Source organism: Bos grunniens, chromosome 17 (assembly GCF_055505025.1).
Source record: "Bos grunniens cultivar Pamir isolate PY7600 chromosome 17, Bosgru_T2T1.0, whole genome shotgun sequence".
In the NCBI taxonomy this organism is placed as follows: Eukaryota; Metazoa; Chordata; class Mammalia; order Artiodactyla; family Bovidae; genus Bos; species Bos grunniens.
In genome coordinates, this window is record NC_141181.1 from 71,373,754 (window position 1) to 71,495,992 (window position 122,239).

At 58.8% G+C, this 122,239-nt stretch overlaps 9 protein-coding genes, 3 long non-coding RNA genes, 1 pseudogene and 1 gene segment (V, D, J or C); 9 read left to right on the forward strand and 5 right to left on the reverse strand.

Moving 5' to 3' along the window:
• LOC147355833 (immunoglobulin lambda constant 1-like) overlaps positions 1 to 16,091 on the forward strand; it is a 19,791-nt gene extending 3,700 nt beyond the window's left edge. The window contains 1 exon segment of the C gene segment in view: positions 15,614 to 16,091. Within this exon segment, the coding sequence occupies positions 15,614 to 15,933 (320 nt within the window).
• LOC147355818 (immunoglobulin lambda-1 light chain-like) overlaps positions 1 to 22,345 on the forward strand; it is a 340,682-nt gene extending 318,337 nt beyond the window's left edge. For 14 of the 27 annotated variants that reach the window (XM_086348950.1, XM_086348951.1, XM_086348970.1 and 11 more), the window contains exons 3-4: positions 20,527 to 20,564; positions 21,868 to 22,345. In XM_086348950.1, coding sequence (XP_086205076.1) covers positions 20,527 to 20,564; positions 21,868 to 22,187 — 358 coding nt within the window. In that variant the 3' untranslated portion in view covers positions 22,188 to 22,345. Of the gene's footprint in view, positions 1 to 20,526; positions 20,607 to 21,867 lie in introns of all 27 variants that reach the window. The other 13 variants (XM_086348956.1, XM_086348958.1, XM_086348954.1 and 10 more) reach the window with 1 other exon arrangement.
• Positions 22,346 to 22,348: 3 nt separating this feature from the next.
• Positions 22,349 to 28,597, forward strand: LOC147355834 (immunoglobulin lambda-like polypeptide 5). Its single transcript, XM_086346156.1, has 6 exons — positions 22,349 to 22,368; positions 23,180 to 23,309; positions 24,021 to 24,095; positions 25,229 to 25,276; positions 26,765 to 26,858; positions 28,120 to 28,597. The coding sequence occupies exons 1-6, from the start codon at positions 22,349 to 22,351 to the stop codon at positions 28,437 to 28,439; spliced, it is 687 nt and encodes a 228-aa protein (XP_086202282.1). The 3' UTR covers positions 28,440 to 28,597.
• Positions 28,598 to 28,600: 3 nt separating this feature from the next.
• On the forward strand, positions 28,601 to 34,853 carry LOC147355835 (immunoglobulin lambda-like polypeptide 5). Its single transcript, XM_086346157.1, has 5 exons — positions 28,601 to 28,645; positions 29,401 to 29,533; positions 32,683 to 32,815; positions 32,933 to 33,072; positions 34,376 to 34,853. The coding sequence occupies exons 1-5, from the start codon at positions 28,601 to 28,603 to the stop codon at positions 34,693 to 34,695; spliced, it is 771 nt and encodes a 256-aa protein (XP_086202283.1). The 3' UTR covers positions 34,696 to 34,853.
• A 4,447-nt stretch (positions 34,854 to 39,300) lies between these two features.
• On the forward strand, positions 39,301 to 41,154 carry LOC147355836 (immunoglobulin lambda constant 2 pseudogene; annotated as a pseudogene). The gene is made up of 2 exons (XR_015144084.1): positions 39,301 to 39,349; positions 40,646 to 41,154. The product of XR_015144084.1 is annotated as an immunoglobulin lambda constant 2 pseudogene (transcript).
• Positions 41,155 to 56,509: 15,355 nt separating this feature from the next.
• On the reverse strand, positions 56,510 to 59,491 carry LOC147355837 (uncharacterized). The gene is made up of 2 exons (XR_015144823.1): positions 59,386 to 59,491; positions 56,510 to 57,291 (listed from the first exon to the last, which is right to left on the reverse strand). It is a non-coding gene; the product is annotated as an uncharacterized LOC147355837 (long non-coding RNA).
• Positions 59,492 to 65,868: 6,377 nt separating this feature from the next.
• LOC147355838 (uncharacterized) lies at positions 65,869 to 70,912 on the forward strand. Of its 3 annotated transcripts, none has more exons than XR_015144824.1 (5): positions 65,869 to 66,283; positions 66,998 to 67,367; positions 69,301 to 69,419; positions 69,672 to 69,785; positions 70,206 to 70,912. It is a non-coding gene; the product is annotated as an uncharacterized LOC147355838 (long non-coding RNA). The 3 variants fall into 3 exon arrangements; XR_015144826.1 differs by having other exon boundaries at positions 66,065 to 66,283; positions 69,588 to 69,785; positions 70,628 to 70,912; XR_015144825.1 differs by lacking the exon at positions 70,206 to 70,912 and having other exon boundaries at positions 66,065 to 66,283; positions 69,588 to 70,058.
• A 6,445-nt stretch (positions 70,913 to 77,357) lies between these two features.
• ZNF70 (zinc finger protein 70) lies at positions 77,358 to 82,256 on the reverse strand. 2 transcript variants are annotated; one of them, XM_086348980.1, is made up of 2 exons: positions 82,122 to 82,256; positions 77,358 to 78,906 (listed from the first exon to the last, which is right to left on the reverse strand). In XM_086348980.1, exon 2 carries the CDS (start codon positions 78,858 to 78,860, stop codon positions 77,499 to 77,501), a length of 1,362 nt encoding a protein of 453 aa, XP_086205106.1. In that variant the 5' UTR covers positions 78,861 to 78,906; positions 82,122 to 82,256; the 3' UTR covers positions 77,358 to 77,498. The 2 variants fall into 2 exon arrangements, with proteins under 2 accessions (XP_086205106.1, XP_086205107.1); XM_086348981.1 differs by having other exon boundaries at positions 81,962 to 82,152.
• Positions 82,257 to 83,342: 1,086 nt separating this feature from the next.
• On the reverse strand, positions 83,343 to 84,637 carry VPREB3 (V-set pre-B cell surrogate light chain 3). The gene is made up of 2 exons (XM_086348982.1): positions 84,474 to 84,637; positions 83,343 to 83,783 (listed from the first exon to the last, which is right to left on the reverse strand). The coding sequence occupies exons 1-2, from the start codon at positions 84,520 to 84,522 to the stop codon at positions 83,467 to 83,469; spliced, it is 366 nt and encodes a 121-aa protein (XP_086205108.1). The 5' UTR covers positions 84,523 to 84,637; the 3' UTR covers positions 83,343 to 83,466.
• Positions 84,638 to 86,430: 1,793 nt separating this feature from the next.
• Positions 86,431 to 87,350, forward strand: C17H22orf15 (chromosome 17 C22orf15 homolog). The gene is given in 4 exon segments (XM_086349047.1): positions 86,431 to 86,455; positions 86,851 to 86,937; positions 87,039 to 87,143; positions 87,146 to 87,350. Coding segments are annotated over 4 exon segments (297 nt in total). The 3' UTR covers positions 87,226 to 87,350.
• A 1,126-nt stretch (positions 87,351 to 88,476) lies between these two features.
• Positions 88,477 to 90,348, reverse strand: CHCHD10 (coiled-coil-helix-coiled-coil-helix domain containing 10). The gene is made up of 4 exons (XM_086349045.1): positions 90,221 to 90,348; positions 89,804 to 90,026; positions 88,915 to 89,062; positions 88,477 to 88,676 (listed from the first exon to the last, which is right to left on the reverse strand). The coding sequence occupies exons 1-4, from the start codon at positions 90,259 to 90,261 to the stop codon at positions 88,657 to 88,659; spliced, it is 432 nt and encodes a 143-aa protein (XP_086205171.1). The 5' UTR covers positions 90,262 to 90,348; the 3' UTR covers positions 88,477 to 88,656.
• Positions 90,349 to 91,962: 1,614 nt separating this feature from the next.
• On the reverse strand, positions 91,963 to 93,740 carry LOC147355843 (uncharacterized). 2 transcript variants are annotated; one of them, XR_015144830.1, is made up of 3 exons: positions 93,284 to 93,740; positions 92,794 to 92,946; positions 91,963 to 92,198 (listed from the first exon to the last, which is right to left on the reverse strand). It is a non-coding gene; the product is annotated as an uncharacterized LOC147355843 (long non-coding RNA). The 2 variants fall into 2 exon arrangements; XR_015144831.1 differs by lacking the exon at positions 92,794 to 92,946.
• Positions 93,741 to 93,747: 7 nt separating this feature from the next.
• MMP11 (matrix metallopeptidase 11) lies at positions 93,748 to 102,952 on the forward strand. Of its 5 annotated transcripts, none has more exons than XM_086349025.1 (8): positions 93,748 to 93,932; positions 98,564 to 98,793; positions 99,644 to 99,787; positions 99,878 to 100,011; positions 100,125 to 100,366; positions 100,447 to 100,663; positions 101,333 to 101,590; positions 102,156 to 102,952. In XM_086349025.1, the coding sequence occupies exons 1-8, from the start codon at positions 93,816 to 93,818 to the stop codon at positions 102,287 to 102,289; spliced, it is 1,476 nt and encodes a 491-aa protein (XP_086205151.1). In that variant the 5' UTR covers positions 93,748 to 93,815; the 3' UTR covers positions 102,290 to 102,952. The 5 variants fall into 5 exon arrangements, 2 of the variants coding, with proteins under 2 accessions (XP_086205151.1, XP_086205152.1); XR_015144827.1 differs by having other exon boundaries at positions 93,757 to 93,932; positions 100,447 to 100,871; XR_015144829.1 differs by lacking the exon at positions 100,447 to 100,663 and adding an exon at positions 100,664 to 100,871 and having other exon boundaries at positions 93,758 to 93,932.
• Positions 102,953 to 104,381: 1,429 nt separating this feature from the next.
• Positions 104,382 to 121,074, forward strand: SMARCB1 (SWI/SNF related BAF chromatin remodeling complex subunit B1). 4 transcript variants are annotated; one of them, XM_086349027.1, is made up of 9 exons: positions 104,382 to 104,670; positions 107,958 to 108,096; positions 109,389 to 109,518; positions 112,333 to 112,470; positions 113,116 to 113,243; positions 113,422 to 113,588; positions 117,191 to 117,381; positions 120,382 to 120,513; positions 120,742 to 121,074. In XM_086349027.1, the coding sequence occupies exons 1-9, from the start codon at positions 104,578 to 104,580 to the stop codon at positions 120,779 to 120,781; spliced, it is 1,158 nt and encodes a 385-aa protein (XP_086205153.1). In that variant the 5' UTR covers positions 104,382 to 104,577; the 3' UTR covers positions 120,782 to 121,074. The 4 variants fall into 4 exon arrangements, with proteins under 4 accessions (XP_086205153.1, XP_086205154.1, XP_086205157.1 ...); XM_086349028.1 differs by having other exon boundaries at positions 107,958 to 108,069; XM_086349031.1 differs by lacking the exon at positions 104,382 to 104,670 and adding an exon at positions 104,874 to 105,415 and having other exon boundaries at positions 107,958 to 108,069.
• The last annotated feature ends 1,165 nt before the right edge of the window (positions 121,075 to 122,239 follow it).

A 122,239-nucleotide genomic window follows, 5' to 3' on the forward strand; every position in this document is an offset into this window, starting at 1 on the left:
GAACTGAACTGAGCTCCACGATTATTCTTACTGTTGGACTTTGGACCTGGCTCACTGATTTTTTTAAATATTTATTTATTTGGCCGTGCCGGGTCTGAGCTGCAGCACTCTGGACCTTTAGTTGTGACTTACAGACTCTTAGTTGCAGTACGTGGGTTCTAGCTTCCTGACCAGGGGTCAAACCCAGGCCCCCTGCATTGTGAGCTTGGAGTCTCAGCCACGGGACCACCAGGGAAGCCCAAAATTATTCCTTTGATGTTGTGCTTGTAATTTTATGGAGCACCTGGGTTCACTTGAGGGGAACTGACGTCTTTGCTGCTGTGTCCGTTCATTAGGTTGTGCTGTATTTTATCCTCACAGATCTTGTACATTCCGTGTTAAGTTTATTCCTAGGGCTTTTAATAGAACTGTTATCGAGGTTGTAAGCGCTTCCGCCGTTTCGTATTCTCAATCATTACTGCCTGTATAGAAGAAAACCTGCTGAGTTTTGCCCAGCCTGCTTGTATTCGATCACAGGTTAACTCTTGTACCAGTTCTAATAGTCCTTCAGTTCATCTTGAGCTTGTTTTGTTTTTTTTTTTTAAAGTAAACTAGCCCATCACCTGCAAAAACCAATTTTATCTCATTTTTCCTAACACTCACACTCTTCCCCCCATTTTGTGTCATGGGCTTGAATCTGTAGCATATATTAAATAATAAAAGTAAGCGTGGGAACCCTGGCCTCTAAAATGGTTTTGCCTTTAAATGTGAAGCATGCTATAAGTTTCAGGAGATACTGTTTATTAAGTTGAGGATGTTTCTTTAGTTAATTAACTTAGTAACAGGCTGGATATTTGCTGTCTTTAATCAGAAATAAGTACTGAATTTACATTGCTGTCCTGTTAAATTTTGCTTCAAAAATCGTATGCGCATTCCTTAAACACAATCATGACCAAAAAGTTCCACTGCTGAATTAAAAGAATGCTGGACCCAGTGCAGTACGGGTTACCTTCCTACTTAGATTCTCTACGTAGGGAGGTGAGGGCTCGATAAAGGACAGAAATGGTATGGACCTAACAGAAGCAGAAGATATTAAGAAGAGGTGGCAAGAATACACAGAAGAACTGTACAAAAAAGATCTTCACGACCCAGATAATCACGATGGTGTGATCACTCATCTAGAGCCAGACATCCTGGAATGTGAAGTCAAGTGGGCCTTAGGAAGCATCACTACAAACAAAACTAGTGGAGGTGATGGAATTCCAGTGAAGCGATTTCAAATCCTGAAAGATGATGCTGTGAAAGTGCTGCACTCAATATGCCAGCAAATTGGGAAAACTCAACAGTGGCCACAGGCCTGAAACAGGTCAGTTTTCATTCCAATCCCAAAGAAAGGCAATGCCAAAGAATGCTCAAACTACCACACAATTGCACTCATCTCACACGCTAGCAAAGGAATGCTCAAAATTCTCCAAGCCAGGCTTCAGCAATACATGAACCGTGAACTTCCTGATGTTCAAGCTGGTTTTAGAAAAGGCAGAGGAACCAGAGATCAAATTGCCAACATCTGCTGGATCATGGAAAAAGCAAGAGAGTTTCAGAAAAACATCTATTTCTGCTTTATTGACTATGCCAAAGCCTTTGTCTGTGTGGATCACAATCAACTGTGGAAAATTCTGAAAGAGATGGGAATACCAGACCACCTGACCTGCCTCTTGAGAAATCTGTATGCAGGTCAGGAAGCAACAGTTAGAACTGGACATGGAACAACAGACTGGTTCCAAATAGGAAAAGGAGTACGTCAAGGCTGTATATTATCACCCTGCTTATTTAACTTATATGCGGAGTACATCATGAGAAACGCTGGACTGGAAGAAACACAAACTGGAATCAAGATTGCTGGGAGAAATATCAATAACCTCAGATATGCAGATGACACCACCCTTATGGCAGAAAGTGAAGAGGAACTAAAAAGCCTCTTGATGAAAGTGAAAGTGGAGAGTGAAAAGTTGGCTTAAAGCTCAACATTCAGAAAACAAAGATCATGGCATCTGGTCCCATCACTTCATGGGAAATAGATGGGGAAACAGTGGAAACAGTGGCAGACTTTATTTTTTGGGGCTCCAAAATCACTGCAGATGTTGATTGCAGCCATGAAATTAAAAGACACTTACTTCTTGGAAGGAAAGTTATGAGCAACCTAGATAGCATATTAAAAAGCAGAGACATTGCTTTGCCAACAAAGGTCCATCTAGTCAAGGTTATGGTTTTTCCTGTGGTCATGTATGGATGTGAGAGTTGGACTGTGAAGAAGGCTGAGCGCCGAAGAATTGATGCTTTTGAACTGTGGTGTTGGAGAAGACTCTTGAGAGTCCCTTGGACTGCAAGGAGATCCAACCAGTCCATTCTGAAGGAGATCAGCCCTGGGATTTCTTTGGAAGGAATGATGCTGAAGCTGAAACTCCAGTACTTTGGTCACCTCACGTGAAGAGTTGACTCATTGGAAAAAACTCTGATGCTGGGAGGGATTGGGGGCAGGAGGAGAAGGAGACGAGAGAGGATGAGATGGCTGGATGGCATCACTGACTCGATGGACGTGAGTCTGCGTGAACTCCGGGAGTTGGTGATGGACAGGGAGGCCTGGCGTGCTGCGATTCATGGGGTCGCAAAGAGTCGGACACGACTGAGTGACTGAACTGAACTGAGGATTCTTGTCATCATAAACTCTGACAGTGCAATCTGGGTGCTTTTTTTGTTCTTCTGAGATTTTTAAGGGTATGTTTGGTTATGGTAGGACACAGAGGCTGACTCAATGAGGGGCAGGCATTATGGGATGAGTCCAGGCCTCTGGCTTGTGGAGAAATCTACCGAATTGAGAACAATGCGGGGGACCAGGTCTGCAAGGACCTGGGAGCAGTTTCGATGGAAGATGCTGAGTCTGAGGCATCTGTGGGACACTCAAGCTGAGACGCCTCCAGGAGGCAGAATGTGTATAAATCCAGAGCCAAAAAAAAGAGGTCAGGAAGGAAACAGGGATGCAAGGGCCCTGGGTGGTCGTCCGAGTGCACAGTGTGGGTCCGAAGCAGAGAGAGTGGAAGAGGAGGCTGCGGGGGGACCTCAGACTAGACGGGATGGGACCTTGTTAGACTTGACCCCAGAAGTTTCAGGGAGAGATGGGGGTGGGAGGGCGAGGGCTCCCCCCACCAAGTCCCAGCATGTGACACAGGGCTTGGCAGACCGGTGCTTGATGGCCACTGTTGGACAGACAGATGCAAGATGGACAGATGGATGGACAATGGATGGAAGGATGGATGTTGGATGACAGATGGATGGACAATGGATGGAAGGATGGATGTTGGCTGACAGATGGATGGCTGGGTGATGGATGGATGGATGGATGTTGGATCGATGGATGGACAAACAGATGTACAGAAAGACAGTGATCTGACAGCAGAGAATGTTCATCGAAGAGAACAAACTGAACTGCATCTCCGTGGGTGGAGAAAAAGGGCAGGGTTCCCCACTTGGGACCTGAGGAATAGCCCAGTGTCCACAGCCCCAGGAAGGAAGCTGCCTGGCTGGACTGTGAGGAACTGTGGGGAAGGAACACCCAGAGGCCTTACAGTGAGGCCAGGAGCGGCTGGGCAGGTCCAGGCCAGGCCGGTACTCCTCTGCCGCCCTGCACAGACGCGGCGCTCCACGTCTCCCTCAGCGCTGAGGCGTCAGTGGTGGCCAGGACAGCCTCCGAGTGAGGGGGCACTGGGTGACCCCAAGGTGTATGTGGCTGCTGCCTCGGCCAGGGGGCTGGGCACAGGGCACCTCCAGGACACAAGGTCCCCTGGCCTCTGGAAGGCTGGCTCCACAACACCCCTCAGCCGAGGACACAGCCCCACCGGCTGCAGCCCTGCGCCCATCACGCCCAGCAGGTTCCCGCTCGGCCCAGCCCCCCCGGGGGACAGGCCCCAGGCGCTGGCCCGGCGGGTTTTGGTCCGAGACTTAGTCTCTGTGTTTTGTCTTAGGCGGCGGGACCTGGGTCACCGTCCTGGGTAAGTGGCTCTCACCCCTACCCCAGCCTCTCTCACCCTCTGCTCTCTCGGGAAAGTCACTTCTCTTGCTCTGGGGGCAGCTTCCTCTCTGTCCCCCCGGCCTTAAGGGCCGATCCCCACCTTTCTCCGTGGGGCCGGGAGGGGAGGCGGGTTGATCTTGGGGTAACCAGCAGGAGCGTCCAGTGGCCGACCGTCCGATGGGGCCAGTCGGGGCGCCGGGGCTGGTGTTTGGTCCAGGAATGCAGGGACTTGTTCCCCTCTTGCAGGGCAGACGCTGGGGTGCGGGCCAGAGGCTGGTGCTGACTAGGGGCATCTCCAAGCCCCGGGCTCTGTGCTGGGAGCTCCATGCCCCGGCCGGGAGGCCAGACAGGAGCTTGGGGGCTCGGCAGGGGCTATGACCAGGCCCCAGGAACACAGAGGGCAGCCTGAGGGAAGGCCCTGGAGGGCAGAGAGAGAGGGGTCTCGCCCGCTCTGGGCTGAGGGGCCGGGTGGACACAGCTGACACGGGGCAAGCTGACCAGAGGATCTCAGGACAGCGGTCAGAAAGGAGCGGGTCCCATGGGGCAGAAACTCGTCAGTTCGGGAGACCTGATCCCCTGGGACCCAGGGGTCACACCTGTCCGAGGGTCGGCCTCCGCTGGCCTCAAAGCGAGCGTTGGACTTAGGAGATATGAACAGGGCTCTGACTCCCACAGAATCGGGGTCTTTGGAGGTGCTGTGTGGGGGCACCATCCCCTGAAGGCAGGTGAGGCGAGGGGCCCTGCGCTCAGGCAGGGCGGACGGTAGACAGGCAGGACCTCAGAGGAGCCCCAGGCTTTGGCCAGGAGAGCTGAGGCTGGGCTGGGCGAGGAGAGGGAGGCCCGGGCCCGGCTCCGCACATGACCCTAGCACGCTTGTCCCCACGTCTCCCATCAGGACCGTCCTGGCAGGTGGGCGGGGGGACCCGGGTTCACGGAGGAGGCACCTGGGCTGCATGAGCGGAAGGTCACGGAGGGGTCTGGCAGGGGCTGAGGGCTCAAGGGGTCAGTGCCAAGAGCAGACACAGACTCCCGGGGCCAGGAGGACAGAGGAGAGCAGCCCTGGTCGCAGCCGGGGACTCTGAGGCCACGTTTGGCTGGTCACTTGGAGAGTGGATTGCAACGGCTTCTGAGGGGCTGTCTGCCGCCCAGGGGCTGAGGGCAAGGGTTGGAGGGCACAGAGAAGGCAAACAGGGCTACCGTGGGGACAAGGTCAGAACCTCCCCGGCGTCTTACACCCTCTCCTCTGTCCACACGGGTCAGCCCAAGTCCGCACCCTCGGTCACCCTGTTCCCGCCCCCCACCGAGGAGCTCAGCGCCGACAAGGCCACCCTGGTGTGTCTCATCAGCGACTTCTACCCGGGTAGCGTGACCGTGGCCTGGAAGGCAGACGGCAGCACCATCACCCGCAACGTGGAGACCACCCGGGCCTCCAAACAGAGCAACAGCAAGTACGCGGCCAGCAGCTACCTGAGCCTGACGAGCACCGACTGGAAATCGAAAGGCAGTTACAGCTGCAAGGTCACGCACGACGGGAGCACCGTGACGAAGACAGTGAAGCCCTCAGAGTGTTCTTAGGGCCCTGGACCCCCACCCTCGGGGGCCCTCTGGCCCACACCCCCTCCCCCACCTCTCCATGGACCCCTGAGCCCCGCCCAGGTCGCCTCACACCAGGGGCCTCTCTTCCCTCCCTGTTCCTGCTTCTCCTGAATAAAGACCTTCTCATTTATCAGCCGACATGTCTGAAGTGCTTTCTGGGTCTGGCCGAGTGTCGGGGTTAAGGGTCATTTCCTTAGGGAAGGGACAGGTATGACCTGAGAGTCCATCCACTTGTCATCACCGCAACACATCCCCAGGGACCAGGGAGCTCTGAGAGCCAGGAGAGAGGTGACCCAGAGCAAGGCATTGTCAGCAGCCTAGGCTCGGGGGGGCAGGCTTGCCCTCCCACCCACCCCATCCCCCTGGGAAGTGACAGGGCCTGTGAAAGGGGCAGGGGATGCCTCTGGGGTTGGGGGCTGAGGATCGGGGAGAAATGAAGAGGGTTCCAGGTGAGACTGAGCCTCACACAGCAGGCTTGGGGCCTAGTGGGGAGCGGGGCCTTCCCGCAGGAATAATAATTCCCCCAGGTTCTTGTCGCCTGGATCGCAGGTCATCAATTCAGGAGGACTGTGGGCATCTGAAGCCAGGCCAGGGGTGGACTTAGCTCTGGGGGGCATATGCAGGAACTGGGTGCCATCTTCCTGTATGGTGGAGGCGGGGGGAGGTGGTCAGGAGAGCTGGGTCAGCGGAAAAGGACACCATCAGGGATAAAGAAGCCATCCAGTGACTGCCGCATGGAGAGAGTCCATTGGACTTCAGGAGGAGAGTCAGACCGACGAACCCAGCTCTTGCCAGGCTTAGAGTATGGGCAGAGTGCTCCCAGAAGGTCGGGCTCTCGGACGAGTCAGCACCCCGATCCCTGCCCAGGGCGCCTCCCCCATCGCCTACTGGCTCACCTGAGCACACCTGCAGCTGGACACACGGGCTCAGGGCCCGGGGCGAGGGGCCATCTGCTCAGAGCTGCAGCCCCACTGGCTCTGTCGTCCTCAGGACCCCGACCTCGCAGCCCGTCTGTGCCTCCAGCTTTAGCCTCCAGCAGACAGCCGGGTCAGCCCAGGGACAAAGTCCACATGGACAGAGGACTCTGCGGCCTCCCTGCGGCAGAGGAGAGACCCCCCCCCAGGTCGTCATCCCTGGTACCCCGACCCAAAATCACAGACGAGGAGCTGAGAGAAGCCAGGGTGGCGGTGTTCCATGGCTGCTGCCTGATCCCATTTCCATGATGAAAACTAAGACCCCAAGGGAGAAGGGGACCACCCAGGTCGCCCTCATCTTGATGGCCCTGCTGGGCACAATGCCACCGTGTCCCCCACCCAGAGTTGTGCCCGCCCAAATCTAACTCCCCTGTATTGTAATACGTTTTCATCATGAGGAATCGAGAACATTACATGAGAAAGCAGAGGAATAATAATACTCCCAGGTTCTTGTCGCCTGGATCGCAGGTCATCAATTCAGGGGCTGCCAACTCCTGCCCACAACAGAATCCCTCCTCCCCCGTGGGGGCCTCGGCCGCCCATCCCCCACCACGTCATCTCACCTGAAAACATGTCGCTCGTGGCCTGGAAAGAAAGAACCTAAACTGTAACTAAATTATCATGAGCAAACCCAAACAGAAATCGTCCATAATTCCTGAAGCCCGGAAAACAGCTGCTCATGACGTGACTCACAATTGTCATAGAATATTTACTTGGTTGTGTTTTGTTTTCATTCATTTTTTCTAATCTCTTTTTTTTTCTGGTAATTTTTCATGTTAATAGTGATCAGTTTTTAAAGTCTTCCTGTATTTTATCATATTCATTTTTGTGTTGCTGGGTCTTCACGGCTTCCTAAGTGTTTTCTCTGGTTGCAGTGAGCACGGCCTGCTCTGTCCTTGCAGTGTGCAGGCTGCTCATTTCAGTGGCTCCTCCGGTTGCAGAAACAGGCTCTGGAGCCCAGGCTCCACAGCTGTGGTGTGAGGACTGAGGCACTCCGAGGCCCGAGGGATCTTTTCAGATCACGGAAGATCAAACCCACGTCTCCTGCACCGGCAGGCGGATTCTTAACCACTGGACCACCGAGAAAACCCAGTGTTCACGCATTTTTATTGAGCTACGGTTGACTTACAGTGTGGGATTAGTTTCTGCTGCTGCTGCTGCTGCTGCTAAATCGCTTCAGTCACGTCCGACTCTGTGTGACCCCATGGACTGCAGCCCACCAGGCTCCTCTGTCCATGGGATTTTCAGGCAGGAGCACTGGAGTGGGGTGCCATTGTTTCTGCTGCACAACAAAGCGAATCAGAGAGAGATATATATATATATATATATATATATATGCATATACACACACACATGCACCCCCACTTTTTAGATTCCTTTTCCATCCAGGTCATCACAGAGGACTGACTCGCCTCCTCTGTGCTGTATGGTAGCTTCTCATGAGTCGTCTGCTTTATACACAGACCTTACAAGAGCAGCGTGTGTATGTCAATCTCGATCTTCCAGTTTATCCTCCCCTTCCGGCCCCCTTGGCAACCAGAATTTTGTTTCCTACATCTGTGACTTCATTTCCGTTTTGTATATCAGTTCCTCTGAACCATCTTCTTAGATTCCACATTGAAGCCGTATTGAGAGCTATTTGTCCTTCGCTGTCTGACTTCACTCAGGATGACAAGCTCCAGGTCCATCCATGTCTCTGCACATGGCATTGCTTCATGCTTCTTTACGGGTCATCATATTCCCTTGCATGTATGTACCACATCTTCTGTATCCAGTCATCTGTTGGACATTTAAGCTGTTTCCACGCCCCGGCTATGGTAACAGTGCTGCAATGAACGCTGGAGTTCACGTGTCTCTTTGAATGGTGGTTTTCTCGGGGTGGGATTGCTGGATCACATCCGGTACGTTAAGCAGCCTTCATGCTCTTCTCCCTCGGGCCTGCACCAGTTGACATTCCTGCAAGCAATACAAGACTGCTCCCTTTTCGTCACAGCCTCTCCAGCATCACTCTTCCTAGACATGTGCATGATGGCCATTCTGAGCATCTGGAGGTGTGCTCACTGTAGCTTTGATCTGCATTTCTCTAATACTTAGGGATGTTGAGCGTCTTTCCATGTGCCTCTTGCTTACTTGTGTTTTGGGCGCTGTTTGACTTGGTGTATTTTGTGTTCTTTCCAAGAGGCTTGGAAAGCCTTGAGCCTTTGATTGGTGGGTGTGTCTAGGGCCTGGTGGGTCCTTCAGTCTCTCCCAAATCGCTCTGGCTTTTCCTAGCTAGAAGAGGCGGCAAGAGTGCGCCTGCTGCTGCTGGACTCCCCCAGGGTAGGGGTGCAGCCCCCGGCCCCTCCACCTCAAGCTGTATCTGGGAAGTGCTCACTGCTCTACGTGCCTGCAAAGTGGTTCTAGCTAGAAAGGGCTGGCAGGGTTCTGGGGGATATTTTGGCCAGAGGCAATCCTAGGACAGTTGGCCATTTCCCTCCACAGTGCCCTTTCGGGATCATAGGTCATTTAGCCAAGTTATCTTCCGTGGAAGCTCCAATCCCAGGACCCTCAGATGGGATGGGAAGCCAGGGGCAATTGTAGTTCCGTCCTCCTTGCTCTAGTGAAGCAGTAAGTGAAAGAAAGCGAAGTCGCTCAGTCCCATCTGACTCTTTGCGACTCCATGGACTGTAGCCTCCCAGGCTCCCCTACCCATGGGATTTTCTGGGCAAAGCTACGGGAGTGGGTCGCCATGTCCTTCTCCAGGAGTGAAAGCAGCAATTGCTCCACAAAGGGAGGCCCTTCAGACGCTCTTCACGTCTCCAGGAGTGGTTTCGGGTCTTATTTCTGCCCTTTAGTGGAGCACTTTTACAAAATAATGAGTGGTCTCTGCCATCTTCTGAAGGAGAACAGTCCGTCGTGTCGCGGGGAAGTCTAGGGTACATGCAGGCGATGTTTGAATCCGCCCTGGTTATACCCTCTTGGTGCTGGAGTTCCCACCTTTGTCCAGGGCAGCCTCCGCTGGTGGCCCCAGGTCCTCCTGCTCAGGCACAGGAGACTCACAACTTCCTGCGTTCTGTGGGGACCTTGTGTTCCAGGCCCATCTGGTGCCTGGCCCGACTCAGGCCTGGGATGGCCCATGTAGCCCAGCAGCCTGATTCTCTTTAAAGAGCTGCTGTCTCAGGACCACGGTAGAGTGTTGCTCACATCTCTGTTCTGAATGCACCCAAACGTCAGATGAGACCCTGAAGCCAGGACACTGTCCAGTCCTCCCTGCAGACGGAGGCCAGGCTTGGACGACAACCAGCCCAAGCCTCACTAGAGATGCTCGTTTGAAGCCGGGAGAACCCCGGGGAACTGGGATGAGCCCCTGGAGCCCCAGTTAGGGTCAGATGGAAGACGTTTGGTGCATATCCATTCGACCCGTGTCCGTGGGGGGATGGGGATGCCCCTGCCCTCAGCCTGTGCTCTCACCACGGGGTCAGGCTGCTGCCAACTCCACAGACAAGAGAAGCGGCTTTCTCCTCTGGGGTACTTCACTCTTGGGGCTGTGAAGGACCCCGCCCGCCCTATTATTCCATTCCCACCCCTGGCCGCCTGGTAGGAAGACAGCATCCAACACGCAACCTGCTTAGGGAACCTGCCTTCCAAGGCTCCTGCTGCTTGGCACGGTGTCCCCTGTCCTGTCATCTGCTAAAGGGGAGAAGCCCCGCTGCGAGCAGACGCCAGGCTGGGGCGGTGACCCACGTCCTCCACCGCAGCTGCAGGTGGGGGCTGGGGCAGACTGGGCCTCCCAGGAGAGGTTTTTGTGCCAGCCTGTTTCACTGTGGTATTTTTCGGCGGCGGGACCAGGGTGACCGTCCTGGGTGAGTCTCCCTCCTCCCTTCTCTCCCTCTTCTTTCCCCAAGATTTAGACACTTTTCTGTCACTTTGCTCTTTTCTGTGCCTGGTGTCAGCCTGTGGTCAAGCCTTCACCCAGGACACACCTCTGTGGACCTGACCTCTTCCCTTCCCCTGACTCCAGACTTTCCTACTTGTCACTGAGGTCCCACCAAAGCCTCCACTCTGACCCCAGACGCAGGGGAATGAGCAGGCTGACCTACTGACTTGTCTGTCTGGCTCCCAGACCTCTCTCTCCTCTGTCCCCCCAACCCCCAGTCTGGGCTCTATGCTGACCCAACTTTGTCTCTGAGGGTCACTTGAGGTCCCCATCTCATGGCGAAGAGGGAACTGGACTGCAGATGAGGGACCATGGGGAGACATCAGAGGGATGCAGGACCCTCAGGACTGGGGACCGAAGTCAGAGGGCCAGGAAAGGCTGGGGATCTTGGGTCTAGCGATCTGGGTCGGGAACTCAGCAGAGGTGGAGGGGCTCTCCAAGGCCTCCATGGGGCTGCCATGGAGGCAACCCATCCCCAGGGACCAGGGAGCTCTGAGTGCCAGGGGAGCGGTGACCCAGCACCGGATATTGTCAGCGGCGCAGGCTCCTGGGCGGCAGTCCTTCGCCCCCTTTGAAAGGAGAAAGGCCAGTGAGAGACAGGGGATGGCTCTGGGAGGATCAGGGAAAAGCCAAAAGGGTCCCAGGAGGCAGCAGTGGGCCCGAGGCAGGATTATGGGGGAAGGAGACCCTGAGGCCGTAGTCTCAGGGGCAGAGGTTGACCTTCCTATTTCCTCAGGGGACCTGGAGGGGAGAGCAGTTACCAGGTGAGGGGTCCATGGTTGGCCCGTCACCAAGCAACCACGGAGAGTTTGAGGATGCAGCACAGAAGTCCTAATGTCCAATGTTCATGCACATTGTCTAAGTCAGGTGACGTCGCTCAGTTTTGTCCGACTCTGTGCGACCCCACAGACAGCAGCCTACTAGGCTCCCCCGTCCCTGGGATTCTCCAGGCAAGAACACTGGAGTGGGTTGCCATTTCCTTCTCCATTAACTAAGTAAAGACACTGATACGGTCTGCAGCAGAGAAACAGGTCAATATCACATGACCTAGCAATCAGCCAATCACACTCACTCTCCCTTGCCCTCAGGGCACCCTGTCACTCTCTCTGAGATGGTTCTGGTCCTGCTCACTAATGCTGAGAGCTGGAGTGAGGCTGAGGCACTGGGAAGCTCAGTGTCCATTCTGATAGGCTTGGGTCAGGGTAGCTCAGACCTCCCTCGTGGAGGGCTGGACCTCCATCCCAGTGCGTGGGCATCTGAGGTCATGTTGGGGAGGGAACTGTTGATGGTGGATTCAAGATGGAGCCAGTGCCCTCACCCTGTATGAGGTGGGGACAAAGGAGTGTTGGGTCCGGGGCAGAAGGCATCGTCTGGGCCCACAGAGGGGGTCCCGGTGAACGTCCCAAGGAGACAGCGTCCATGACAATTCAGGAAGAGAGTCAGGCTGGGTCAGCCCAGCTCAGGGCAGGCTGAGTGTGACCTCAGAGCTCCAGAGGTCAGGCCTCCTGAAGGGTCAGCGCCCCCAGATCCCTGCCCAGGGGACCCCCCTTCCGTCTCCATGGCCCCTCATGGCTCAGCAGCCCTGCGTCCCCAGGCCTCTTGGGCCCTCTGGCTCTCCAGGGACAGGTTGCTGCCTTGACCACAGCCGACGGGGGACAAGGACAGCCCAGGACACGAGCTGCAATCACAGGGGACTCTGGGGACACAGAGGGCAGAGGACAGGGGCCCCCGGGAGCCTCATCCCAGACATTCCACCCAACACAGACTGGACTGCAGATAGAAACTTCCGGGTCCTGTCCCAGGGCATCTGGGACTCCATTCACAAAGCTGAGTGTGGAGGCTCCGGTGGAGCGGGGGCCACCCAACTCTCATCACACTGGCCCGCTGGGCACAATGCCACCACCCCGTCCCTTGCTGCTTTGCCGAGAGCAGTACCCCATTTACTTTCTTGTAAGTTTTTATTGTAGAAAACTTTGAACACAAAAATAAGGGTGCAGGTGAATGAAAGACGGCCCCATTCGCTCATCAGCCAATTCCCCAAAGTCTTCCATTTACTGATGATACAACCACACAATAATTCCTCTCTTAGGTCACCTTTTGAAGCAAATTCCAGACATCGGAAACTGTTCCTCTGAAATATTGCGATTGTGTCCTGAGGTACAAGGACCTCAAAGAGAGCTACAACGTATTATCAAACCTGAACAGAAATCGTGAGTAAATCGTTACTATCAAATGAGAGTTCTCAGCCAACGCCTCACATGGTCAACTGTGAACTGAATTCGTCATGTTTTCGGTGGTCTTTGATTTTGTGTTTTTTCTTGATGTTTACATGAGGACTGAGCAAGGTTTGACACCATGGTTGGTGGACGTGGCTTAGTCTCTGGCTTCTCCTGGCCAGAAGGGGGTCTCAGGAGATCAGCTGCTATCTGGACCCCCCAGGGTTGGGGTGTAGCCCCCCATATCCTCTGCTGTACCTGAGCAGTTCTGTCTGCTTCATGGGCCTGCAAAGCGATTCTGGCTCCACAGGGTTAACAAGTTCAGGATGGATTTGGCAAAATTGCTTTCCAGGGCAGTTACCTACTCTCCATCAATGGCCCCAGGCGGGGAGACCACCTTGAGAGGCGTGAGCATTGACGCTCAGTGACCCTGTCCGTCCAGGAGAAGGAATGCGTAGCGGCAACATTTCAGATCTGGCCTCTTTCCCTCGGGGGCTCCCTTGTTCCTGAACGTTCGTGTGTTTCGTATCCAGCAAAACAGAAGTTCTGTTATGACCCAAATCTTCCTGGGGTCACCACCTTCCCGCACGATGCTCTGGAGTCTGCCGTCGTCCCGTGGCGAACAATCCAGGACATAAACGAATCTGGGAGTGTGAACGCACTGCCGGCTCTTTTCTGAGGATAGTATTTGGGCTCCAAAAGATGGATATGTGTCCCCTGGGAGCCTCTGCAGGGGGCCCCTGGGTCCCATGCGATGGACCCTTGAGGCTTCATATTCTGGGTGACGATGTAAATAACTCTTGCCGTGCATTTGCGTTCCAATAACCGGAATTGGCCAGGGTCTGGGTTTCCTTTCTTGGCAGCGGGGTTGGGTCCAGGGAGGACATGTGGCTCCTGCCTCGCTGTGAACAAGGCAGGGCAGGAATCCGCCCCCACACACATGTCCCAGCGTGAGACCAGATCTGGGGGTGACAGGGATGCCCCAAACCGGGAAGCCAGGCGGTCATCTCCTATGGGACCAGCCCGCCCCGACTCAGGACAGTCCCACACTAGGGTATCCCCAAGGAAACCCTTGACGTGATGCTCCGGCACCTAGAAAGATTCCAACAGCTCCGAACGGTGGTCACCTGCCTCAACCTGGAAGGGGCTAGTGGTGTGGCGGGCAGGGGACACCCTCTGCCCTCACCTCGTGGTCTCGCCAAGGAAGGAGGGGGGTCTGAACACACAAAGAAGAGGTGTCCATTTCCAAGGAACCTCATAGACCCAAATATGCCCCCCACACACTCAGTAAATCTCAGGAGATAGCACCCAGGCACCGCAGGTCGGACACCACCTTCCTCTGGGAGACCTGCTTGCAGGGTACCCACCGCTGTCCTCTCAGGGTCATCCTGTCATCTGCTCCAGGGAGGGTGCTGAAGCCCCTCTGTGAGCAGACACAGGCTGGGGCAGTGACCCACGTCTCTAGCGCAGCTGCAGGTGGGGCTGGGGCCTCCCAGGAGGGGTTTTTGTGCCAGCCTGTGTCACTGTGTGAGATTTTCGGCCAAGGGACCAGGCTGACCGTCCTGGGTGAGTCTCCCTCCTCCCTTCATTCCCTCTTCTTTCCCCAAGATTTAGACACTTTTCTGTCACTTTGCTCTTTTCTGTGCCCGGTGTCAGCCTGTGGTCAAGCCTTCACCCAGGACCCACCTCTGGGGCCCTGACCCTTCCCTTCCCCTGACCCCAGACTTGTCCTACTTGGCACTGAGGTCCCACCAGAGCCTCCCCTCTGACCCCAGAGGCAGGAGAATGAGCAGGCTGACCTACTGACTTGTCTGTCTGGCTCCCGGACCTCATTCTCCTCTGTCCCCCCAACCCCCTGTCTGGGCTCTGTGCTGACCCAGCTTTGTCTCTGAGGGTCACTTGGGGTCCCCATCTCATGGCGAAGAGGGAACTGGACTACAGATGAGGGACCATGGGGAGACATCAGAGGGACACAGAACCCTCATGGCTGCGGACCAAAGTCAGAGGGCCAGGACAGTCTGGGGACCTTGGGTCTAGGGAGCCGGGTAGGGAATTGGCAGAGGTAGAGGGGCTCCCCCAGGTTTCCATGGGGCTGCCGTGCAGATCCTGGGGCTGCTAGGGACCCAGGGAAAGTGCAAGGGGAAGACGGAGGAGGAGAAGGTCCTGAACTCAGAACTGGGGAAAGAAATAGGAGGTCAGGACACGGGGGACGAGGACTCCTGAGTCTGCAGAACACACTCCTCAGGAGCAGGAGTCCCTGAGGAAGCAGAGAGACAGGTACTAGGGTAGGAAACCTCCAGACCCAAGAAGAATCAGAGAGGAACCTGAGCTCAGATCTGCGGATGGGGGGACCGAGGACAGGCAGACAGGCTCCCCCTCGACCCAGCACAGAGGCTCCAAGGGACACAGACTTGGAGACCAACGGACCCCTTCCGGCAAAGTCTCGAACAGACATGTCAGCTCAAAATATACCTGGACTGACTCACAGGAGGCCAGGGAGGCCACATCATCCACTCAGGGGACAGACAGACAGACTGCCAGCCCCAGGTAGACCCCCATCAACCGTCAGACGGGCAGGCAAGGAGAGTGAGGGTCAGATGTCTGTGTGGGAAACCAAGACCCAGGGGGTCTCAGGACAGCGCTGGCAGGGGCCCAGGCTCAGGCTTTCCCAGGAAGATGGGGAGGTGCCTGAAACCCCACCCACCTTCCCTGGCACAGGCCCTCTGGCTCACAGTGGTGCCTGGACTCGGGGTCCTGCTGGGCTCTCAAAGGATCCTGTGTCCCCCTGTGACACAGACTCAGGGGCTCCCATGACGGGCACCAGACCTCTGATTGAGTGATCTTCTTCCCCTCCCCCACTTTGCAGGTCAGCCCAAGTCCGCACCCTTGGTCACCCTGTTCCCGCCCTCCAAGGAGGAGCTCAGCGCCAACAAGGCCACCCTGGTGTGTCTCATCAGCGACTTCTACCCGGGTAGCGTGACCGTGGTCTGGAAGGCAGACGGCAGCACCATCACCCGCAACGTGGAGACCACCCGGGCCTCCAAACAGAGCAACAGCAAGTACGCGGCCAGCAGCTACCTGAGCCTGACGGGCACCGACTGGAAATCGAAAGGCAGTTACAGCTGCGAGGTCACGCACGAGGGGAGCACCGTGACGAAGACAGTGAAGCCCTCAGCGTGTTCTTAGGGCCCTAGACCCCCACCCTCCGGGGCCCTCTGGCCCACACCCCCTCCCCCAGCTCTCCATGGACCCCTGAGCCCCCGCCAAGGTCGCCTCACACCAGGGGCCTCTCTTCCCTCCCTGTTCCTGCTTCTCCTGAATAAAGACCTTCTCATTTATCAGCCGACATGTCTGAAGTGCTTTCTGGGTCTGGCTGAGTGTCTGGGTTAAGGGTCAGTTCCTTAGGGAAGGGACAGGTGTGACCTGAGAGTCCATCCACTTGTCATCACCGCAACCCATCCCCAGGGACCAGGGAGCTCTGAGAGTCAGGGGAGCAGTGACCCAGAGACGGACATTGTCAGCGGCACAGGCTCGGGGGATCAGGCTTGCCCTCCCATACACCCCATCCCCCCAGGAAGGGACAAGGGCCTTGAAAGGGGCAGGGGATACCTCTGGGATTGGGGGCTGAGGACTGGGGAGAAATGAGGAGGGTTCCAGGTGAGACTGAGACTCACACGGCAGGCTTGGGGCCTAGTGGGGAGCGGGGCCTCCCGCAGGAGGACTGTAGGCATCTGAAGCCAGGCCAGGGGTGGACTTAGCTCTGCAGGGACCAGGTGCCATCTTCCTGTATGGTGGGGGCTGGGAGGTGGTCAGGAGAGCCAGGTCAGTGGAAAAGGACACCATCAGGGATAAAGAGGCCATCCAGTGACTGCCGCATGGAGAGAGTCCATTGGACTTCAGGAGGAGAGTCAGACCGATGAACCCAGCTCTTGCCAGGCTTAGAGTGTGGCCAGAGTGCTCCCAGAAGGTCGGAATCTCGGAGGAGTCAGCACCCCCGATCCCTGCCCAGGGTGCCTCCCCCATAACGTAGTGGCTCACCTGAGCGAACCTGCAGCTGGACACACAAGCTCAGGGCCCGGGGCGAGGGGCCATCTGCTCAGAGCTGCAGCCCCACTGGCTCTGTCGTCCTCAGGACCCTGGCCTCGCAGCCCGCCTGTGCCTCCAGCTTCAGCCTCCAGCAGTCCGCAGGGTCAGCCCAGGGACGAAGTCCTCATGGACGGAGGACTCTGCGGCCTCCCTGCTGCAGAGGAGTGATGTCCCCCCGCCCCAGGTCTTCATCCCTGGTACCCCGACCCAAAATCACAGACGAGGAGGTGAGAGAAGCCACGGTTGCGGTGTTCTATAGCTGCTGCCTGATCCCATTTCCATGATGGGAAAACTAAGACCCCAAGGGAGAAGGGGACCACCCAGGTCGCCCTCATCTTGATGGCCCTGCTGGGCACAATGCCACCAGGTCCCCCACCCAGAGTTGTGCCCGCCCAAATCTAACTCCCCTGTATTGTCATATGTTTTCATCATGAAGAACCGAGGACATGACATGAGAAGGCAGAGGAATAATATCCCCCGGTTCTTGTCACCTGGATCCCAGGTCATCAATTCAGGATGCTGCCAACTCCTGCCCACAACAGAATCCCTCCTCCCCGTGGGGGCCTCGGCCGCCCATCCCCCACCACGTCATCTCACCTGAAAACATGTCGCTCGTGGCCTGGAAAGAAAGAACCTAAGCTGTAACTAAATTATCATGAGCAAACCCAAACAGAAATCGTCCATAATTCCTGAAGCCCGGAAAACAGCTGCTCATGACGTGACTCACAATTGTCATAGAATATGTAGTTGGTTGTGTTTTGTTCTCATTCACTTTTTTTAATGTCTCTTTCTTTCCGGTAATTTTTCATGTTAATAGTGATCAGTTTTTAAAGTCTTCCTGTATTTTATCGTATTCATTTTTGTGTTGCTGGGTCTTCACTGCTTCCCAAGGTTTTCTCTGGTTGCAGCGAGCACGGCCTGCTCTGTCCTTGCAGTGTGCAGGCTGCTCGTTCCAGTGGCTCCTCCTGTTGCAGAGCTCAGGCTCTGAGCCCAGGCTCAACCGCTGTGCTGTGAGGACTGAGGCGCCCCGAGGCCCGTGGGACCTTCTCAGACCAGGGAAGATCAAACCCACGTCTCCTGCAACGGCAGGCGGATTCTTAACCACTGGACCACTGAGAAAACCCAGTGTTCACTCATTTTTATTGAGCTACGGTTGACTTACAGAGTCGGATTAGTTTCTGCTGCACAACAAAGTGAATCAGATATGTGTATATATATACACGCACGTGCACCCCCACTTTTTAGATTCCTTTTCCATCCAGGTCATCACAGAGGACTGCCTCGCCTCCTCTGTGCTGTATGGTAGCTTCTCATGAGTCGTCTGCTTTATACACAGACCTTACAAGAGCAGCGTGTGTATGTCAATCTCGATCTTCCAGTTTATCCTCCCCTTCCGGCCCCCTTGGCAACCAGAATTTTGTTTCCTACATCTGTGACTTCATTTCTGTTTTGTAAATCAGTCCCTCTGACCATCTTCTTAGATTCCACATTTAGCCGTATTGAGAGCTGCTTGTCCTTCGCTATCTGACTTCACTCAGGATGACAAGCTCCAGGTCCATCCACGGCTCTGCACATGGCATTGCTTCATGCTTCTTTACGGGTCATCATATTCCCTTGCATGTATGTACCACATCTTCTGTATCCAGTCATCTGTCGGACATTTAAGCTGTTTCCACGCCCCAGCTATTGTAAACAGTGCTGCAATGAACGCTGGAGTTCACGTGTCTCTTTGAATGGTGGTTTTCTCGGGGTGGGATTGCTGGATCACATCCGGTACGTTAAGCAGCCTTCATGCCCTTCTCCCTGGGGCCTGCACCAGTTGACATTCCTGCAAGCAATACAAGAGTGCTCCCTTTTCGTCACAGCCTCTCCAGCATCACTCTTCCTAGACATGTGGATGATGGCCATTCTGACCATTTGGAGGTGTGCTCACTGTAGCTTTGATTTGCATTTCTCTAATAATTAGGGATGTTGAGCATCTTTCCATGTGCCTCTTGGTTACTTGTGTTTTGGGCGCTGTTTGACTTGGTGTATTTTGTGTTCTTTCCAAGAGGCTTGGAAAGCCTTGAGCCTTTGATTGGTGGGTGTGTCTAGGGCCTGGTGGGTCCTTCAGTCTCTCCCAAATGGCTCTGGCTTTTCCTAGCTAGAAGAGGCTGCAACAGTGTGCCTGCTGCTGCTGGACTCCCCCAGGGTAGGGGTGCAGCCCCCAGCCCCTCCACCTCAAGCTATATCTGGGAAGTGCTCACTGCTCTACGTGCCTGCAAAGTGGTGCTAGCTAGAAAGGTCTGGCAGGGTTCTGGGGGATATTTTGGCCAGAGGCAATCCTAGGACAGTTGGCCATTTCCCTCCACAGTGCCCTTTCAGGATCATAGGTCATTTAGCCAAGTTATCTTCTTTGGACACTCCAATCCCAGGTCCCTCAGGTGGGATGGGAAGCCAGGGGCAATTGTAGTTTCGTCCTTCTTGCTCTAGTGAAGCAGTAAGTGAAAGAAAGGGAAGTCACTCAGTCCCATCTGACTCTTTACGACTCCATGGACTGTAGCCTCCCAGGCTCCCCTACCCATGGGGTTTTCTGGGCAAAGCTACGGGAGTGGGTCGCCATTTCCTTCTCCAGAAGTGAAAGCAGTAATTGCTCCACAAAGGGAGGCCCTTCAGACGCTCTTCACGTCTCCAGGAGTGGTTTCGGGTCTTATTTCTGCCCTTTAGTGGAGCACTTTTACAAAATAATGAGTGGTCTCTGCCATCTTCTGAAGGAGAACAGTCCGTCGTGTCGCGGGGAAGTCTAGGGTACATGCAGGCGATGTTTGAATCGCCCTGGTTATACCCTCTTGGTGCTGGAGTTCCCACCTTTGTCCAGGGCAGCCTCCGCTGGTGGCCCCAGGTCCTCCTGCTCAGGCACAGGAGACTCACAACTTCCTGCGTTCTGTGGGGTCCGTGTGTTCCAGGCCCATCTGCTGCCTGGCCCGACTCAGGCCTGGGATGGCCCATGTAGCCCAGCAGCCTGATTCTCTTTAAAGAGATGCTGTCTCGGGACCACAGCGAGGGGCTTGCTCACATCTCTGTTCTGAATAAGATGCTCCTAGATGCATCCAAACGTCAGATGAGACCCTGAGGCCAGGACACTGTCCAGGGCTCCCTGCAGACGGAGGCCGGGCTTGGAAGGCAACCAGCCCAAGCCCCGCTAGAGATGCCCGTTTGAAGCCAGGAGAACCCCGGGGAACTGGAGATGAGCCTCTGGAGCCCTAGTTAGGGTCAGATGGAAGACGGTCACGGCAAATCCATTCAACTCGTGTCTATGGGGGGATTGGGACGCCCCTGCCCTCAGCCTGTGTTCTCACCAGGGAGTCAGGCTGCTGCCAACTCCACAGACAAAAGAAGCAGCTTCCTCTCCGGGGCACTTCGCTCTTCGGGCGGTGAAGGCCCCCTCCCCCCCTATTATTCCATTCCCACCCCTTGCCGCCTGGTGGGAAGACAGTATCCAACACGCAACTTGCTTAGGGAACCTGCCTTCCAAGGCTCCTGCTGCTTAGCACGGGTGCCCTGTCCTGTCATCTGCTAAAGGGGAGGGTGCTGAAGCCCCTCTGTGAGCAGACGCCAGCCTGGGGCGGTGACCCACGTCCTCCAGCGCAGCTGCAGGTGGGGCTGGGGCGGGCCTCCCAGGGAGGGGTTTTTGTGCCAGCCTGTGTCACTGTGTGCTGTTTTCGGCAGCGGGACCACACTGACCGTCCTGGGTGAGTCTCCCTCCTCCCTTCTCTCCCTCTTCTTTCCCCGAGGTTTGGACACTTTTCTGTCACTCTGCTCTTTTTTGTGCCCAGTGTCAGCCTGTGGTCAAGCCTTCACCCAGAACTCACCTCTGGGGCCCTCCCCTCTTCCCGTCCCCTTACCCCAGGCTTGTACTACTTGGCACTGAGGTCCCACCAGAGCCTCCCCTCTGACCCCAGAGGCAGGGGAATGAGCGGGCTGACCTACAGACTTGTCTGTCTGGCTCCGGGACCTTGCTCTCTGCTGTCCCATCAACTCCCAGTCTGGGTTCTATGCCACCCAGCTTTGTCTCTGATGGTCACTTGAGGCCCCCATCTCATGGCAAAGAGGGAACTGGATTGCAGATGAGGGACCGTGGGCAGACATCAGAGGGACACAGAACCCTCAAGGCTGGGGACCAGAGTCAGAGGGCCAGGAAGGGCTGGGGACCTTGGGTCTAGGGATCCGGGTCAGGGATTTGGCAGAGGTGGAGGGGCTCCATCAGGCCTCCTTGGGGCTGCTGTGCAGATCCTGGGCTGGCCAGGGACCCAGGGAAAGTGCAAGGGGAAGACGGGGGAGGAGAAGGTGCTGAACACAGAACTGGGGAAAGAGATAGGAGGTCAGGATGCAGGGGACACGGACTCCTGAGTCTGCAGGACACACTCCTCAGGAGCAGGAGTCCCTGAAGAAGCAGAGAGACAGGTACCAGGGCAGGAAACCTCCAGACCCAAGAAGAATCAGAGAGGAACCTGAACTCAGATCTGCGGATGGGGGGACCAAGGACAGGCAGACAGGCTCCCCCTCAACCAGCACAGAGGCTCCAAGGGACACAGACTTGGAGACCAACGGACGCCTTCGGGCAAAGGCTCGAACAGACATGTCAGCTCAAAATATACCTGGACTGACTCACAGGAGGCCAGGGAGGCCACATCATCCACTCAGGGGACAGACAGACAGACTGCCAGCCCCAGGCAGACCCCCGTCAACCATCAGACGGGCAGGCAAGGAGAGTGAGGGTCAGGTGTCTGTGTGGGAAACCAAGAACCAGGGGGTCTCAGGACAGCGCTGGCAGGGGTCCAGGCTCAGGCTTTCCCAGGAAGATGGGGAGGTGCCTGAGAAAACCCCACCCACCTTCCCTGGCACAGGCCCTCTGGCTCACAGTGATGCCTGGACTCGGGGTCCTGCTGGGCTCTCAAAGGATCCTGTGTCCCCCTGTGACACAGACTCAGGGGCTCCCATGACGGGCACCAGACCTCTGATTGAGTGATCTTCTTCCCCTCGCCCACTTTGCAGGTCAGCCCAAGTCCCCACCCTCGGTCACCCTGTTCCCGCCCTCCAAGGAGGAGCTCGACACCAACAAGGCCACCCTGGTGTGTCTCATCAGCGACTTCTACCCGGGTAGCGTGACCGTGGTCTGGAAGGCAGACGGCAGCACCATCACCCGCAACGTGGAGACCACCCGGGCCTCCAAACAGAGCAACAGCAAGTACGCGGCCAGCAGCTACCTGAGCCTGACGGGCAGCGACTGGAAATCGAAAGGCAGTTACAGCTGCGAGGTCACGCACGACGGGAGCACCGTGACGAAGACAGTGAAGCCCTCAGAGTGTTCTTAGGGCCCTGGACCCCCACCCTCGGAGGCCCTCTGGCCCACACCCCCTCCCCCACCTCTCCATGGACCCCTGAGCCCCTACCCAGGTCGCCTCACACCAGGGGCCTCTCCTCCCTCCCTGTTCCTGTTACTCCTGAATAAAGACCTTCTCATTTATCAGCCGACATGTCTGAAGTGCTTTCTGGGTCTGGCCGAGTGTTGGGATTAGGGGTCAGTTCCTTAGGGAAGGGACAGGTGTGACCTGAGAGTCCATCCACTTGTCATCACCGCAACCCATCCCCAGGGACCAGGGAGCTCTGAGAGCCAGGGGAGCGATGACCCAGAGCCGGACATTGTCAGAGGCGCAGGCTCCTGGGGGGCAGACTTACCGTCCCACAAACCCTGTCCCCCCGGGAAGGGAAAAGGGCCCATGAAAGGGGCAGAGGATGCCTCGGGGGTTGGGGGCTGAGGATCGGGGAAAAATGAGGAGGGTTCCAGGTGAGACTGAGCCTCACACAGCAGGCTTGGGGCCCTAGTGGGGAGCGGGGCCTTCCCACAGCAGGACTGTAGGCATCTGAAGCCAGGTTAGGGGTGGACTTAGTTCTGGGGGGCATCTGCAGGGACCAGGTGCCATCTTCCTGTATGGTGGAGGCGGGGGGAGGTGGTCAGGAGAGCCAGGTCAGCAGAAAAGGACACCATCAGGGATAAAGAGGCCATCAGTGACTGCCGCATGGAGAGAGTCCATTGGACTTCAGGAGGAGAGTCAGACCGATGAACCCAGCTCTTGCCAGGCTTAGAGTGTGGGCAGAGTGCTCCTAGAAGGCCGGGCTCTCGGAGGAGTCGCACCCCCAATCCCTGCCCAGGGCGCTTCCCCCATAACCTAGTGGCTCACCTGAGCACACCTGCAGCTGGACACACGGGCTCAGGGCCCGGGGCGAGGGGCCATCTGCTCAGAGCTGCAGCCCCACTGGCTCTGTCGTCCTCAGGACCAGGCCTCGCACCCGTCTGTGCCTCCAGCAGACAGCCGGGTCAGCCCAGGGACGAAGTCCTCATGGACAGAGGACTCTGCGGCCTCCCTGCGGCAGAGGAGAGACCCCCCCCCAGGTCGTCATCCCTGGTACCCCAACCCAAAATCACAGACGAGGAGGTGAGAGAAGCCAGGGTCGCGGTGTTCCATGGCTGCTGCCTGATCCCATTTCCATGAGGGGAAAACTAAGACCTCAAAGGAGAAGGGGACCACCCAGGTCGCCCTCATCTTGATGGCCCTGCTGGGCACAATGCCACCGTGTCCCCCAGCCAGAGTTGTGCCCGCCCAAATCTAACTCCCCTGTATTGTCATATGTTTTCATCATGAAGAACCGAGGACATGACATGAGAAGGCGTAGGAATAATAATATCCCCCGGTTCTTGTCGCCTGGATCCCAGGTCATCAATTCAGGATGCTGCCAACTCCTGCCCACAACAGAATCCCTCCTCCCCGTGGGGGCCTCGGCCGCCCATCCCCCACCACGTCATCTCATCTGAAAACATGTCGCTCGTGGCCTGGAAAGAAAGAACCTAAGCTGTAACTAAAGTATCATGAGCAAACCCAAACAGAAATCGTCCATAATTCCTGAAGCCCGGAAAACAGCTGCTCATGACGTGACTCACAATTGTCATAGAATATGTAGTTGGTTGTGTTTTGTTCTCATTCACTTTTTTTAATGTCTCTTTCTTTCCGGTAATTTTTCATGTTAATAGTGATCAGTTTTTAAAGTCTTCCTGTATTTTATCGTATTCATTTTTGTGTTGCTGGGTCTTCACTGCTTCCCAAGGTTTTCTCTGGTTGCAGCGAGCACGGCCTGCTCTGTCCTTGCAGTGTGCAGGCTGCTCGTTCCAGTGGCTCCTCCTGTTGCAGAGCTCAGGCTCTGAGCCCAGGCTCAACCGCTGTGCTGTGAGGACTGAGGCGCCCCGAGGCCCGTGGGACCTTCTCAGACCAGGGAAGATCAAACCCACGTCTCCTGCACCGGCAGGCGGATTCTTAACCACTGGACCACTGAGAAAACCCAGTGTTCACTCATTTTTATTGAGCTACGGTTGACTTACAGAGTCGGATTAGTTTCTGCTGCACAACAAAGTGAATCAGATATGTGTATATATATACACGCACGTGCACCCCCACTTTTTAGATTCCTTTTCCATCCAGGTCATCACAGAGGACTGCCTCGCCTCCTCTGTGCTGTATGGTAGCTTCTCATGAGTCGTCTGCTTTATACACAGACCTTACAAGAGCAGCGTGTGTATGTCAATCTCGATCTTCCAGTTTATCCTCCCCTTCCGGCCCCCTTGGCAACCAGAATTTTGTTTCCTACATCTGTGACTTCATTTCTGTTTTGTAAATCAGTCCCTCTGACCATCTTCTTAGATTCCACATTTAGCCGTATTGAGAGCTGCTTGTCCTTCGCTATCTGACTTCACTCAGGATGACAAGCTCCAGGTCCATCCACGGCTCTGCACATGGCATTGCTTCATGCTTCTTTACGGGTCATCATATTCCCTTGCATGTATGTACCACATCTTCTGTATCCACTCATCTGTCGGACATTTAAGCTGTTTTCACGCCCCAGCTATTGTAAACAGTGCTGCAATGAACGCTGGAGTTCACGTGTCTCTTTGAATGGTGGTTTTCTCGGGGTGGGATTGCTGGATCACATCCAGTACGTTAAGCAGCCTTCATGCTCTTCTCCCTGGGGCCTGCACCAGTTGACATTCCTGCAAGCAATACAAGACTGCTCCCTTTTCGTCACAGCCTCTCCAGCATCACTCTTCCTAGACATGTGGATGATGGCCATTCTGACCATTTGGAGGTGTGCTCACTGTAGCTTTGATCTGCATTTCTCTAATACTTAGGGATGTTGAGCATCTTTCCATGTGCCTCTTGGTTACTTGTGTTTTGGGCGCTGTTTGACTTGGTGTATTTTGTGTTCTTTCCAAGAGGCTTGGAAAGCCTTGAGCCTTTGATTGGTGGGTGTGTCTAGGGCCTGGTGGGTCCTTCAGTCTCTCCCAAATGGCTCTGGCTTTTCCTAGCTAGAAGAGGCTGCAACAGTGTGCCTGCTGCTGCTGGACTCCCCCAGGGTAGGGGTGCAGCCCCCAGCCCCTCCACCTCAAGCTATATCTGGGAAGTGCTCACTGCTCTACGTGCCCGCAAAGTGGTGCTAGCTAGAAAGGTCTGGCAGGGTTCTGGGGGATATTTTGGCCAGAGGCAATCCTAGGACAGTTGGCCATTTCCCTCCACAGTGCCCTTTCAGGATCATAGGTCATTTAGCCAAGTTATCTTCTTTGGACACTCCAATCCCAGGACCCTCAGGTGGGATGGGAAGCCAGGGGAAATTGTAGTTTCGTCCTTCTTGCTCTAGTGAAGCAGTAAGTGAAAGAAAGGGAAGTCACTCAGTCCCATCTGACTCTTTGCGACTCCATGGACTGTAGCCTCCCAGGCTCCCCTACCCATGGGGTTTTCTGGGCAAAGCTACGGGAGTGGGTCGCCATTTCCTTCTCCAGAAGTGAAAGCAGTAATTGCTCCACAAAGGGAGGCCCTTCAGACGCTCTTCACTTCTCCAGGAGTGGTTTCGGGTCTTATTTCTGCCCTTTAGTGGAGCACTTTTACAAAATAATGAGTGGTCTCTGCCATCTTCTGAAGCAGAACAGTCCGTCGTGTCGCGGGGAAGTCTAGGGTACATGCAGGCGATGTTTGAATCGCCCTGGTTATACCCTCTTGGTGCTGGAGTTCCCACCTTTGTCCAGGGCAGCCTCCGCTGGTGGCCCCAGGTCCTCCTGCTCAGGCACAGGAGACTCACAACTTCCTGCGTTCTGTGGGGACCTTGTGTTCCAGGCCCATCTGGTGCCTGGCCCGACTCAGGCCTGGGATGGCCCATGTAGCCCAGCAGCCTGATTCTCTTTAAAGAGATGCTGTCTCGGGACCACAGCGAGGGGCTTGCTCACATCTCTGTTCTGAATAAGATGCTCCTAGATGCATCCAAACGTCAGATGAGACCCTGAGGCCAGGACACTGTCCAGGGCTCCCTGCAGACGGAGGCCGGGCTTGGAAGGCAACCAGCCCAAGCCCCGCTAGAGATGCCCGTTTGAAGCCGGGAGAACCCCGGGGAACTGGAGATGAGCCTCTGGAGCCCTAGTTAGGGTCAGATGGAAGACGGTCACGGCAAATCCATTCAACTCGTGTCTATGGGGGGATTGGAACGCCCCTGCCCTCAGCCTGTGTTCTCACCAGGGAGTCAGGCTGCTGCCAACTCCACAGACAAAAGAAGCGGCTTCCTCTCCGGGGCACTTCGCTCTTCGGGCGGTGAAGGCCCCCTCTCCCCCTATTATTCCATTCCCAGCCCTTGCCGCCTGGTGGGAAGACAGTATCCAACACGCAACTTGCTTAGGGAACCTGCCTTCCAAGGCTCCTGCTGCTTAGCACGGGTGCCCTGTCCTGTCATCTGCTAAAGGGGAGGGTGCTGAAGCCCCTCTGTGAGCAGACGCCAGCCTGGGGCGGTGACCCACGTCCTCCAGCGCAGCTGCAGGTGGGGCTGGGGCGGGCCTCCCAGGGAGGGGTTTTTGTGCCAGCCTGTGTCACTGTGTGCTGTTTTCGGCAGCGGGACCACACTGACCGTCCTGGGTGAGTCTCCCTCCTCCCTTCTCTCCCTCTTCTTTCCCCGAGGTTTGGACACTTTTCTGTCACTCTGCTCTTTTTTGTGCCCAGTGTCAGCCTGTGGTCAAGCCTTCACCCAGAACTCACCTCTGGGGCCCTCCCCTCTTCCCGTCCCCTCACCCCAGGCTTGTACTACTTGGCACTGAGGTCCCACCAGAGCCTCCCCTCTGACCCCAGAGGCAGGGGAATGAGCGGGCTGACCTACAGACTTGTCTGTCTGGCTCCGGGACCTCGCTCTCTGCTGTCCCATCAACCCCCAGTCTGGGTTCTATGCCACCCAGCTTTGTTTCTGATGGTCACTTGAGGCCCCCATCTCATGGCAAAGAGGGAACTGGATTGCAGATGAGGGACCGTGGGCAGACATCAGAGGGACACAGAACCCTCAAGGCTGGGGACCAGAGTCAGAGGGCCAGGAAGGGCTGGGGACCTTGGGTCTAGGGATCCGGGTCAGGGACTCGGCAGAGGTGGAGGGGCTCCATCAGGCCTCCTTGGGGCTGCCGTGCAGATGCTGGGCCGGCCAGGGACCCAGGGAAAGTGCAAGGGGAAGACGGGGGAGGAGAAGGTGCTGAACTCAGAACTGGGGAAAGAGATAGGAGGTCAGGATGCAGGGGACACGGACTCCTGAGTCTGCAGGACACACTCCTCAGAGGCAGGAGTCCCTGAAGAAGCAGAGAGACAGGTACCAGGGCAGGAAACCTCCAGACCCAAGAAGAATCAGAGAGGAACCTGAACTCAGATCTGCGGATGGGGGGACAAAGGACAGGCAGACAGGCTCCCCCTCGACCAGCACAGAGGCTCCAAGGGACACAGACTTGGAGACCAACGGACGCCTTCGGGCAAAGGCTCGAACAGACATGTCAGCTCAAAATATACCTGGACTGACTCACAGGAGGCCAGGGAGGCCACATCATCCACTCAGGGGACAGACAGACAGACTGCCAGCCCCAGGCAGACCCCCGTCAACCATCAGACGGGCAGGCAAGGAGAGTGAGGGTCAGGTGTCTGTGTGGGAAACCAAGAACCAGGGGGTCTCAGGACAGCGCTGGCAGGGGTCCAGGCTCAGGCTTTCCCAGGAAGATGGGGAGGTGCCTGAGAAAACCCCACCCACCTTCCCTGGCACAGGCCCTCTGGCTCACAGTGATGCCTGGACTCGGGGTCCTGCTGGGCTCTCAAAGGATCCTGTGTCCCCCTGTGACACAGACTCAGGGGCTCCCATGACGGGCACCAGACCTCTGATTGAGTGATCTTCTTCCCCTCGCCCACTTTGCAGGTCAGCCCAAGTCCCCACCCTCGGTCACCCTGTTCCCGCCCTCCACGGAGGAGCTCAGCGCCAACAAGGCCACCCTGGTGTGTCTCATCAGCGACTTCTACCCGGGTAGCGTGACCGTGGTCTGGAAGGCAGACGGCAGCACCATCACCCGCAACGTGGAGACCACCCGGGCCTCCAAACAGAGCAACAGCAAGTACGCGGCCAGCAGCTACCTGAGCCTGACGAGCACCGACTGGAAATCGAAAGGCAGTTACAGCTGCGAGGTCACGCACGAGGGGAGCACCGTGACGAAGACAGTGAAGCCCTCAGAGTGTTCTTAGGGCCCTGGACCCCCACCCTCGGGGGCCCTCTGGCCCACACCCCCTCCCCCACCTCTCCATGGACCCCTGAGCCCCTACCCAGGTCGCCTCACACCAGGGGCCTCTCCTCCCTCCCTGTTCCTGCTTCTCCTGAATAAAGACCTTCTCATTTATCAGCCGACATGTCTGAAGTGCTTTCTGGGTCTGGCCGAGTGTTGGGATTAGGGGTCAGTTCCTTAGGGAAGGGACAGGTGTGACCTGAGAGTCCATCCACTTGTCATCACCGCAACACATCCCCAGGGACCAGGGAGCTCTGAGAGCCAGAGGAGCGATGACCCAGAGCCGGACATTGTCAGAGGCGCAGGCTCCTGGGGGGCAGACTTACCGTCCCACAAACCCTGTCCCCCCGGGAAGGGAAAAGGGCCCATGAAAGGGGCAGGGGATGCCTCGGGGGTTGGGGGCTGAGGATCGGGGAAAAATGAGGAGGGTTCCAGGTGAGACTGAGCCTCACATAGCAGGCTTGGGGCCCTAGTGGGGAGCGGGGCCTTCCCACAGCAGGACTGTAGGCATCTGAAGCCAGGTTAGGGGTGGACTTAGTTCTGGGGGGCATCTGCAGGGACCAGGTGCCATCTTCCTGTATGGTGGAGGCGGGGGGAGGTGGTCAGGAGAGCCAGGTCAGCAGAAAAGGACACCATCAGGGATAAAGAGGCCATCAGTGACTGCCGCATGGAGAGAGTCCATTGGACTTCAGGAGGAGAGTCAGACCGATGAACCCAGCTCTTGCCAGGCTTAGAGTGTGGGCAGAGTGCTCCTAGAAGGCCGGGCTCTCGGAGGAGTCGCACCCCCGATCCCTGCCCAGGGCGCCTCCCCCATAACCTAGTGGCTCACCTGAGCACACCTGCAGCTGGACACACGGGCTCAGGGCCCGGGGCGAGGGGCCATCTGCTCAGAGCTGCAGCCCCACTGGCTCTGTCGTCCTCAGGACCAGGCCTCGCACCCGTCTGTGCCTCCAGCAGACAGCCGGGTCAGCCCAGGGACAAAGTCCACATGGACAGAGGACTCTGCGGCCTCCCTGCGGCAGAGGAGAGACCCCCCCACCCAGGTCGTCATCCCTGGTACCCCGACCCAAAATCACAGACGAGGAGGTGAGAGAAGCCAGGGTCGCGGTGTTCCATGGCTGCTGCCTGATCCCATTTCCATGAGGGGAAAACTAAGACCTCAAAGGAGAAGGGGACCACCCAGGTCGCCCTCATCTTGATGGCCCTGCTGGGCACAATGCCACCGTGTCCCCCAGCCAGAGTTGTGCCCGCCCAAATCTAACTCCCCTGTATTGTCATACGTTTTCATCATGAAGAACCGAGGACATGACATGAGAAGGCGTAGGAATAATAATATCCCCTGGTTCTTGTCGCCTGGATCCCAGGTCATCAATTCAGGATGCTGCCAACTCCTGCCCACAACAGAATCCCTCCTCCCCGTGGGGGCCTCGGCCGCCCATCCCCCACCACGTCATCTCATCTGAAAACATGTCGCTCGTGGCCTGGAAAGAAAGAACCTAAGCTGTAACTAAATTATCATGAGCAAACCCAAACAGAAATCGTCCATAATTTCTGAAGCCCGGAAAACAGCTGCTCATGACGTGACTCACAATTGTCATAGAATATGTAGTTGGTTGTGTTTTGTTCTCATTCACTTTTTTTTAATGTCTCTTTCTTTCCGGTAATTTTTCATGTTAATAGTGATCAGTTTTTAAAGTCTTCCTGTATTTTATCGTATTCATTTTTGTGTTGCTGGGTCTTCACTGCTTCCCAAGGTTTTCTCTGGTTGCAGCGAGCACGGCCTGCTCTGTCCTTGCAGTGTGCAGGCTGCTCGTTCCAGTGGCTCCTCCTGTTGCAGAGCTCAGGCTCTGAGCCCAGGCTCCACAGCTGTGCTGTGAGGACTGAGGCGCCCCGAGGCCCGTGGGACCATCTCAGACCAGGGAAGATCAAACCCACGTCTCCTGCACCGGCAGGCGGATTCTTAACCACTGGACCACTGAGAAAACCCAGTGTTCACTCATTTTTATTGAGCTACGGTTGACTTACAGAGTTGGATTAGTTTCTGCTGCACAACAAAGTGAATCAGATATGTATATATATATACACGCACGTGCACCCCCACTTTTTAGATTCCTTTTCCATCCAGGTCATCACAGAGGACTGCCTCGCCTCCTCTGTGCTGTATGGTAGCTTCTCATGAGTCGTCTGCTTTATACACAGACCTTACAAGAGCAGCGTGTGTATGTCAATCTCGATCTTCCAGTTTATCCTCCCCTTCCGGCCCCCTTGGCAACCAGAATTTTGTTTCCTACATCTGTGACTTCATTTCTGTTTTGTAAATCAGTCCCTCTGACCATCTTCTTAGATTCCACATTGAAGCCGTATTGAGAGCTGCTTGTCCTTCGCTATATGACTTCACTCAGGATGACAAGCTCCAGGTCCATCCATGTCTCTGCACATGGCATTGCTTCATGCTTCTTTACGGGTCATCATATTCCCTTGCATGTATGTACCACATCTTCTGTATCCACTCATCTGTCGGACATTTAAGCTGTTTTCACGCCCCAGCTATTGTAAACAGTGCTGCAATGAACGCTGGAGTTCACGTGTCTCTTTGAATGGTGGTTTTCTCGGGGTGGGATTGCTGGATCACATCCAGTACGTTAAGCAGCCTTCATGCTCTTCTCCCTGGGGCCTGCACCAGTTGACATTCCTGCAAGCAATACAAGACTGCTCCCTTTTCGTCACAGCCTCTCCAGCATCACTCTTCCTAGACATGTGCATGATGGCCATTCTGACCATTTGGAGGTGTGCTCACTGTAGCTTTGACTTGCATTTCTCTAATACTTAGGGATGTTGAGCATCTTTCCATGTGCCTCTTGGTTACTTGTGTTTTGGGCGCTGTTTGACTTGGTGTATTTTGTGTTCTTTCCAAGAGGCTTGGAAAGCCTTGAGCCTTTGATTGGTGGGTGTGTCTAGGGCCTGGTGGGTCCTTCAGTCTCTCCCAAATCGCTCTGGCTTTTCCTAGCTAGAAGAGGCGGCAAGAGTGCGCCTGCTGCTGCTGGACTCCCCCAGGGTAGGGGTGCAGCCCCCGGCCCCTCCACCTCAAGCTGTATCTGGGAAGTGCTCACTGCTCTACGTGCCTGCAAAGTGGTTCTAGCTAGAAAGGGCTGGCAGGGTTCTGGGGGATATTTTGGCCAGAGGCAATCCTAGGACAGTTGGCCATTTCCCTCCACAGTGCCCTTTCAGGATCATAGGTCATTTAGCCAAGTTATCTTCTTTGGACACTCCAATCCCAGGACCCTCAGGTGGGATGGGAAGCCAGGGGCAATTGTAGTTCCGTCCTTCTTGCTCTAGTGAAGCAGTAAGTGAAAGAAAGGGAAGTCACTCAGTCCCATCTGACTCTTTGCGACTCCATGGACTGTAGCCTCCCAGGCTCCCCTACCCATGGGGTTTTCTGGGCAAAGCTACGGGAGTGGGTCGCCATTTCCTTCTCCAGAAGTGAAAGCAGTAATTGCTCCACAAAGGGAGGCCCTTCAGACGCTCTTCACGTCTCCAGGAGTGGTTTCGGGTCTTATTTCTGCCCTTTAGTGGAGCACTTTTACAAAATAATGAGTGGTCTCTGCCATCTTCTGAAGGAGAACAGTCCGTCGTGTCGCGGGGAAGTCTAGGGTACATGCAGGCGATGTTTGAATCGCCCTGGTTATACCCTCTTGGTGCTGGAGTTCCCACCTTTGTCCAGGGCAGCCTCCGCTGGTGGCCCCAGGTCCTCCTGCTCAGGCACAGGAGACTCACAACTTCCTGCGTTCTGTGGGGTCCGTGTGTTCCAGGCCCATCTGCTGCCTGGCCCGACTCAGGCCTGGGATGGCCCATGTAGCCCAGCAGCCTGATTCTCTTTAAAGAGATGCTGTCTCGGGACCACAGCGAGGGGCTTGCTCACATCTCTGTTCTGAATAAGATGCTCCTAGATGCATCCAAACGTCAGATGAGACCCTGAGGCCAGGACACTGTCCAGGGCTCCCTGCAGACGGAGGCCGGGCTTGGAAGGCAACCAGCCCAAGCCCCGCTAGAGATGCCCGTTTGAAGCCAGGAGAACCCCGGGGAACTGGAGATGAGCCTCTGGAGCCCTAGTTAGGGTCAGATGGAAGACGGTCACGGCAAATCCATTCAACTCGTGTCTATGGGGGGATTGGGACGCCCCTGCCCTCAGCCTGTGTTCTCACCAGGGAGTCAGGCTGCTGCCAACTCCACAGACAAAAGAAGCGGCTTCCTCTCCGGGGCACTTCGCTCTTCGGGCGGTGAAGGCCCCCTCCCCCCCTATTATTCCATTCCCACCCCTTGCCGCCTGGTGGGAAGACAGTATCCAACACGCAACTTGCTTAGGGAACCTGCCTTCCAAGGCTCCTGCTGCTTAGCACGGGTGCCCTGTCCTGTCATCTGCTAAAGGGGAGGGTGCTGAAGCCCCTCTGTGAGCAGACGCCAGCCTGGGGCGGTGACCCACGTCCTCCAGCGCAGCTGCAGGTGGGGCTGGGGCGGGCCTCCCAGGGAGGGGTTTTTGTGCCAGCCTGTGTCACTGTGTGCTGTTTTCGGCAGCGGGACCACACTGACCGTCCTGGGTGAGTCTCCCTCCTCCCTTCTCTCCCTCTTCTTTCCCCGAGGTTTGGACACTTTTCTGTCACTCTGCTCTTTTTTGTGCCCAGTGTCAGCCTGTGGTCAAGCCTTCACCCAGAACTCACCTCTGGGGCCCTCCCCTCTTCCCGTCCCCTTACCCCAGGCTTGTACTACTTGGCACAGAGGTCCCACCAGAGCCTCCCCTCTGACCCCAGAGGCAGGGGAATGAGCGGGCTGACCTACAGACTTGTCTGTCTGGCTCCGGGACCTCGCTCTCTGCTGTCCCATCAACTCCCAGTCTGGGTTCTATGCCACCCAGCTTTGTCTCTGATGGTCACTTGAGGCCCCCATCTCATGGCAAAGAGGGAACTGGATTGCAGATGAGGGACCGTGGGCAGACATCAGAGGGACACAGAACCCTCAAGGCTGGGGACCAGAGTCAGAGGGCCAGGAAGGGCTGGGGACCTTGGGTCTAGGGATCCGGGTCAGGGATTCGGCAGAGGTGGAGGGGCTCCATCAGGCCTCCTTGGGGCTGCTGTGCAGATCCTGGGCTGGCCAGGGACCCAGGGAAAGTGCAAGGGGAAGACGGGGGAGGAGAAGGTGCTGAACACAGAACTGGGGAAAGAGATAGGAGGTCAGGATGCAGGGGACACGGACTCCTGAGTCTGCAGGACACACTCCTCAGGAGCAGGAGTCCCTGAAGAAGCAGAGAGACAGGTACCAGGGCAGGAAACCTCCAGACCCAAGAAGAATCAGAGAGGAACCTGAACTCAGATCTGCGGATGGGGGGACCAAGGACAGGCAGACAGGCTCCCCCTCAACCAGCACAGAGGCTCCAAGGGACACAGACTTGGAGACCAACGGACGCCTTCGGGCAAAGGCTCGAACAGACATGTCAGCTCAAAATATACCTGGACTGACTCACAGGAGGCCAGGGAGGCCACATCATCCACTCAGGGGACAGACAGACAGACTGCCAGACCCAGGCAGACCCCCGTCAACCATCAGACGGGCAGGCAAGGAGAGTGAGGGTCAGGTGTCTGTGTGGGAAACCAAGAACCAGGGGGTCTCAGGACAGCGCTGGCAGGGGTCCAGGCTCAGGCTTTCCCAGGAAGATGGGGAGGTGCCTGAGAAAACCCCACCCACCTTCCCTGGCACAGGCCCTCTGGCTCACAGTGATGCCTGGACTCGGGGTCCTGCTGGGCTCTCAAAGGATCCTGTGTCCCCCTGTGACACAGACTCAGGGGCTCCCATGACGGGCACCAGACCTCTGATTGAGTGATCTTCTTCCCCTCGCCCACTTTGCAGGTCAGCCCAAGTCCCCACCCTCGGTCACCCTGTTCCCGCCCTCCAAGGAGGAGCTCGACACCAACAAGGCCACCCTGGTGTGTCTCATCAGCGACTTCTACCCGGGTAGCGTGACCGTGGTCTGGAAGGCAGACGGCAGCACCATCACCCGCAACGTGGAGACCACCCGGGCCTCCAAACAGAGCAACAGCAAGTACGCGGCCAGCAGCTACCTGAGCCTGACGGGCAGCGACTGGAAATCGAAAGGCAGTTACAGCTGCGAGGTCACGCACGACGGGAGCACCGTGACGAAGACAGTGAAGCCCTCAGAGTGTTCTTAGGGCCCTGGACCCCCACCCTCGGAGGCCCTCTGGCCCACACCCCCTCCCCCACCTCTCCATGGACCCCTGAGCCCCTACCCAGGTCGCCTCACACCAGGGGCCTCTCCTCCCTCCCTGTTCCTGCTACTCCTGAATAAAGACCTTCTCATTTATCAGCCGACATGTCTGAAGTGCTTTCTGGGTCTGGCCGAGTGTTGGGATTAGGGGTCAGTTCCTTAGGGAAGGGACAGGTGTGACCTGAGAGTCCATCCACTTGTCATCACCGCAACCCATCCCCAGGGACCAGGGAGCTCTGAGAGCCAGGGGAGCGATGACCCAGAGCCGGACATTGTCAGAGGCGCAGGCTCCTGGGGGGCAGACTTACCGTCCCACAAACCCTGTCCCCCCGGGAAGGGAAAAGGGCCCATGAAAGGGGCAGAGGATGCCTCGGGGGTTGGGGGCTGAGGATCGGGGAAAAATGAGGAGGGTTCCAGGTGAGACTGAGCCTCACACAGCAGGCTTGGGGCCCTAGTGGGGAGCGGGGCCTTCCCACAGCAGGACTGTAGGCATCTGAAGCCAGGTTAGGGGTGGACTTAGTTCTGGGGGGCATCTGCAGGGACCAGGTGCCATCTTCCTGTATGGTGGAGGCGGGGGGAGGTGGTCAGGAGAGCCAGGTCAGCAGAAAAGGACACCATCAGGGATAAAGAGGCCATCAGTGACTGCCGCATGGAGAGAGTCCATTGGACTTCAGGAGGAGAGTCAGACCGATGAACCCAGCTCTTGCCAGGCTTAGAGTGTGGGCAGAGTGCTCCTAGAAGGCCGGGCTCTCGGAGGAGTCGCACCCCCGATCCCTGCCCAGGGCGCTTCCCCCATAACCTAGTGGCTCACCTGAGCACACCTGCAGCTGGACACACGGGCTCAGGGCCCGGGGCGAGGGGCCATCTGCTCAGAGCTGCAGCCCCACTGGCTCTGTCGTCCTCAGGACCAGGCCTCGCACCCGTCTGTGCCTCCAGCAGACAGCCGGGTCAGCCCAGGGACGAATTCCTCATGGACAGAGGACTCTGCGGCCTCCCTGCGGCAGAGGAGAGACCCCCCCCCAGGTCGTCATCCCTGGTACCCCAACCCAAAATCACAGACGAGGAGGTGAGAGAAGCCAGGGTCGCGGTGTTCCATGGCTGCTGCCTGATCCCATTTCCATGAGGGGAAAACTAAGACCTCAAAGGAGAAGGGGACCACCCAGGTCGCCCTCATCTTGATGGCCCTGCTGGGCACAATGCCACCGTGTCCCCCAGCCAGAGTTGTGCCCGCCCAAATCTAACTCCCCTGTATTGTCATACGTTTTCATCATGAAGAACCGAGGACATGACATGAGAAGGCAGAGGAATAATAATATCCCCCGGTTCTTGTCGCCTGGATCCCAGGTCATCAATTCAGGATGCTGCCAACTCCTGCCCACAACAGAGTCCCTCCTCCCCGTGGGGGCCTCGGCCGCCCATCCCCCACCACGTCATCTCACCTGAAAACATGTCGCTCGTGGCCTGGAAAGAAAGAACCTAAGCTGTAACTAAATTATCATGAGCAAACCCAAACAGAAATCGTCCATAATTCCTGAAGCCCGGAAAACAGCTGCTCATGACGTGACTCACAATTGTCATAGAATATGTAGTTGGTTGTGTTTTGTTCTCATTCACTTTTTTTAATGTCTCTTTCTTTCCGGTAATTTTTCATGTTAATAGTGATCAGTTTTTAAAGTCTTCCTGTATTTTATCGTATTCATTTTTGTGTTGCTGGGTCTTCACTGCTTCCCAAGGTTTTCTCTGGTTGCAGCGAGCACGGCCTGCTCTGTCCTTGCAGTGTGCAGGCTGCTCGTTCCAGTGGCTCCCCCTGTTGCAGAGCTCAGGCTCTGGAGCCCAGGCTCCACAGCTGTGCTGTGAGGACTGAGGCGCCCCGAGGCCCGTGGGACCTTCTCAGACCAGGGAAGATCAAACCCACGTCTCCTGCACCGGCAGGCGGATTCTTAACCACTGGACCACTGAGAAAACCCAGTGTTCACTCATTTTTATTGAGCTACGGTTGACTTACAGAGTTGGATTAGTTTCTGCTGCACAACAAAGTGAATCAGATATGTATATATATATACACGCACGTGCACCCCCACTTTTTAGATTCGTTTTCCATCCAGGTCATCACAGAGGACTGCCTCGCCTCCTCTGTGCTGTATGGTAGCTTCTCATGAGTCGTCTGCTTTATACACAGACCTTACAAGAGCAGCGTGTGTATGTCAATCTCGATCTTCCAGTTTATCCTCCCCTTCCGGCCCCCTTGGCAACCAGAATTTTGTTTCCTACATCTGTGACTTCATTTCTGTTTTGTAAATCAGTCCCTCTGACCATCTTCTTAGATTCCACATTGAAGCCGTATTGAGAGCTGCTTGTCCTTCGCTGTCTGACTTCACTCAGGATGACAAGCTCCAGGTCCATCCACGGCTCTGCACATGGCATTGCTTCATGCTTCTTTACGGGTCATCATATTCCCTTGCATGTATGTACCACATCTTCTGTATCCACTCATCTGTCGGACATTTAAGCTGTTTCCACGCCCCGGCTATTGTAAACAGTGCTGCAATGAACGCTGGAGTTCACGTGTCTCTTTGAATGGTGGTTTTCTCGGGGTGTATGCCCAGTGCTGGGATTGCTGGATCACATCCGGTACGTTAAGCAGCCTTGATGCTCTTCTCCCTCGGGCCTGCACCAGTTGATATTCCTGCAAGCAATACAATAGTGCTCCCTTTTCGTCACAGCCTCTCCAGCATCACTCTTCCTAGACATGTGGATGATGGCCATTCTGACCATTTGGAGCTGTGCTCACTGTAGCTTTGATTTGCATTTCTCTAATAATTAGGGATGTTGAGCATCTTTCCATGTGACTCTTGGTTACTTGGTTGTGTTTTGGTCGCTGTTTGACTTGGTGTATTTTGTGTTCTTTCCGAGAGGCTTGGAAAGCCTTGAGTGGGTGTGTCTAGGGCCTGGTGGGTCCTCAGTCTCTCCCAAATCGCTCTGGCTTTTTCTAGCTAGAAGAGGCTGCAAGAGTGCGCTTGCTGATGCAGGACTCCCCCAGGGTAGGGGTGCAGCCCCCGGCCCCTCCACCTCAAGCTGTATCTGGGAAGTGCTCACTGCTCTACGTGCCTGCAAAGTGGTTCTAGCTAGAAAGGGCTGGCAGGGTTCTGGGGGATATTTTGGCCAGAGGCAATCCTAGGACAGTTGGCCATTTCCCTCCACAGTGCCCTTTCGGGATCATAGGTCATTTAGCCAAGTTATCTTCTTTGGACGCTCCAATCCCAGGACCCTCAGGTGGGATGGGAAGCCAGGGGCAATTGTAGTTCCGTCCTCCTTGCTCTAGTGAAGCAGTAAGTGAAAGAAAGCGAAGTCACTCAGTCCTGTCTGACTCCTTGCGACTCCATGGATTGTAGCCTCCCAGGCTCCCCTACCCATGGGGTTTTCCGGGCAAAGCTACGGGAGTGGGTCGCCATTTCCTTCTCCAGAAGTGAAAGCAGTAATTGCTCCACAAAGGGAGGCCCTTCAGACGCTCTTCACTTCTCCAGGAGTGGTTTCGGGTCTTATTTCTGCCCTTTAGTGGAGCACTTTTACAAAATAATGAGTGGTCTCTGCCATCTTCTGAAGGAGAACAGTCCGTCGTGTCGCAGGGAAGTCTAGGGTACATGCAGGTGATGTTTGAATCACCCTGGTTATACCCTCTTGGTGCTGGAGTTCCCACCTTTGTCCAGGGCAGCCTCTGCTCATGGCCCCAGGTCTTACCGCTCAGGCACAGGAGACCTCACAACTTATTGCATTCTGTGGGGACCGTGTGTTCCAGGCCCATCTGGTGCCTGGACCGACTCAGGCCTGGGATGGCCCATGTAGCCCAGCAGCCTGATTCTCTTTAAAGCGATGCTGTCTGTCTCAGGACCACAGTGAGGGGCTTGCTCACATCTCTGTTCTGAATAAGATGCTCCCAGATGCACCCAAACATCAGATGAGACCCTGAGGGCTGGCCAGGACACTGTCCAGTCCTCCCAGTAGACGGAGGCCGGACTTGGATTGCAACCAGCCCAAGCCTCACTACAGGTGCCCATTTGAAGCCGGGAGAACCCCGGGGAACTGGGGGTGAGCCCCTGGAGCCCCAGTTAGGGTCAGATGGAAGATGTTCACGGCAAATCCATTCCAGCCCTGTCCGTGGGGGGATGGGGACGCCCCTGCCCTCAGCCTGTACTCTCACCACAGGGTCAGGCTGCTGCCAACTCCACAGAGAAGAGAAGCGGCTTTCTCCTCCGGGGCACTTCGCTCTTGGGTTTGTGAAGGCCCCCGCCCCCCCCCCCACTATTCCATTCCCACCCCTGGCCGCCTGGTGGGAAGACGGGCATCCAACACGCAAACCTGCTTAGGGAACCTGCCTTCCAAGGCTCCTGCTGCTTAGCACGGGGTTCCCTGTCCTGTCATCTGCTGTGGGGGAGGCTGATGAAGCCCCTATGTGAGCAGACGCCAGCCCGGGGTGGTGACCCACGTTCTCCAGCACAGCTGCAGGTGGGGGCTGCGGCGGGCCTCCCAGGAGGGGTTTTTGTGCCAGCCTATGTCACTGTGTCCTATTTTCATTGGCAGGACCAGGCTGACTGTCCTGGGTGAGTCTCCCTCCTCCTTTCTCTCCCTCTTCTTTCCCCCAGGTTTGGACACTTTTCTGTCACTTTGCTCTTTTCTGTGCCCAGTGTCAACCTGTGGTCAACCCTTCAACCAGGACCCACCTCTGGGGCCCTGACCTCTTCCCCTCCCCTGACCCCAGACCTCTCCTACTTGTCTGAGGTCCCAACAGAGCCTCCCCTCTGACCCCAGAGGCAGGGGAATGAGCAGGCTGACCTACGGACTTGTCTGTCTGGCTCCCAGACCTCGCTCTCCTCTGTCCCCCCAACCCCCAGTCTGGGCTCTATGCTGACCCAACTTTGTCTCTGAGGGTCACTTGGGGTCCCCATCTCATGGGGAAGCAGGAACTGGACTACAGATGAGGGACCCTAGGGAGACATCAGAGGGACGCAGAACCGTCAGAGCTGGGGACCAGAGTCAGAGGGCCAGGACACTCTGGGACCTTGGGTCTAGGGATCCGGGTCAGGGACTCGGCAGAGGTGGAGGGGCTCCCCAAGCCCTCCATGGGGCGGACCTGCAGATCCTGGGCCAGCCAGGGACCCAGGGAAAGTGCAAGGGGAAGACGGGGGAGGAGAAGGTGCTGAACTCAGAACCGGGGAAAGAGATAGGAGGTCAGGATACAGGGGACGCAGATGCCTGAGTCTGCAGGACACACTCCTCAGAGGCAGGAGTCCCTGAAGAAGCAGAGAGACAGGTACTAGGGTAGGAAATCTCCACCCAAGAAGACTCAGAGAGGAACCTGAACTCAGATCTGCCAATTGGGAGACCGAGGACAGGCAGACAGGCTCCCCCTCGACCAGAACAGAGGCTCCAAGGGACACAGACTTGGAGACCAACGGACGCCTTCGGGCAAAGGCTCAAACAGACATGTCAGCTCAAAATATACCTGGACTGACTCAGGCAACCAGGGAGGCCACATCATCCACTCAGGGGACAGACAGACAGACTGCCAGCCCCAGGTAGACCCCCATCAACCGTCAGACGGGAAGGCAAGGAGAGTGAGGGTCAGATGTCTGTGTGGGAAACCAAGAACCAGGGGGACTCAGGACAGCGCTGGCAGGGGTCCAGGCTCAGGCTTTCCCAGGAAGATGGGGAGGTGCCTGAGAAAACCCCACCCACCTTCCCTGGCTCAGGCCCTCTGGCTCACAGTGGTGCCTGGACTCGGGGTCCTGCTGGGCTCTCAAAGGATCCTGTGTCCCCCCTGTGACACAGACTCAGGGGCTCCCATGACAGGCACCAGACCTCTGATTGTGGTCTTCTTCCCCTCCCCCACTTTGCAGGTCAGCCCAAGTCCGCACCCTCGGTCACCCTGTTCCCGCCCTCCAAGGAGGAGCTCAGCGCCAACAAGGCCACCCTGGTGTGTCTCATCAGCGACTTCTACCCGGGTAGCGTGACCGTGGTCTGGAAGGCAGACGGCAGCACCATCACCCGAAACGTGGAGACCACCCGGGCCTCCAAACAGAGCAACAGCAAGTACGCGGCCAGCAGCTACCTGAGCCTGACGGGCAGCGACTGGAAATCGAAAGGCAGTTACAGCTGCGAGGTCACGCACGAGGGGAGCACCGTGACGAAGACAGTGAAGCCTCAGAGTGTTCTTAGGGCCCTGGGCCCCCACCCCGGAAAGTTCTACCCTCCCACCCTGGTTCCCCCTAGCCCTTCCTCCTGCACACAATCAGCTCTTAATAAAATTTCCTCATTGTCATTCAGAAATGAATGCTCTCTGCTCATTTTTGTTGATACATTTGGTGCCCTGAGCTCAGTTATCTTCAAAGGAAACAAATCCTCTTAGCCTTTGGGAATCAGGAGAGAGGGTGGAAGCTTGGGGGTTTGGGGAGGGATGATTTCACTGTCATCCAGAATCCCCCAGAGAACATTCTGGAACAGGGGATGGGGCCACTGCAGGAGTGGAAGTCTGTCCACCCTCCCCATCAGCCGCAATGCTTCCTCCTCTGTGTGGACCGTGTCCAGCTCTGATGGTCACGGCAACACACTCTGGTTGCCACGGGCCCAGGGCAGTATCTCGGCTCCCTCCACTGGGTGCTCAGCAATCACATCTGGAAGCTGCTCCTGCTCAAGCGGCCCTCTGTCCACTTAGATGATGACCCCCCTGAAGTCATGCGTGTTTTGGCTGAAACCCTACCCTGGTGATTCCCAGTCGTCACAGCCAAGACTCCCCCCGACTCAACCTTTCCAAGGCCACTACCCTCTGCCCCTCCTCCAGGCCTCCCCCTCACATTCTTCAGGGGACCGGCAAGCCCCCAACCCTGGTCACTCATCTCACAGTTCCCCCAGGTCACCCTCCTCCCACTTGCATGTCAGGAGGGTCCCAGCTGACTTCGAGGTCTCTGACCAGCCCAGCTCTGCTCTGCGACCCCTTAGAACTCAGCCCACCACGGAGCCCAGCACCATCTCAGGTCCAAGTGCCCGTTTTGGTTGATGTGTTCCGTGAGCTCAAGCCCAGAATCAGGTTAGGGAGGTCGTGGCATGTTCATCTCTGACCTTGGGTGCTTTCTTAGGAGCTCAGAATGGGAGCTGAGACACGGATAGGCTGTGCTAGGCACTCCCACGGGACCACACGTGAGCACCGTTAGACACACACACACACACACACACACACACACACGGGTCACTGCAAACACGGCCATGTTGGTTGGACGCATCTCTAGGACCAGAGGTGCTTCCAGAATCAGCCATGGCCTCACTCTGCGGAGACCACAGCTCCATCCCCTCCGGGCTGAAAACCGTCTCCTCACCCTCCCACCGGGGTGACCCCCAAAGCTGCTCAAGAGGAGCCCCCACCTCCTCCAGGAGAAGTTCCCTGGGACCCGGTGTGACACCCAGCCGTCCCTCCTGCCCCTCCCCCGCCTGGAGATGGCCGGCGCCCCATTTCCCAGGGGTGAACTCACAGGACGGGAGGGGTCGCTCCCCTCACCCGCCCGGAGGGTCAACCAGCCCCTTTGACCGGGAGGGGGGCGCCCTGGGGCTCCGAGTGCAGCTGCAGGCGGGCCCCCGGGGGTGGCGGGGCTGGCGGCAGGGTTTATGCTCGAGGCTGTGTCACTGTGCGTGTTTGCTCGGTGGAGGGACCCAGCTGGCCATCCGGGGTGAGTCTCCCCTTTCCAGCTTTCCAGAGTCAGGAGTGACAACTGGGTAGATTCTTGTGTTTTTCTTACCCATCTGGGGCTGAGGTCTCCGTCGCCCTAGGCCTGTAACCCTCCCCCTTTTAGCCTGTTCCCTCTGGGCTTCTTCACGTTTCCTTGAGGGAAAGTTTCACTGTCACCCAGCAAAGCCCAGAGAGTATCCAGATGGGGCAGGCAATATGGGACGGCAGGCTAGTCCACCACCAGCCCCCGGGTCCTTTTACCCTGGGCTCCCCGCGGCCTCCGGATAATGTCTGAGCTGCCTCCCTGGATGCTTCACCTTCTGAGACTGTGAGGCAAGAAACCCCCTCCCCAAAAGGGAGGAGACCCGACCCCAGTGCAGATGAACGTGCTGTGTGGGGACCCTGGGAGTAAGTGGGGTCTGGCGGGGACCGTGATCACTGCAGACTGATGCCCCAGGCGGGGTGAGAGGTCATGGCCGCCGACGCCAGCAGCTGCAGGGAGCACAGGCCGGGGGCAAGTCATGCAGACAGGACAGGACATGTGACCCTGAAGAGTCAGAGTGACACGTGGGGGGGGAGCCCGGAGCTCCCGAGATTAGGGCTTGGGTCCTAACGGGATCCAGGAGGGTCCACGGGCCCACCCCAGCCCTCTCCCTGCACCCAATCAACTTGCAATAAAACGTCCTCATTGTCATTCAGAAACCCTGCTCTCTGCTCATGTTTTTCCTTGTCCCGTATTTAATCGTCAACCTCTCCAGGATTCTGGAACTGGGGTGGGGAAACCCAGGCACCAAGGAGGAAAATACCCCTAGGGGAGCAGCTTACAGTGTCGGGGTGGGGGAGCGTCTCTGGGAGACTGGTTGGGACCCACCCCCACCCGCCCTCTCCTCCTCCAGCTCAGGGCCTTGCCCACCCTGCCACCTTCCTGGACTGGTGCCGTCCAGATGAGCCCTCCCTCCCTGCCCTGCTCGAGACCCTCTAGACGGCGACCCCGCCACCGCCACCACTGTGTCATCTCTTTCCTGCCCTGGCCCTGCCCCTGGAACGCCCCCCTCCCTCGCTGCCCAGTTCATCTCCTGCCCACCCCCACGTCTTCCTTGTCACCCCCGAGGCCTGGACCACCCACGGGGGCCAGGCCACTGCAGCACTGTCAGCGTCCTAGGCTCTTAAATCTAGGGTGCGTCTCAGCTCTCCACCCCACGACAGGTTCAGGAGTACAAGAGGCTGGAAGGAAGCCAGGAAGGAAAACGGTTGCATGAAAGACCCACCTGGAGGAGGCTTGAGCCCGAGACAGAGATGAGCTCTGAGCTCCTAAGGAAGGCGGCAAGAGGTACCTCGGAAGCTCCGAGATTCGCAACAAAGCCTTCGCTGGAGGGAAGCTAGTGTCTCTGTGCCGAAGCCAGGCACCTTGTACCGCAGTTAAAAGTGGGGTCATGTTTTACCGGAGACCTCAGCCCTGCCGGGAGCCAGGCTCTGACACACACACACACAGGTGATGGTCCGGCAGCCTCGGGACGGGGCGAAGACCATGAGCTGGCACGGCTGCCCCTGCACAGGGAGCCCACCATGTTCCCGTCTCGGGTTCCATCTGGGGCCGGGCGACGGCTACACAGTAACGGTCCCTGGGTTTGGCCCGTGGGAGGTGCACCTCCTGCCTCTGCACCCAGGGTGGACCCTTGGAACAAAAACCCACCACCCTGCACACACAGCACACCTAAGGCCTCTCCCACCCCTGCCTGAGATCCCTTGGGTGTCCCCGGGCCCCCAAGCTGTCCCCCAACTCACCACCCACCTCTGCCAGGTGGGAGCAAAGAGGAGAGGGCTGCTCTCCCAGGCCTGAGGCCCAGGAAGGCGCCTGCCACCTCCCCGGGGCTTGTCCACTGGCCACTTGCTCCCTTCCACTATGACGTCAGGACTCACTCCCTCTGTGAGGCCCCCAGGGTCTGGGGGATCCAGGGGCTCTGACGACAAGGGGTGTGATGGGCCCCAAAGAAGCCTTCCATGCTGGGGCCCTGGGCGGTGCCCCCCTCCCGCTGCACTTGGGGGCTAGAAAGGTAGGCTGCGGTCAGGGCTCGGGGTGTCCCTTGGTGGCTCTGTCCCTTGGCTCTTGCATTAGCGGCTATAATGAGTCACCCAAACACAGGCTTTAAGCAATCAATACACATTTATTCTTACAGGTCAGGGGGCAGAAGTACAAAATGAGTCCTACAGGAGAAGTTCAAGGCATCTCAGGCTGAGCTCCTTCCGGGGGTTTTTTCCAGCCTCTGCTATTTGTTGTACAGTCGCTCAGTCGTGTCCGACTCTTTGCACACCCATGAACTGCAGCAGGACAGGCCCCCCTGTCCTTCACCATCTCCTGGAGTTTGATCAAATTCATGTCCATTGAGTCGGTGATGCCGTCTAACCATCTCATCCTCTGTCGTCCCCTTCTCCTCCTGCCCTCAATCTTTCCCAGCGTCAGGGTCTTTTCCAGTGAGTCAGTTCTTTGTATCAGGTGGCCAAAGTATTGAGCTTCAGCATCAGTCCTTCCAATGAATATCCAGGCTTGATTTCCTTTAGGATTGACTGGCTTGATCTCCTTGCTGTCCAATGGACTCTCAAGAGTCTTCTCCAACACCACAACTTGACAGCATCAATTCTTTGGCTCTCAGCCTTCTTTGTGGTCCAGCTCTCACATCCATACATGACTACTGGAAAAACCATGGCGCTGACTACACTCATCTTTGTCAGCAAAGTGATGTCTCTGCTTTTTAATACACTGTCTAGGTTTGTTACAGCTTTCCTTTCACAGAGCAAGCATCTTTTAATTTCATGGCTGCAGTCACCGGCCACAGTGATTTTGGAGCCCGCCCTAAAAAAAAAAAAAATCTATCACTGCTTCCACTTTTTCCCCTTCTATTTGCCATCAAGTGATGGGACCGGATGCCATGATCTTAGATTTTTGAATGTTAAGCTTTAAGCCAGTTTTTTTTACTCTCCTCGTTCACCCTCATGAAGAGGCTGTTTAGTTCCTCTTCACTTTCTGCCATTAAAGTGGTATCATCTGCATATCTCAGATTATTGATATTTCTCCCAATAATCTTAATTTCAGCTTGTGATTCATTCAACCCAGAATGTCACATAATGTATTCTGCATATAAGTTAAATAAGCAGGGTGACAATATGCAGCCTTGACGGACTCCTTTCCCAATTTGGAGCCAGTCCATTATTCCATGTCTGGTTCTAACTGTTGCTTCTTGACCTGCATACAGGTTTCTCAGAAGGCAGGTAAGATGGCCCGGTACTCCCATCTCTTTAATAAGAATTTTCTACAGTTTGTTGTGACCCACACAGTCAAAGGCTTTGGCATAGTCAGTGCAGCAGAAGTATTAAATTATGTCCTTTTGGAATTCCCTTGCTTTCTCTATGATCCAGTGGATGTTGGCAATTTGATCTCTGGTTCCTCTGCTTTTTCTAAATCCTGCTTGTACATCTGGAAGTTCTCGGTTCACATACTGCTGAAGGCTAGCTTGAAGTAGTAAGAAGCATTACTATGAACAAAGCTAGTGGAGGTGATGGAATTCCAGCTGAACTATTCAAAATCCTCACAGATGATGCTTTTAAAGTGCTGTACTCGAGAAGTGAAAGTCACTCAGTCGTGTCCGACTGAGCAACCCCATGTCCGACATAGCAACCCCATGGTCTATACAGTCCATGGAATTCTCTAGGCCAGAACACTGGAGTGGGTAGCCTTTCCCTTCTCCGGGGGATCTGCCCAACCCAGGGATTGAACCCAGGTCTCCCGCATTGCAGGTGGCTTCTTTACTAGCTGAGCCACAGGGAAGCCCATACTGCTGCACTCAATATGTCAGCAAATTTGAAAAACTCAGCAGGGGCCACAGGACTGGAAATGGTCAGCTTTCATTGGATTGGTCAGTGTCAGTGTCCAATCCCAAAGAAGGGCAATGCCAAAGACTATTCAAACTATCATACAATTGCTCCCGTGCTAGTAAGCTGTGCTCAGAATCCTTCAAGCTGGGCTTCAGCAATTGTGAACCAAGAACCGACACCTTCCAGCATCCAGATGAGCCCAGTCCTCGGCTCAACCCTCCCCCTCTGCTTCAAAGCCGCAGCAGCTTCTCACCTCTCTCCTTTCCCCTTTGACCTCTGCCCCCATCTCACCCCTCAAGGAGGTGTTATAGCCATGCGTTCCGGAAAACAAACTCACTCAGAAGGACAATGCAGATAGTGGAGTGAAGTTTATTACACCGGCGGGCCCAAGGCAGAGTCTCCTCTTAGCCGAGGACCCCGACCAGCATTTGTGAAAATCTTTAATACCTGTGTGTACGTGTCTGAACTCACCACCCCAATTTCCCTGAGACTTACATAAACCAAGGAAGGGTAAATACAATCGCAATAACCCCATCATTCGAGTGTTAGGTGTTCAAACAGTTAATAATCAGTAAGACTGCACTCCGATAGACACAGAAAGAATTTATGACCTGTCTGGAGGTAGGGGTGATTAGAGTATGTTTTCTCTTAGGCGATGAGTAACCTGGATGTGATCTTCAAGATTCCCCTGTCCAGAGGGGGTCTTATCCTTCTACTGAGGTTTCCACAGGCTCTAAACACAGAGTTCAGAGTCCATTGGAGAGGTGGCCGAGCATGAGCAGCACGAACAGGCCTGAGATGGGCTCCAGGCCCTGTGAATCCCTTCTTCAGAGGCTCCAGGTCCATCAGGGCTGTCGTTGCCCACTTCAGAGGTGTCAGCTACAAACTGGCGCTTGCCGTGGGCACTCGCCACCTGCTTCTACAAGGATTAAAGCACGCGCTGCTGCAGCTGCCGACCCTCAACACCCGCCGAAAGGAGTTCAGGGCGGAAAGCAGAAAGGAGGCCCTCTGTGCTGGGAGCAGGGGGTCTTCAGAGAGTTAGACTGACTTTATGAGCCCAATTCTTGTATGTCCTCATATCTAGAAAAGTACCAAATCCTTCATGGTGATGATTGCTCCTCGTGCCTGGCAAAAGCTTCACAAGACTGGTAGAAATCTGAAAAGATACGTGCTCGGCTGCATGTCTTCCCCTTCACCGAAATCACACATATACTGGCCTTTCTCCCCCTGCCTCTTCGGGGCAGTTTCTCAGAGCTATCTGAGGGGCTATCTCCTGGGCCACAGTCCTCATATTGTCCCAGATGAAACTTGCAACTCTCACGCTGTGCTTTTTATTTTTAAGTTGACAGAGGGCAGATTGACCAAGTTCAAACACACCAGGCTTGTCCTGCTCAGCCAAGCGCTGGCGCAGCCTCTGCGGACTGAAGGCCCCAGAGCACTGGCTTGAGCGGTCCCAGCTCATGGCCCCAGGGTCAGGTCAGAAGAGGGGGCTTGGCCTGGCCCTGCCCTGCCTCGCTGAGCCACGCTGGGCAGCACCCTTGGCCCGGGCTTGCTTGCTGAGGCCAAGGCAGGGAGAGGCAATTGAGTTGGGTGGGGGAGGGGGGCTGTGACTTCCTCCACTGCCGGAAAGAGGCCTAGAATAGCCTCGGGCTGTGGGGGGAGGTGGGAGGAGAAGTGACTGCTGGGCCCTGGGGGAGGCCCAGGAGTTTCTACCGAGCTGAGCTGGGTGCCTCTCCCGACTGCCCAACCCCCTGAGAGTCGACGGGAGAGCACAGCCTGGCCAAACCTGGGCAGGGCACACGTGTCCTTCACCCCACAGTGGTCACGAGCCCAGCATGGTCCCTGCGTCTGGCGGGAGACACAGACCCTCACACCCCGCACAAGGGTCCGGCCGCTTTCAAATAACAGCAGCCGTGCCCTCTGGGCCGGTGACCCGGACGCAGAGAGATGAAGTCCGCATCTCTCAGAGCGCGCTGTCCTCCGCCCGGTCAGGCCCGGGTCCCCTGCTTCTCTGAGGTCACCAGGAGGGATTGCATGTGGGTCTCAGGGACACAGGTTCAGTGATGTGACAGAGGGTAGTAGGTCCCAGCAGGGCCGGTCTTTGGACCCGTTTTTCTGAAAAGCCAGTTGGCGACCTGGGGTCACAGCAAAGCTGATCCTGTTTGGCCAGGAGTCTCCCAGTGACGGCCTCCCCCAGAACATCGGGCCCAGTGGGGGCTCCAGGGGGTAGACTTGCCTCCTGTATTTCCCCTACATTCCCAGCTCACGCCCGTGTCTTGACAAGTCCATGATTTGGTAAAATTAATTTGTGTTGGATGGAGTTGATTTAGTGGTGTGTGAGTTTCTGTGGTGCAGCGAAGTGAATCAGTTACGCATACACATGTATCCAGCTCTTCCTACGATTCTGTTCCCATATAGGTCATTATGGAGTGTCAGGTAGAGCTTCCTGTGCTACGCAGTAGGGCCTTATTCAGTTCAGCTCAGTCGTGTCCGACTCCTTGTGACCCCATGGACTGCAGCACGCCAGGCTCCCCTGTCCATCACCAACTCCTGGAGCTTATTCAAACTCATGTCCATCGAGCCGGTGATGCCATCCAACCATCTCATCCTCTGTCGTTCCCTCTCCTCCTGCCTTCAGTCTTTCCCAGCACCCCCTAGAGAAGGGAATGGCAAACCACTTCGGTATTCTTGCCCTGAGAACCCCATGAACAGTACGGAAAGTCCTTATTAGTTTTCTATTTTATATATAGCAGTGCACACGTGTCAGCCCCAATCTCGCAATTTATCACCCCCCTCCGCCGCCGATTGGTAGTCATGTTTGTTTTCTACATCTGCGACTCTATTTCTGTTTTGTAAACAAGTTCATTTACACCACTTTTTTAGATTCTGCACATACGTGGCAAGCCCACAGCAAACATGCTCAATGGTGAAAGACTGAAAGCATTTCCTCTAAGATCAAAAACAAGACGAGGATGTCCACTCACTCCGTTTTTACTCAACACAGCCCTGAACGTCCTAGCCATGGCAATCAGAGAAGAGAAAGAAATTAAGGAATCCAAATTGGAAAAGAAGAAGTAAAACTCACTCTTTGCAAATGACATGACACTTATACCCAGAAAATCCTAGAGATGCTACCAGATAACTATTAGAGCTCATCAGTGAATTTGTTGCAGGATACAAAATTAATACACAGAAATCTCCTGCATTCCTATAGACTGACAACGAAAGATCTGAGAGAGAAATTAAGGAAACCATCCCACGGCATGAAAAAGAGTAAAATACCTAGGAATAAGGCTACCTAAAGAGGCAAAAGACCTGTACTCAGAAAACTATAAAATACTGACAAAAGAAATCAGACGACACAGAGAGAGAGAGATACCACGCTCTTGGATGAGAAGAATCGATAGTGTGACAATGACTATACTACCCAGAGAAACATACAGATTCAGTACAACCCCTATCAAATTCCCAATGGCATTTTTCACAGAATCAGAATTAGAACAAAAGGTTTTACAAGTTTCAGGGAAACAAGAAAGATCCTAAAGAGCCAGAGCAATCTTGAGAAAGAAAAATGGAGCTGGAAGAGTCAGGCTCCCTGAGTTCTGACTGTGTATACAAAGCTGGCATGATTTTTAACAGCGGGGGTGTAAATGAACTTGTTTACAAAACAGATGGTGGGGTGGGCTTCCCTGGTGGCTCAGCTGGTAAAGAATCCTCCTGCAACGCAGGAGACCTGGGTTCGATCCCTAGGCTGGGAAGATCCCCTGGAGAAGGGAAAGGCTACCCACTCCAGTATTCTGGCTGGAAAATTCCAAGGACCATATAGTCCACGGGTTTGCAAAGAGTCGGACACGACTGAGCGACTTCCAATCCTGGAAACGTCCCATTGTGGACGGTGAACTGGGGTTGTCCAAGCTCAGGGTAACCGTTTGCTGAGTGACTGACACTCCTTCTCATGGGTTAAAATGTGGGGCCCAAGGCCAGGACCAGACCCCGCAGTCAGCCGGGCAGACCCTGTGCAGCCCCAGCGAGTGTGTGGCCGCCGTGGAGTTCCTGGCCCCCATGGGCCTCGACTGGAGCCCCTGGAGTGAGCCCATTCCCTCCCAGCCCGTGAGAGGCTGGGTGCAGCCCTAACCATTTCCCACCCAGTGACAGATCCGCCTGTGTGGAAACCTGCTCTTGTCCCCAGGGAACCTGGCAGGACTCAGGGAGAATGTCTCAGGGCGGCCACAGATCAGGGGCTGGGGGGGCAGGGCTGGGTCCAGCAGAGGCCCTGTGCCCACTCCCGGGAAAGAGCAGCTGATGGTCAGCATGACCCACCAGGGCACCGACGCGTGCTTGCACACAGGCCGCCCCCTCATGGTGACACTCTTTTCCTGTGGCCACATCTCGCCCCCTCAGGTCCCTCCTGCTCCCCAGGTCCTGGCCTGGGAACCTCTTCCCCGCCCCGGGGACGTCAGGGCTGGTGTCCACTGAGCATCCCATGCCCGGGACTGTGCTGGTCACCAGCGCCTGCACCCCCTCTCGGGTCTCACCAGGACGGGCAACTCCTGCCCATCCAGCACCCAGCCTCCTGGGTACACATCGGGGGAGGAGGGAGAAGCCTGGGCCAGACCCCCAGTGGGCTCCCTAAGGAGGACAGAAAGGCTGCCGTGGGCCAGCCGAGAGCAGCTCTCTGAGAGACGTAAGACCCCAGACCACCTGTGAGCCACCCGCAGTGTCTGCTCACACGGGCCACCAGCCCAGCACTAGTGTGGATGAGGGTGAGTGGGTGAGGCCCAGGTGCACCAGGGCAAGTGGGTGAGGCCCGAGTGGACAGGGCGAGTGGGTGAGGCCCGGGTGGACCAGGGCGAGTGGGTGAGGCCCGGGTAGACCAGGGTGAGTGGGTGAGGCCCGGGTGGACAGGGCGAGTGGGTGAGGCCCGGGTGGACAGGGCGAGTGGGTGAGGCCCGGGTGGACCAGGGCGAGTGGGTGAGGCCCGGGTAGACCAGGGCGAGTGGGTGAGGCCCGGGTGGACAGGGCGAGTGGGTGAGGCCCAGGTAGACCAGGGCCCATGTGGGTGAGGCCCAGGTGGACCAGAGTGAGCGGGTGAGGCCCGGGTGGACCAGGGCGAGTGGGTGAGGCCCAGGTAGACCAGGGCGAGTGGGTGAGGCCCGGGTGGACCAGGGCGAGTGGGTGAGGCCCAGGTAGACCAGGGTGAGCGGGTGAGGCCCAGGTGGACAGGGTGAGTGGGTGAGGCCCAGGTAGACCAGGGCCCATGTGGGTGAGGCCCAGGTGGACCAGAGTGAGCGGGTGAGGCCCGGGTGGGCCAGGGCCCAGAGCAAAGCCCCGGCTCAGCAGTGATTTCCTGAGCGCCCACTGCTTGCAGGGACCTCGGCGATGGTAAGGCAGCCCTGTTGGGGGCTCCCGACTGGGGACAGGGGCCAAGGGACAGCATGCAGAGAGCAAGTGGTCCCCTGGAGAAACAGCCAGGGCATGGCTGGGCGCCCTGCCAGGCTGCCCCAGGGGCCACAGCTGAGCCCCGAGGCTGCCAGGGGCCGGGACAGCCCTGATTCTGGGTTGGGGGCTGGGGGCCAGAGTGCCCTCTGTGCAGCTGGGCCGGTGACAGTGGAACCTCGCTCCCTGGGGGCCCGGGAGGGACGGTCAGGTGGAAAATGGACGTTTGCGGGTCTCTGGGGTTGACAGTTGTCGCCGTTGGCACTGGGCTGTTGGGGCCCAGCAGCCTCAGGCCAGCACCCCCGGGGCTCCCCACGGGCCCCACACCCTCACCCCACGCAGCTGGCCTGGCGAAACCAAGAGGCCCTAACACCCGAAATAGCCAGGAAACCCCGACCGACCGCCCAGCCCTGGCAGCAGGTGCCTCCCTCTCCCCGGGGTGGGGGGAGGGGTTGCTCCAGTTCTGGAAGCTTCCACCAGCCCAGCTGGAGAAAGACCCACATCCCAGCACCCAGGCCGCCCAGGCCCCTGTGTCCAGGCCTGGCCGCCTGAGACCACGTCCGTCAGAAGCGGCATCTCTTATCCCACGATCCTGTGTCTGGGATCCTGGAGGTCATGGCCCCTCTCGGGGCCCCAGGAGCCCATCTAAGTGCCAGGCTCAGAGCTGAGGCTGCCGCGGGACACAGAGGAGCTGGGGCTGGCCTAGGGCACCGCGGTCACACTTCCCCTGCCGCCCCTCACTTGGGACTCTTTGTGGGGAGGGACTGAGCCAAGTATGGGGATGGGGAGAAAAATGGGGACCCTCACGATCGCTGCCCTGGGAGCCCTGGTGCGTCTGGAGTAACAATGCGGTGACTCGAAGCACAGCTGTTCCCCACGAGGCCTCACAGGGTCCTTCTCCAGGGGACAGGACCTCAGATGGGCCAGTCACTCATCCATTCCCCATGAGGCCTCACAGGGTCCTTCTCCAGGGGACGGGACCTCAGATGGCCAGTCACTCATCCATTCCCCACGAGGCTTCACAGGGTCCTTCTCCAGGGGACGGGACCTCAGATGGGTCTGTGCACCCATCCATCCAACCATCACCCTTCCCTCCATCCATCTGAAAGCTTCCCTGAGGCCTCCCCGGGAACCCAGCCTGCATGCGGCCCTCAGCTGCTCATCCCAGGCCAGTCAGGCCCGGCACAGTCAAGGCCAAAGTCAGACCTGGAAGGTGCCTGCTTCACCACGGGAGGAGGGGGGCTGTGGACACAGGGCGCCCCATGCCCTGCCCAGCCTGCCCCCCGTGCTCGGCCGAGATGCTGAGGGCAACGGGGGGGCAGGAGGTGGGACAGACAGGCCAGCGTGGGGGGCCAGCTGCCGCCTGGCTGCGGGTGAGCAGACTGCCCCCCTCACCCCAGGTACAGGTCTCCCTGATGTCCCCTGCCCTCCCTGCCTCCCTGTCCGGCTCCAATCAGAGAGGTCCCGGCATTCCAGGGCTCCGTGGTCCTCATGGGAATAAAAGGTGGGGAACAAGTACCCGGCACGCTCTCCTGAGCCCACCCCCAAACACACACAAAAAAATCCCTCCACCGGTGGGACTTCACCAGCTCGTTCTCAGGGGAGCTGCCAGGGGGTCCCCCAGCCCCAGGAAGCCAGGGGCCAGGCCTGCAAGTCCACAGCCATAACACCATGTCAGCTGACACAGAGAGACAGTGTCCGGTGGACAGGTGCCCCCACCCGCGAGCCTGGAGAGTGTGGCCCTCGCCTGCCCCAGCCGCGGTCAGTCGGCTCAGCAACCGCTGTCCACTCCCAGCGCCCTGGCCTCCCCTGTGGGCCCAGGTCAAGTCCTGGGGGTGAAGCTAAGTCAGGGAGCCTCATCCATGCCCAGCCCGGAGCCCACAGCACCGTCAAGAAATGCTTCTTCCCTCCGTCAGGAAACATTAGTGGGAAAGACAAGAGCCAGGGGGTTCTGGGGTCCTGGGGGATCAGATGAGGGGGTCTGGGAGCAGCAGCAGCCTCAGGCACCCCAAAACAAGGCCCAGGAGCTGGACTCCCAGGGCTGAGGGGCAGAGGGAAGGAGGGCCTCCTGGGGGGTTGGCATGAGCAAAGGCACCCAGGTGGGGGCTGAGCACCCCTCGGCTGGCACACACAGGCCCCCACTGCAGTACCTTCCCCCTCGGAGACCCTGGGCTCCTGTCTCCCGCCTGGCCTGCCATCCTGCTCACCACCCAGAAATCCCTGAGTGCGGTGCCATGTGACTGGGCCCTGCCCTGGGGAGGAAGGAGATTCAGACAGACAGGATGCCAGGGCAGAGAGGGGCGAGCAGAGGATGCTGGGAGGGGGCCCGGGGAGGCCTGGGGGGCAGGGGGGCAGGAGTTCTCCAGGGTGGACGGCGCTGTGCTATGCTCGGTGAGCACAGAGGCCCCGGGTGTCCCAGGCCTGGGAACCCAGCAGAGGGGCAGGGACGGGGCTCAAAGGACCCAAAGGCCGAGCCCTGACCAGACCTGTGGGTCCAGAAGGCAGCTGCGCCCTGAGGCCACTGAGTGGCCCCGTGTCCCGAACCACCTCTGAAACATGGGACACACGCTCCCAGGCGGAGCCACTCCTGCCTTCCGGGAGGCTCCCAGCGGGCTCATCGCTCCATCCCACAGGGAGGGAAACCGAGGCCCAGATGACGAACATCCCGGCGAGCAGGTCAGAGCCAGCCCCTGGGGTCCCCCCTCCCGGCCTGGGGCCTCCCCTCTGCAGGGTGGGAAACCGAGGCCACACAGGGGCTCCATGGGGCTGCCCTCTGCCAGGCCCTGGACACCCCGCGGGTGACCCCCGCCTCTATCATCCCAGCCCTGCCAGGCCCTGGACACCCCGTGGGTGACCCCCGCCTCTATCATCCCAGCCCTGGGGGGCAGATGGGAGGCCCAAGCGTGGACCCCCTGGCCACCCCCTACCCCACAGCCGGGAGGAGCCCGGAGCTGGTGGCCAAGGGCCTAGAGGAGCCCAGACCCCAGGGTGGGGGGGGGGTCTCCCACCCACAGCCCTTCTCAGACGTGACCTGGGGCCACGTGCCTTCCTCCAAGTTCAGTTCCCTCTACACAAGGGGCAGGGGCGCGGGTAGTGAGTCTCCCTGAAGGGGAGCCGGGGGTTAAAGGAGATGATGCCCGTGACGTGCTTGGACCCCAGTGACCCTCGCCCACCCCAGTCACTCCGTCCCCTCCTGGGCTCCTTGTCCAGGGCCTGCCTCTGCCGTGCTGTGTGACCCTGGGCAAAACGCTTCCCCTCTCTTGGCCTCAGCCTTCCCCTCTGCTTGGGGAGAAGCGGGTGGTGGGACTTGCAGGCCAGAAGCAGCAGGAAGACCATTAGATTCCTGGGCCAGGGAGCTGGGCAGCCAGGCCCTGGGCCTGAAGGGGCAGTGGGGCCGGAGGTGGGAGCAGGGAAGGGAGCGGGTGGGGTGAGGCTCTGCCTGCAGCTGGCCACCCCTGGGAATCCCCAGGCTAAAGTTAACCCTGCCCTGGCTGAAACCAGAACTGCGGGTGCCAGCCGGGAGCTGTAAGGGGAAGAGAAACCGAGCCGCGGTCGGCGGGGCGTGGGACGGGGGACAAACAGGGCCAGGTGTGGCCCGCGCGGCGGGACAGGCCAGTTTCAGGGCTGACGTTGTCAGATGTTTGTGCAGCTCGCAGGTGGGGGTGTGCAGACCCCCCCACCCGCCTGCGCCCAGCCCCTGCCCAGCCCCGGTCTGGGCCTGATGCTGCCCCCTAGCTGCCTCCTCAACATCCTTGCCATCCTGGGTCCTGGGATCCTGGAGGGCTGGACCCCAGGGGAATCTCAGAACTGGCCGGGGTGGCCCCCGCGGTCAGCAGGGCCCCAGGGAGGGGGCGGCAGGGTCACCGAGCCCGTCAGCACAGCAGGGAGGGGCTCCGGCCCCGGCGTCCCAGCCCCAGGCGCTCCTGGCTGCAGACTGAGCCATGGGTGGGCAACAGGGTGAGCAGAGGCCTCCCCACTGCCCATGACTCCAAGGGGCCCCAGGGAGACGCAGTCCAGCCCTTCAGCAGGAAATGTATCCCCTTGTCCATGGCCTCGGGACGCACTGCCCTTTGGCCCGGCAGCCCTGCTCCTCGGGAGCTCCTCACTGGCCCGGGACCCAGGGACAACCTGCTGCCCAGCCCTGGGTCCCCACCAGCAGCATGTCCACACAGCCTAATGTCCACAGCCCCAAAGGGCCTCGGAGACGTGCCGTGGGTGGGTTCCACCGTAGGGGACGGGGACAGGGACAGGGGATGGGAGGCAGTCTTATCTGAGCCCACCTTTGGGAAAAGGCCATGACTGTCACAGAGAAAAGACTGCCAGCGTGCACACCAACACGCTGAGTGCCCCCTGGAAGCAAGGCCACGTGTTTACTTTCTTCCTTATGCATGCCTGTTCCTTCTCATTTCTCGAAGAATGTGACAGTTTCAAAATCAGAAAACAAAGCAGTGAACTGATTTACGATGAACGACCCTCTAAAAATGGTGTGGTAGAAGGTTTGAATGGCATCGTGAAAATAACATCATCCCCAAGAGGTCACAAGACAAGACCCAGCATATGAGTGTGTGTCTCTGTGTCTACAGGGCCATCCATGTCCGCACCTCTTACCTGGGGCTACCCGGGCGGGTGGACATACCAGGGATGGTGGTTTTCACTTGGCCCTCGCCACTCTTTCGATTTTTTTCTACAATGATTATATGTTTACTGTGTAATTATAAAAACACATGTTTTTAAGTGTTTTCTTTTTCACTTGTGTTATTTCAATTCACTTAACATTCAACAAATATTTATTGCTTCCCTGCTACATCTATGACAGGCCGGGTGCAAGTTTGGGACTGACCACGTTGATGATAAGAGAGAGAATCATCTCTCCTGATCAGTGGTCCAGGGTGGTGGGGGTGGTTGTTGGAAAGAGGTCATTACAACGCTAAGATGGAGTCTTACCTCTGAGTCGTAGGTCATGTCCAAATCCATGAAGCTCTCTTACAACCCCAGCTCCACACCCAGGCAGAAAGGCTACTGAGCCCCTAAGAACAGACAGGGCTATTGCAGGTGTGCTGAATCCCTACCAGCAGGCAGGGAGCAAAGAGGATTGGAGAAAAGCAGCCCCTTTGAATACAGCTAGAACCGTAAGAGTGAGCCACTGCACACCAAAAGTGTGAGCAATTTCTGCAGAGTTTAAAAAAAAAGACCAAAAAAAACCTTTCCCACAAATAAAGTAGACTGGCCTGGGACAAAGTCCAGGATTGGCGGAACTTATAAAGCAAAGAGGCACTTTTCGAAGCAGACCAGAATACGCTTCAGGAGCGTTTAACCAGTTCTTTGGACAGGAAGAATTACGTGGTAGACGACAGCACAGTCTGTGTGGGTGAAGACCTAGGCTGACAAACTTCTCAGTGCATCTCAGCAATTCTCTGTCCCTGGGTCTGACCTGGTCGATGTGGTAGTCCTAGAGGCCACCGCACAGCTCCATCCCGAGGAATGCAGAAGAGGAGGTAAGTATGCCGTCTCACAGGATACCTGGCTCAGTGAGTGAAAGAAACAGGTTAGCAATAATTACTGGCAACTCACTCACACAGGGCTTGTTAACTCTAGTCGTAGTTACAGGAACTGAAGGATCTTGTATAGACGTCCTTCCTTTCTCTTATACTCCTAAACACTCTATTTAGATCCTCCACTTAAGGGGCTTCCCTGGTGGCTCAGACAAGAAAGAAGCTGCCTGCAATGCGGGAGACTCAGGTTTGATTCTTGGGTCAGGAAGATCCCCCGGAGATGAGAATGGCTACCCACTCCAGTATTCTTGCCTGGAGAATTCCACGGACAGAGGAGCCTGGCAGGTTACAGTCCATGAAGTCATAAAGAGTCGGACACAACTGAGCAACGAGCATGACACACACAAAGTCCTGCAGCTGGCGGCCCTGTAGATGACATGAGCTTGCCTCAGTCGCTCGCTCTACACTCTCTCCCCAGAAAAATATGGTATTTAGCCCAATTCAGTGGGTCTGGCACTGTGACTGTGAGTTCAAACAGGCAGAAAGTCAACAGCCATCTCTCCAGCCTGCCAGTCTCCTGCCTCAGCTCCCACTCCTCGACCCCCTCCACAAAGGAGGAGGCGCAGCCCCTCCCCGGGCATCTCACCCCCAGCCCCGTGCCTGACCGCTTCAAGGCTCTCGGCAAAGAGTTTGAACGAGGGTGGGAAGGAAGGAAGGGAGATGAGACGGGAGGGCAGATGAGTGGGTAGGTTTGGGGGTGCACGGTTGTGTGGGTAGCTGGGTGGGTGAGTGGATGAATGGATAGCTGGGTGGGTAGGTGAATGGATGGGATAGCAGGTGAACGACTGCTGGATATGCGGGTGGATGGGTGGGTGTGTGGTTAGATGGATGGATGAAGGCTGTGAGGGTGGATGGGTCAGTGGCTGGGTGGGTAGATGAGTTATTGGACCGGGGGTTCATGAGCAGGTTAGTAGTCAGATGCGTGAATGGACAGTTGAGTATGTGGGTAGGCCCTAGTCATGAAGAACACAGACCCTCAGCCCCGGGCTGCTCTGTGGAAAGCGGCTGAACTCAACACCCAGGTTCCAAACCCAGCTCTGGTCCTGACTTGGTGTGACCTTGGCCATTTCCTCAGTGCCTCGAAGCCTTGCCCCCTCAGGCCAAGAGGACCCCAGCCGCTGCCCTGCCCACCTCACAGGCCGGCGGGAAGGACAGACTGCGTGGAGATGCTTTAGAAGCCCGAGAGACTGTTCAGGCACACTCAGGCCCTTTAAGGGGCCCCTGCACTCCGACCCCGGGCTTGGATGACATCTGCGGTGGGAAGAGCCTGCACTTGGGGCCCGGACAGACCTGGGTTCCAGTCCTGGCTCCACCCTTTTCCAAGTATGTGACCTTGGGCAGATGACTGTCCTCCTCTGGGAGGTGGACACGATGACCGCTCAGGGCTGTGGGAGGATTCAGGGGGATCGTTCGGGAAGGCACTCAGCACAGCACCCACCAAGGGCGCAGGGATGGATCTGGGGTCCCAAAGAAGAGGCCCAATCCCGCGTCTTGGCAGCAAGGAGCCCTGGAGACCGGGAAGTGTCCAGGACACTGACCCAGGGGTTCGAGGAACCCCGAAGTGTGTCTGTGAAGATGTGTTTTGTGGGGGGACAGGTCCAGAGCTTTGAGCAGAAAAGCGGCGGTGGCCTGTGGAGGGCCAACCACGCTGATCTTTTTTAAAAGGTTTTTGTTTTGATGTGGACCATTTTTAAAGTCTTCATTGAATTTGCTACAATATTGCTTCTGGTTTATGCTCTGGTTTCTTCGGCTGCAAGGTTTGTGTGATCGTATCTCCTCAACCAGGACTGAACCCACAGTCCCTGCACTGGAAGGCGAAGTCTTAACCCAGACCGCCAGGAACGTCCCTCCCCTCACTGATCTAATCCAAGACCCTCATTAAGGAAAAACCGAGATTCAAAGCTCCCCCAGGAGGACTCGGTGGGGAGGAGAGAGCCAAGCACTCAGCACTCAGTCCAGCACGGCGCCCTCCCTGTCCACGGGCAGGGGCAAGGGCCCGGCCGAAGGACCACCGGAGACCCTGTCGGATTCAGCAGTAGGATTGTGAGGAATTTCAACTTACTTTTTAAATCTGTCTCTCAAGGCTGTTACAAGCGGACTTTACCAGTAACTTAAAAGTTGAAAGGGACTTCCCAGGCGGCACTTGTGGTGAAGAACCTGCCGGCTGGTTTTAGGAGAGATAAGAGATGTGGGTTAGATCCCTGGTTCAGGAGGATTCCCCTGGAGAAGGAAATGGCAACCCGCTCCAGTATTCTTGCCTGGAAAGCCTCACGGACAGAGGAGGCTGGCGGGCTACAGTCCACGGGGTCGCACACGACTGAATCGACTTAGCTTCAAGTTGAGACAGGAAGAGGCAGTGACTGGTGGCAAAACACCGCACCCACGCTCCCAGGGGACCTGCAGCGCTCTGGTTCATGAGCTGTGCTAACAAAAATCAGCCCAACGAGAGGCCCAGACAGAGGGAAGCTGAGTTCAACAAACACGGGCGTGATGTGGAGGAGATAATCCAGGAAGGGACCTGCCAAGCCCATGACAGACCGGTGTCCTGTCTGAGGGCCGTCCTGGCAGAGCGGTGCAGGGCCCTCCGAGACCCCCCGAGCTCCAGACCCGGCTGGGGGCTACAGGGTGGGGCTGAGCTGCAAGGACTCTGCTGTGAGCCCCACGTCAGGGAGGATCACCTTGTTTGTTTTCTGAGTTTCTCTTAAAATAGCCTTTATGGGTCCTGGTCTTTGGTTTTAAAATAACAACTGTTCTCCGTAAACAACGTGAAAAAAAACAAACAGGAGGAAAACAACGCAGCCCGGGCATTTCACCCGGAAGAGCCGCCTCTAACACTTTGACGGGTTGCCTTCTATTTTAACCCTGTTTTCATTGTAAACTGTAAAAACCACATCATAAATAAATTAAAGGTCTCTGTGAAGTTTAAAAAGTAAGCATGGCGGTGGCGATGGCTGTGCCACACCGTGAACGCTCGTTTCAAGACGGTAAATTCTAGGGACTCCCCTGGTGGTCCAGTGGGTGAGATTTTGCTCCCATTGCAGGAGCCGTGGGTTTGATCCCTGGTTGGGGAACTAAGATCCCACATGCTGTATGGAGTGGCCAAAAAGAATTGTTTGTAAATGGTGAGTTTTAGGTGACGTGAATTTCCCATTGATGCACTTCACAGGCTCAGATGCAGCCAGGCCCTCAGGAAGCCCGAGTCCACCGGTCCTTTACTTTTCCTGAGTTTTATGGCTTCTGTTTCTGCCCTTAAACCCACCATGTTTCAACCTCATCTGATTTTGGACTTTATAATAAAGTTAGGCTGTGTTTCAGGAAACTTTGCTCAGTATTCTGTAATAATCTAAATGGAAAGAATTTGAAAAAAGAGCAGACACTTGTACATGCATAACTGAATCGCTTTGCTGTACACCTGAAACTCGAGTGCAGCCGCTCAGTCGTGTCCGACCCTGCGACCCCACGGACTGCAGCACGCAGGCTTCCCTGCCCATCACCAACTCCTGGAGTTCACTCAAACACATGTCCGTTGACTCGGTGATGCCATCCAACCGTCTCATCCTCTGTCGTCCCCTTCTCCTCCCACCTTCAATCTTTTCCAGCATCAGGGTCTTTTCAAATGAGTCAGTTCTTCACACCAGGTGGCCAGAGTATTGGAGTTTCAGCTTCAGCATCAGCCCTTCCAACGACCCCCCATACCTGAAGCTAACACAGTGCTAATCCACTGTGCTGCAACATGAAAGAAAAACACATTTTTTAAGTTTAGGCTGTGTGTGTCTTCCTTCTCTCAACACTGCGTCTGACCCCACCCACACTGCCCAGCGCTGCATTCCCCGTGGACGGGAGGCCCCCTGCCCCACACCTGCGTGCCGGCCAGTCACTGCCGAGCAGACCTGCCCGCCCAGAGTGGGGCCCCCGGCACTGGGGACAAGGCAGGGGCCTCTCCAGGGCCGGTCACTGTCCACTGTTCCTACTGGTTTTGTTTTCAAAAGTGGAGGCAGCGTAATATTTCCCTGATTATAAAAAGAAGTACACAGGTTCTCCACAAATAAAACAGGGGAAAAGTATAAAGAATGGAAGTTCCCAGCACAGCCTGGAGATCACGCCGGGTGCACCTGGGGTGTCCTTCCAGCCTGGACCTCACATTTCACGCAGACATCAGAAGGCTGCGAGATGTACCCAGAAGGCTGGGTAGATGGGGGATAGGTCGGTGACAAACAGTAGACAGAGAGATATACAGACAGATGATGGATAGACAGACGCTAAGACACCGAGCGAGGGGACAGACGGACGGAAGACACCATCCTTTGTCACTGACCACACACCCACATGGGTGTGGTGAGCCGGCTGTCATACTTGTGAACCTGCTGCTCTCACAACACCAGCTGGGTCCCTCCAGCCCCAGCGTCCCACACAGCAGACTCCCGGCTCCATCCCCAGGCAGGAATCCCACCACCGACTGGGGTGGACTCTCCCCGCAGGAAGGTCGTGCTGTCTAAGGCCTTGAGAGCAAGTTACAGACCTACTTCTGGGAAGACAGAGCACAACCGCCTACCCCGCAGAGCCCAGGAGGACCCCTGAGTCCTAGGGAAGGGACCGCACGGCCTGGACGGGGAGCGGCCCCAGGACGCTGCCCCCAACCTGTCCCACCTCACTCCTGCTCTGCTCTGAGGCGGGGCGCAGAGAGGGGCCCCGAGGCCTCTTCCCAGTTCTTGGGAGCACCCACTGGGCCTGAACCAGGCCAGAAGCCCCCTCCTCAAGGTGTCCCCGGACCACTCCCCTCCACCTCCGGTTGCTCTGTCTCCTGGCAGCAGGGAGCCCCAGTGAGAAGAGACAGCTCCAGGCTGTGATCTTGGCCCCTGGCTGCTCTGGCAGTGTGGGGGGTGGGGGTCGCTGGGAGGCCATGAGTGCTGGGGGTCGGGGCTGTGAAAGCACCTCGAGGTCAGTGGGCTGTTGGTCGGGCTCTGCGAGGTCCGCACGGGTAGAGCTGTGCCAGGACACAGGAGGCCTGGTCAGTGGTCCCCAGAGTCAGGGCCAAAGGAAGGGGTTCGGGCCCCTCTGGTTCCTCAGCTTCTGAGGCCGGGGACCCCAGTCTGGCCTTGGTAGGGGGGGATTGGAGGGGAGGCCCCCAGCCCCAGGACCTCCAGGAGCGGGACCTGGTTCCCCAACCCACCGGGCCCTGATCTCAGAGTCTGGGCTTGGCAGGTCCATCGGGGGTCCTGGCTACTCTCTCTGGCTGACTCAGAAGTCAGTGGGGGAGGTGGGGGTTACTGAGGGACCAGGAAAGGGGGCTTAGAGATCGGGGGCCACCACCCAGCTTTCACAGGAGAAACGGAGGCCCACAGGGCGCAAGGGACTCGCCAGGGTCACACTGTGAGCCCAGCTGCTGGACTCAAGGCCCAGGGCTGTCCCCCACCCATGATGGCCCTGAGGGCCCCCTCAACTCGGACAGGGTCAAGCCCCCTGACCTGCACCCCCAAGACTCAGGCTTGGCCGTTCTAAGCTGAGGAGCCCTCGGGGTCTGCAGTCAAGGCCACGGGGCCCAGCACCCCACCCCCCCCACCCCCCCACCCCCCCCACCCCATCCTGTGCAGGCCTCTGGCCAGGCTCCTGTCGGCTCAGTGGGCCAGGGCCTGGCTAGGTTCCTGTAGGCCTCGCTCCCGTCTTCTTCCTCTGCAGCCCGGTGTGACAGCCCTGTAGCTGAGGCTCCGGCCTCCCTGAGCAGGCCACTCCCACGGGGGCCACAGGCATGGGGTACTGTGCTTACCCACCCCAATGCGAGGGTATGCAATGCCAAAGAGGAGGGGCCTGCCAGGCCTCCGGGAGCAGAATGAGCCCCCCAGACGGAGGTCCCATCTCACAGGCCGGGGCCTGGGGGCCTCGGTCCACACCTGGGGCCTAGAGCTGGGCCTGTCGGGAGCTGACCCGGGGGCAGGATGGCTGAGCTCAGGAGCCCAGCCAGGCGGTCACTATGCACCACGTTCGCGGGGAGGAGGGCGGGTCACCCACACAGCGGAGCCACAGCCCCCACCTGACGGTACTCGCGGGCCACGTGGAGGTGTCCCGGCTGCGTTCCTGACCGCGTGCCCGTGTCCCCGCACCGTGCGCCCCCGACAGATGCACACACGTATGCGAACATGCTCACATGCGTGCACGCACATAGGGCCCGGCGGACAGCGCCCTCTAGCGGCCACAGAGCCAGAGTCACAAAGCTCACAGGCACGTCTGTAAAGACCTGGATGCCCGAGTCTGGGAAGACTGTTCTCTCCTTTCACAGCCTGGGGGGTGTGACCTGGCTAAGGTCACACAGCAGGTAAGCAGCGCGGCCCTGACCCCTGACCCAGCGTGCATGCATGGTAAGTCGCTTCAGTCGTGTCCGACTCCTTGCCACCCCAGAGACTGTAGCCCACCAGGCTCCTCTGTCCAAGGGATTCTTCAGGAAAGAATACTGGAGTGGGTTGCCATGCCCTCCTGTAGGGGATCTTCCCGACCCAGTGATCGAACCCGCGTCTCTTATGCCTCGTGCATGGGCAGGGGGGTTCTTTACCACCAGGGAAACCCCCACTGGCCCAGATTCCAGCTCATTCCAGCTCCCAAGGCCCTGCCAGAGCCCCCTGGGACAGAAAAGCTGGGGGTCTTGAAAAGCTTCCACCCTCCTCACACACGGTGCCTGCTCCCCCCAGGAGGGGGGAGTCACATGCGGAGAGGAATCTCAGGACCAGAGAGTCCCCAAGCCCAGTCTCCTCTGTGCTGATGGGATGGGGTATCAGGAGGGGAGGGGCTGGGTTCACAGAAACACCGAAATGCCAAGATGACGGACACAGACGGGACACCTGCCACACAGGAGCAAGACACACTGACCTGTGTCCACTAACTTGGCTCCTCTCCCGAGGGAGGAGATCCGGTCACACCAGGTCCCCTTGTTCCCCAGGCCCAGGTCTCTCGTTCCCTAGAAGAAGCAAGCACCATCCAGTCCACACACATAGTCCCTGATCGGACTCGAAGCCCAGCACTGCTCTAGGCCCTGGGGATATGGCAGGGGCCTCAGAGACCAAGACCTGCAGCAAAGTCCCAGGAGGTGAAGCAGGCGGACAAGCAACACATTACATTCTAACGGGAGGTGTGATGAGCTCTTTAGGAAGGGAAGCGGTTGGGGTGACAACTGCTGGTTTAAACTAAGATCATGGCATCCAGTCCCCTCACTTCATAGCAAATAGAAGGGGAAAAAGTGGAAACAGTGGCAGATTTTATTTTCTTGGGCTCCAAAATCACTATGGATGGTTACTGCAGCCAGGAAATTAAAAGATGTTTGCTCTTTGGAAGGAAAGCTACGACAAACCTAGATGGTGTATTAAAAAGCAGGGCCAATGAAGGCCCATCACTTTGCCAATGAAGGTCCATCTAATCAAAGCTATGGGTTTTCCAATAGTCATGTACCGATGTGAGAGCTGGGCTATAAAGAAACCTGAGCACTGAAGAACTGATGCTCTCCGACTGTGGTGCTGGAGAACACTCTTGAGAGTTCTCTGGACAGGAAGGAGATCCAACCAGTCAATTCTAAGGGAAATCAACCCCGCATATTCACTGGAAGGACTGATGCTGAAGCTCCAATACTTTGGCCTCCTGATGCAGAGAGCTAACTCATTGGAAAAGACCCTGATGCTGGGAAAGATTGAGAGCAGGAGAAGAAGTGGGCAGCAAAGGATAGCATCATTGACTCAATGGACATGAGTTTGAGCAAACTCCAGGAGCTAGTGAAGGACAGGGAAGCCTGGCGTGCTGCAGTCCATGGGGTTGCAAAGACTGGGCACAGCTGAGCCACTGAACAAGAGAGGCCACCCCCGAATGAAGAAGGGGAGCCCCAGCAAGAGCCTGGGGAGGAGCAGTCCTGGCAGAAGGGACAGCGAGTGCACAGGCCCTGGGCTCAGGCGTGTCTGACAAGCCGCAGGAGCAGGAAGGCGGGCAGTGTGGCCGGATTCAAGGCAGGGGTCCGGGGAGGGGCCGGCCCTCGGGGCCTCACAGAGCAGGCTGAGCCCCTGAGGTTTGTCCAGGTTCTCAGGTGATGCTGGATGGCATCGTGTCACCACACCTGCCCCTTCTAACTTCCTGCACACTCAGGTCCTGGGTGTATGTCAAGCAAGGGGAGCCAGATGGCTCAGCGTGTGGACACACGGCGGGTGCCTGCCGGTCAGCGAGGACGGACATGGCGCGGTTCCGACTCTTCCATCGCAGACATGGCTGGGGGGCCCTGTGCCTTCCCGGTGCACAGGTCAGCACTTCTGGGGGGCACAGGCCCACCTGGAGCCGCAGAGTGGGGCGTCTCTGTGAGGGTCACTGCGACCTGCCGCCACCTCTGCAAAGCAGCTGGACTCACGCCCCGGGACAGGCCGAGCCCGGGCCTGCATCGCGCCCCTGCTCGGAATGTGGCCCCTGGACACTGTGCCCAGCGCACCCCCGCGGTGTCAAATGAGAACCGGGGGAGGCCCCTGACCCCGCCCCGGGCCCCCACTGCCCCTGCCTGGGGTGACGCCAGGCTCCAGCGCTCGGAGTCCCAGGGTGTCACTCGGAGGCTCCGAGTCCCTCCGTCTGGGGCCCTTCCTCCGGGTCAGCACTTCCAGCGGGGGGACAGCGACGCCTTGCGGCCACGGAGGGCACGGCCGGCCTCGGAGCCGGGCGGCAGCGCCCAGGTAGAGGGGCGGGGCGGGCAACTCGGCTGAAACCGGGACGGCTGTGCCCGCGGGGCCCCTCCAGGCTGCCTCCTCTGCTGCGGGCAGGACGCCCAGCTTCTGAGTCCTTGGGACGGAGAGGGAGACTTCTGAGTGCGCGACACAGGGAGCCAAGTCCTTCTGGTCGTGGCCTCGAAACTGCCCAGGCGACCGGGGGGAAGAGGGCTGCTCTCCCGCAGGAGGACCTGAGCGTCTCTCAACCAGAATCGGCTCCTTGGCTTCGTCTCTTAAAAAAAGGTAAAGGGAATTTTGCGCCTTGAGCCAGCTCCTGGGGAATTTACCAATCAGTTTGAGGGAAACTGGCAACTTGACCACATCGAATCTTTCAATCCATGAATATCCTGGCGCTCTCTCCCTTTAATAGGTTTAATAATTCTCAGTGAAGCTGCGTGTGGAGTTTTCCTCATAAACGAATGTCTTGGGCATCTCTGTAGATTCACGCTAGTAAACCTACACATTTGAAAGGGAAAGTGTTAGTCGCTGGGTTATGTCCGAGTCTTTGCGATCCTCTATCCATGGGATCCTCCAGGCAAGAATATTGGGTGCAAGAAATCGAGTGGGTTGCCGTCTCCATCTCCAGGAAACTTATATATTTGGGGGGGTGGATTCTATTGAAATATCGATTTACAATGTTGTGTTAATTTCTTCTGTACAGCAAAGCGACTCAAGTACATACATATATATATACTTTTTCTCAGTCTTGTCGATTATGGTTTCTCACAAGCTACTGAATATAGTTCCCGGTGCCACACAGTAGGACATTGTTGTGTATCCTTTTTATCCATCTTCTATATAACAGCTCGCTTCTGCTGATCCCAAACTCCCACTCCATCCCTACCCACCCTCTCCCCTGGGAACAAGTCTGTTCTCTACAAGCTGATATATTTTATGCAATGGTAAAATATATCCTCGTAAATGTTATTCTCTATTCATTTGCTATTCTATTCATAGACTGTGCTGTTGGAGAAGACTCTTGAGAGTCCCTTGTACTGCAAGGAGATCCAACCAGTCAGTCCTAAAGGAAATCAGTCCGGAATATTCATTGGAAGGACCGATGCTGAAGCTGAAACTCCACTACTCTGGCCACCTGATGCAAAGAACTGACTCACTGGGAAAGACCCTGATGCTGGGAAAGATTGAAGGCAGGAGGAGAAGGGGACGCCAGAGGATGAGATGGTTGGATGGCATCACCGACTCGATGGACATGAGTTTGAGTGAACTCCAGGAGTTGGTGATGGACAGGGAGGCCTGGCGTGCTGCGGTCCATGGGGTCAAAAAGAGTCGGACACAACCAAGCGACTGAACTGAACTGAGAGACCCAGTAAGTTTTTATACTTGAAATCGCACCTGGTAAATTTGCTACACTATTTTTAATAGACTATATTAATCTGTCTACATTCTGCGGGACTTGCTACACACTCAAGCACACCCTCTGTGAAGAATGACAGCTCTGTTGCTATCTTCCTGATGCTTATGTATTCCATTGCTTTCCCAGTCATTTCAAAAGCCGGTTTGGGAGGGGAGAGCTCCACTTCAGGAACAGTAGCACAAAGACGTCCACAAACACACCCCCAAGCCAAAGGGCTGAAAATTATTTTTTAAATTTATGTTTATAACAGTATTTAAATACATGTATCATATGTTTCTAATTATTTATAATATCTGAATATGTTTATAAATATATATACAATATATAGGTAAATTTATTTATATATGTGTGTTAGTCACTCTGTTGTATCCAGCTCTTTGCAACCCCATGGACTGCAACCTTCCGGGCTCCTCTGTCCATGGAATTCTCCAGGCAAACATGTTGGAGTTGGTTGCCATTCCCTTCTCCAGGGAATTTCCCCAAACCAGGGATCGAACCCGGTCTCCTGTACTGCAGGCAGATTCTTTACTGTCTGAGCCACCAGGAAAGCCCAAAGTTACTTCTACTTACAATTATGCTTATAATAATATATACTTGCTTATAAATACATTATAAACTATTATAAATATAACATATACTTGCTTATAATTATGCATTTATAATATAAATATATGCTTATAATTGTCTGCATGTATTTGCTTTATATATTAATTTTAAATTTATGTATCAGTTCAGTTCAGTCACTCAGTCATGTCCGACTCTTTGCGACCCCATGAACCGCAGCACGCCAGGCCTCCCTGTCCATCACCAACTCCCAGAGTTCACTCAGACTCACGTCCATCGAGTCAGTGATGCAATCCAGCCATCTCATCCTCTGTTGTCCCCTTCTCCTCCCACCTTCAATCTTTCCCAGCATCAGGGTCTTTTCCAATGAGTCAGCTCTTCGCATTAGGTAGCCAAAGTACTGGAGTTTCAGCTTCAACATCAGTCCTTCCAATGAACACCCAGGACTGATCTCCTTTACGATGGACTGGTTGGATCTCCTTGCAGTCCAAGGGACTCTCAAGAGTCTTCTCCAACACCACAGTTCAAAAGCATCACTTCTTCGGTGCTCAGCCTTCTTCACAGTCCAACTCTCACATCCATACGTGACCACTGGAAAAACCATAGCTTGACTAGACGGACCTTTGCTGGCAAAGTAGTGTCTCTGCTTTTTAATATGCTGTCTAGGTTGGTCATAACTTTCCTTCCAAGAAGTAAGCGTCTTTTAATTTCATGGCTGCAGTCACCATCTGCAGTGATTTTGGAGCCCCAAAAAATAAAGTCTGACACTGTCTCAACTGTTTCCCCATCTATTTCCATGAAGTGATGGGACCAGATGCCATGATCTTCGTTTTCTAAATGTTGAGCTTTAAGCCAACTTTTTCGCTCTCCTCTTTCACCTTCATCAAGAGGCTTTTTAGTTCCTCTTCACTTTCTGCCATAAGGGTGGTGTCATCTGCATATCTGAGGTTATTGATATTTCTCCCGGCAATCTTGATTCCAGCTTGTGTTTCTTCCAGCCCAGCGTTTCTCATGATGTATTCTGCATATAAGTTAAATAAGCAGGGTGACAATATACAGCCTTGACGTACTCCTTTTCCTATTTGGAACCAGTCTGTTGTTCCATGTCCAGTTCTAACTGTTCCTTTTATACAGTCTATAAATAATATTTTTATATAAATATTTAAAGTCTTTCAATATATTTAAAGTGTCTGGAAATAGACCTAAGGGCATACAAAAAATGGAATATTTATTAAAGACAATCTTCTGAAATTTGGCAAGAGCAGGGACAGTCTGTCTAGAGCATCTCAATCATGACCTGTTTCCTTCCTCCCGTTCCCAGCCCAACATGAGGCACCTCCACTCCAAGCAACTGCGGAAAGAACCCAGGGCACCCTCTCCACCGAGTTCCGGGTCAAGGTCGCATCTTCTCGACATTGTCCCCAGGGGAACTGCTGAGAGGTGAGATCTCCGAGACAAGGATGGGGACATCCAAGCCGGACCCCGAGGTTTGGCCAGCGGATGTAATGCCGCGTTCTGCCGGCAGACGGTGCTAGAGGAACGCGAAACACAAAAGCGGCCATAAAGCGCCTTTGCTTTCCTGGTTTCCCTCCCTTCTATCGAGCACAGGAGCCAGTGATGATGGGCCCGTGTCTGCTCAGCAGCCCTGACGGACCAGTTCAGCAGGCACTCAGGCCCCACTCTGTCCACCAGGCGACCCCTTCTGCAGTAGACCAGCCCTGGGCTCCCACACCTTCTGACCAGTTGGGGGCCACTTCTGTGCACCAGCCCGGGCCACGCCCTCCACGCTGTCTAGCCCGGGGCCAGGTAGGTTTTTCCTGCACTCTAGGACCTGGAATCGGCCCCCTGTCCTAAGACTTCACCTGATTTTATGTGTCACCCCAGATCTCAGCACCGATGCCCCCACCTTTGGTAGGGTAGGAGGGGGTGAGGGCGGCCCCTGAGATGGTGAAACTGCGGGTCGTGATCAGTCAAATCCATTCCGCCTCCCCGCACTAATCAAGGGTGTTTTAAGACTTGAACGTCCTCCAGTCACGAAGCCAAAACAATAAAATACCCGCCCGGAGTGTTCTCTAGAAAGCCAGACTCAGCAGCGTCTAGTTGGAGCTGAGCTGTTAGGACTGGATGGACCGCTGACCCTCCCACTGGGCGTGGCCGCGTGTCCCTGGAAGCTCCGCCTCCAGCTCGCGCTGGAGGTCCTCACACCTTGTCCATCGCTTTCCCCAGGCTCCCCACTCCCCACGCCACCTGCTGCTTGGTCTTCATCCGTGAGTACCCAGCCTGTGCCCGCAGGGAGGCAGATTCCAGAGCGTTCTCTGGTTGCCTTGTGGATGAACCCGCTCTTTGATGCAAACCTGACATCTCAGTATTTTGGCCTGCTGTTTGTAGGGGGGGAAAAAAATGTTCCCTAACGATAGTAAAACCATTACATGTAGCATTCAGAATCCCCTCACCGCCGAATCCCCCACAGATTGCTGACCACCCTAGTTTTGTCTTTGACTCCCTGCAATGGTGAATCTTCTAGAAAACTTTGGTCTAACCCAGGCCTCTGAAAGGACCCCAAAACAGCCCCTTTTCCCGGTCACTTCACTGCTGACCAGCAAACCTGGGCGGAGGACAGTGCTGAGATGCCTCAATACATCCTTTAGGGTCGCCCCTCCATCTGCTGAGACCGCTGCACAAGTCCACAACCAGAAGGGCAACGCTGGACACTGACCTGGGAGGGACAGCGGGCCAGAGACTGGGGGAAACCCGTGTCAGGACAGCCCACAGCTGACCCGGCTCAGGGGGACGCGATGCCTGTGGGCGCGATGCAGGCTAATAGCTCGGCCCCTGAGCCGACACGCCCCAAACGTGCCTCCCGGTAAAGGACCATCATCATCGTCACGCGAGCATCTTCTCTAATAAAATACAGCCCAATGACTGGGAACACCAGGAGGAGATCTTTCCACACTAGAGGGCGCCAGAGACCGCGGGGTCGCACCCGGGCTCCCGGGGCTGCCGCGCAGAGTCTGTCCGCCAGGGGGCGCGAGCGCTGGCCATGGGCTGGCCCTTCCGGTCAGCTGTGATGGGCAAAGAAGGGTCTAGTCCCAAGGGGACTGTGTGATGGGCTCTCGAGGTTAGGGGTGCTCCTCACCCCAGAGGGGTCAAAAAGTTAGGAGTCAAGAAACAAAGCCTTTGGTGCATGAACTAATGAGTGACCAGCAAAAAATATATATTTTAAAATAAGGTTAGATTTGAAGATTAGGCAGTATTTGGGACATACTTAGACTAAAATTATTCACTGGGCATTCTGTGTTTTATCTGCCATCCTACTCATGAGAGATGAACAAAGCAGAACTGCGAGGACTGTCTTTTTTCTTTGCTCCTTATTGTTGTATGCCTTTGTATTTATCAACCACGTTCTTTTCTTCTCAGTATTGCTTTATGTAGGAGTTGTCAGAGGTTAGCAGAATGTTCCGTGGAACTGTGAGTGGATCCGAGGACGAATTAACACAATTGGCTGTGATTATAATGACTCTTGGGAGCAGCTGTTTTTCATTTTGGACGGAGGGTGCTATCTCGGGGTCAAGGATGGGGCACCCAAACGGACACCGAGGTTTCTGTGCAGCGGGTGCCATGCCGGGCTCTGCCAGCAGATGGCGATGGAGGAACGCGCAAGGCCAACGCGGCCAGAAAGCGCTTTTCCCGCTTTCCTTCCTTTTATTGCGCACAGGGGCCAGTGGCGGTGTGAGGATGGCCCCGGGTCCGCTCAGCAGCAGCGCTGACCGACGGTCTAGTGCACGTGTGGCCCCGATCTCAGCACCGAGGCCCCCCTTTGGCAGGATAGGTGGGGGTGAGGGCGGCTCCTGAGATGGTGAAACTGCGGGTCGTGATCAGTCAAATCCATTCCGCCTGCCCGCACTAATCAAGGGTGTTCTAAGACTCGCGTGTCCTCCAATCAGGAAGCCAGAACCATAAAATACCCGCCGGGGTTGCTCTCTAGAAAGCCGGACTCAGCGGCGTCTAGTTGGAGCTGAGCTGTTAGGACTGGGTGGACCGCGGACCCTCCCACTGGGCGTGGTCGCGGGTCCCTGGAAGCTCCGCCCCCAGCTCGCGCTGCAGCGCAGAGGCGGAGCTTGGGTCCACCGCGCGGACCGCGGTCCCGCACCTTGTCCATCGCTTTCCGCAGGCTCCCCACGCCCCACGCCACCTGCTGCTTGGTCTTCATCCGTGAGCACCCAGCCCGTGCCCACAGGGAGGCAGATTCCAGAGCGTCTCTGGTCTCCCTGCCTGGTTGCCTTGTGGATGAACCCGCTCTGTGCTGCTAACCTCAGCATCTCGGTGTTTGGGTCTGCTTCTTGAAGGGGAAAGACATCAAAACTGGTCCCGTAGCAACAGTAAAACCGTTACACGTAGCGCTCACCCCTCCATCCCCCACAGATTACTGACCACCTGTTTCTCTTCGAATCCCTTCAATAAAGAATCTTGGAGGAAGCTTCCGTCTAGCCCAGGCCTCCATTTTCCAGATCCCTGGAGGGGCAGTGGGGGAAAGATTATAATTCAAACAGAAGTCCCGGGTCCATGTAGAACCCAATCACCATTCGCTACCGGGAGGAATCCAAGTAGCAGATGAGGCTGATCGTCTGGGGCGGCCTATATTGAAGGTTTCACGGGAAACTGCCTTCCAGGGACACAGCCCAGTATTTTGCCTCTGGCCCCTCGAGACTCCGGGGCTCACCTCCCCGCTCCACTCCCGTCCTCTGGGCTCTGATGGGGCTTCTCCGGGCCAGGGCCCCGCATCTGCAGACAGCCAGCAGCCCAGGGAACAGCAGGAGGCAGGTGGAGACCCCAGGCCGGCCCACCCACACTGGGTTAGACCAGAGGGGAGGGGCCAGCTGTGAGGACGCAGGCAGCTGTTCTGGGATGGCCTTGGGTGGGGGGGTAGCAAACGTGGGTGAGTCTCCAGCGCTCAGCCCCACTGGAGTCCTGGAGGCTGTGTGAGTGTGTGGCCTGTGGTGTCGGAGACACCCTGCTCAGCACCCCCAGACCACCTTCTGATTTGGTTTCCTGGTTATCAGACACTGAAGAGGGGGTCCCCCAAAAGAAAGGGGCTGCCTTTCCCCACCCCTTACCCCCCGAAGGTGGTGCATGTCCATGGCACACACATCCAGATACCTGTGATCCCAGCGAACCTCCGCGTGGCCCCAGGAGCCGCGCAAGAGGCCATTTGGTTTCCACCTGGGCTGAGGTGACTGAACCCCCTTGTCACCTCTGAGAAGTCCCGGCAGCTGTAGTGGGGGCTCCTGCCTCCCACTGAACTGTCCCCCCGACCCCGCAGCGGCCAGCTGAGCTGATCCGAGACCACTGCACCCGCGGTAAGCTCCTGCCCTCGCGTCCCTCCTGCCACGGGAGTGGCCAGGGCGACCCCCTTCTTGAGGCTCTGCAGCTGTGACGGTGGCCGGCCCCCACCACAGGAGGGCCAGGGGAGAGAGGGGGCGGGTGAGGGGACCATCCTGGGACAGGCAGGACGTGGGAGAGGGTCCCCGTCTCCCACGACTGTGTGGGCTCCCTTATGCAGGCGGCCTGATCTGTGAGGTCTAGTTCTTTGCTGCATCTCGTGGTATTTGCTGAAACTTTTCTAAAATGTAATCAAGCACCACGTAGCATTCTAGCTTATGTTGAACGGCCTTTGGGAGTTAGGGTAGAAAATCAAAGGAATATTTCAAAACGCTGACAGTGTGAGAAACACCTGTGCCCTCAGTCTGCCAGGCAGGTGTGCATCCTTTAGTCCTCCAAGCCCCACGGGGCTGGGCAGTGCCATCACACCCTCCGTGTCACAGCCGAGGTCGCTGAAGCACCAGCCTGTGACGTCAGGAGTGGACTCAGGACAGAGCCTGGCACTGACCAGACCAGGAGGGGCAGGTGTGCCTGATGGTGGGTCTCTCGTCGGCCTAGACAGGGCGCTCCACACTCGGACAATAACTCACAGAGATGGGGCGGGGATGAGCATGACCTTTGGGGGTTAACCGACCCAATACATACTAAGCTGGAAATAAATCATGCCTCACTCTAAACAGCAATGTTACTCATAGGAGAACTTCTTATGTAAGAAAAATTACAGAAAGAATCAGAAAGCAAAATCCAATAATTTGCTGTTTATAAGTTACAGATATATAGCAAAAATATATACACAAATTTAAAAAATAAAATGCCGAGCTAAATAAACTCTCATGCAAATGCAAATTAAAAAAAAAAAAAAGCAAGGGGTTTCCATTATGATGTTTGGAAAAGAGAAGTTGAAGCTAGAAGCATTAAAAGAGGCAAAGAGGGCATGCAAAGGCACAGGTTCTCAGTTCATCTCTGTTAAATAGACATCTGCTCCAAATACGGTAATCACTTGATCACGTATACCCTGTCTATCGAGATAACGGCATGACTAACAAAGCGTAAACGGCACTCATAAAACAGAATAGAAACCAAGGCAAAACAGAAACACGTCAGGGAAAAACACACAAAATCAGACCGTGGTGTGACCAGGTAAACCAGCGCTCCTAACTACCGTGGGGCCACAGGCCCTTCGAGGGCCACAGGCTTCCTCCCGGAGCAGCCCACCCGTGCACACACCCACACGGCTTTGCTGGGCGCCTGGGCCCACGACCCCGGACCCCGGCATGCTCACCGGCTGCCAGGCGTCCTCACACCTCGAAGGGAAGACAAGTTAGAGCAAGTGCGGACTGGAGCAAAATAACATAAAGACTGAGGTAACAAACCGAACTGACAGAGTGAAAACACGTTTCTTGAGAGTACACAAATGCTGTATAAAAACTGATAATATATTCAGGCTCAGAGAATGTCTATGGACACTTAAAAATCCCGACACCAGCACATAATAAGTAACAGCAATGACTGAAGCAGTCATCACTGGGGTTAGGATTAGGGTTCATTTAAAAATACTAATTTTTAATTAGTATTAAAAAATACTAATTAAAATAATAATAATGGGGTCAAAGGGAAATTCCTAAGAGCAAAAAAAAAAAACAGACGTCAACAGTATAGAGCAGAAAAAGCTGTAACTACAAGAAAACAAACACAGACCAAAGTACCCACGTTTACTAGAAATGTTAAAAATTATTAATTACCTAAATAATTAATCTTAGAAATGTAAAGTGTTAATATTAAGCGACAAAAAAGATAAAGAAAAGAGCAGAATACATGTACTTTGACAAAACAATTCGATTAGTAAACAGAACCAAGAACTGGAGCTTTACGACAGTCAACAACGTCTGCTAAAAGAAGGGAAAACTAAGACAATAAAACAAAATCCAACAACGAAACTCGAGAACAATTCAAATGCTACCAGGACGGCCTCTTACAACGTCGCTGTCTGGGAGCCGAAGTCAAAGGACTTAGAACACATAAGAAAACAAGGAAAGAGCGTGAGCTGAAGACTAGGTTCCGCTCACACTTCTGAAAAAAAGCACTTGTCTGGTCTGACCACGGTTTTGTGTGAGTCTGTCAACCCTTCAGGAGAGGAGTCTTACCTGCCTTGTTACATAAATCATCAGAAAAGAAAGGGATGGGGGTGGGGGGGAGAAGGTCCGCGTTTAGAAGCTTGAGGCGAGCGTGAAGTAGCTGGGAGGCGCGGGGCTCGGTAGGCTTGCTGGGCTTGGGGGGCGACCCAGGTTGGCTGAAACCGGCGATTTACGAGTAGGAGACTCCGGAAGGGTGGTTTTAAGGAGAGTGGTGACGTGTGCAAAGTGATGCTTGGAAAAAAATAAAACAATTTGGCTGGGAGCACAGCGCGCGGAGGAGACGGCAAAGGTTGGAAGTGGATGACTGCCCTGCCCAGTAAGGACAGTCCTGGCCAAGGCTGAGGGGGTCCCGGGGGTGGGGCAAGGAGGTAGATCTTAGGGGGCCCTGTCCCCCTGCACCGAGCAGGGGTGTCAGCATTCTCTCAATTCTCACAAGTGATGGGCGATCCTCCAGGCGGGCTGCCACTCAGATGGGCACACACAGGGGCTGGTTTAGTACCCCCACGGACAGCAGAGGGGCTGCACAGAGCTGGTCTCCCCAGACCAGCAGACCTGTCCTTTCAACGTCCCCAGCTGCCAAGCCTGCTGATGGAGGAACAGCTCTGGCCTTCCCATTTTTATTCAGGACCATCCTAGCTGCCGAGCCAAGCCCCATCTGCTGAAATAACCAGCATGACCCTGACGGGCTCGTAGGACTGCGGCCGCAGACATGTAAAACTTCAAAATCAGTTCAGCCCACCTCCTCCCCGAGCAGTGCTAAGGGGCCCTGCGAGGGACAGTACCAGAGACCACCGCCAACTCCCAGGGGCCAGGGACAGACGCTTCTGGGGCAGCAGATGCCGCCCTGCCCGAGCCCATTCCCGGGCCAGGGGCAGGGGCCTTAACTGGGATGGCCACCTTCAAGCCTTGCTGGGTCACAGCGGGCAGGTCTGCACCTAGGCGATGCCAGGGGGCTGCCTGGGAGCTGGCCCCCCGCCTGCTACTGGTAGGAGGAGGAGGAGCTCTGGAAACATGGCACCCTCAGAGCCCCGCCCTGAGGATGCCCAGCTGAACTGGCCCGGGGAACCGGAAAGGGTCGCTGTAGCCCCAGGCACCACACCCAGGGCACAAGCTGGAGGGGGAGGGGCCCTGCCATCTTGGGAACAGACGGGCCTGTGTCTCCCCTGCCGGGGGGGCCGCAGCAGGAGGTGGGGTGTCACCCTGGGTCTCCGTCCTCAGTTGCCAGTTGCCAAAGCTCGTGAGTGCCCAGTCCCAGTCTGAATGGGAGCCTTGAACACACACACACACCCCCCAGGGGAATGTGGCATTCCCAACGTCCCCACCTCCTGGAGAGGGAAACGGAGCCTTGGGGCTTCCTCCAGGACACCAAGGCAGGAGGGGCCAGAGCTGGACCCTGAACCCAGCCCTTCAGACCGGAACCCCTTCATCCCTGGACAGGGCGCAGGCTGCCCAGCCACAGAACGGAGGCCCCGCAGGCGCCCCAGCCTGGACCCCGGGTCTGGCGGAGGGCTACTCCTCGTGGCAGGGTCCTGTGCCTGGCTGAGCCGGGCAGCGCCTCCACCTCCGCTGGAGGGCCTACAGCCAGGCCCGCCCTCTGCCAACCCAGGCCGAGGGCTGAGAGGCGCGGGGTCCTCGCCTGCCACCCCAAGCCCAGGAGGAGCCCTCCTGCACCCGCTCCGCCCCACCGCCGAGCGACCCTGCAGTGGCCAAGGTGACCCTCGACTTTGGACTCATCTTCCCCGGGCTGTACGGGCTGCGAGTCCGCTTCACTTCTGCAAGTGTCTGAGGTTAGAGCTCGCCGGACGTCTCCCGGGGGCTTAACCCCACTTCGTCCCTCTGACGTGTATTCGTCTGCACTTTAGAAAAAGCGAATGGAGGGCAAAACCAACCCCCCGGGGTCACAGCAGAGAACAGCCGGCCGGGATTCCGCCGTCCGGCTGGCCCCCCAGGTCCACCCGCTGGGCCGGGGGCGCCAGGGCCGGCGTGCCCTCGCCCCGGGCGGACCCTAGAGCTTGTCCGCCGCGTGGACCTTCTGGTGGCGGAGGAGGTGCGAGCTGCCCCGGAAGGCCTTGCCGCAGCGGTTGCACTCGTAGGGCCGCTCGCGCGTGTGCGTCTTGTAGTGCTCGATGAGCGCCGAGCGGTGGCGGAAGGCCTTGCCGCACTCGTTGCACACGTAGGGCTTGCGGCCCGTGTGGGTGCGCTGGTGCTGGATGAGCGCCGAGCTGTGGCGGAAGGCCTTGCCGCACTGGCCGCACTCGTAAGGCCTCTCGCCCGTGTGGGTGCGCTGGTGCTCGATGAGCGCCGAGCTCTGGCTGAAGGCCTTGCCGCACTTGTGGCACCGGTAGGGCCTCTCGCCCGTGTGCGTCTTGCGGTGCTCGATGAGGTTGGAGCTCTGGCTGAAGGCCTTGCCGCAGTCCGCGCAGGCGTACGGCTTCTTGCCCGTGTGGACGCGCTGGTGCCGCAGCAGGTGCGAGCGGTGGCAGAAGGCCTTCCCGCACAGCTCGCAGGCGTGCGGCCTCTGCAGCGAGTGGATCTTGCGGTGCTGGCTCAGGCCCGAGCTCTGGTTGAAGGCCTTGCCGCACTCCTGGCACGCGTAGGGCTTCTCCCCGGTGTGGATGCGCTCGTGCTTGCGCAGGCTGGAGCTGCGGCTGAAGTCCTTGCCGCACTCGCGGCAGGCGTACGGCCGCCTCCCGCTGTGCGTCTTCGCGTGCTGCGCCAGGGCCGAGCTCTGCCGGAAGGCCTTGCCGCACTCGCCGCACTCGTACGGCTTCTCCCCGGTGTGGATGGCCTGGTGCCGGAGCAGGTGCGAGCTCTGGCTGAAGGCCTTGCCGCACTCGCCGCACTCATACGGCTTCTCCCCGGTGTGAATCACCAGGTGCCGGAGCAGGTGCGAGCTCTGGCTGAAGGCCTTGCCGCACTCCCGACACGCGTAGGGCTTGGCGGGCTGCGCGGTCCTGGGCGGCCCCTGCAGCCCCAAGTCACCCCTGCCCACCGCCTCCCTGGCAGGCGCATCGGCGGCTTCCCCGCTGCCCGTGATCCGGTAGGCAGTCGGGTCTGATTTCTGGAGGAAGGTCGGGCCGAACAGCTCATCGTCCTGGGCCCTGTCTCCCGGGGGGATGCTCTGAGGCGGAACGGGGCTGGAGCACAGATCGAAGTCCCCCCGGTAATCGTCCTGCTCCCCGCCTTGCTCCCCGAGAGGGATCTCCTTGTAGATGACGGCCATCTGCTCCAGAGCCCTCCCCTGAAGAAAGGGGGCCCCCAGGTCCTCCTCCGCGAACAGGTCGGCCTGCATGTCCAGCCCGCCGGCAAACACGAAAGCCTCACCCAGCTTGGCGGCCGGGGGGATCTCCACAGAGGGGCCCGTCATCCCAGCGGCTGGGTCTGTCTGGGACACACACAGCTGCTCTCGGATTCTGAAAAGAAAACAAGAGACACTGTCACGTCAGCAGGTCAAGCAGCGAGGAGCCGGACCCCAAAGCAGATGGAACCAAGGACACAACCTTGCCCTCGAAGACGGTCCTGGGTGAGTCAGAGACAAGCCAGAGACTCCCCAGAAACAAGCGCAAGGCGGACGCTGGTGTCCAGACCCTAAAGGCTCAGGGCACCGGAAAGCGGGGCGAGGACATCAAGGGGATCCAGACCCTAAAGGCTCAGGGCACCGGAAAGATGGGCGAGGACATCAAGGGGATCCAGACCCTAAAGGCTCAGGGCACCGGAAAGCGGGGCGAGGACATCAGGGGAGCCATTCTGGAAGAGGGGCGGAGTCCGGCCCCGGAGGGTGCTGGGGCTGGGGTCTTGCTGGGAGAGGGCATCTGTTTGCCTCCTGTGCTCGGTGGGCGGCACCCCTCCAGCCCGGAGCCCCAGCCGGAACCCAGGAGTCAGATCTTCCCAACACCCGCCCCATCCACGTCCTGAGGGCCCACTGACGGGGTCTCTGCCTCTCTCCAGGCTGACTCCCGATGGATGCCCATCTCCAGCTCCCCCCCCACACATCTGTTCTCTACGTGGACACCAGGGTCAAACACCTAAACCCGGTCCTGATGGCGGCGTCCCCCTTCTCAAGAGCCTGCAGCAGCCCACGCCCTCCATGGCCGGCCCTGCGGCCCTGTCCCCGGCCTCTGCTTCCACACACCCTCGTGCTTCCAGCTCCACAACTTGTATGAGCCGCTCTTTCCTCCGCCTGACTGGTCCCCTCACCACTGGCTTCTCACGTGGCCACATGCTCATTTTTCCAGACTCAGTCCAAATGCCTCCTCTTCTCTGCACCCTCAGACCCGGACAATCTCGGGCACGTGGCCCCAGTGGCCACAGATGCGGGACACGCATCCATCACAGCACTGGGCACTCGAAGGGCAGGCGTCCTGGCAGGACCCCCCGAAGCACTGCCTGTGAACTCCCCGAGGGCAGGTCCAGGGCTCCTCTGAAGTGGAAGCCCCATCTCCCAGCACAGCCGCTCCGTCTCTACACGCACACACCCACTGAATAAATAAATGACTCAAGGGAGGAAAAGCCACTTGCTTTTGTGTCAGTACTGCTTGCCACACTTTTATTTTTTGCCAAAGAACTTTGTATTCAATCAAGTCAATTATCTCTGAGCCAAAGTTTTTCCAGTAGTCATGTACGGATGTGGGCGTTGGATCATAAAGAAGGCTGAGTGCCGAAGAACTGATGCTTTTGAACTGTGGTGTTGAAGACTCTTGAGAGTCCCTTGGACTGCAAGGAGATCAAGTCACTCAATCCTAAAAGAAATCAACCCTGAATATTCATTGGAAGGACTGATAATGAAGCTGAAGCTCCAATACTTGGCCACCTGAGTCAAAGAGCTGACTCATTGGAAAAGACCCTGATGCTGGGAAAGACTGAGGTCAAAAGGAGAAGGGGACGACAGAGGACGAGATGGTTGGACGGCATCAGCAACTCAATGGACAGGAGTTTGAGCAAGCTCCGGGAGATGGTGAAGGCAGAAGGCCTGGTGTGCTGCAGTCCATGGGGTCGGAGAGTTGGACACGACTGAGCGACTGAACAACAATCTAGGAGATATAAACAAACACAAGAGACCAAAGCAGAGCTGCTCGGGTGGAAGGGGGTGTTCCACAGGGACAAGCAAGGAGGGGGGAACACCCCCACTCAGCCCCCCAACCCCACTGTGGGAGCCCCAAGGGAGCCCCGCAGGACCCCATTCAGAAACCGTGCAAGCTCCAAGGAGACTCTTGAGGTACCATAATGGTGACAACTCGAGGTTATTGAGCATCTGCCGCGTGCAAGGCACTACTAGGCCTTCTACAAGCCCGTCTCATTTACTCCTCAGGACTCCATACAAAGGCACGCTTCCCCAAACACAGAAGTTCAAAGAGGAATGGCCTCAAGAAGACACGGGAAATTCATCAGGATAGTCACGGCGGAACTCATTCCCAGTTGAATCTTTTTACTGAAATGTTTACTGGAGTCTAGCTGACTTACAATGTTGTGTTTGGGGTTTTTAAGTTGTACTTGATCTTTAATTGGAGGGTAATTACATACCATGTTGCTTTCTGCCGTACACCCACATGAATCACCCATAGGCACACGCACGTCCCCTCCCTCTTAAGCCTCCCTCCCACCCCTCTAGGCTGTCACAGAGCAAGGGTTGTTTTGTTTTCAGTGAATTTTCAGCCAGGTGTGAAAAAAAGCACAGAACTGCAGTATCCTCAAGCGTCTAAGCTCACTCCCATTCCTCACAACCCCCATCTCCACTGCTCCCCCTCCTCAAACTTCCCACCCCATTTCCTCCCTGGCCCACCCCTTCCCCGTTAAGCTTAGACCTTCTCTACTCAGGCCTTCTCCAGCGGGTCCACCGATGGGCATCACTCCAACCAGCTCTCTGACCAGCCTCAGGTTCCTCACCTTCCTGCCCTGCTGCAACCGCCCACGAACTACCCGCCTCCCCCGCCAGCTCCTCCTAAGATGCTGAACGTCGCCAAGGAAAATCATAGACCTTGTGGCTGGCACGGAGACAGATTTCGAGTTTCCAGTTTCGGCTGGCGCTTCAGCTCCAGTGTCCAGTGACCTCCTTGCAGCGGGCCAAGCCCTCTCTTCTGGGTCCTCACTTCCCGCACCCCCCCTCCAATTCTGGCAGGCACCCCAAGACCTCCTTCTCGAAAAACCCTCCGTTTCAGAGACTGCAAATGGGCAGCCTGGAGACCCTGTCACAGACGCCTTGTGCCTGGCTCTCAAAGAGTCGGGCTTTTCCTTATTGTTTGACTCAGCTGCCACAGTATTTAAAACTCTAGGTTTTCTAGCGAAGAGCTGGAAGATGTGACAATAAGGGGCCCAGCCTTCGCTCACTCACGGGGCAGGGGGCGGCTGCTGGATAACCAACCTCAAGCCTCGTTTCATTCCCTTGGTTTCTGAAAGCTCCTCTCCCCACTAATTTTCCCGCCCCGCTGACCCCTCTTTCTCAGGATCTGGGCAGTTGTGACCTCCACCCACCTGCTAAATCCTGGTTTTTCCATTCCCCCTAGGTGCCAGCTACCCGCTAAAGTCTCCGCCGTGTTGAAAAAGTTGGCGACGCTTTTATCTGTGCCCAGCAATGTTTTCACCGATGCTTTGGGGCTGAAATGTCCTAGGTCTGGAACCCCGTGCTTCCCACCTCTCTCGGGCCTTCCCGGCTCCTCCGGCCTCTGTCACTCTGTCCTCCGGGGCTCCCAGGGCCTGGGCACCGGGCCGGCCCCCGGGGCCCGTCCTCCGGGCTGGAGGCTCACGAGCGGCCGCGGCCCCGCACCTGCTCCCAGCGCCGGGGGCCGCCCACACCTGCGCCCCCAGAGGGACAGGTGGCCGCTCTCCCGGGCCGGGGCGGGGCCGCTCTCCCGGGCGGGGCGGGGCCGCAGCTCAGCGCCTCCAGCCCCGCGGCCGTGGCCTCGCTCGCTGGCGGCTGCTGACGCGAAGCCCGCGGCCCCGCCCCCGCCCGCGGCACTTCCGCGGCCGCTCTAGGCCGCGCGGAGGCCCGCGTCTCGCTGGTCCCGCCGCCTGCACGCCAGGCCCCTGGATGCTGGACTCCGGGGGGGGCGGGCCGTCCCGTGGGCGCGCGGCTCTCGGGGCGGTCCCCGAGCGCGTCCCGGCCGGCTGGGCGGGCTGGGTACCTGTCCTGCGGGTGGGGCCGGCCGGAGGCCGAGGGGGGCGCTGGGGTCCCCGGGAGAAGGGCAGGCGTGCCCATCACGCCTGTTGGGATTTTCCACCCGCCGCCTTCGTGGGGAGCCCGGGACCCGCCTGCCCATCTCGTCCCCTCAAAGACCGATGAGAGCCCAGGAGATGGCTTGGCGCCTGGGCGGGACCCTCTCATGCATCTGATGGGTAGTCCCCCTGTTCATGTGGCGCCTCTTAGAGGAACCGGGAGAGAAGAGAGCTGTGTTCTTCAACCCCCCCACCCCCCTCCCAGGGCTAAGTTCTGCTTCTGGTGGCAAGACTGCCTCTCTACCCCAGGAGGGCTGCTGCCCATGCCTCCCCTGCCCTCTGCCCACCTGCCTTCAGGTGCCTCTGAGTGTCTGCACCCCACACACACACTCACACCTGCCCCCTTGCCCCACCCAGGAGTAGGCAGGGGCTCCCGAAGACCCGGTCCAGTCCCCTCGTTGAGTGTTGGAACCCAACCAGCCATGCAGAGCCGGGACCAGCAAAGGCTGGTTCCTTTTTCTCTCACTCCAGCTCCTCCCGTCACAGGAAGGCAAGAGCCACCAGTCTGGGCCCCTGGGGGCTGGTGGGGAGGCTGGGCCCCACGCCAAGGGTCTCAGGTGCTTCCTCTTCTGCAGTAATCCCCAGGACCATCCCTACCCCCACACCCCGAGCCACAGGGATCTCATGACCCTCAGAGCAGTTATTGTTGACATGGTGAGTGTTATTAACCCATTTCACAGAGGAGGAAAACGGAGGCTCAGAGAGAGGGTCCCAAGGTCAGGAGTAGAAGTGGCAGGCAGACGGAAGACACTCATCCCACACCCCTAGAATAAGTCACCCACAAAGCAGTAATAATCGGCGTCATCTTCGGGCTGCACGGGGCTGATGGTCAGGATGCAGGTGTTGTGGGCTGCATCCGCAGCTGCGGAGAAGCGGTCCGGAATGCCGGGGGCCCGGTGTTGGTGCTCCTCTGAGCGGTAGTAGAGGAGCAGGCGGGGGGCGCTGCCTGCTCGCTGCTGATACCAGGACACGCCGAGGTCCCCGACGATGGCGTAATGGGGGCTGATCGTGCAGGACAGTTGGGCCACTTGTCCTGGGAAGACCAGCAGTGCTTCTGGCTTGGTCAGGGCTGGCTGGGAGGCTGAGAGACACACACTCAGGTCTGGCCTGGGCCCCTTCCCTCCAGCCCCTGCCCCACAAAGCCTGGGTCAGACTCCCCGGGAGAATCTGCTCCCAAAAGCTCACAGCCAGTGCTGTGGAATCAGCACTGTGTGGGCCACAGAGCGGGCGACCCTTAAGCCCCGTCTTCCCAAGGAGCCACATGCAGCTAAGGGTCCAGAATTCAGAGGGTGGGCTGGTGGGCTCTGGGTCCTCCTGCTGCCCACCCTCATCCCTTGCCCTGCAGACCCCCATCACTTAGGTCACTTCGGCTCGTCCAAAACCTGGCTACAGGCTGACCACCCCCAAGAGGCCGCCTGGGCTGTTACTATATCCATCGGCTCAGCCTCCGGCCACTGACTGCTGGAGACCTCCTCAGGGATAGCTTGTCCCTGAGGCCCTGCAGGGCAGTGACAAGGCCACACCAGCTTCCCCTCTGAAAAACTGAGTAGGAGACCAGTCTCTGAGAGCCCCCCAGAGTCAGAGTCCAAAGGTACCCTGGCTATCCGGTCACTCACCAGTGGGGAAACTGAGGCCAGGTCTCCTGTCCCCCTCAGGGCCCCTTCGGAAACCATCCCCCCTGCCCACTACGATTTACTTCCCCGCGATTTACTTCTAGAGCCCCGTGCTGTCTTACACACCCCTAGGTGAGCCAGGCCTTGGGAGGGCTCACCTGCCAGGAGGGCCCCGAGCAGAAAGAGGGCCAGAGGCGGGCAGGCCATGGCCAGAAGCAGGGAGGCAGGCAGGATTCCGCTGTTCTGCGGGCGGCGCTCCAGGTGCTTCAGGACCTCCACGCAAGGGAGGCCGCTGGACCCCGACACGACATGCAAATCGTCAGCCCCCCCACCCTGACAGCGGGGGAGGGCGGTGCCGTCTCCCCGTCAGCCAGTGGGCCCCGCAGGGCCGCCTGAGGGCAGGAGCTGGAAATCCACAGGTGCAGTCAGAGCAGGTGGCTGCTTTCCACCGAGGTCTCCTGTGTACGGTCACATGCACAGACCTCACACGTGTGGCTCGAGGGTTTTACACACACACACACACACACACACACATCTCTAGCCTGTACCCAGACCAAATTTTAGAACATCTCCATCGCCCTAGAAGGCTCCCTCAAGTGCCTCCCTGACCTGTTACAGCCCTCCGCACCAATGTTATAAAGCTCCCACTGTGGGCCCCTCTTTATGGCACTTCTGTGACACTGCAGACAAAAGACTCCCTCCTCGGCGGCTCGAAAGACAAAAACCCCTTGACAAACAGGGGTGGTGGCTGGAGCCAAGGGTGCAGGCCGGAATCTGGGCACAGCCGCTCCCGACCGTGCTGCAGGACTCGGGTCCCCAGACACAGTGGTGTCCTGGGGAGAAAGCACTGGCCTGTGCGTCTGGGGAATGCTGCCCGGGGCCACCTCTGAGCGCCTGCTGCCATCGAAGTGCGTCCTCCAGGTGGGGCTGCAGCCGGTGCTCCTTGCCCTTTCTCCAGCTATGAATGCCGAGGGAAGCAGAGCAACGCTGGCGGGCTGCGCTGGGATCTGGGCCTCCTCCCGCCTCCGGCGCTGAGCTCTGCCCCCAGAAGGGCACAGATGGCCTGACCACCCGGTGGGGAGGGCCGCTGAGAAGGAGGTCTCCTGAGTCCAGACGCACAGAGGGGCCGTGACATGGTGCAGCACACTGGAGAACACGGCAGCTTCTTAGAAACAGAAGCATACTCTCCCCGGACGGTCCGGCACCCCACTCCCAGGATCTGCCCGCAGGAAAGAGAAATAAATGCCTGTTCACCCAGAGACCTGCTGGCAAGTGTCTGTACTGGCCTCTTCATCATCACCCCATGCGGGAAACAACCCAAAGAGCAGGCAGCGAGCGGATCCACGGCACCTCCAGGCAAGGGGACCCTCCTGGCGTGAGAGGAAGGGGCCACCGACACGGGGACGACCCCGGTGGACCCCACACGCAGGAGTGCAAGGCCCTGCCCCGTCGGCCGCCTCCCTCTTCGTGACAGCCTGGCTGGGAGTTTGGGGGGACGAGGGACATGTTCTGTATCCTTAGTGTGGAGAACACTCCGAAGAGTGGCTGTGAACTGTATGCCAATCATACTTCAACAAGAACAGGGGACAGAAGACGGGGAGGCCGGGAGTGCGCCTGGGAAGGGGGCCTGCAGAGTTGAGGATGCTCCCCCTCCAGGAACCTCCGACTCCCCGCCTGGGAGCTCTGTCTCTCCTTGTGGGCGGCGGCGGTGGGAGGGCACTGGTCTCTGGACAGCTCTGGGCCTGAGGCTCCAGCCCGCACTAGAGCCCTGCACCGGGAATGCCCGGACCCTCCACAAACCCCGTTACCCGGATACTGGCCGCTCAGACCTCTTGGCAGCTCCCACTGCCACAGAGACCAGCTTGGAAGCTGGGTGGGGGGGCAGGGGAGGGAACCTCAGTCTTCCCTGATCCAGTGAGCGGGAGAAGGCTGAGGATCCTGGACTAGCTGCAGGGACCGCCTGGACTGAGCAAGGAGCTCCGCTTGAGCCCACCCACCCATCAACCCCTCCACCCGTACACCTCCCACAGGGCCCCACCCTGCAGTCGAGCTCCACCCCAGCTCCTTCCCCAGGTCGGAAGTTGGGGGTCGGAGGGATCTGTCCCCACCACGGCCATGTTTATCAAGGTGATGTTCGGAGGTAAGTGGGGTCCCCTGTCCTAGCAGACAGGTGGGGGTACGTTCCCTCTGCCTTGGAGGGGGAGAACGAGGAGGCGGTGTGGGGAAGGGGGTGTCCATGGGATGACACCCATGGGGAGTTGCTTGAGGGAAACAGGCGGGCTCTTCTGGGCCACACAGCTGCTGTGCCGCTGCTGGGGGAGCGTGTGTTCCAACTGTCCCATCTCTTCGCTGGTCAGGGATCCTGCAGCTTCGGGAAGGGGGGGGCGGGGCACCTGAGCTTCTGGTGGAGGCGGGGCTGCATGGTGGAGGCAAGAGTCCTTCAGATGTCTGGGGAGATGGGCGGGAGGGAGGCAGAGCATCCTGGTCTGGGGGGAAGGCGGGTGCCATGCGCCCACCTCTGCCCCTCTCCCACAGCCAGCTGCTGGGAGCTGGTGAACATCTGGTGTGGCCTTGGGACCCTCACCGCCCACCTGAGGCAGAGCGGCCAGGTGCCCCCTGACGGTGAGGGGGGGCAGCAAGGGTGCTGGAGGACCGGCTGAGGGCCCCCCCGCCCCAGCGGGGGTCGTACCAGCCCTGCCCTGCCTCCCTCTCCGCCCTCCCAGCGAGCGTCGCCCTGCTGGCTGAGGATGGGCACCTGGTGAGCCTTGCCGAGGGGCTGGAGGAGGGGCCTTCCCCAGCGCCCTCCGTGGCCAGCCCCCCGCTGCAGGAGGGGGGACCTATGTCCTGATGCAGATCATCAGTAAGTGGGGTCCAAGATTTGCGCCCCCCTGCAGTGACGTTGGAATATAAGAAGAGACAGGGACACCCATGCCCTGCAGAGCCCCCAGCCTGGCCAGGACCCAGCCCTGTCCTTCCCATCCAATGCCCTGTCCTGAGCCCAGGCGGGGGTAGTAAACACGTCCAGAGTCGGGGGGGGCGGGTACGGACCACCAGCCTCCCAGTGATCAGACTCCCTCCCTCCACAGAGGGGGAGGGAGGGGACCCCACCCGCTATGAGTGCCTCCTGGAGAACCCGGATGGGTGGCATCCAGAGCTGGCTGGTGAGTGTCACTCACACAGGAGAGCCTGGGGGCAGGGGCACCTGCCCACCCGCACCCTCAGGCAGGGTTTCCCGGGCCTCACAGAGGAGCCGCGCTGGCGTCGGGCCTGCTCCCTCAGGGCGACGGCCGGAGGTGGCGCCTGGGCCCTCGGCGTGGCCTCCAGGAGCAAGGCCCCCCTCCACAGCCCCGAGGGGTGGGCTCCCTGCTGTCCAGGACCCAGGAGCCGGGGCCTTGAGCCAGGTAAGGAGGAGACACGGACCCCAGGGGGCTGCTCGCACCCAGAAATGGGACCCCCTTCCCAGGGGACAGATGTTTGTGCTGAGAGGTGGACCGCAATGCCAGCCTCCCTCGGAGACACACGTAAAGCCACATGACGGGACACAGTGTACCCGAGGGCAGGTCCCCACCAGCCCTGGGGCTCGGTGACTGCGGAACGTGGAATAGGGCCTGGTACACAGTGGGCGCTCTGTGCATAGACACTGAATGAACTCAGTGGAGGCAGCAGCTCCGAGTGCTCGATGGCACTGAAGGGCCTGCTCCTCTGTGCCGGCAGGCCCTGTGACCTGGAACGTCACGGCCAAGCAGCCAAGCTGGACTGAGATCCAAGGGGGCTGGCCGTGACCTCTGCTCATGCGGTCAGGTGCAAAGGCCCGAAGCATTCCTCCTGCTGAATCTGCAATTACGGGGAAATTGCATCAGCAAGAGGGGCAAGGTGACCGACAGAGCGTGAGGCCACCGAGGGGCCCCCAGAGACGAGAAGGAGGCGGCACGCTCCTCCAGGGTCTCCAGCTGGCCGGAGTCGGACGCCCTTGAGGCTTGAGGTCAGCAGTTAGTGCCTCACCATCCGGTCTGCGCTGCCCGTCGGATTACGCAGGATGACAAGGTCGCCCTCCCCACAGGGGGCAGCAGCTGAAGGGGTGGCACCCCACCCCGCAGAGGGACTTCCATCTCCCTCCCCCCCGCCCCCCGCAGACAGTCCAACAAGAGGAGACACAGCAGGTGCGGCTAAAATAAAGGCTTTTAATTGCACGTTTTCATCTCAGGTCATCTGTGGGGTGAGGGACCCCCTCCTCACTCTGGGTCCCAGCTCGGTGGGTACAATCTGACGTCATGGTCCGGCTGTCGGTGGGAGGGGGGTGCAGGTGGGTGCAGGGCTGGCCACCCAATCTGCTCTGGTCTCTTAGGGCAGGGAGCTCAGACCTGTAGAGGGAGGAGGTCAGGCCGAAGGTACAGGAGCCGCCGGGAGGAGCAGGAGCACCAGGGAGAAGTGGGAGCACCTGGGAGGCAAAGGAGCAGCCAGGAGGAGAGGGAGCACCAGGGAGAATCGGGAGCACATGGGAAGTGCAGGAGCACCTGGGAATAGCGGGAGCACCCCGAAGGAGTGGGAGCCGTGGACCGCCCTTCCCACCCTGGCGCCAGTCGGGCAGCAGCCGCTCACCGTGGTTGTACTTGCACTGCTTCAGGGCCTCGCTGAAGCCCTCACACAGGGTCAGGTCGCTCTGGGTGGTGGAGCAGTCCAGGAACTGCCTGATCTCATAGGCACAGGGCCCCATCTGCAGGGGCTGCGGGGCGGCGCGCTCCGGGGCCTGGGGCACAGCGTGGGAGGCAGCCGGATCAGCTCGGGCTGGGCACCCGGGAGAGGACTCCAAAGCTGGGGGTGGCGGCTGCCCCTCCGCAGAGCCCCCGGCCCTGGTGCCTCAGGGGTCCCTAGCGGGCAGTGTGCCCCAGGTCTTAGCGGCTCCATCCCTGAAATAGGGTGAGCCCACAGCCCTCTCGAAGCCCCTGCCGCTGCTGGTGGGGTGCGGGAACAGGGGCAGGTGGGGCAGGATGCGGGACATGGGTCTAGAAAAGCTCAGGGCAGTGCTGGTATGAACTCCAGGCCGACAGGTTCTAACACCTTCCTGGCTCAGCCACACTGATCCTCATGATCCCTGACCCCGTCACTAAGCCCAAATGTGGCTCAGGACTGGTGGGGTGCCCAGTGGGGTACAGGTCGGCAGGCCCAAAGTCACTGACTACCAGTCACCCTTGGGCTCAGGAAGGGGCCTCCCGGGGGGTGGGAGAGCGGGCACTCAGGAACTCCAACAGCCCTCCCTTCTACTAGGGTTGGGCGACCTAGGGCTATCTCTGACCCCTAAGCACCTTGGTTTCCCCATATTTAAAGGGCTGGTTGGTGTCTGCCCACGGGGTTCTAGGGACCTTGGCCTCAGGGGATGGGTTGGGAGAGCCCGCCTGTGATGACCCCAGGCCAACAGCCGAGTGACCAGTAGGATCCTTCTTGCTGCGGCTCTGTGTCGGGCCTCAGTTTCCCCTGAGCCCTTGCTCACCTGCTGGGCCGCAGGCTGGGCGGGCTCTGAGCTCCCCCCACTGAAGGCTCCGGTCAGAGCGCTGCCCACGACGTGGCCCACAGCCGAGCCCACGGCCACTCCGGCGGCGGTGGTCGCCATCTGCGCCATCAGGCCGGGCTGGCCCGACGGGGCGGGGGCCGGGGCCGCGGCCGAGGGCGGCGGGTGCGCAGGCGGGTGCGCGGCAGAGGGCGCGGCGGGGCGGCTGCGGGATGCGGGGAGAGGCGGGGTCATTCCCGGCCGGACCCCAGGCCGGGCGACCACCGTCCTAGACGCGCGGCGGCAGCCCCCGCCCCGCCCCCGCCAAGATGGCGCGGCCGTCACCAAGGTCACGCCGCCGCGTCCTTGCGGGGCCGCGCTTCCCCCGCGCCCGCCCCCGGCGCCCGTGCCGGCTCCTACCTGGCTGGCCGCGAGGCCACGCTGCGGCTCCCCCGGGGCATGGCGGCGGCGGCGGCGCGGCGGGGCCGGACGAGCCGAGTCGGAGACGGCGACGGCGGCGCTGGCTGTGGCTCAGGGACGGCGGCGGCGGCGCCGGTCCCCGCCGGCGGGGCGGGGCCGGGGCGGGACTGCGGAGACACGCCCCCGGCGGGAGGCCCGGGGCCCGGTCACGCGGCACCCCCGCGGGTCCCTGGCTTCTCCTTCGGCAGCTCCGGGGGTCGGTGAGCCTGCGCCCTCCGGGCCGCCGGCCCGAGCTGTGTGCGCCCTGGAGAATCGGAGCCGCTGTGGCAGCACGCGGAGGGCGCGCGCAAGGGCCACGGGACGGACCTTCAAAGGCCGCGGCGGAGCGCGGCAAGCCGAACCGAGGGCGGTCTGGCGATCGGCCGAGCCCTGCTCCCCCCTCCCGCGTGGCCCCAGGGTCGCGGGTGGACTGGGGCGGGTACAAAGCACTCACCCCCGTCCCGCCCCCAGAAAGCCTCCCAGGACTCTCACAGAGCACCCGCCAGGAGGCATCCGGTTCCCCCCTCGGCTCAGTTCAGTTGCTCAGTCGTGTCCAACTCTTTGCGACCCCATGGACTGCAGCACCCCAAGCTTCCCTGTCCATCACCAACTCCCGGAGTTTACTCAAACTCATCTATTGAGTCAGTGATGCCATCCAACCATCTCATCCTCTGTTGTCCCCTTCTCTTCCCACTTTCAATCTTTCCCAGCATCAGCGTCTTTTCCTATGAGCCAGTTCTTCACATCAGGTGGTCAGAGTATTGGAGTTTCAGCTTCAGCATCAGTCCTTCCAATGAACACTCAGGACTGATTTCCTTTAGGATGGACTGGCTGGATGCAGCGCCAGACACAGACCGCGTTTACCCCGTGTGTCCTTTCCAATGGCTGTCCCCTGCGGGCCTAGGGGCATTGGTGCGGGTTTGAATCCTGTGGCCTTGAATTTTACGCCTTAGTTCCAGGTCCAGGGCAGGGCCATCCGGATTCAGGATGCTTCCCAGCCCTTCAGGAATGGCAGGTTTTCATGGTCCTTTCTGAATGAGTTCTGAGTGGTCATATCGGTGCCCTTGGCAGGGAGGGCTCCTGACTTTCCTATCTTCACATCACTGTCCCCAACCCCCAAGAGAGGCCTCTTGGCCCAGGGACTGCAGGGAGGATGAAGTCAGGAGCAGAAGCATGGGGTAGGGGGCTCAGGTGGGCAGAGGAGGCCCCTCTGTGAGGAGGAACGGCAAGCGAGGAGGGAACAGGGGCACCGGCAGTGCCTGGCAAGCTGGGTGATGTCACGACTACGTCCCGACCACACAGTCCTCTCAGCCAGCCCGAGAAGCAGGGCCCTCCCCTGACCCCCATCTGGGCCTGGGCTTCAGTTTTCTCCTCCCTGCAATGGGGTGACTGTTTGCCTCCAGGAGAGGGGAGCATGTAAAGGTGGCCACTCTCTTCTGGCAGACATGCCAGGCCTGGGCCAGCCTCCACCCCTTTGCTCCTGCAGCCCCTGCTGACCTGCTCCTGTTTGCCACACCGGCCCCTCCTGGGCTGATCAGGGCCCCCCTCCTGCAGGAAGCCCTCTGGGACAAGCCCAGCTTGCTGTAACTGTGGCTTTCCACTGTGACCTGCAACGTGGGAGGCTGTTACTTAAAACTCCCATGACTGGTGGATTGCCGGTCCCCAGAACAAGGCCACGCATCCCTGGAGGCCCTCGAGACCACTTAAGGTAGTTAAACATTTTTACTTTATGCATTTTCATGTGTATCAGAAAGAAAAAAAATGTATCATCAGTTCATCAAATCCATGATTTCTTGACCAATATTGCTAAGATGAGGCTGAAATAGGCATTTCCATTTTTAAAAAACTGAATCACTCTGAAGAAACAGATGGCAGGCTTCCCTGGTGGTCCGGTGGTTAACAGTCCATGCTTCCAGTGCTGGGGGCATGGGTTCGATCCCTGAAAATTTTAAAAAGGAAGAAAAAGATGGCTCCCCCGTCCCTGGGATTCTCCAGGCAAGAACACTGGAGTGGGTTGCCATTTCCTTCTCCAGTGCGTGAAAGGGAAAAGGGAAAGTGAAGTCGCTCAGTCGTGTGCGACTCTTAGCAACCCCGTGGACTGCAGCCTACCAGACTCCTCCGTCCATGGGATTTTCCAGGCAAGAGTACTGGAGTGGGGTGCCATTGCCTTCTCCAGGCAAACGGCCTGCTACTGCTACTGCTGCTAAATCGCTTCAGTCGTGTCCAACTCTGTGCGACCCCATAGACGGCAGCCCACCAGGCTCCCCCGTCCCTGGGATTCTCCAGGCAAGAACACTGGAGTGGGGTGCCATTGCCTTCAGCCTGCTGCTGCTGCTGCTAAGTCGCTTCAGTCGTGTCCGACTCTGTGCGACCCCATAGACGGCAGCCCACCAGGCTCCCCCGTCCCTGGGATTCTCCAGGCAAGAACACTGGAGTGGGTTGCCATTTCCTTCTCCAATGCATGAAAGTGAAAAGTTAAAGTGAAATTGCTCAGTCGTGTCCGACTCTTAGTGACCCAATGGACTGCAGCCTACCAGGGTCCTCCATCCATGGGATTTTCCAGGCAAGAGTACTGGAGTGGGGTGCCATTCGGCCTAGGGAGGGAGAAATCACGGCTGTCTTCCCTCTTCTCGCCCTCTAGGCGTCTCTGTGGAGCCTCCCTGGAGAGGCCGCGGCGGCTCCGGGGACTGGAGGGGGAGGGGGGGTTGAGTCAGCCGGTGGCCCTCCCCTCGCTGCCCGTCTCCTCCCTTTTTAGGCACAAGCTGGGCGCCCTTTTTAGGCGCAGCCTCACCCTGCGGGCCACTGCCCGTGTTTCGGCTCCCCGGAGATAAAACAGATTGCCTGCACCCCGGGTCATCACAAGGATTGTATGACCGTTTCCCAGTGTGCTCACCACCCTCCCTCTGATTCTCAGAGACGCGCCCTCGCCTCAGGAGGCTGCTCATCCCAGGCCAAGGGGCGGCGTGGGGTCCCCAGCGCCCCGCACAGACACTGCCTTCTGACCACCTCCTCCCAACAGCTTACCTGCCAAGAAGGCCTCCTGACCCCTCATCCTGCCCGGTGGTTTGGAGAAAGCCTCATCTGGCCCCTCCTTCTCGGGGCCTCAGTTTCCCCCTCTGTGAATTGGCGGATTCTGCCAAGCTGACGTCCTGGCCAGCCGCCTCCCCGTGGCTCAGTGTCCCCCGGGACACAGCTGAATGTCCCTGCTCGGGATGCACCTTCCCAAGTTGGCCTGTCAGGAGGCGGGGGCGAGCAGGGAAACCCGACTCCTCTCAGACGGCCCATCGCATTGGGGACGCTGAGGCCCGGAGCAGCGGCACCCTCCTGGCCAGGGTCATCCTCCCGCCCCGCCCCGTCCCTCCGGGCCTCCGAGACCGCAGCCCGGCCCGCCCCGGGAAGGACCGGATCTGCGGGCCGGGCCACCCCCCTTCCCTGGCTGCGGGCGCGGGGCGAGTGCAGAACAAAAGCGGGGGGCGGGGCCGGGGCGGGGGCGGGGCGGAGGCTATAAGGGGCGGCGGCCGGCGGCAGCCCAGCAGGCCCTGCAGCCCCGGGGCGGATGGCTCGGGCCGCCGGGCTCCGCGGCGCGGCCTCGCGCGCCCTCCTGCTCCCGCTGCTGCTGCTGCTGCTGCTCCCGCCGCCGCCGCTGCTGCTGGCCCGGGCCCCGCGGCCGCCGGTGAGTGCCCGCCGTCCTCCAGCCCCCCCCGCCCCGCCCCGCCCTCCACGCCGAGGGGCGCCGGCTCGCAGAGCTGGATCCAAGGGGGTGCCCGGGAGTGGCCCGGCGCGGCCCGTTACCCCGAAACGCTGTCTGGGTGCCCCGGGGGCGTGGTGGATAGTGAGCTTCCCGTCCCTGGAAGTATGCAAGTGGAGCCGGCGCCGGGATCGCTCCGGCTGGCTGGTGAGCGGGCGGGACTCGGTCGGGCGCTAGACGCACGCCGCCAGCCCCCCAGCTCCCAGACCTGCCCCCTCCGCGCCCGCCCGGCCGCGATCCCGGGTGTGTGTGTGTGTTGCAGGGGAGGGACAGCGGGAGTGGCTACAGGGCTCCCGACTCACCGCAGGGACAAAGACCCGCGGGTCCCCAGCTGGCGTCAGCCGCCAGGTGTGTGGCCTCGGTGAGCACACCTCCAGGCGGGAGGGTTGAGGGAAGCGCTGTGGGGAGGGCATGCGGGGTCTGAGCCTGGAGGAGACGGATGCTACCGCCTGGGACCTGTGAGTGGCGGGATTGGGAGGCTATGGAATCAGGAGGCAGCCTAAGCGTGAGAGCTCCGGTGTGGCCTGGCGGGGGTGGTAGTGGGGGGATGCCCCTGTGTGTGCCAGCCTGCGTGTGCCCTAAAGGCTGCGCCCTCCCCCACTGCTGGGGCTTCGGGGGACCAGTCACAGCCTAGGCTACTGCAGGCGCATAGCTCCCCGGGAGCCCGGCCCACGCGGGTGTGCCGCTGAGCCTCCAGCCTGTCGGGGCAGGGGTGGGGGGAAGGGATGGGGTCGTTAGCGGGGTTGGGGGCAGACGCCCAGGCAGACTCTCTGGGCACAGCTCCGGTGACAAGGGAGGTCTGGCAAGCCTGGGCCCCTTCTGTCCAGCCACGCCAGCTCTGCCCTGGCCAGTCTTGCCCCCTGGCAGCGCTGGGGATGGAAGGGGGAGCGGGTACCTCAGTCTGGGGGCCCTGCCTCCTCCCCAGCCCCGCCCGGCCCCCTAGGCCTAGGGGCAGAGTCTAGGGGTCACCCTGGGAGCTGCTGAATCCGCGGGTTTAGGAACCGGAGGGACCTGGGCTTTTGAACCACGTGGCCCTAGGTGAGCCCTCCGGCGCCTCGGTAGCCCTCACCCCCAGCCTTGTCCAGGTGGGCGGGTGGGAGGCGACAGTGCCCACTGCTGGGCTGAACAGCGTCTGCAGGGAGGCCAGGAGAGCTGGGCACACGGACACGTTCCATCACCTGGAGCTGCCACTGTGCCACTTGTGCGGGGTCAGGCGGGGTCTGAGCCGGGCTGTCATCTGTCACGCCACAGATATGCAGGGGACACTCGGGGTCGCCTCGGACATGCTTATCCCTGGACGGCTGTTGGCAGGGCCGGGAAGGCTCTGTAAATATTTATCCATCCCAGCTCACAGCTTTCAGGGTTGATGAAAGCCCCGCCGCCCGCCCACTGTGGGGGACCCCGCCTTCCCTTCTGGAGCCAGCGGGGTGAGGGGGTGGGGGAGATGGACCTGCCTGCCCAGGAGCAGGCGGTGTGACTCTGGCAGGTCACTTGACCTCTCTGAGCCTCAGGGAGGGCCCGGGATGGTGTGCGGATGCTCTCTGCCTTCCTCCCAGCCTGACCAGTGTCCTCCCCTCGGGGTTGCCTCCTGCCCACCGCAGAGGGGGTGGCTATGGGGACCTGGGCCAATGGCAGGCAGGCCGGAGAGGGCATGCCCGGCCCAGCTGTGCCCAGCACTTCCCAGTCCAGGGGCCCCCGCCACTCCCAGCCGCTGGCTGCCTCCCATTTTCCCCATTGCAGGTTGGCCCCGAGGCTGACCGGAGCCTCTGGCTCAGCTGGGAGACTGAATTCCCCAAGCAATTCCTCAAGGATGTGTGAGGCTGTGGTGTGGTGCCTGTCCGGGAGAGGTGGGGTGAGCGGACTGGGCACCTCCGCCCAGGGCAGGCCCAGGGAGACGCTGGCTGACGAGCAGGCAGGCCTGCAAGGAGGACGAGCAGCCATCTCAGGAATGTGGGTTTTGGAGACAAGCCACAGCTGGGGGGGTGGGGGGGCCATGGGTGGGGAGGCCTGATCCCCAGGTCTAGGTCCAGCTCTGGGCTCCCTCGCCATGTGACCCTGGGCCAAGACCTGGACCTCTCTGGGCCCCGTCTCTTCCCCTGGGAGGTGGGGCGATGCCTGCTCCCCAATCCCCCAGGGCTGTGGATGAGGCAGATGAGGTGTGTGCTCATCCCCACCTCACTGCCTTCCAGCAGCCCCGGGCGGGCGGGGGGGGGGACTGGCGCACCCAGGTGAGGATCAGGCCTTGGAGCTAGGGAGGGCCCCCCAGCCCCAGGCCAGAAAGGACACGGGGAGACAGAATGCAGGAGGGCGGCAGAGCAGGGGCCAGCGGTGGGGAAACTGAGGCCAAGAGCCTGTGGACGATGTGCTCCAGGAAAGGACCTCGCTGCCTGGGGCCCGGATCCTAGAGCCTCCAGGAGCGGTGACCATGACGTGGGCAGGGAACCGGAGGCCCCGGCTTGCAGGTGGACCCGGCACGAGTCACTCTTCCTCTCTGGCCCTGAGAGCTTCCTTCCAGCTGCCGCTCCTGTGTTCTAATGTCAAGTCTGGAGGCCTGGGGGGCAGGTGGGGGCTGACTGCCAGGTGGGGGAGGGCAGGAATTTGGCAGAGCAGCGTCCCAGAGTGGGAGAAGCCAGCCCATGGAGGGGACTCTCTCCATGCCTGCTGCCCCAAAGGGCGTTATAGAGAGAGGTCGGTTACCCCTTCGCCACGGCCCCGTTCCCATTGAACAGATGGGAAAGTGGAGGCTGAGAGAAGGCTGTGACTTGCCCAGGGTCTCCGTGGCATGGAACTGGGCCTTCCGAATCTCAGGCCGGGGATCTCGCTGCTGCACTGAGCACGCCAGGATGCAGGGGTCTGGGCCTGGACCTAGCGCCTCGTGGGGCAAGAGAGGAAGGCACGCTGGGCCTGCCTGTCACCCTCCACCCGACCGTGGCTTGTTGCTCAGGCCTTCCTGGGGGCAGAGGAGAGGGGAGATTTCACTCGCTGGCAGGCTAGGCCCTGGGCTCTCTGGGGCTCCGGGGGAACAATGCAACCCTGGCCTTTCTGAGGAGGGTCCTCGGACCTCCGCCAGGGTTGAGGAAAGGATTTCTGTTCCTCCTGGAGGTCACGGAGCCGACATGGGGAGGAGCAGGGGCAGGCCCGGGGCCCACATCCTCAGTGTGAGACCTGGACGTGTGTCCTCCCACCTGACGCTGGGGGTGGGGGGTGGGGGCCGGGGGGGATCCAGTGAACCCTGCCCCCAAATTGTCTGGAAGACAGCGGGTACTTGGTCATTTCCCCTTCCTCCTCTTCGTTTGCCCTGGTGGGGACAGTCCCTCCCCTGGGGAAGGGGGACCCCAGCCTGAAGAACAGAGCAGAGCTGGGGTCAGGGGTGTGCTGGGAGCGCAGAGAGCCTCCTGCTCTGCCTGCTGGTCATTCCTGGTGGCTCTGGAGTCGGCAGCTGGTGGGGAGCGGCTGGGGTGCTCGTCTGAGCTCTGGGGTGCCCAGGGCCTGGGAGAGTTGCCAGAGGCTGAGGCCGAGGGTGGGGCCCTGGCGGCCCGGCTCCTGCCCCAAATATGGCTCGGGAAGGCCACAGCGGCACTGAGCAGACAGGCCGGGCCAGACGGGCGCTGAGGCTCCAGGCCTCTCCCCCAGCTCCGCTGTGACCCTCACCTGCGGCCCGGGGTGCCAGGGCCCCCGCTTGGTTCTGCCGTGTCCTTGCAGGCTGATCCCACGGGCTCTCCCTGCCTCTCTGAGCTTCCGCCTTTTCCAGGCAGGGGAACCGCGACCTCCAGGCTGGGACGCGGGGAGGGTGTGTGCGCCAGGTCAGAATCACCCCTCCACCGGGAGAGCGTGGTCCAGGGGCCCTGGCAGGGTGGGGACCGAGCATCTGGGAACTGCCAGCCACCCCCACCCATGCAGAGGGGACATACAGACCACACGGAGGCTGTGCCTCCGCTGCAGCAACTGGAGAACACCCAGCCGCGGCCAAACATAAATAACTAAATAATAAAAGTTTTAAAGATCGTTACTTAAAAAAACAAGTGTGCCCCAGTGATCGGACCCCAGTTCCCGGTGCCCTGAGTGGTGCCGGCCCTGTGCTGAGCATGGCCTGGTTGGTTCACCCCCAGATCCACGCTAAAGGGAGGGATCACCCCTACTAGTCAGGTGAGCAGATGCAGGGGGGGAGGGCGGCAGCCCCTCCATGCTGGTGGGTGGCCGTGGTGGGTGTCCTGGGCAGGAGCCAGCTCACGGAGCTGGAGAGGACAGACCTGGGGGCTGGGGGCGCCCAGGAAGAAACGCAGGGGGAGAGGTGTCTGCTGGGGGTGGGGGTCCCTTCAAGGCTGTGCGTGAAGAGGGCAGGCGGGCCTGCAGCCCCACCTACCCGTCCCCGGCCCAAACGGCGGGAGTAAGTGACCCTGGGCAACCGGGGCCCTCCAGGAGGGGGCGGGAGGCCTTGGGATCAGCATCTGGACGCCAGTCAGCCTGCGCCAGAGCGCCATGCTCCCCGACGGCCTCCGCTGGAGTGAGGCTGCGCTGACGCCCACACCGCTGACCCGGGCCTCTCTCCCGCTCAGGATGCCCCCCGCCGCCACCCCGTGAGCAGAGGGCCACAGCCCTGGCCCGACGCCCCTCCCGACAGTGACGCCCCCGCCCTGGCCACCCAGGAGGCCCTCCCGCTTGCTGGCCGCCCCAGACCTCCCCGCTGCGGCGTGCCCGACCTGCCCGATGGGCCGAGTGCCCGCAACCGACAGAAGCGGTTCGTGCTGTCGGGCGGGCGCTGGGAGAAGACGGACCTCACCTACAGGTAGGGCCAGTGGCCACGAGCTGGCCTTTGATCTCCACCTGCTGTCTGAGACACGCTGGAGCTGGGGGGAGGGCAGATCCCTATGGCCAACAGGCTGGAGTGTCCCCCAACTCCCGTGCCCACTGCTCAACACCCCAAACCCACACTTAGATGCACTCCCATGCCCTCCCTTGGGAGCACGGTCTCCACACCCACCTGGCCACCCCACACACCCGTGGGGCACGGCCGTCAGTCACCCACGCAACCTCTGCGGGCACCGTGCTGTGGGCCAGGCCCTGGGACTCTCGGTGAGGGAGGCAGACACGGCCCCTCCTCCGGGGGAGCGAGGTGCTCCCCACGCCCGGTTCAGCTCTAGCACCGCACTCGGGACCCTCACAGGGAGGGACCCGCTGGGGCAGGCCAGATGACGGCTCGGGTGACCTCGGCCCCTGGCGCTGAGACTACACTTCCTGCAGTGGGCGGCGAAGATGGGTGTGGTGTCCCACGTCGTTGCAGCGGGGACTCCTGGGGCCTCGGAAGTGTCCTGGGCGGGGAGCCTGGGGAGCAGGAAGGGCAGGTCTTGGGGTCCAAGGCCTCCCCACGGTCAGGTCTGGGAGGGGGCCTCGGGGCTCCTGGGTCCTTTCCGCCCAGTGCAGACCCTCGCGGCCACCTAAGGGCACACAGACCACACAAAGCTGTGCCTGTGCAGTGTGGGGAGCGGTGCGCACCCTCAGAGCACACTGGGCCCACATCACGCACGCCTGCCCCCTCACTGTGCATCCGGGGAAACTCCTGGCCCCGACAGCCAGCGGGGCTGACGCTACCCCGTGAGCCAGACCCAGGCCCCCCTCACCGCCCCTGTCCTCCCCAGGATCCTCCGGTTCCCATGGCAGCTGCTGCGGGAACAGGTGCGGCAGACGGTGGCGGAGGCCCTCCAGGTGTGGAGCGATGTCACACCGCTCACCTTCACCGAGGTGCACGAGGGCCGCGCCGACATCGTGATCGACTTCACCAGGTGAGCGGGGGCCTGAGGGCACCCCCACCCTGGGAAGGAAACCCATCTGCCAGCAGCCACTGACTCTGCCCCTACCCACCCCCCCGACAGGTACTGGCACGGGGACAATCTGCCCTTTGATGGACCTGGGGGCATCCTGGCCCACGCCTTCTTCCCCAAGACCCACCGAGAAGGGGATGTCCACTTCGACTATGATGAGACCTGGACCATCGGGGACAACCAGGGTAGGGGCTGGGGCCCCACTTTCCGGAGGGGCCCTGTCGAGGCCCCGGAGCCAGGCCCGGGCTCTGCGTCCACTGGGGAGCTCGCGCATTGCCGGGCTGTCTCCCTCTTCCAGGCACGGATCTCCTGCAGGTGGCGGCACACGAGTTTGGCCACGTGCTCGGGCTGCAGCACACGACAGCTGCGAAGGCCCTGATGTCCCCCTTCTACACCTTCCGCTACCCACTGAGCCTCAGCCCAGACGACCGCAGGGGCATCCAGCAGCTGTACGGCCGGCCTCAGCTAGCTCCCACGTCCAGGCCTCCGGACCTGGGCCCTGGCACGGGGGCGGACACCAACGAGATCGCGCCGCTGGAGGTGAGGCCCTGCTCCCCCTGCCCACGGCTGCCTCTGCGGCTCCAACATGGGCTCCTCCTAACCCTTCGCTCTCACCCCAGCCGGACGCCCCACCGGATGCCTGCCAGGTCTCCTTTGACGCAGCCGCCACCATCCGTGGCGAGCTCTTCTTCTTCAAGGCAGGCTTTGTGTGGCGGCTGCGCGGGGGCCGGCTGCAGCCTGGCTACCCTGCGCTGGCCTCTCGCCACTGGCAGGGGCTGCCCAGCCCTGTGGATGCAGCCTTCGAGGACGCTCAGGGCCACATCTGGTTCTTCCAAGGTGAGTGGGAGCCAGGTCACACTCAGGAGACTGCGGGGAGCCAGGAACGTCATGGCCAAGGGTAGGGACAGACAGACGTGATGAGCAGATGGACAGACGGAGGGGGTCCCGGAGTTTTGGGGCCCAGGAAGAGCGTGACTCACTCCTCTGGGCACAGCTGGGAGGCTTCCTGGAGGAGGCGGTTCTCGAAGCTGGAGTAGGATAAAAGGTATTGCACCCCATGAAGCACGTGTGATCCTTGCCCCTAGAGACAAGGCTCTGGGGCTCAGAGGTGGTGAAGTGACCCACATGAGGGCACAGCTTGGAGAATGTCGGGAGGGATGTGAGCTGTGTGCCAGAGATGGGAGCCTGGAGCATGCCAAGGGGCAGGGCCTGCTGCCTGAGAGCCGGCACTGGGGTGGGCAGCCAAGTGCAGGGAGGGAGCGGGCGCCCAGGTGGCCTCTTTGCTGCTCAGAACGACCTTTCCCATGTGTACCTCCCAGCGCCGCTGGCATTGCCCAGTGTCGTTCTTGGGGGCAGGGGTACCAAGCAGGCATTATTACTGGCCTTTTGTGTTTTATGGACAACGAAACTGAGGCTGGGAAGGTCCGAGGTGGTGTTGGTGGCGGAAGGTGGCCGCTGGGCAGCCCTGTTGCAGCACACGCCCCCCACCCACCGTTTCTCCAACAGGAGCTCAGTACTGGGTGTATGACGGTGAGAAGCCGGTCCTGGGCCCCGCGCCCCTCTCCGAGCTGGGCCTGCAGGGGTCCCCGATCCATGCCGCCCTGGTGTGGGGCTCCGAGAAGAACAAGATCTACTTCTTCCGAAGTGGGGACTACTGGCGCTTCCAGCCCAGCGCCCGCCGCGTGGACAGCCCTGTGCCGCGCCGGGTCACCGACTGGCGAGGGGTGCCCTCAGAGATCGACGCGGCCTTCCAGGATGCTGAAGGTGTGCAGGGGGCAGGCCTCTGCCCGGCCCCCTCCCATTCCGCCCCTCCTCCTGCCAAGGACTGTGCTAACTCCCTGTGCTCCATCTTTGTGGCTGTGGGCACCAGGCACGGCATGGAGACTGAGGCCCGTGCCCAGGTCCCTCGGATGTGGCTAGTGAAATCAGTCCGAGGCTCCAGCCTCTGTCAGGCTGGGTGGCAGCTCAGACCAGACCCTGAGGGCAGGCAGAAGGGCTCGCCCAAGGGTAGAAAGACCCTGGGGCTTCCTTGGTGGCTCAGACAGTAAAGCGTCTGCCTGCAATGCGGGAGACCTGGATTCGATCCCTGGGTCAGGGAGATCCCCTGGAGAAGGAAATGGCAATGCCCTCCAGTACTGTTGCCTGGAAAATTCCATGGACAGAGCAGCCTGGAAGCTCCATGGGGTCGCGAAGAGTCAGACACGATGGAGCGACTTCACTGTCTTAAGGGCCACCTGAGGTCCTCAGGTTTCAAGGAACCCAGCAGTGGCCAAGGCCTGTGCCCATCCCTCTGTCCACTTACCAGGCCCTGACCCTCCTGTCTCCTCAGGCTTCGCCTACTTCCTGCGTGGCCGCCTCTACTGGAAGTTTGACCCCGTGAAGGTGAAAGCCCTGGAGGGCTTCCCCCGGCTCGTGGGCCCCGACTTCTTCAGCTGTACTGAGGCTGCCAACACTTTCCGCTGATCACCGCCTGGCTGTCCTCAGGCCCTGACACCTCCACACAGGAGACCGTGGCCGTGCCTGTGGCTGTAGGTACCAGGCAGGGCACGGAGTCGCGGCTGCTATGGGGGCAAGGCAGGGCGCTGCCACCAGGACTGCAGGGAGGGCCACGCGGGTCGTGGCCACTGCCAGCGACTGTCTGAGACTGGGCAGGGGGGCTCTGGCATGGAGGCTGAGGGTGGTCTTGGGCTGGCTCCACGCAGCCTGTGCAGGTCACATGGAACCCAGCTGCCCATGGTCTCCATCCACACCCGTCAGGGTCGGGCCTCAGCAGGGCTGGGGGAGCTGGAGCCCTCACCGTCCTCGCTGTGGGGTCCCATAGGGGGCTGGCACGTGGGTGTCAGGGTCCTGCGCCTCCTGCCTCCCACAGGGGTTGGCTCTGCGTAGGTGCTGCCTTCCAGTTTGGTGGTTCTGGAGACCTATTCCCCAAGATCCTGGCCAAAAGGCCAGGTCAGCTGGTGGGGGTGCTTCCTGCCAGAGACCCTGCACCCTGGGGGCCCCAGCATACCTCAGTCCTATCACGGGTCAGATCCTCCAAAGCCATGTAAATGTGTACAGTGTGTATAAAGCTGTTTTGTTTTTCATTTTTTAACCGACTGTCATTAAACACGGTCGTTTTCTACCTGCCTGCTGGGGTGTCTCTGTGAGTGCAAGGCCAGTATAGGGTGGAACTGGACCAGGGAGTTGGGAGGCTTGGCTGGGGACCCGCTCAGTCCCCTGGTCCTCAGGGCTGGGTGTTGGTTCAGGGCTCCCCCTGCTCCATCTCATCCTGCTTGAATGCCTACAGTGGCCTCACAGTCTGCTCCCCATCTCCCCAGCGGCCTCTCAGACCGTCGTCCACCAAGTGCTGCTCACGTTTTCCGATCCAGCCACTGTCAGGACACAGAACCGAACTCAAGGTTATTGTGGCTGACTCCTCACTCTCTGGGGTCTACTTGCCTGCCACTCTCAGAGAGCCAAGGATCCGCCTGTGATGCAGGAGTGAGTGAAGTCGCTCAGCCGAGTCCGACTCTTTGCAACCCCATAGGACTGTAGCCTACCAGACTCCTCTGTCTATGGGATTTTTCAGGCAAGTGTACTGGAGTGGGTTGCCATTTCCTTCTCCAGGGGATCTTCCCAACCCTGGTCTCCCGCATAGCAGGCAGACTCTTTACCGTCTGAGCCACCAGGCAATGCAGGAGACCTAGGTTCAGTCTCTGGGTGGGGAAGATCCCCTGGAGAAGGGAATGACAACCTGCTTCAGTATTCTTGATTGGGGAATCCCATGGACAAAGGAGCCTGGAGGGCTACAGCCCATAGGGTGCAAAGAGACACGACTGAGCAAGTCACACACACAGAGCCCTACGTGGAAGCTCATAGCGGCACCTCATAGCTGCCATGTATCAGGTGTTGGCATGGGCAGCCATCAGCAGGGGGCCGTTTCTGACCCACTGCCTTGTTCCACCGGATACACGGGTGCCTTCCTGTGTGTCGGGCCCACTCGGCTGTCAGCGCCCAAGGGCAGGGCTGTCGGGAGGCACAGGGCACAGAGTTAAGGAGGGGATGGGGACGTTAGCTCCTCCCCAGCTCTCAGCGGATGCAGCAGGCAAAACAAACGCCGGCTGGGCCTAGGAATCCTGCCAAATCCGGTAGTCTCTGCCCATGCTCGCCCCATCCCCAGAGCCACAGGAACGGGAGCTGGGGGGTGGCCCGGAGCTGGGATACTGGTCCCTGGGCCCGCCCATGTGCTCGGCCGCACAGCGTCCTCCGGGCGGGGAAACGGAGGCACGGGCGCCTCCGGCTTCCTCCCCGCCTTCTGGGCCTCGCCTCGTTCCTCCTCACCAGGGCAGTATTCCAGCCCCGGCTGTGAGACGGAGAAGGGCGCCGTTCGAGTCAGGGCCGCGGCTGTTATTTCTGCCGGTGAGCGGCCTTCCCTGGTACCTCCACTTGAGAGGCGGCCGGGAAGGCCGAGAAACGGGCCGAGGCTCCTTTAAGCGGCCCGTGGGGGCGCGCCCGGCCCTTTTGTCCGGGTGGCGGCGGCGGCGACGCGCGCGTCAGCGTCAACGCCCGCGCCTGCGCACTGAGGGCGGCCTGCTTGTCGTCTGCGGCGGCGGCGGCGGCGGCGGCGAAGCCCAGCGGCGGCGCGAACGACCCCGGCCCGGCCCGCCCTTCGCCTCCCGCGTCGGCTTCCCCGGGCTAGGAGCGTCCCCGGCCCCGCCTCGGCCCTTCCGATCCTCGCAGCCCGGCCGTGGCCGCCCGCTTCTGCCGCCGCAATGATGATGATGGCGCTGAGCAAGACCTTCGGGCAGAAGCCCGTCAAGTTCCAGCTGGAAGATGACGGCGAGTTCTACATGATCGGCTCTGAGGTAGCCCGCGGCGCGTCCTTGCCCTCCGGGCCTCCCGGCCGGCCCGGTTCCCGCGGGAGCCTCGGGGCGGGTCTGCGCGCCGGGAACGCGCGTCTCCATTCATCGCGGAGGGCCTGCGTGCGCGTGCGCGGCCGGGAGCACCGGGGGCGTGGCCTGCTGGGGCGTGGCCGAGCAGCCCCCGCCCCGGCCGTCTGGGCACGACCACCCTTGTCCTTGGGCGTGGCCTATCGGGGCGTGGCCGAGAAGGCCCCGCCCCGCGTCCGGCAGTTTGGGGACGCTTACCCGTGTCCCGGCAGCGGGGATGCGCCGCGCGGCCAGGGTCCCGGGGGTCGCGGTGGCCCCCGGTCCGCGCTGAGTTCCACAACTCCAGCCGGACGTACAGAAACGGGGTGTTGGGTTATCCCTTGCTGCGCACGGGGCGAGGTGTTGGATCCCTCGCACGCTCCCTCCCTCATTGCCCCAGCTGGAATCCTGAAACCGCTGATTGGAAACACCGAGCTTAGTGGGGACTCACCCGCTTGGTGTTCTTTGACTTTGAGGTGGGCGGGTGGGCGTTCTGACCTTCCATTATCAGCGAGAAGACAGGTTGGGAGAACGATGCTTGATTTTTGGATGGCTAGGGCCCAGCCGTCCCTGAGCTAGATCCATCAGCAAATGGGAGGCACCTGGCACTTCGGATATCTCGGACTAACTCTGAGTTAGTGCAAGTGAACGAGCCCAGAACCCCTTCATCCTTATCTAAAAGGTGACCTTTCGGCACTCTGTTGAATCAGCTGGTGACTGACTGTCACTGGCAGCATGCACCAAGTATATTAAGTTCTTCCAGTGTCCCTCAACCTTTGGCAGTCTCTGGCTTGTGCTGTGTCCACACACACATTTTTAAATTACAAATCCGCAGTTCGGGTGTGCAAGTACTGAGCAGCAGTGCCTCCCTTTTGTAGCGAGGCGAGTGTGGGTCTTGGGGAGTCAAAGCAGTTACAAACGTCAATGCTTGCTTCTCCTAGCAACAGTTTTCAGTATTACACATTTCACTCTTTCTTTCTTTTTTTTTTTTTACAACTTTTCCCCCTCTTTATGATTGAATACACTGAATAAATTAAGCCTCATGGTGGTCACACTTGATGAGGCTATTGGGATTCCCTGTGACTCCCTGTGGTTTGTCTGACTTGTATTGAGTTATGAGACCCGTGCTGTCAGTGGCATCAGAACTTTGTGTGTTTCCTTTCCTCACCGGTGTTCATGAAACACGGGGCCGGATGCAATGTATTTTCACATCATCACAGAAACGCTCCCCTTGACAGCTGGCCGTACTGAAGAGAGGTGCCGCTGCCTGCCACATGCCGTAGCTCAGAAAGGTCTTCGCCAGCCTGTGGGCACAGAGGTGGCATGTGGTGACCGGCAGATTGATTAAAGAAACCTTCACCCAATCTAATGGGCAGGAAAAGTGGTCGGTTTAGCATTGGCTCTGAGTCGGTGGTACTTTTGAAAATCAAGCCTGCGTTTACTGGGTGGAACGCGGTGCCAGGTGGGCAGAACGCGAGGAGCTCTGGCTCCAGCTTGGCGTCCACAGCTCGTCTCAGGCATCTGATGAGATGCTTAGGCCAGACAGTTTCTGCGACTTGCCCTGTAGCACACCTTAGATTTGAGAAAGATAGCTGCAGTCTTCTGTTTCAGCCCTGGTGAGTGAGAAGATTTGTCCTGAGATGCAGTTTATGGAGACCAGACGGCAGGACGGAGAGGCAGTTGCCGTCCGGGGCCTGACTTTACAATGTTCAGACCTCAGGAGGCCTGGGCAGGGTTCAGGGCTAGACTGGCGTCTACTCACAGCCAGCAGCTCCTCTGACGGCAGTGGTGCTTGGCTCCCGGGCCGGTTGCCCCGGGCAGACGGCAGGCGCTGGTTTCCAGGAGGTGCGCTGAGCAGAGCGTGCCCACAGCGCCCCACACCACTCGGGGGTAGCAGCCTTGGGAGGGTGTCCGCAGCTGCCCCAGTCCTGCCCCCCCTATGGGCAGCCGTCATCACCATGCAGAGGCACAGCTGAGAGGAGCCCAGGGAGCTTCCATACCCACACCTTCGTTTTCCATTTGGGAAACCTGGGTCCAGAGCGGGCAAAAGCTGGTGCAGGGAAAACCCAGGGGGGCAGACCGAGTCCCCTAAGTTCCGAAGGGACCCGGGAAGGGCCTGGGAGGCTGGGAGGCCTGCAGGGCCTGCACGGTGGTAGTGGGGCATCCGGGTCAGTGTCTTGTCAAAAACGTCCTGGAAACTGTGTTTACCCCCTGATGGTAACCACGCTCAAGCCAGATAACTCGCCCTGCCCCTGCGGCAAGGTGCAGGAGGGACCTTGTGGCCATGTCTCTCATGCTGTTCAGCAGCCCTGATTATGTAAACCTCTAAATCCATGAAAAATGCAGAAACTGTCACAAAGAAAACTCCTATAATGGGGTAGGTACGTGGGAAATCGCAGAAGTGGGTCCCTCGTGGGGTGAACTTTACAGCTGATGAACATTTGTCAAGAGGCATAGGGAGGCCGAGAAGGGGGCAGTGTTGCCTGGTCACAGAAGGAGCCAGCACCCAGTCCAGCCACGGTCCCCTGCCACGTGATCGAGTGGTTGTTTCTGAAAAGTTGGCGGAAGAGTGGAGTTTCTTTGTAAAAACGTTAGGACTAGATTTGTTTTCGTCAAGTAAGTTGTACTTTGAGTAACTGGCACAGGCAGGCTATTGTTTGGGGCAGTGATGATGTATGCAGCAGTCTAGTGATTGCTGATAAGCGCTTTTGAAACTCTTTGGAAAATTCCTTTGGTATTTCTGGTTTGAGTTTCGTTACTAAACAAAGCAGCAAGGGCTACGGGGGAAATTATCCTACATCTGTCTGAAATTAAAAGCCCTTCTTGGTATTTATTACATCGTAAAAATATCAAAGTCTTAAGATAAAAGGAAGAGAGGCCTTACATTTTTGGACCGCGCCAGAGATCTTTAGTGCAAAGTCAGAGCTTCTCGGGGAGCTCGGGGGGGCCGTGTCTCACCAGTGTCTGCGTGGCCCTTCCTGAACTTGGTGCTGTCGTCGGGAGGCAGAGCTTACCCCCTGCCAGTGGGCCAGGTGCGGGCCAGACCTTCGCTGCTGCGGAACCCCTGATGTCAGCAGATCGGGCTTTGCCTGCTTTCGGAGCGCGGCGCCTGCAGGCCGCGCGTGGTCTGCGTGTCACTGAGGTGGCAGAGCGTCTGCGCCAGGGCCCTGCCCTTCCCCGAGGAGCCCCGGCCCTCGTAATGAGCCTTCTCGCTTTACCCCTAGGTGGGAAACTACCTCCGTATGTTCCGAGGTTCTCTGTACAAGAGGTACCCCTCGCTCTGGAGGCGACTAGCCACTGTGGAAGAGAGGAAGAAAATAGTTGCGTCGTCACATGGTAAAAAAACAAAACCTAACGCTAAGGGTGCGTCTTCACGAGGGTTTGTAAACCTGTTTCAAAACCACTCGCTTATGTCATGAAGATAAAACGTTTTCACCCCGGCGCGTCTTCACGGCAGTCCTGACCTTAGCGTGGCGGAGCGTCCCCGGGGTGGGGGTGGGCTCCCCGGTGCGGGTGGGGGTCCGCGGTCAGGGCGGGCGGAGGGCCGGCCGGGGCGCGCGCGCGGTGAAGACGCACCGGTCTGAAAACGTTTTAGGATTGCTGTGATGCTGTGCCATCCGCGGGCGTGCGCCATCCTCACCCTCCATGCGCCCGGGCGGTGGGGCGGCCCCGGCCCCACCCCGCTCCGGGCTTCACCGCTTCGCTCCCGCCCCTCCCCGTCCCCGCCCCCAATCCATCGCGTGGCACCTGGTCTGGCAGCCGGTCCGCTAGCGCTCGCTCTGTGCATGTTTGCTCCGTGCTGTGCGCGCCTGGGGCCACCGGGCGCCGCCTCCGGGCCGGGGCGCCGCCTCCAGGCGCCCTGGTGGAACCGGCCCGGGCTGTGTGTGTGTGTGTGTGTGTGTGTGTGTGTGTGTGTGTGTGTGTGCGCTCGCGCGTGCACTCCGCAGTCCGTCCGGTATGAGTGTGTCCGTGGCGCTGCCGTGGTCTGTCCACCGCGTTCTTTTAACGCAGGAGCCGGAGCCTCTTGTCCACGCACTGCTGTGACCTTTCAGCCCCTCCCTGGCCCTCCTGCGCCGGGTGCAGTGCCGGTCACTAACCCTGCGCCCCTAGCTGCGCTTGCCCCTGGCGAGCCTTGGCGACCCCGGGCCTCGCGCTCCCTGGGGAGCCGCCTTCCCCTAACCCTCCGTCTCCACCCGGCTCCCTAGGCAAGCTGTGGTCGGATTGCCGAGAACTCGGGCTCCCAGCGCCGCTGGCACCGGGGCCAGGAGTTCATGTTGCGTGTGCAGCAGCTCTTTCCAACTCTCTGGGCTCTTGTTTTAAAAGAAAAGTGTTTCTCATCCCTCATCCCATCTCCACCTCGCTTCGTGTTGTGGACTGCAGCGGTGTCAGACCTCTTCCCGCCGGCCGGCTCACTCTGGAGCCCTCCTGTCCCAAGAGGCCCTGTGGCTGGAGCCTGTGCGGACGGCCCAGCAGGGCCTCTGGAGAAAGCCAGGGTCCAGGCCGGCCCTTTGGAAGAGGCCCACATCGGGCAGTCGTGAGGTCCACAGCCGCTTCCCCCACCTCCCGCATGTGAGGACCTCGGTGTGCTGCGTCTCCTGGCTGCTCCTGCCTGCCGCCGGCCCGCGGGCTGACCGCAGCCCCGTCTCTGGTTGCAGATCATGGATACACGACCCTGGCCACCAGCGTGACCCTGCTGAAAGCCTCCGAGGTGGAGGAGATCCTGGACGGCAACGATGAGAAGTACAAGGCCGTGTCCATCAGCACCGAGCCCCCCACCTACCTCAGGTACCCCGGCCCCTGCTGTGCTCACAGGCCTTCTTCATCAGGTTTCCAAGTGTCTGTCTTTGGAATTTCTAGAAACGTAAGCCAAGCCCTGGGTTCTGGAGAGTTGTTAAGAATGCTTTGAAAGGCAGAACAACGAGTGGCCTAGGTTCACTCCCAAAAGAAACACACAACGGTTTTGAACGTAGAAACTTAGGTCCTTTGAAAGCACATTTACTTTCCCAGTTGAACAGGCGAGGGTCGTGGGGACGTTGCTGCTTGTGGGTAGTGTTCCTTCATTCAGACTTAGCAGCAAAACTTGGACACGCTAATAGATAAGTAGATAAAGGGTTTAGAGCAGACACACAGGGGGAACGGTGTTTGTCCTTCGGTATCATTTCTAAAATGCAGAGTAAAAATAGACATAGCCGGGAGCATAAAGAAGCAGGGAGGGAGGGAGGGAGCTGGGCCGCTCTGCACCATGGGTGCCCTGCGCCAGGCGCCGTGGCGGCCTTGGCCTCGTTTGGATCTCCGGCCCATTCGTCTCAGCCCCAGGAAGCACTTTACACCTCAACGAGGGCCATCCTGAACCCAGAGACGCCCTTGGTGTTGTGGGAGAGTCCTGCCTGGGGGAGGCGGGTGGCAGCGAGAGCTGGGGCTGCATCTGTGTGCTGGGCAGGCAGACCGGCAGCGAGCCCGGGCCACGCGAGTGAGGCAGGCAGCGGGCCTGCTGGCATCTTCAGCTTTCTGGGCACGAGACCCGGGGCACTGGTGGTGGGGGAGGAGGGGGAGGGGGCGGCCGTGTGGACAGTCCCCTTCCAGGTTTTCTCCCAACTGCACCATCGGGTTGTTTTTCTAACCACCCCCCGCCCCCGCCCCCACAACCTCCCGAAGAAGGTGGTGTGCTCACGGCCTGGCCCATTGTGGATGTGAGCACTGGAGATGGCTTTTCTCGCCCCGGTGGTGCGGTGAGGATGGCAGGATAGCCGGGCTTCCCTAGAGAAGTCACCGGAGGAGATTACATGCACGTGGATGGGGCTTTGAGATCCGCATGCAGCAGCCGAGAACCCTTTGTGGGGCCGTGAACGCTCCTGGTTGAGTCCATCACACGAGGGAGAGAGCTAGGCCAGTAGCCTCCTGTTACTGGGCAGTGAGAACTGCTGTGTGGAGGTGGGGCTGCAGGAAAGCCACCAGTGGGCTCCACTCTTAGGAGGCACCTGCCTAGCACCCAGCCAGCCCCCCAGGAGGGGTGGCACACCCCCTCTCCCACACCGGCCAGGTCGGGCAGGGGCTGGATGGCCCCCAGGGCTCTTGGACAGACCTCTCTGCAGCGGAAGGGAGGCTGAGTGGTGGGACTCGGATGCCCGGACCCCGGTGGCGCTGCCCGTCCCACTCACGTGCTGCAACGTGACTCGCATTGTCCACTTGAGGCCATCAGGCAGGAGGGGTCGACCGGGCAGCCTCGGCCTGGATACGAGAGGCTGCTGCAAGGTGGCGGGGTGGGGCTGGCCTGGGGGGACCTGGGTGACAGCTCCGGCTGGAGACTCAGTGGGGAAAGGTGTGGTGGTCCATGCCCATGCGGCCCACACAGGCCCAGCAAGCCAGTTTTGCCCGTGGAAGTTACAAAGGATCTGACCTTGTAGGCCCTCCCTGGGGACAGGAGGCGCCTGATCTGAGTGGGGTGCCTTTTCCCTCTTGGCCTGCAGGCCCGGAGTAGAAACTGCCAGCCAGATGGCCTGTGGTGGGGACCCCGTCTCACCGCCTCAGTTCTTGGTCCTGCCCGCATCAGCCCCAGTCCCCCGTTTCCCCAGGTCTCTGGTATCAGGGCAGGGCAGCAGATTTGGGGGCGTCCTGGCTCCCCTTGGTGTGTGGATCCCTCCCTGCCCCACCCCAAGGGGCGCTCCTGGGCCCGGGCACTAGGGTGCGAGGGGCCCCCGCTGCAGAAGAGGAGTGAAAAGGCCAAGGCCTCTCCCTCTGCCCTCCATCCTGGAAGGGAGCTGTTTTAGCGGGAAACCGGGCAGTGGTCAGGTTCTCCAGGGGGTGGACGTCACCGATGGTGACAGCTGTGGGGCAGGGCTGCAGAGGTGTGTCGTGCAGTCACCGCGCTGATTGCCCCCTTGGCCACCAGGGATGTGGCCCAGGGGTGACGAGCAGTCTCACAAACGGACAGCCCGGCCCGGGAGCCTCAGCTCAAAACGGCCTTCGGTATTTTCCTCGTAGTAAACGCCCCATGTAAATTGGAGAGAAGGGCTCCCCACTGTGGGACGTGAGTTCCTTGAGTTACTTTGAGTCCCGCTTTCTAGAGTATCTTTCCATCCCTGAAGGCCCGGAGGCCAGAGGCATTACCTGTCTCAGGCTGGACCAAGCGTCTGAAATAACAGCCTGATCGAAAGTGTGCAAACCCCCAGGGACTCCCAGCCACCCGCTGAGGGCACCCCCCCCGAGTCGGGACCCTCTCTGTGTCTCCAGCCCTGGCCCCCTGCCCAACCATTGACCTGAGCCTCCTCTCTGCTGCCCTCGGGGCTCTCCTGGAAATCTGCCCGCCACCCCCCCGTGAACCCTGACCCTTTCCTGAGTGCCCAGCCCAGCACATAGCACGGGTGACAGCTCACAGACTGGGCTGGGGCCCCTGCCCTCTCCTCCTCCCCTAAAACTGGTGACCCCGAGCAGGTGCCGCTTGGAGCCTGGGGAATAACCACCGCGGAGCTGGGCGCACAGAGGTCCCCATGGGGGCCTGGGCGCAGCAGGGGCCTGGCGGGCGTCCACTGGCCACAACCTGGCGGCTGGGGGGCGGCTTTTGGCCCATAGGCTGAGCGGACGGGTGTCTGTGTCTCCCAGGGAACAGAAGGCCAAGAGGAACAGCCAGTGGGTGCCCACCCTGCCCAACAGCTCGCACCACCTGGACGCCGTGCCCTGCTCCACCACCATCAACAGGAACCGCATGGGCCGCGACAAGAAGCGGACCTTCCCGCTCTGGTGAGGGGCCTCGGCCACCGGGCCTCCCGCCTGCGGGCTGCTGCCCATTGTTCATCATTGGCGCCCCTGCGTTCTTGGAAAGTGGTTCTCACCCCCGGGTCTAAGCGGGGCGTGCCTGGTTTCCTTGCCCCCCGCAGCCCCCGTCTCTTCCCTCTTCCCCATCCTAAAGGGCAGGTGTGAGTGCGGAGCTGCCTTGCTCTCCGTCCTCTGGGGCTCCCTCGGGGTCCAGGCTGCAGGTGGGGAGCCCTGGGTGCTTGGCCACCGAGGCTCCCCAGCACCCCCCAGCCGCCCAGCCCCCCTTCACTGCTCCCCAAGCAGCTCCTCAACCCTCCTGCCCCTCGGCCTTTGTTCCAGGGTTTCTTCTTCTGGACATACCCTTTCTTCCCCACAGCTGCTGGGAGAATCCTGCCTGCTCTGGGGCTTAAACCTCTCTTCCTGCAGGGAACCTCTGAGCTTGTCCCGCTGCCGAGTCGGCAGCTCCCCTCCCGCCCCGCGTGGACCCCTGCCAGCCCTGTTTCTGCCGGCCCAGCCCGTAGTGGACAGGTCCTCTCTGGGCAGGTCTCAGCGACCAGTGGTGCAGAGAGGGAGGCCCTGGGCACAGGGACCCAGCCCGCTTTGCTGAGCACGCGGCCGCTCCCCTTCCAGCTTCGACGACCACGACCCAGCCGTGATCCACGAGAACGCGTCCCAGCCCGAGGTGCTGGTCCCCATCCGACTGGACATGGAGATTGACGGGCAGAAGCTGCGGGATGCCTTTACCTGGAACATGAATGGTCCGTCCGCCGCCCTGGCTGGCGTGCACTCAGCTCTGTCTGCGTGGTGCCGGGGGGTCCTGTCATCACCCGGGGGGGCGGTGGCAGAGGAGGCAAGGCTGGGGGAGGCCGGGGCTGAGCGCGCTGACCGTAGGCCCTGTGGTCCACTGGGGGTTCCCCCGCTCCGTCATCGTTTCAGAGAAGCTGATGACCCCGGAGATGTTCTCAGAGATTCTCTGTGACGACCTGGATCTGAACCCACTGACGTTCGTGCCAGCCATTGCCTCTGCCATCAGACAGCAGATCGAGTCCTACCCCACGGACAGCATCCTGGAAGACCAGTCAGACCAGCGCGTCATTATCAAGGTAGGCGGCTCCTCACCCACAGTGGGCCTGCCTTGTCCTCGGGGCTTGCGAGGTGCGGAGGTGCGTGGAGGCCTCGACAGGAGCCTGTCTGGGGTCCGTGTTGTGGGGCAGGGCTCTGGAAGACTGTCTCTTGGGCGGCTTGTCCCAGGAAGGGCACAGGCCGACTTCTGAGGAGGGCACCACGTTCTGGGCGTGTCCGGGTGCTGCTGCGGCCTTGCCGTCCACGGAGCGGAAGCTGGGTGGTCCCAGGGGTGGCCCAGCTGGTGGGCAGAGCAGGGAAGGGAGCAGTGAGGCGAGCACACTGCCACTCTTGTCATGGGCAGGCTAGGCCAAGCACACCCCATGCTGTCTCAGCAGCCCCCACGGTCCTGGGGGCGTTACGAGAGAAGAGGGCACCACCTGCCCCGAACCCCGCTGAAGAACGCCTGCCTGGTGGTGGACAGTATCTCACTGTGGTTTTGATTTGCATTTCCCTGTTGATTTGTTATTGTTCAGTCGCTCGGTCCAAAGATTTGGGACCCACGGGCTGCAGCACGCCAGGCTTCCCTGTCCTTCACTCTCTCCCGGAGCTTGCCCAAGCTCATGTCCATGGAGTCAGTGATGCCATCCAACCATCTCATCCTCTGTCGTTCCCTTCTCCTCCTGCCTTCAATCTTTCCCAGCATCAGGGTCTTTGCCAATGAGTCAGTTCTTCGAATCAGGTGGCCAAAGTATTGGAGCTACAGCATCAGTCCTTCAGTGACTATTCGGGACTGATCTCCTTCAGAATGGACTGGTTTGATCTTGCAGTCCAAGGGACTCTCAAGAGTCTTCTCCAACACCACAGTTCAATCAATTCTTCGGCGCTCAGCTTTCTTACGATCCAGCTCTCTTTCCTACATGACCACTGGAAAAACCACAGCCTTGGATACGGGCCTTTGCGGGCCTTGCTTGCTGATTAGTGACCTGCTGGCGGCTTGTCTGTCTCCTGTGTCTGCTGGAGTCCTTCCCATTTTTGAGTCCGGGTTTTGCTGTTTTCTTGTTTTTATCGGTTCCCTGTATCTCACAGGCAGCGGTCTGTTCCCAGATGCTGTGATTTGCGGGTGTTTCCTCCTTTCCCTGGGCTGCCTTGTTATGCTGTTGGTAGTGTCCTTGGATGCATAGAAGTGTTGTATTTTGGTGAAGTCCAGTTTATTTTTTCACTTATCACCTATGCCTTTGACGTCACATCTGAGAAATCACCGCCAAATCCAACATCATAAAGCTTTGCTCTGTTTTTCTGAGTGTTTTATGGCTTGAGCTCTTAGGCTTATATGTTCTGTCTGTTTTGAGTTGATTTCTGTAGATGGGGCTGGGTAAGGGTCCCACTTCATTCTTTCGCATGTGGGTTCTTTTTTCCCAAAACCGTTGGTTGCAAACACTTTCCTTCACTGAGTGGTCTTGGCATCTCTGTTGAAAATCACTTGACTGCTTATTTGAGAGTTTATTTCTGGGCTGTCCCGTTGGCCCACGCGTCCGCTTTTGCGTTAGTCCCCCAGTGTGTTCATTGTTGTATCTTTGCAGTAAGTTCTGAAATCAGGAAGTGTGAGTCTTCCAGCTTTGTTGTTCTTTTCGTCATTGTTTTGACCAGACATCCTTTGCTTTTCCTTAGATTCCATATGAATTTTAAGGTTTTTTTTCCTGTTTCTGCAGAAATGCTATTGGGATTTTGATAGGGATTACATTTGGCTTTGTAGATTGCTTTGGGTGTTCATGTTCAGTTCAGTTCAGTCGCTCAGTCGTGTCCGACTCTTTTCGACCCCATGGATCACAGCACGCCAGGCCTCCCTGTCCATCACCAACTTCCAGAGTCCACCCAAACCCATGTCCATTGAGTCGGTGATGCCATCCAACCATCTCATCCTCTGTCGTCCCCCTCCCCTCCCGCCCTCAATCTTACCCAGCATCAGGGTCTTTTCAAATGAGTCAGCTCTTCGCATCAGGTGGCCAAAGTATTGGAGTTTCAGCTTTAACATCAGTCCTTCCAATGAACACCCAGGACTGATCTCCTTTAGGATGGACTGGTTGGATCTCCTTGCAGTCCAAGGACCTCTCAAGAGTCTTCTCCAACACCACAGTTCAAAAGCATCACTTCTTCGGTGCTCAGCTTTCTTTATAGTCCAACTCTCACATCCATACATGACCACTGGAAAAACCATAGCCTTGACAACTTAATAATTTTAAGTCTTCCAATCCATGGACATAGGATGTTTTTCCATTTATTTATATCTTTAATTTCTTTCAGTATGTTTTATATTGTTCATTGTACATCTCTTTGATTAAGTTAATTTCTAAGGATTTTATTCTTTTTTATGTTATTCTAATTCGTTCATCCTTTCTTCTTCAGATTGTGCAGTGTTAGCATGTAGAAATACGGCTGATTTTTGCACGTTGACTTTGTATCCTGGTACCTTGCTGAATTCATTCATTAGTTCTAATAGTATTTTGTTAGCATCTTAAATTCTGCATATAAGATTGTAACATCTCGGACCAGAGATAGTTTTACTTCTTCCATTCCAGGTGGATACCTTTTATTTATTTTTCTTGCCTAACTGCTGGAAGGGATTGGAGGCAGGAGGAGAAGGGGACGACAGAGGATGAGATGGCTGGATGGCATCACTGACTCAATGCACATGAGTTTGGGTGAACTCCGGGAGTTGGTGATGGACAGGGAGGCCTGGCGTGCTGTGATCCATGGGGTCGAAAAGAGTCGGACACGACTGAGCGACTGAACTGCACTGCACTGCACTGCACTGAGTAGAAATTCCAACGCTATATTGAACAAAAGTGGCAAGACTGGGTATCCTTGGCTCGTTCCTGATCTTAGAGGAAAAGTTACCAGTCTTCTGCCATTGTGGGTGATACTTGCAGTGATTTTTTTGACTGAATTAATCTTGTTGACGTGGTTTCCATCTGATCTTAGTTTACTGAGTGCTTTTATCGTGAAAGCACGTTGAAGTTTGTCTAATGATTTTCCTCCGATTATCGAGATGTGGTTTTTGTCCTTCACTCTGTTCAAGTGGTTCATGGCATTGACCAGTTTTCTTACTGAGCCGTCCTTACATCGCCAGAGTAAGCCCCACCGTTTATAATGTGTTTGTGTCATCATCCCATCATTTATAACGGTGTGTGATTCTTCTGACGTGCTGGTGAATGTAGTTTTGCTCGTGTCTGCTGAGGTTTCACATCAATGTCCACAGTAAGTGCCGGTCTGCACCTTTCCTTTCTCGTAGTATCTTTGTCTGGCTTTGGTATCAAGGCAGGGAGTTATGATGTGTTCCTTCCTTTTCAGTTTTTTGGCAGGATTTGATAAGGATTGGTGTTAGTGCTTGAAATGTTTGGTGGAATTCACCAGTGAAGCCATCAGATCCAAGCTTTCTTTATAGGGAGTTTTCCAGTTACCAGCGCGTCTTCCTCGCTAGTTAACCCTTTTCAGAGAGATGGGGGTTGTTTTCCTTACCCCAAGTAGCAGCACAGGGGCGCGGCCAAGAACGAGGCGGGGATGTTCCGGGGAGAAGGGGTGGTGAGGGTGCGGCCTGGCCCCAGAGGGGGCCGCTCCGGCTCATGTCTGTGCTCCCGGCCAGCTGAACATCCACGTGGGGAACATCTCCTTGGTGGACCAGTTCGAGTGGGACATGTCGGAGAAGGAGAACTCGCCCGAGAAGTTCGCGCTGAAGCTGTGCTCCGAGCTGGGGCTGGGCGGGGAGTTCGTCACCACCATCGCCTACAGCATCCGGGGACAGCTGAGCTGGCATCAGAAGACCTACGCCTTCAGGTAGGGCTCGGGCCGGTGGTCGCCCCCGCCCGCTGCGGGGATGCCCCGGGACTGCCTGGGCTCGGGCCGGTGGTCGCCCCCGCCCCCTGCGGGGATGCCCCGGGACTGCCTGGGGCCTCGGTGCCAGCTACTGAGGGCTGCCCCGCACCTCAGCGGCCTCTGTCGCCTCCTCCCGTCCCGTCCCGGTGGGGACATTACTGAGACCCTTGCTCATTCCCTGGACTTGTGCTCAGTCTCGGACAGGTCTGCCCTCCCCCGAGGGGGTCTGGAGGCCACTGCCGCCTCTTGTTCAGTCCAGGAGCAGGCGGTGGGCGCCCCCGTGGGAGGGGGCGGCGTTCAGGCCGCCCGCAGAGCGGGGAGGGGATCTGGTCCCAGGTGCTGGTGGCGGGGACGCGGGCGGGCTCCTCGCGACCCCCGACCCGGTGGCACTCGCCCCGGGCAGCCCCGTCCCCGGGCCCCTCTTCCACTGCGGGAGGCTTCCAAATTGGATGTCAGGCTTTACGCGGCTGCTTGAGCTGCCACCGTCCCCGTGTGGCTTACGCGGCTGCTCGAGCTGTCACCGTCCCTGCATGGGGGCCGTCACCAAGGGGCCACCCGTGACAGGGAACAGCTGAGGGAGCGCGTGGGGCTGTTTGCATCTCAGCTGCTTCTCCAGAAACCCCAGGAGGCAGCGCCCACCATGTTCCTAGGACTCTGAGCAAGAGAGGGAACAGCCGCCACACGGGGCCCCCCGCGACCACCGGCAGCCCCGGGGTCCAGGCCGCGCCCCGAGTCCCGTGGGAGGCCTGCTCACGGCACCTGTCCACGCACGGCTCACGAGCTGAGGCCAGCGGGCCTGGGGCCAGCCTGGGGAGCCTCGCTTCCCAGGGCAGATCCTGAGGTCCTGGGAGTGATGTCGACACCAAGTCCCTCATCCCTGGAGGCTGACTCAGAACGCACCTCTCACTGCTGTGCAGCAGGGGACTCGGAGAGGGTCCCCTCACAGGCCTGGGCCGAGTCCCTCCTGCTCTGACACTCAGGGCACCTGGAGTGTTTCTACTCAGGTGGCGCTACTGGTAAAGAACCCGCCTGCCAGTGCAAGAGAGACACAGGTTCAATCCCTGGGTTGGGAAGATCCCCTGGAGGAAGGCATGGCAACCCACTCCAGTATTCTTGCCTAGAGAATCCCATGGGCAGAGGAGCCTGGCAGGCGACCGTCCATGGGGTTGCAAAGAGCTGAACACGACTGAGTGACTAACACTTTCACTTTTCAGGAGTTCTTTATACAGTCCAGATACAGGTCCCTTCCCACATATCTGAAGATACGCAGGCTTTTTGTGGGTTTTCTGTGGGTTTGGAGTTCACTTATGTGACAGTGTCCAGCTTATCTGTTTTTTCTCAGGGTGCTTGTGCTGTTGGTGTCATAGCTGAGAAACCATGGCCTGCCGGGTCCTGTCCCAGCACCGCTTGTTGGAAGGACTGCCCTTTCCCCATCGGGTGGGCTAGGCCCCTTGTCCAGAGTCAGTTGATCTTAAGCAGGAGGGCGACACCGAGTTTTGTCCCCTCCTGGTTGGGGAAGTTCAGGGGGATCACTCCCTGCAGTCTTGTTCTCATCTACCAGGAGGGCACAGCCATGCCTCCCAGCTGGCCTGCCGCACCTGTGAGGTTGTAAAAGTGAGGTCACGTCGAAGACGACCCTCCAGGCCCTCTGCCTCCTCCGACACGGCCTCCCTGCTTGCACCTGGCGGGTGGTGGGAATGCAGGGTCCCAGCCGGCCTTGAGGCCCAGGAAGCCGAATGCCCGTAAGGGTGGGCTCCTGGCTCCAGGCCCCTCCTTCCAGGCCTGGCCCGAGCAGCCCTTGGTTTAGAACAACCCCCTGGGATGCAGTCTTCCCGGAGCCACAGGGAGGTAAACACAGGGCCTCCGGGACCCGCACTTGTTTAAGAGGAAGACGTGTTTGCTCCCGTCGGCGTGGGCTTGGTGACTTTCGTGTCTGCTGCCCCCAAGGAAGGCAGCTGGGAGCCGCAACGTGAGGAGTGACATTTGGGTCTGCAGTGCTGGCTTCTGGACTGCCGCAGCACCGCCCGGCTGGGAAGCAGCTGTCGGCAGGGTGGCTGGGGCGGCCCAGCCACCAGCCTGGGACTCGGGGGCACCGGCTCGGGCCCAAGCCCCCACGCAGTGGGTGTGTGCTGGGTGTTGCGTGGCAGTGGTCCTCTGAAACCCCTCGCAGCAAGGACACTGTCCCCATTTTCCAGATGAGGAGCTAAAACTAAGGCCAGGGGTCTGTTTGTTCCTGTGCTGTTCCCCCGGGCCCCCTCCTCCCTCTGGGGGCTGACTCTGCAGGGCTCCTGGCAGGCCGACTGCTGGGGCCGAGCACCAGTGGCCCAGCAGGAGGCCAGAGGAGAGGACCCGGAGGCCAGCGTGGCGCCGCGGGCAGGGTGGGTGAGGGCGTGGCTGAGGCTCGCCGGCAGGCTGGGCCTGGCTCCTGGCAGAGGCAGCAGCTCAGCCAGGAGTCCCCAGCCTTTGCGGCCTCACCGAGGCTGACCCCCAGCCCTGAGTCCACTTCGCCAGAGGGTGTGCAGGTGGCCCTCGGACGGAGTCTAGGCGCGTCTTTGAGGGGCCCCGGGGTGGAGCAGTCAGGGCTTATGGATTCTGGGCCCCTGTGACGTGGGCCGAGGGGCCCCCTGCAGGCTGGTCAGGGCAGGGGCCCTGGGACTCCACTCCTGGGTGGATGGACTCCTTTGCTCTCCTTTCTCCTGGACACTGAGCGGGGCGGACGGCCCTCCTCCTCCCAGCAAGTCCACTGGGAATGGCTGGACCTGCAGCACTGTCCTGTGGACCTCTCCCCACATGCAGACCCGGAGATGCCATGTTGGCAGCGTGCCCGGCCGCCCTGTGTCGGGAGCCGGGTGCAGAAACCAGGCTCCATGTCCTGTCTGCCCGCAGGGGGGTGGACACTGCTTTCTAGGGGCCTCTCCTACAGCTGTTCTGTGAGCCGTCTACCTCTCTCGTCCTCCACAGTGAGAACCCCCTGCCCACGGTGGAGATTGCCATCCGGAACACAGGCGACGCTGACCAGTGGTGCCCGCTGCTGGAGACCCTGACGGATGCAGAGATGGAGAAGAAGATCCGGGACCAGGACCGGAACACAAGGTGCTGCCCCAGCCCCTTCCAGGCAGGACAGGGCCCCGGGCGAGGCTGGCCCTCGGGCAGGTCTGACCACAGCCCAGAACAGGCTCACTCTCCCTGGGGAGGGGGGCGAGACAGAGGACGACTTCAGGGCCCCACGCAGCAGAGCGGCTGAGGGAGGGGCTGGGGGCTCCTGCCTCTTCACTTGGTTGCCTGAGAGATCCGGGGGTCGCTGCCCTCCCCCTCCCACAGGCGGATGAGGCGTCTGGCCAACACGGCCCCGGCCTGGTGACCACCCCGTGGCGCTTGGCTCCCAGGGAGCATCTGGAGATCGGCCCACCTCTCCTCCATCTTCTGGCTCGGAGGGGACCAGGTGGGGGCAGCCCGGCCGTCCTGAGGAGCGGGCCAGTGGCCTCCTGGTCCCCCGCCGCCGGGGACACATTCCGTCTGCTGAGCCCCAGTCCCCACCTCCCGTCTCTGGTCAGGAGAGGCCACGTTGAGCTGTGTTTGTTTTTTGTATAGAAGCCCCAGGCAGGGCAAGCAACACTTTCTAAATAAAAAGGCAACAGGTTCTGTTTCTTCAAAGTGGTAGCATGGAGCTGAGAACGGGGGACAGCATGGCATGGGCTGGCCCCTCGCCCTCCCGCGCGCACGTCCCAGCTGGGCCTCAGCAGGGCTAGGGCGCCACTGGACCCCCCCACCCCCACAACCACGAGCAGGGCCAGGGTTCAGCTCAGGGCTCAGCCCTGTGGACCGCCCCTCCTGCCCCCACGAGCAGTTTGACTCCCCTCGGCGTCCCACCTGCCCAGCTCAGCAAGTCCTTGGAGTCCCGGGTGGCTGGGAAGTGGTGGGGCGCAGAGGGCAGGGCCACCTGTCAGTCCCAGCCCAGCCCCCAGCCAGGAGCGTGGCTTCTCTGGCCCTTGCAGGGGCCCATCCTGTGCGGGCACTGCTGGTGGGCCTGTGCCCACCTGTTCTGCTGCAGCTGGTGGGCACTGCTCCGGCCGTACCTCCCAGCACCACGTGCCTGACAGGAGAGCTGGGGCCCACCTCCACCCGCAGCTGGTGCTCTGGCAGGGTCCGGTGCCAGCTCACCGGGTGACCCTGCATCTTCTGTGACGTGGACGGGTCCCCACGCGACCTGGACGTGGCACCCAGGAGGGTGGCACCTGGGTCTTCCTCCTGGGACCAGGCCCCGCAGGTGACCCAGGCCCAGTTGCGTTAAGCCTGTGGGCCCGGGCCCTGCACCTTCCGTTGCTGGCAGGGCTGAGGGTCGCATAGCAGGGGCCTCACACCACGAGGGGCAGAGCTCCAAGGGTTTCCAGTTGGGGGGTGGGCTGAGATGGGCCTCACCCCTGGGCTCGGGGGTCTCGCAAGCACATCCTAGGAACTTGCGCTCCAGCCTCTGCCCTCCATACAGGGCAAGGGGACAGCGGGGCTTCAGAGAGGAAGGTTTCAGGCCCAGCTGGCCTCACGGACACTGGGCTCCACCACTGGGGGAGATGTTCTGGCCACAGCAGGAGGTGGCCTGAGCCCCAGAGCCAGTGGGGGATGACACTGCCTGCCTTCCCTGCTGGCCAGGCGGCACCTGCCTGGAGAGGCCCGGGGAGGGGCCTTCACCTGCCACCCACTGCGGAGCCCGCTGCTGGGCCAGAGGTTTCATGACAACATTAAAGTCCAACTCCAGAGCGAGTACTTTTATCCTCTGTGAAAGGGACAGCCGGCGGCGGCTGGTGCCGACCCAGGAGTAAAC

What these genes read in the sequence shown, in the direction of transcription:
- SMARCB1 (XM_086349027.1), top strand. Translation starts at nt 104,578, where the DNA reads ATGATGATGATGGCGCTGAGCAAGACCTTCGGGCAGAAGCCCGTCAAG. An exon ending in TCTACATGATCGGCTCTGAG is followed by an intron (nt 104,671 to 107,957) that starts GTAGCCCGCGGC and finishes CTTTACCCCTAG; the next exon opens with GTGGGAAACTACCTCCGTAT. An exon ending in ACCAGCGCGTCATTATCAAG is followed by an intron (nt 113,589 to 117,190) that starts GTAGGCGGCTCC and finishes GCTCCCGGCCAG; the next exon opens with CTGAACATCCACGTGGGGAA.
- LOC147355835 (XM_086346157.1), top strand. Translation starts at nt 28,601, where the DNA reads ATGTCTGAAGTGCTTTCTGGGTCTGGCCGAGTGTTGGGATTAGGG. An exon ending in CACCCAGGTCGTCATCCCTG is followed by an intron (nt 29,534 to 32,682) that starts GTACCCCGACCC and finishes TGTTCTCACCAG; the next exon opens with GGAGTCAGGCTGCTGCCAAC. An exon ending in TGCCGCCTGGTGGGAAGACA is followed by an intron (nt 32,816 to 32,932) that starts GTATCCAACACG and finishes CTCTGTGAGCAG; the next exon opens with ACGCCAGCCTGGGGCGGTGA.
- ZNF70 (XM_086348981.1), bottom strand. Translation starts at nt 81,984, where the DNA reads ATGGAAAAACCAGGATTTAGCAG. An exon ending in GAAAAACCAGGATTTAGCAG is followed by an intron (nt 78,907 to 81,961) that starts GTGGGTGGAGGT and finishes TTTTCTTTTCAG; the next exon opens with AATCCGAGAGCAGCTGTGTG.
- MMP11 (XM_086349025.1), top strand. Translation starts at nt 93,816, where the DNA reads ATGGCTCGGGCCGCCGGGCTCCGCGGCGCGGCCTCGCGCGCCCTCCTG. An exon ending in AAGACGGACCTCACCTACAG is followed by an intron (nt 98,794 to 99,643) that starts GTAGGGCCAGTG and finishes TGTCCTCCCCAG; the next exon opens with GATCCTCCGGTTCCCATGGC. An exon ending in ATCGTGATCGACTTCACCAG is followed by an intron (nt 99,788 to 99,877) that starts GTGAGCGGGGGC and finishes CCCCCCCGACAG; the next exon opens with GTACTGGCACGGGGACAATC.
- CHCHD10 (XM_086349045.1), bottom strand. Translation starts at nt 90,261, where the DNA reads ATGCCCCGGGGGAGCCGCAGCGTGGCCTCGCGGCCAGCCAG. An exon ending in GTGGCCTCGCGGCCAGCCAG is followed by an intron (nt 90,027 to 90,220) that starts GTAGGAGCCGGC and finishes CGCATCCCGCAG; the next exon opens with CCGCCCCGCCGCGCCCTCTG. An exon ending in CCCAGCCTGCGGCCCAGCAG is followed by an intron (nt 89,063 to 89,803) that starts GTGAGCAAGGGC and finishes GCTGTGCCCCAG; the next exon opens with GCCCCGGAGCGCGCCGCCCC.
- VPREB3 (XM_086348982.1), bottom strand. Translation starts at nt 84,522, where the DNA reads ATGGCCTGCCCGCCTCTGGCCCTCTTTCTGCTCGGGGCCCTCCTGGCA. An exon ending in GCTCGGGGCCCTCCTGGCAG is followed by an intron (nt 83,784 to 84,473) that starts GTGAGCCCTCCC and finishes TGTGTCTCTCAG; the next exon opens with CCTCCCAGCCAGCCCTGACC.
- LOC147355834 (XM_086346156.1), top strand. Translation starts at nt 22,349, where the DNA reads ATGTCTGAAGTGCTTTCTGG. An exon ending in CCAAAATCACAGACGAGGAG is followed by an intron (nt 23,310 to 24,020) that starts GTGAGAGAAGCC and finishes CTGTCCTTGCAG; the next exon opens with TGTGCAGGCTGCTCGTTCCA. An exon ending in TGCTGCTGGACTCCCCCAGG is followed by an intron (nt 25,277 to 26,764) that starts GTAGGGGTGCAG and finishes TTTTTGTGCCAG; the next exon opens with CCTGTGTCACTGTGTGCTGT.